Source organism: Ahaetulla prasina, chromosome 9 (assembly GCF_028640845.1).
Source record: "Ahaetulla prasina isolate Xishuangbanna chromosome 9, ASM2864084v1, whole genome shotgun sequence".
NCBI lineage: Eukaryota > Metazoa > Chordata > Lepidosauria > Squamata > Colubridae > Ahaetulla > Ahaetulla prasina.
In genome coordinates, this window is record NC_080547.1 from 848117 (window position 1) to 970012 (window position 121896).

Consider the following 121896-nt stretch of genomic DNA (forward strand, 5'->3'; position numbering starts at 1 on the left):
CAAAGAATGCCGATGGAAAACCCTACATTTCTGAGCATTCTGTCCTTGTGGGATAGGGAAAAGGGGGAGGGAGGGAAGGAAGGAAGGAAGGAAGGAAGGAAGGAAGGAAGGAAGGGAGAGCAGGCTAAGGAATGAGGCTGGTAGGCTGGATTTCCTGTGGCCACCTGGCTGTGTCCTAAGAAGATCAGTCTTGGCTCAGTGGCTAAGACACTGAGGTTATCGATCAGAAAGGTCGGCAGTTCGGTGTTCGAATCCCTAGTACAGTACAGGGGGTTGGACTAGATGACCTCCAATATCCCTTCCAACTCTGCTACTGACCGACTGGGCAAAGAAAACAAGAGAGAGGGGCTTCTTGCTCCTGGGAGAAAAGGGTGAAATCTGTTGATGCTGAAGGAATTGCATCTCAAAGGAAGGATTAAATGAGAAATCTTGGTTGCTGGGATACCATGTTTCTTTCAAAGCAGTTTGTTTATCGTTGGGCTTTGCAAGTGACTCATCCATGGCCTCCACTTCACGAGAGGACTTCTTGGCTGGGAAGCCTTGGCAGAGCCTTCCCCTGCAGCCCTGGGCTGGGAAGAGCCCTGGATTGCAGCTGCAATTCCAGCCATGGCTTTGTGTAGCTGTCTTGGGTGGCCACGTTCTGTACCTCTCCATATTCTCTCTCCACTTCACATTTGAGGGATGAAATATTATGAGAGTACGAAACCAGATAAAGCGAACCATTTAACTTCTGAGAGCTGAAACAAATAACCTAATTCCCATCACTTTGGCATCCGGCAAGTTGTAAGCAGCTGAAATCAACACTTCTCTAATGGCGTCTTCTGCATTCCTTGCACAATTTTACACAAAGGGAATTAAGTTTATTGGAATGAATGAGTAAAGGCCTCTTGGAATTAATTTTATAGGCTCAGTAAATCAAGTTGCTTGCTTAGAATTTTTTAAAAATGGGCAAAGTGCTTGGAACAACTCATTTAAACATGACATATTTTATTAGAATAGCGTATTCTTTATTGGCCAAGTGTGATTGGACACACAAGGAATTTGTAGCACAGTTCCTCCCCCTATATACTCCTTAAAATTTCTCCTACAAATAACAGAAAAGGCAGGAAAGTCTCATCGCTTTGGATAATCAGTCAGCTGAATAGAAGGGATGAATGTGGGGCTAGAAGGAAAGAGAAAGGCCAAGTTCCCGAGAAGTCAATGTTCTCCTTTATTCTTAACTGGTCAAGCCACGCCTATTTTTGGTGGCATCCCTGGATTGCCTGTGCATGTGTCAAAATCAGCAGGACCATAGAGGGATTCCTCCCCTCCCCCCCAAAAAGAGTGAGCCTTGCATTCTGATGATCTGTTAGCCCTCTTGTTGAATTTGATACATACGACTTCCTCTCCCTCGCCACCCTTGCCAGGTGCTTCCAACACTAATGCATCCAGTTTTGGGCTTCACATTTTAGAAAATCCATTGGCAAACTAGAGCCTATTGGGGTGGGGGGAATACCAGAATGAAAAGAGGCCTGGAAGGAACAATTTTTGAGAACTAGTTGGAGGCACTGGCATGGTTTAGATTGGTTTAGATTGCAAGGGACTCGTGGCAGCTGACTCCAAGGAAGGGCCGCCATCAGAAGATGTGGAAGTAGCGTTCGGAAAAGAGGGCAAGAGGAAACAAGGGGAAATCAAAAGCTATGACAATGTTTGAATGAACTAAAGATTGAGACAATTAGAAATAAAAAGGAATATGAAGTTGATTTATTTGATCAAGGTTAAAATAAACGTTACTTCTAGCCACCCTTTTGGGACTTTGTGCTGGCACCAGGACTGAAAAGATGATGTTTTATGGATTATTGCTATAGATAAGAGATGAGAAAAAAGCTGATTGGCAGGTGGATTGGCCTCCCAGAATACCCCCCAATCAGTTGTTCCCAGAGATGAATTTTAGCAACAGATTTTTTGTTTTTTTTAATTTACATTTATATCCCGCCCTTCTCCGAAGACTCAGGGCGGCTTACATTGTGTAAGGGTCCTTGGTTGTGAGCTCTGTGCCTTGCTTTTTTTTTTTTTTTTTTGCTTTTTTTTCTGCCTCTGAAACTGCATTTCAGGAAAAAAAAATTCTGCCTCTGAAAGCCTCCAAAACAAAACTTCAGAAAAAAAGCCTCTGAAGCTCTATTTGGGGGCTTCTTTTCTGAAGCTTCTTTCAGCCTCTGAAACCTCCTTTGAGAAGCTGGGTGGGGCTACATCTGGAGTATAAGACACACACAGATTCTCTCCCTCTTTGTGGGGGAAAAGGTGCGTCTTATACTCCCAAAAATACGGTAGCTTACCAGCCTGTGTTGGGCATAGCCTCCCCCCTCCCCCGTCCCTGGAAATGGCTTCCACTTGCTCTTAAGCTCTAAGGCCAAGATGGCGAACCTATGGCAGGTGTCCCGGAGGTGGCACCCTCTCTGATGGCACGTCGCCCCAGTTCAGCTCCGCAAGCGCATGCGCCTCCCACTGGCCAGCTGGTCTTTGGGTCTCTGCTGCCCGTGCATAGGGGGCAGGGCACGTGCGGGAGGCCATGCATGCACGGGGCCCACAAACGCATTGCATCTTGGGGGTTCGGGCACATGCAAGCATGTGCATTTGTGCACGTGTGTGCTTTGGACACTCGGCCCAGAAAAGGTTCACCATCACTGCTCTAAGGGCTCTAAGTCCAGTAGGAACATCATATTACGGATCGGCTACTTCACGGGGAGGCCAATCCCACCCACAGCAACAAACCAGGAAAGTAGCAAAGTTGTTCAATTAACCCTTTCCGGCCCTAAACTCCAGCTGGGAGTAATTCTGACCGGCACAAAAGGCACAAAAGAGACGCATAGGCTGGCAGGCACCGACTGGCCTGAGGTACGCTTGGCCTCCCCTCTTTTTCAGCTTTGAAAGGCGGTTTGAGCATTGGAATAAAACCACTCCAGCAGAAACAGACTCTCTTCTCTTCTGTCTCTCTCTGCCTAGAGAAGAGATCCGGCTGTGTCCAGCAGTCCACATTTCTGCCTCAATTAGACTTTTTCCTGAGTAATTCCTCGGGACTAACCCTTTACAGCTGCTTCCAAGCCCACCTCAAGTTTTGCATTTTTTTCCCCCTCTTGGCTACCCGATAGTTTTGCTTTCAGTTGAAATTAATTGATTATAATCCATTTGGGCATATTTGGATTGCTTTTGATTTAAGTTTAACAAAACGGAAAAAATCTGCTGAATTTAATATCAGTAAACAAATCTGTTGTTTAGGTCTGGTGGTATATAATTAATCCAGGCTGCCATTTTTGAGCAGTGAATATATCTATTATGGTACACAATGAGATGTGTGGTAATGATTACATGCAACCCAAATATGACCTGGATAAGTTTGCAACTGTCTCCCGGCACCAGCTGGATGCCAGAGCCGAGATGCCAAGCTCTGCCAGTTGGCAGAGGGAAAGGATCTTGGATAGAAGTTGGAGACTTGAGGTTTTCGAACTGTTGGAAGGAGACTTTTGAGTGAAGGGAGATCCAGTCAGTCCATCCTAAAGGAAATCAACCCCGACTGTCCTTTGGAAGGACAGAGACTGAAGCTGCAGTTCAAATTCTTTGCCACCAAATGAGAAGATAGGACTCCTTGGAAAAGACCTGACCGAAACCAGCTTCCTGATGTGCATGTCCATGAAGCGATTGCCAGTGGAATTACAGTTCCTGAAGGTGCGTAGTTGAGAGCACCTGGTGTTCCATTGTAGCTTATTGAAACCCTTCTGAGGCTCTAAGTTAAGGCCAGTTGAAGGGAAGCCTCCACCTCCTCTGCTGGGGGAATGGGAGAAGCACTAGGAATCAAGGAGATACTGGACTCAGGGTACTTTAAGGGGAATACCTTAAATGGAGTCAAGGGTTTTTCTTTCCTTGGGACCTAGCTGGGGCAGGTCTGACAGTTGCCTTCCATTTCTTTTCTTTCTATAGATTGGTTCTCTGGATGTTTACTTTGTTATGAATTATTGGATAATATTTTGCAACTATTGTGTTTTTCTTTAAATCTATTTCATGCCTTTCTAAAGGCATATAATATCTATTAGAAGTAGCAGTGGCTATAATTACAATTCCTCATTGATTTTAGCCGGGTTTCTCTTGAATAACGTGAGCTATATGTGACTGCATAAAAGAATAATAAGAGTTTTATAGCACAGTCCTAAAAATAAAACACTAAGATAATAAACTACTGCAAACAATTTTAAAATTTGGCAAGCTGGGCTACTTAACCCTGAAAAGAGCAGCATGTGAGGCCCAATAAATAAGTAAGTAAATGGGGCTATCAGCCAGTTTGCTGAACAGGTTGCCTATAACGATTCTGTGCAAGTAGCGCAGGGCTCAGCCCATTTAAGGCGGTCTCCGGTCAAGATTTTGTAGCTCTGCCAGCGCTGCCTCAAGGGACCCCTGAAATGCCCTCCTTAGCACAACTTCAGAGCACTTGGCCGGTAGCCCGTGAGGCACTGGAGGAGGCGCATCAGGCACATAAGAAAGAAGTCGACAAAACCACACGAGGCCAAAAGATTTTAAAGTGGGTGATGGAGATTACCTCTCCACAGAATATCTACAGTCCACCCAACAGCCAAAGAAGCCAGTTCCTAAATATGTGGGCCCTTTCCTCATTGCTAAAGTAATTAAGCCAGTCGCTCTATAACTGGGGTTGCCTAAGAATCTTAGACGTATCTACCTTGTGTTTCATTGCAGCTTATTGAAACCCGAAACTGTGTCCCCTCTTCGCCCTGCACCTGACAGCCCACCGGTGCCCATTTTAGTGGAAGGAGAGCAGCATTTTGAAATTAAAGAAATCCGAGATTCGAGGAAACGTGGAGGTCCCCCCCAATAGAATAGAATAGAATAGAATAGAATAGAATAGAATAGAATAGAATAGAATAGAATAGAATAGAATAGAATAGAATAGAATTTTTTATTGGGCAAGTGTGATCGGACACACAAGGCATTTGTCCTTGGTGCATACACTCTCAGTATACATAAAAGATACCTTCATCAAGAATCTTAAGGTATAACACTTAATGATAGTCATAGGGTAAAAATAAGCAATCAGGAAACTATCAATATCAATATAAATTGTAAGGATACCAGCAACAAAGTTACAGTCATGCAGTCGTAAGTGGAAGGAGATGGGTGATGGGAACGATGAGAAGATTAATAGTAGTGCAGACTTAGTAAATAGTTTGACAGTGTTGAGGGAATTATTTGTTTAGCAGAGTGGTGGCCTTCGGGAAAAAAACTGTTCTTGTGTCTAGTTGTCTTGGTGTGCAGTGCTCTATAGCGTCGTTTTGAGGGTAGGAGTTGAAACAGTTTATGTCCAGGATGTGAGGGAGTCTGTAGATATTTTCCCAGCCCTCTTTTTGACTCGTGTAGTATACAGGTCCTCAATGGAAGGCAGGTTGGTAGCAATTATTACGTTAAAAGCAGTGAATGATATAGGGCAGTGGTGGTGAACCTTTTATTCACCGAGTGCTGAAAAAAATGCTTTTAAAAGTAAAAAAAACAACCTCTGATGATTGCGTGGCTCAACTGGGATCATCAGAGCCTTTTAAAAGCATTTTTATAACCTCTTCGGCCAAAGAGGTTGTAGAAAAAATGCTTTTAAAAGTAAAAAAAAGAAGAAGTTGGCCACGCCCACCCAGCCACACATTACCCCCCACCACCAAGCCATGCCCATAGAACCGGTAGTAACAAATTTTACATTTCACCGCTGCATGCTGGGCCCCCCTCCCATCCCGCCCAGGTGCCCAGCTTGGCGACTGGGGAGGAAAGCCCCAAACCCAGATTTGCAAAGGCAGATCAGTCACCATGAGAAGGCCCCTTGGGACTTGTCCTCACAGATGGCCACGGGGCAGGGGAAGCAGCTGCAGGGAGTCCAGATGAGGACCCTTGAGCTCTCGGGAATGTCCGAAAGTTGCAGGTTTGACCTTGAACCTGCACCCCGAATGGTCCTCTTTCCTCCTCCTGGAAGACGTTGGGCTCTCTCACTTGCCGCAGCAGCCAGCCGGGGCTGAGGCTGCTCCCTAAATGGAGATAAGAGAGAGAGGCTTATAGTGTCTTCACAGAATTGACATTCATAGCTTGCTGTTTCCTCCTCCATGGTCCCCCCAAAAAAACCTCTTTGGAAGGCAGAGAATCAGAGAGTGGCCGTGGTGGGAGGGTTCTCAGAAAGGCATAGAAGAAATCTGCATCACGAACGGAGATTACTTGGGGGTGGGGATATATATATTTCAGGCCTAGCCCGGGCTACTATTATCTAGCTGGCTGATAGATTCCTATAAAAAAAGACTAATTCTCAGAGTATTATTTCGAGCTTGGCTACCAAGGCACTTAAATGTTTCTCTTTTCCCCTCATTACCAACATTCGTGGGATCTGCTGCCTTTTTAAAAACCCACAATTACCAACAGAGAAAAATGTCCTGTTAGAAGTTCCCCATTCTCCCTTTCTCCTCCTTCCCTGCCACATTTCCCTGAATGATGGTAATTGCAGGGAGCTGGGAAGATGAGGAGAATCGGCCTGGAGATCCACAGCTCAGCTCACCAGCTCCAGGGAGCTTCCGGTGAAGGAATCTGCTGAGAGATCACAGAGATCTAAGAGGGGCAGGCTGGGGGTGCGGTTGGAGTGGCCCTTCTCCTTGGGAAGCTCTAGAAGGACGTCATCACAAGGACCACCATGCAGCCTTCTGCCAGGCCCTGGAGAAAGTGGCCAGGGAGGGGCTTCTGGCAGAGAGAGGGCTGAGGACCAGAGCCAATTCTGCCTCAGGCAACAGAAGATGCCCAGCGGTGAGAGCTTGGCTAAGTCTGGGCCCAGGCAGGGAAGCTGCTCCTTCCCAGCGAGGACCAACTCTCCCTGCCCCAAGATCCAGACATTGCTGGAGGCAAAGGGTGGCTAAGCGAAGCAGTGAATTCGACATGACCTGAGTTTAACTCATAGAATCATCTATTACAATATCCTTCCTGTCAAAGATTACTTCAGCTTCAATTGCAACAATACACCAGCACACAATAGATTTAAGCTTAATGTTAACCGCTCCAATCTTGATTGCAGAAAATGTGACTTCAGTAACAGAGTTGTTAGTGCTTGGAATGCACTACCTGACTCTGTGGTCTCTTCCCAAAATCCCCAAAGCTTTAACCAAACACTATCTACCATTGACCTCACCCCATTCCTAAGAGGTCTGTAAGGGGTGTGCATAAGAGCACAAACGTGCCTACCATTCCTGTCATATTGTTTCCTTTCGTTATATCCAATTAATATCGTTATTACGTACTCATACTTATATATATGCTTGTATATTATATAGTTATTTCATGCTTATGCTTATATATACTGTGTGACAAAATAAATAAAATAAAAAAATAAATAAATGTCTGCAGTGGGATCAAGTGGTCCCAGCCCCAGCATACTTGCAGCACCCCTGACAGGTGGCCGCCCAACCTCCGATGAACGAGAACCAAGCATCTCCTTGGAAAGCTTGTAATCCTAGGAAATTCTTCCTGATCGCCTGCTCAAATGTGGTTCTTGTAGTTTCAGCCCATTGCTTCTGCCCCCTTGAATGACCCTACCCCATCTTCTGTGGCAGCCCCACAGTCGCTGCAATGCTCTCTTCCCCAGGTTAAATATCTCCAACCATTCCTCATCGCCTTTCCTTCCAGGCCCCTTGTCATTTATCTGACCCCCTTTTCTAAAATTCAGTCCCTGGAACCGGAAGGAATATTTTGAGATGCTTGCCCCACAGCTTGACACTATATATCCCTTGAGACAACCTCGGTCGCATTTTCCTTTCCTGCAGCTGCATCACCCAGGCTCTTCTCGCATACGCTGTTCCCAAGTTAGACCCCCACCCAAGCTTGTGATTTTGCTTCTTCCCACACAAATGTGAAGAGGACAAATGCCGGACATCGCATGTCCCTCATAAAATCCATTCCCCCCATGATTGCTCATCGTTCAAGCCCGTAAAGGCTTCCAGAATCTCACCACTCTTCCCTGAGCCTTTGCTATTCTTGCATCCCTTGCAAATTTGATTATTGCATTTCCAATCATGCCATTCAACTCTTTTACAAAGATGCTAAAAGCTGAGAAGGGAGACTTAAGTTAGGCCATTTCATTGTTTCTTCCAGAGTTTCTTCCCTTCCCGCCCCTTATTTCGGAAAGCCGTCACCCTCGGATGCTATTCCAGAATGACCTTCTTCAAGCACAGCAAAGAGTCATTAGCATCCCACTCCTCAGCAAGACTCCCCTGCAGACTGTTATTAATGTCAGCTTTGATGCAAACAATTCCTCTTGAAGCGAATTCTGGGAGCCAGGCAGAGAAAAGGTACACAATTGCCTGCCCCCACTTGCAGTGCATTCCCCACCTTTCCGGAGCAATCTATCCCTGGGCACGGGATGCCCGATGATGGGAGGTGGGGGGTATTGCTCTTCGCCAAGGTGGGAGGGGGCACAGCAGGTTCTGCTGCATTTCAGGGAGCTATGTTGTGCTTTTTTGCCCCTGAAGAATCAACCAGGCTCAAAAGAGAGGCAAAGCTCTTATGAATCGTGGTGGAACAGTGGTTAGAGTGCGGTACTGCAGGCTACTTCTGCTGCCTGCTGGCTGCCTGCAATTTGGCAGTTCAAATCTCACCAGGCTCCAGGTTGACTCAGCTTTTCATCCTTCCGAGGTGGGTAAAATGAGGACTCAGACTGTTGGGGGTAAGAGGCTGAGTCTGTAAACCACTTAGAGAGGGCTGCAAAGCACTGTGAAGCGGTATATAAATCTAAGTGGTATTGCTATTTTCCTTCCTTCCTTCCTTCCTTCCTTCCTTCCTTCCTTCCTTCCTTCCTTCCTTCATTGGATCTAACACTATGTATGCTTAAATAATATCATTGGCATTAAAATGGAACACTGAAATATTGAATGACTACTTTAAAACAAACATGGATATTAATACTAGGGTTACATAAATTTGATTAATGTAACAAATGTTATTAATATTATTATCGCTACTTGTATCCAAATGAATTATACCCAAAGGTCACACTCTTCGTGTATGAATATTGATGCATATTTAAAAATAAAAATGCAATAAAACTTTAAAAGAAAAAAAAAGAGCCACCAAGATCTCAGAATGGCTGTGCCATCAGCAGAAAGCCATGAGCCACCAAGCCGAGCCTGGGGAGTGCTGGCCTCCCGCTCCCTTTGCCCCTTTCCCGAGTGGATAACTGTCCTATCACAAGGGCCCTTTCTGCAGGAGACCCCTGGAGAAGTGAGACTCCTAAGAAGAGTTGCTAAGGGGCCAATCGAAGTGCAATTTGGGCAGAAAAGGGGATTCTGATGGCCGAAGCTGAAGGTAACTTGATCCTTTCTTCTCCTATGTGTGGGGATCATGACACAAGAATGAATCTAGAAACAATAACAAGAGATTACGAACAGCTAGGGAAGAAAGTTAAAGAATTTGGAGCACAAGTGGTATTTTCATCTATATTTCGAACAAGAGACCAACATCCAATGAGGGGGCAAAGGATTTTAGAAACGAACCACTGGCTTAAAACCTGGTGTTGTCAAGAGAACAACAAAGTAATTTTTGTTAATATAGAATAATGTCTCCAGCCAGTAAATAAATAAATCTGTCAATAAATAGCTGGCTGGAAGTTTGAGGCTCAGGCAAATCCCTGACTAGCACTGATGATGTTATCTGGTTTGGGTAATGAAACATCTGCAAGAAAACCAGCAAGCTCAGAGACCACCAAGGAGCCCTCAGGCATTTCATCAAGCCAGTTTTCGTATCTGGTAAATGAGTGTTTTTCCAAGAATGCATTATCATATTTTGGACAAGACTCCAAGCACAATTAATCCAAAATTCTCCATAACTAGGCAAATTTCAAATGTTGGGGTTATAGTTTAGCAACACATCAACATCTTTCAAAGCCACATTTCCTTCATTTACCTAGTTCACCTAAGTAAGACCACCTAACCAGGGGTGAAATCCAATTTTTTTTGCTACCAGTTCTGTGGGCGTGGCTTGGTGGGTGTGGCAGGGGAAGAATACTGCAAAATCCTCATTCCCTCCCCACTCCTGGAGAAAGGATATTGCAAAATCTCCATTCCCACCCCACTCTGGGGCCAGCCAGAGGTGGTATTTGCCGGTTCTCTGAACTACTCAGAATTTCTGCTACTGGTTCTCCAGAACCTGTCAGAACCTGCTGGATTTCACCCCTGCGCCTAACCAATAGGAATGAGGCATATCACACCTTCACCAGGAAGGCATTTCCAGCGTAAAAAGGTCAACACTCAGCTTGACAAAGAAGTGGAAGGGGGTGTGTACTTGTCGGAAAGGGATGCCAGCAAATAGTAAGGGCTGTGCCCGTCATCTTTCAGATGCTGAGCCCCTTATGGATGTGCCATTTGGGGAAAGGGCAAAGTCCCTCAATCCCCATTTGGTTCTCCCCCTGAAAAGAGAATTATCTTCAAAGCAAAAATAAAATAAATACAATGGTGTGTTTAGAACTGGAGAAGGAGTCAAAATCTAACCAGATGGAGGTTCCTCCATGTTCAGTTAAGGGAGCTGAGCTTCTTCATAATTCACACAGAAACCATGAGTATCAAATAACAAACAGAGGAAGTCTTCAGTTTAGGAACCTGTGAGATAAATGGGATTCTAAATGGGAAAACAACCCAGCTGTTGATGGAAGCAGGCTGGAGCCTGGGAATTCTACTCCCCCTCCCCACCTTAGCCCCAAAGCCAGCCCCCTTCCCCCTGGGGAGAAGAGAGGAGCCTCCGCCAATGGCTTTTCTCCTAGCGGCATCTTTATTCTGCATTTCCACTTGGAACCGACTGGAAAAAAGGATCTGAGTGGGTGAGAACAAAGGTTCTTGGTCATTTCTCTCTGAGCTGTAATTAACAATTTCTTTGAACATTTTACTCGCTACAATCCTTATTTATTTCAATGGCTTGGCTGAAGATGAAACACCAGGCCATGGCGGACTGATCCCCGAAAGGGCACAGAGCCTCCCAGGCTGGGTGAAGCAGCCAACTCCAGAGGCCAAGCCTGGTTCAACCAAGGCTTGATTGTGACAGGGGCTCTTGGCCACCAAAGTGGGATCAGACTCAGCACCTGGTAGGAACCCTGGGGAAGGCCGAGCCTTGGCCCGTTTGGCTGTTGCTTGAAGCCGAGAGGAGGAGCTCCACATGCCAGAGATCAAAGTCTCTTCTACCGGCCAGTAATGTTTGGATGTCTCAGAAGATTCCAGCGGTCACTTGAGGGGATGGCACCTTATGCTAGAAATCACCCTTCCATCTCTTAAGGTGTCCCTGGGTCATAGTGGCTTGGTTCTCCTGACATATTAGACTAGGATAAAATGAGCTTTGGTGCAGATTAAGGACCTGGTGTTGTGACTCAGGCGCAAGTAAGTAGTAGTAGATGCACTCAGTTCAAAACCAAACAGACTTTATTAGAATAGCTGAGAATTAACTCATTCTCAGTGCCCTCCAAACTAATCAAAACAAATTCGTCATAACACAATTTCTTCAGTCTTATCACCAATCTTGGTCTAATTAGGCAAACTGCCAAAGGCTCTTCTTGGCAAAAGTTCAAAAGCAGAAGACTCCGACAAGAAATAAATGTAGCAAGACAAGGAGCAAGTCTTATCAACGTTGTTTCCGACAAAGAACCCAAATGCTGTTGCTGGTCTTTTAAGCCTTATGGGAGGGGCCAATTATCTTTTGGCCTTACTCCCGAGTCGTCCTCTTTGCTTGAGTTGCTCTTGCCTTCTGGCAGCTCTTCTCATGCATGCATTAGGAACAGGCTCCTCCTGTTCCTCTGCCTCACTACTGTCAGCCTCTGGAGGCTTCGGAGTCTACACCTCACTCCCCGATGGCCCTGGCTCCACCTCAGCCTCTGACGCAGAGCCCTCATCTGGGCCTTCCCCAGCCTCCAGAACTGGCCCATGTTCTTCCTCAGCCTCATCACTGTCCGACTCTGTTGCCAGCTCTGCAGGCTGCTGGCGGACCACAACACTTGGGTTTCCTTATGGACCACAAAGTCAACACTGGTCAGCTGAGGGACACAGCTCCTAGAAAGATAAAGACTAAGGAGGGTGCCTTTTCAGAGACAGGGTGTCGAGGGTCTTTCTTCCCTAAGGGATCAGCAGGTCTGACAATATCATTCCAGACAACTGGCTGTCCAGTCTCTTATTTAAAAAGCCTCTAGTGTTGAAGCCCTCACAACTTCTGGAGGCAAGCCATCCTACTGGTTAACTGTTCTCACAGTCATGAAATTGCTTCCTGGTTCTGGGTTGCTTCTCTCCTTGATTAGTTCCCATCCATTGTTTCTTGTCTTGCTTTCTGATGCTTTGGGAAATAGCCAACATTAAAATGAATAGAATATAGAATAAATTAGAAAACACCAGCCCTTTTCCAGTCCTCTGGCACTTCCCCCGTGCTCCAGGAGCTCTGAAAGATTTTGTTTAGGAAGGTCCGTGCTAGGAAGAATAGCCTCAGGCATTTCTGGCAAGCAGGGTGGGGAGGAAATGAGTAGCCCTGCTTTTTTAAAATAATAATAATAATAATAATAATAGTCAAACAAGGATTGTTTTGTTTCCCATTATTCCTGCCGAATGCAAGGGTCTGAATGTGTCTCCTTTTCTTATTTCTTGGCTGAAGAGTTACAAATAATTAAGTCTGCAAATGACAAAACGTTATTGGGGATGGAAAACCTTTGAGGGCATGATCAAGTTTCAGAAGGACCTTCAGTTCTTATTGAGGTCCAGCAAGATGGATGCTCAACAGCCAAAAAAACAAATGTCTTCATTTGGGTAGGAAAAATAATGTTCTTGGATTACAAGGAAGCTGTTTGGCTGGATGTTAGGAAGACTTTCCAATAGTAAAGGCTATTTGCCAGTAGAAAAGCAGACCAAACCAAGAAGCACCGGAACATTCCAACTGGAGACATTGCAACTTTTCCCACCACAGAGGTCTCATCCTTTGGTCAGCAGGAGGCAATATGAGCATGAAATGCCTCCACCTATCACTGCTGCTTCTCCTGCCCCACAGCTTCTTTTCCAGCTTCTCTGGACCCCAACATCCTTCCAAGTAATGGGAGACAAAACCTAACTATTCGATACCCCTCCAGGCTGTCTTTGGGTGCTGCCCGAAGGAGGGAGGAAGCCCCCACACCTAAACCTGAAAGGGAAGCAGGCAGGGGATGATAGCTTGTACCCTTCGCCTCGGCTGGTGAGCCTCTCTAAGTTGTGGTCGCTGTGGGAAGAGTGCATTATGGGGCCCTTGATAAGATCAACTGTTGTGGTCCGCCAGCAGCCTGCAGAGTTGGCAGCCAAGTCAGACAACGATGAGGCTGAGGAAGAACATGGGCCAGACCTGGAAGCCGGATGAGGGCTCTGCGTCAGAGGCAGAGGTGGGGCCAGGGCCATCTGGGAGTGATGTGCGGACTCCGGAGTCTTCAGAGGCTGACAGTAGTGAGGCAGAGGAACAGGAGGAGCCTGTTCCTAATGCACACATGAGAAGAGCTGCCAGAAGGCAAGAGCAGCTCAAGCAAAGAGGACGACTCGGCAGTAGGGCCAAGAGATGATTGGCCCCGCTCATAAGGCTTATAAGACCAGCAACGGTGTTTGGGCTCTTTGCGGAAAAAAAAGTTGATAGCCTTGCTCCTTGTCTTGCTGCATTTATTTCTTGTCGGCGTCTTCTGCTTTTGAACTTTTGCCAAGAAAAACCTTTGGCAGTTTGCCTAATTAGACCAAGGTTGGTGATAAGACTGAAGAACTGTGTTAGGAAGAATTTGCTTTGATTTAGTTTGGACAATGCTGAGAATTAGTTAATTCTCAGCTGTTCTAATAAAGTCTGATTGTTTTTGAACTGATTGTGTCTACTCATCTGTGCAGGACTGGCTTAGATTTTAAATTTTACAGGGGTTTTAAATTGATTTTAATATTTATATTTCTATTTTTAATAATAGGGCATTGGAATAAGTTTTTTAAAGATTATTTTAATTTTGTATATTGATGTTTTATATGCCTGTGAACCGCCCTGAGTCCTTTGGGAGATAGGGCGGTATATAAATTTAAATAATAAAATAAATAAATAAATAAAATACTACTACCTACTTGGGCCTGGGTCACAACATCAACCAGATTTAAAGCATCCCTTCAAAGGGAAAGAGCAATCAGACAGTGGGACTATGGGGAGAACAAAACATGGGTCCCGGCCATGATATATGTAATGGTGAGTTGTATTTCACAGCAATAGATCTGACTCCTCGTTTAAAGGCTGCATTGGGTGAGGTGGGTTTTTTTTTGGTCTTCTAAGGAATCTAATTCCCCAGAGAGTGAAAGTCATGCAGGCAATTCAGATGCTGTGGAGAGGTTTCTTTTAAATGAGCTAGGAGCTCTTTAGGGAGCATAGATGCTCAGGAGCCCATTCTTATGCTTGCCACGGTTTGTGCAACTAAGCTTTATGAACTCTGAGATCTGCCCTCAGGGGGCAAAGTGCCTTCCCAAATCACTGGGGGGGGGACACAGTTAACACCCCCACCCACATTTCAGGGAATAAATGACATCCGGGGCCAATTTCCACCCAAGAATAAATGAGTCCATAGTTTCTTCAAAGCACTTGTGGGGAGCCGACCTTGCATTTCCGTCCCCCATTCCCAAGCTTGTGCAACTCTCTCTCCTTTGCTCACTGCCTTCTCTTTGACCTAGAATGTCAAACGCCAGATTTCCAATGAAATGATCCTTTCAGTCATCACCCCCCACTTCCAAGCATTTACCCTGACCTTGTGGTCAATACCCCCACCGGCCGTGGGTGAAACAGACTTCAGTCCTGTAGAGTATTTTCCCAGACTTTAACACAGTCCAACCACTTATCTCTGCAGGGCTCCACCAGCCAATAACCTTTCCAGGGGGCATGTGGGCAGGTTCCTTAGCTGAGTAAGGCCAGACCTGGAATTCTGCGTCCAGTTTTGGTCCCCACATTACAAAAAAGGTGTTGAGACTTTGGAAAAAGTACAAAGAAGAGCAACTAAGATGATTAAAGGCTCGGAGATTAAAACCTATGAAGAACGGTTGCAGGATTTGGGTTTGGCCAGCCTAGAGAAAAGAAGGACTAGGGGTGACATGATAGCATTATTCCAGTATTTGAGGGGCTGCCACAAAGAGGAGGACGTCAACTTATTTTCCAAAGCACCAGAGGGCAAGAACAGAAACAATGGACAGAAACTAATCCAGGAGAGAAGCAACCATGAATTAGGGAGAAACTTCCTAGCAGTGAGGACAATTAACCAGTGGAACAGCTTGCCACCAGAAGTTGTAGGTGCTTCATCATTGGAGATTTTTAAGAAGAGAATGGACAGTCACTTGTCTGAAATGGTATAGGACAGTGATAACTACCTTTTTGCTGTCGCGTGCCAAAAGCGGAGGGAGCGCAGGAGTGTCGCCCACGCACACGCGCATGCCCACACCCATAATTCAGTGCACCCTGCGCCTCGCGCTTTGCGCGTGACCCCCCCATGCTCCACCCACTTTTATCACACAACAGCACAGTGGGCCTGGTAGGCCCATTTTTTGCCACCCCCAGGCTCTTGAGTCTTTCTTGGAGGCCCTCCAAAAGCCAGAAATGGCCTGTTTCCAGACTTCCCGTGGGACCAGAAGGCAACGCTCATGTGCCCACTGATATGGCTCCGCATGCCACCTGTGGCACGCGTGCCATAAGTTCGCCATCATGGGTATAGGGTCTCCTGCTTGAGTAGGGGTTGGAGCAGAAGGCCTCCAAGGTTCCTTGCAGTTTCTCTTCTGATTGATTGACTCTAGCAGAGGAGGAAAGTGCTGGCTTTGCCTTCGGAGTCTCTTGTGAGCCCCATCATCACTATCCCAACATTCATGATGCCCTTGTATTTTCACAGAGCTGAGCATTCATTTGAAAGATAGTAGCCCTGAGAGACAGGACACTGTTGTCCAATTTCAGGCAGCTGGAATTTATTAGAGGAGAACAATCTGTTCTGAATTCATTGCTGCTTCAGGAAAACCCTTCAGGGATCAGAGCCAAAGACTTACGGCAGGAATGCTAGGAGGAGGCCAAAGCCAAGGCCCTGGTCAGCTTTTGCTCAGGAGTAGGAAGAAGGCGAACGCTTGCTCAGCAGAGAAGGACTCCTTCTCAGAGTCAATAAATTTGAATATTATAAATTAGCATGAAGCCCCTGAGTTGAATTTAACTGTGGTAGTAAATATATAGCAAATACTGGCAAACAACTAAATACATAAGAACAGTTTCCAGATATGATGGACATATTTTACTTCGAAGATCAACAGAAAGGCCAGAACCTGAATCAAAACCATCAAACAAGGGAGGTGACCTGTTACATTCAAGAGTTCTGGAGCCTGGCTTGCAGATTTCCTGACTGGCTTCCAGACATGCTGACTGGAAGTTTCCAAGGTGGGCTAAACAATAAAGTATTTTATACCTGCTTGTCCCTCACTGCACACTACGAACCCTGCAAGGGTGGTACGTTCTAGCTGACAAGGTGGAGATTGACTTGGCCAGGTACCATGGATACCCCAGCTGGGAGCAACAACTTCCCTTCTCCCCAGAAAAAAAAACACTCCAAAACCCGGGAAGTGGGATCACAGCCCATGGCGCCAGCCTACCAATTGCTTCCGTTGTAGAGCACCAATTGCAGAGCCTCCCAACCAGCGTTCAATATAGCACAGCAAGGGGGCAAAAGTCCTACCAGACCCCTGAGAAACAGCCCTGAGGCCAGGTCCAAGTTCACCCCACGCCACCACCTGGCCATGGTGAGGAAACTCTGACTAAACTACCAAACCCTGGGGCAGACAGTGACAGAGAGACGGATGACGGTCCCCTGAGAAGTTGCCCCAGGATACCAGTGACAATCCCAGTAGAGTTATAGGTGCCCTCATCAGGGCGCAGGGATAGCATCATTGCCCGGTTGGACTTGGGCTGCACCAGGTGTCTGGTCAGCCCCACTGTAATGGAGAGACTGGAGTTACGTCTCAGGAAATTAAAGATCCCAGTGGCTCTTTGTCGACTGGATGGTTCCGTTGCAGGGGAGGCAGTGAATTTGTCACTGAAGCAGTAGGAATGAAAATGGGCTCCCACGAAGAGATAGTTTCATTGTGTCCCCAGGGATGGAGAGACCCATGGAGCCAGGCTTAGACTGGCTGCTAAAACAGAATCCTTCTGTAAATTGGGGGAAGCGGATACTAAAAATCAGGTGCAAAGAGGTCAGGGAAGGGTTAACAGAGAAGTCGGCAGGTAAATTAAGCTAATTAAAGAAAAAATGTATTGTCATCAAGGATAATCATTCCTCTCCCCCAGGACCAATGGGGCTGCCTCCCTCCTCATCCTTGCAATTGGCTTCCTGTTTGCCACACGGCACAAAGGAGAGGAGCGGGTTGCAGGAAGGCAAAATGGAATCAGCGCTCTTAGCAGAGACCTGAAGCACCAGGGATTTGTCTTAATCTCGTCCATTAATCAATTTCTGTGTCGAAATTGAATGAAGGGTCTTTCATCAGTTTCACATCCTGGATTAGCAAACAGAAGCTGCTCTCTGGGGCTGCAAATGAAGTGGGGGGGGGCTCTGCTCCTCCCTCTTCCTATTGGCGTGAGCAGAACGTAAATGAGTGGGTGGGCGCTTTGGTGCTTTCAGAAATCTGGAGTTTGGCCCTAGATACAGTAACTCTGGCCTTTAATTTTTGGAAGCCAATGACATCGAAACAACTACGGGAGTGCCTGTGATGGAGTGGCAGCTCTTGGGTTCCAGGAAGACTCTGCCAGACATGGGTGGGCATCATTCTTGGTGTGGCCCCCGCAGTTCCTGGGTTCATCAGCCAAACCCCTGAAAAAGCTGCCCTCAGAGAGGCTTCTTGGTATCAGGGGCTGCAAGGTGGATTTGCTTGCCTATGTTGGGTATCCTTGTGTTTTAATTTAATCTGATTTTATTTATTCAGTTCAGGAGCCGTCACACCAGAGGTGGGTTTCATCAGGTTCTGAACAGTTCTGGAGAACTGGTAGCAGAAATTTTGAGTAGTTCCGAGAACCGGCAAATAGCACCTCTGACTGGCCCGGCCCCCGTCTATTCTCTGCCTCCCAAGTCCCAGCTGATCGGGAGGAAATGGGGATTTTGCAGTAACCTTCCCCTGCCACGCCCACCAAGCTACACCCACAGAACCGGTAGTAAAAAAAATTTGAAACCCACCACTGCATCATACTAACTCCAGGTGTATATAAAAAAGGAAAGCAAAAACAGAAAGTAAACTATAATGAAATGATAAAAGAGAAATGATGGTGAATCCAGCTAATAACACATTGCAAAACGAATCCAAAGGGGCTGCAAACAGGAGAACAGGCAGCTCCTGAAGGCTCCTGGGAGTAGAGTTTCCTCTGTCTTGAAATGCCACCCGGTTAATGTCACCTTGCAGGAGAAAGCTTGACGGCTTAATTTCCCTCCTCTATTAGTTGGTTCTAAAAATTATGCTTTAAGCAGAAAACCACGGTTCCCTTCCCCAACAACAATAACAGAGTTGGAAGGGACCTTGGAGGTCTTCTAGTCCAACCCCCTGCCCAGGCAGGAAACCCTATACCACTTCGGACAAATGGTTCTCCAACATCTTCTTAAAAATTTCCAATGTTGGAGCATTTACAAATTCTGCAGGCAAGTTGTTCCACTCATTAATTGTTCTGACTGTCAGGAAATTTCTCCTTAGTTCTAAGTTGCTTCTCTCCTTGGTTAGTTTCCACCGATTGCTTCTTGTTCTACCCTCAGGTGCTTTGGAGAATAGCTTGACTCCCTCTTCTTTGTGGCAACCCCTGAGATATTGGAAGACTGCTATCATGTCTCCCCTAGTCCTTCTTTTCATTAAACTAGACATACCCAATTCCAGCAACCATTCTTTATATGTTTTAGCCTCCAGTCCCCTAATCACTTTTGTTGCTTTTCTCTGCACTCTTGCTAGAGTCTCAGCATCTTTTTGTGGTGACCAAAACTGGATGCAGTATTCCAAGTGTGGCCTTACCAAGGCATTATAAAGTGGCATTAACACTTCACGTGATCTTGATTCTATCCTTCTGTTTATGCAGCCTAGGACTATGTTGGCTTTTTTGGCAGCTGCTGCACATGGTTGGCTCATATCTAAATCTAAATCGCTGAGCCCAGAGTGGCCCCTATTTGCATTTACTCTTGAACCAAAATGACAAATACGTTAATGCAGCGATGGCCGAGGGGAAGAACATAGCTCAGTAGAATCACTTCCTGAGTGGCTCATTTCAACAGACTTTGCATTTAGGACAATACATTCATCCAGCAGAAAAGGAAAGTTCAAGCAGCATGTCCTCAAGGGTCTTTTGAAAGCCATGCAGAAGACAACTAAGAAGACAACAAATTCTTTCATTTGCTTTCCTGTGGGGGGAGGGGCTCAAAGAAAAAGTTCGAAAGGACAAAACTACAAGAACAGAAAAGAGCTTTACAATCCAAAACACAAGTCATGTTTTAGAGAGAGGGGAGCAAAGCTGGCTGAGGAACTCTCGGAGTTGAGGTCCACAAGTCTTAAAGGGACCAAGGTTGGAGAGCCCTGGACTAGACATACCCAATTCCCGTAACCGTTCTTTGTATGTTTTAACCTCCATCCCCCTAATCCTCTTGGTTGCTCTTCTCTGCACTCTTTCCAGAGTCTCAGCATCTTTTTTATATTGTAGTGACCAGAACTGGATGCAGAATTTCAAATGTGGTTTCATCAGTATGGTATAAAGTGGCCCTATCATTTCTGGATACTGGAACACCATCGCTTCTAGTTCACCCTGTTTGTTTCCCAAGTTTCGAGCATTTGTACATAAGCCTTTAAGACTTTTATGCCTGTCCATTGCACAAAAAGACTGTCCACAAGTCCTGGGGGAGATGGGATAATCTTTTTTTACACCAACCACAAGCTGACATTTCATTTTTTTTACTCTTAGCTGAGATATTATTTTTTTTCCTTTTAAGCTGAGATTTTGTTTTACTTTCCAAATTTTATTCATCTGTCATTTTCAGTACACACATGGATTACAAAACTATATCAAGAGGGCAACACCAAGATGAGCTGCAGAAGGGACCAGAAAGAGAACTTGAAGTCCTGGAACAAAGGTAAAATTTCCTGACAGCAAAGACATTTGACCAGGGGAAGAGCTGGACTTCAGAGGATGTGGGAGCCCATCGTTTGAGGTTTCTGAAAGGAGATTAGACAGACATTTGTCCAGAATGGTGTAAGTCCCTTCAGCTCTGTTATTCAGGGGTTCTGAGATCACATCTGCCAGCTCCTTCAGAACCTTGGGGTGTAATCCATCAGGTCCTGGTGATTTGAACTCATCTGAAAACTTGAAACTTTGAAAACTTACATTTTCTTGCCTATTCAAATAGAATAGAATAGAATAGAATAGAATAGAATAGAATAGAATTCTTTATTGGCCAATGTGATTGGACACACAAGGAATTTGTCTTTGGTGCATATATGCTCAGTGTACATAAAAGAAAAGATACCTTCATCAAGGTACAACACTTACAACACTTAATGACAGTCATAGGGTACAAATAAGCAATCAGGAAACAATTGATATCAATATAAATCGTAAGGATACAAGCAACAAAGTTACAGTCATACAATCATAAGTGGAAGGAGATGGATGATGGGAACGATGAGAAGATTAATAGTAGTGCAGATTCAGTAAATAGTCTGACAGTGTTGAGGGAATTATTTGTTTAGCAGAGTGATGGCGTTCGGGGGAAAACTGTTCTTGTGTCTAGTTGTTCTGGTGTGCAGTGCTCTATAGCGTCGTTTTGAGGGTAGGAGTTGAAACAATTTATGTCCAGGATGTGAGGGCTCTGTAAATATTTTCACGGCCCTCTTCTTGATTCGTGCAGTATACAGGTCCTCAACGGAAGGCAGGTTGGTAGCAATTATTTTTTCTGCAGTTCTAATTATCCTCTGAAGTCTGTGTCTGTCTTGTTGGGTTGCAGAACCGAACCAGACAGTTATAGAGGGGCAGATGACACCTCTATAACTTGCCCTTGATCGGCATTTCTGCTCTGTCTCCCATGGAGCTGCATTCTATGACTTCCTCCATTGATTAGCCAATCAGAAGAACGAGTAAACCCATTTCCAGCTGCAAGGGAACTCCAGGGAGCTGCCAGGCTCAGGCAGAGAAGCCAACAGTGGTTCCATTGACTCAACAGGGAAGCCATATAGTTTGGCTGCTCTGAATCACTTCCAGCTGTGGGAAGATGATTTCCAGCCACAAGGCAACCCTTACCTCATTGTATCTGCACTCAATGATCCATAAAGTATTGCAAATTGGCACCAGAGTTGTCTTTTCTTTTTATCTTTTCCACTTGATTTTTTATTTTGCATGCCTGGGAATAAGCGCTATCTTTCTTTATTGATCCATAAGCTGTTTGAGGAGCCTCTCTGGCTGAAGAGCATGTCTGAAATGTTTTCAATAAATAAAAGAAGAGTCCGTTGCATCTGAGCAAAGAGCCTGTGGTTGTTTAGAAAACATATTTAAAATATACCAAACCACATTTGTTCCGACATTTTACTTGGGTTGCTAATTGTTCACTTTGTCATTGCAACCAGCCTCCACAGAGTTCATTTTTATTTCCAGATCTTGGTGAGCCCATTTACCCTGTTTCCCCCAAAATAGACCTCCCCTGATAATAACCCCAATTGCGCTTTTGAGTGCATGGCAATAAGGCCAAGTGCTTATTTCAGGGTTCAAAAAAAATATATAAGACAGGGTCTTATTTTTGGGGAAACACGGTAAAGAGATTATCTTCCATGGTTATGCAACTCACCTGTAAGAAATTCCTTGAGGAAAGGAGTCAGGCTGGGCTTTGTCTGCAATGTTTCCTCCTCCTCTTCATTTTGGGAAAACGTTAAACAGGTTTACACCTAAAATTTCTGTTCCTAAAATTAAAACAAAGCAAAGTATAGCATTAGAATAGAATAGAATAGAATTTTTATTGGCCAAGTGTGATTGGACACACAAGGAATTTGTCTTGGTGCATATGCTCTCAGTGTACATAAAAGAAAAGATACGTTCATCAAGGTACAACATTTACAACACAATTGATGATCAATATAGCAATATAAATCATAAGGATTGCCAGCAACAAGTTATAGTCATACAGTCATAAGTGGAAAGAGATTGGTGATGGGAACTATGAAACGATTAATAGTAGTGCAGATTCAGTAAATAGTCTGACAGTGTTGAGGGAATTATTTGTTTAGCAGAGTGATGGATATTTAGGAATATTTAGAGGATCAGATAAGAGAATGTTATCTCTTATAGACGCTTGGACTCTTTGGTGCTCTCCACAGTTCAACCCTGAGCTACAGAGGTTCTCATGAGTGTTTAATACAACATGGGAGAAAATTACATAAAAGGGAGCCCTTGGGTTGTACCGAACACTGAGGTCAGACTTTAATAAAGATTCCTTATGTTGGAGCGCCCTCCTATGGTTTATACAAAAATGACATGTGTTAAAGAACGATGAAGGAAAGTGTTGAGCTTTATATGCATGAAAAGGATAAACCACCCAGCAATCAAAAAGAGACACCTGAAAGACATCTATAAAAATTAATCGGTAAAATAAACTGTCTTCCCAGATGTAGCAGAAAAAACAAAACCTGAATTTGAAGCACTGGGCGTCTGCCACCATCAACTCTATCATCCCCATTCCTTTCAGGGGACTTGAGTGAGTGGGCTTCTCCTGCCATTCTTCCTTCTCCCCTCCCCCCCCACTTCGATCTAGCCTGATTTTACTGCAACCAACTTCCTTGAGTGAAAGAACCTTTTGCTTTGATCTGATGGAGTCGAGGGTCTCTCTTTTCTAAGGGGCTCCAATTCATCTTCCCTTCTAATGGCCTCCAAAGGTTTTGCAGCCACGTAGCTTTCAGCCAATTTGGCTGCCCTTCGACCTGACTGCGAGTTTTGTTCTTGCACCCAAAACCTCACTTTGGTACGACTGCAGACACGGTTTCTTTCTCTTTTTTCCATAATTTTTTATTCTATTTTATAAACAAACAAACATTTAATACATCAGTCATTCGTTCTGTGTGACATCTCAGTATTTTCTTCATGGTTCCAGCTTTTTGTTGTTTCTTCTTTCTTCATTTCAATTTAATCTGTTACAATTTTTTCACAAGTACAATATTCTAATTATACCACTTTCTGAGATCTCGTCTGCCAGTTCCTTCAGGACCTTGGGGTGTAATCCATCCGGTCCTGGTGATTTGAACTCGTCTAGGGTAGACAGGTGTTCACTTATCATTTTCTTCCCTATTTTAACGTGTTCCTAATCTGTTTTTTGTGGTGCTGTTTTGATTTATTTATTTATTCATTTATTTATTTTTCAAGTACGTATTAGATAATATATATAAGTATAAGCATGAATTGAATACATAAAATGAATACAAATAAAGGGAACATTAGGCATGCTGGTGCTCTTATGCACGCCCCTTACAGATCTGGGGTGAGGTCAATAGTAGATAGTCTTAGGTTAAAATTTTGGGTGTTTTGGGATGAAATCACAGAGTCAGGTAGTGCATTCCAGGTATTGACCATTTGATGGTCAAGCATTTGATAGGTTGGACTGTTTTTTCCTTTCGTGTAAAGACAGATGCAAAAAACGGAGTTAAGTAGTTCTGCTTTCTCCCTGTTGCTTGTCACCTTCTTGCCACTTTCTCCCAGCAATGGACCAATTGTTTCCTTGACTTTTTTCTTGTTTTTAACATATGGGGAGAAGCTTTTTGTTGTTGTTGTTATTTTTTACTTTTGTTGCAAGCCTTTGTTTATTGTGAGCCTTAGCTTTCCTCACTTCATCTTTACAGACTTGGGCTATTTGCTGATATTTTGCCTTAGTTATTTGCCCCATTTTCCACTTTTTATACTTGTCCTTTTTGTCTTTCAATTTGTCAGAGAGTTCTTTATGCAGCCATGCTGGTTTCTTTTGAGACCTGTTATTTTTCTTCTTCACTGGTATTCTGCTAGACTGGGCTTTTATAATCTCACTTTTCAAAATTTCCTAAGCCCCTTCAGTTGTTTTCCCCTTGAGGATTCTCATCCATGGAATCCTTCCCAAGCTCTTTCTAAGTTTATTGAAATTAGCTCTTTTAAAGTCCAAGATTCTAGTTTGACTTTGTTCTACTACTTGTGCTTGCATAATGTTGAATTCCAATATTCCATCATCACTTGCCCCCAAGGTTCCTGTAGCTTCAACACCTTCTATCATTTCATCTCTGTTAGTGAGAATTAAGTCTTTTTTGGCCTTTGGGCTCTGATCAAGTGTGTATGTGTGTTTATGTTACCATTCAAAAGACAGATGAGAGACTCCCTAGGATCTCTTTCTTTATCTAATGGCCCCAACACCTGCCGGTAACACAACTGCTGTGAATTCCAGCCTCATCAGGAAAACACAAAGTTGTGTCTTCCAGTCAACCCATCCCATCCTTGGGGCAAAAGGCTGCTACTTCTAGAAACAGCCACTTTGGTCTAGTAGTGGCTGAGAGCACCTCAGTTTCTAGTCCTGCCTCAATCACAAGAGCAGCTGGTGACGTTGGGACAGGCCTCCAGCTCAGCACTAGGATGAAACCACTTCCAGAAATGGAGCCCTAGAAAAAGGCAAAGCTTCCTTGAAGACAAAAAAGAAAGAAAGAAAGACAGACAGACAGACAGAAAGAAAGAAAGAAAGAAAGAAAGAAAGAAAGAAAGAGAAGAAAGAAAAAAAGAAAAAAGAAGGCAGGCAGGCAGGCAGGCAGGCAGGCAGGAAGGATGGAAGGAAGGAAGGAAGGAAGGAAGGAAGGAAGGAAGGAAGGAAAGAAAGAAAGAAAGAAAGAAAGAAAGAAAGAAAGAAAGAAAGAAAGAAAGAAAGAAAATACTCCTAGGCTGCAGTAATCCTAAAAACTATTAGATGGGAGCAGAATTGGAGTTTTTATGTATTTCTGCCTAGGGATCATATCTTGATTTTTTTCAGTTTACTGTATGTTTAAACTTAACCACAGCCTAAAGGTGCCTTACAGCATTTCCCCCCCTCCCCCCACACACATCTTATAACTTTCCTTTTGTCTCCTACTTGGACCAGTTGCCTTTAGATATTCTGGCATTAAAGTCCTGGTTTTCCCATCAACAAGAAATCATGGCAGTTTTATGGAGACACTTCATTGACCCATTCAAAGACTCATAGGATTGGAAGGGGACTTCTATCCCAACCCCCTGCTCAAGGCAGGAGACCTTATACCATCATTGTCAAGTTGTTGTCCAATCTTTTCTTAAAGACCACAGCCAACAACCCTGGGAGTGAGGACGTTCCACTGATTAATTGTTTTCAATGTCAGAAAATTTCCCCTTAGTTCTAGGTTGGATCTCTCTTTGATAAGCTTCCACTCATTACTTCTTGTCCTTTCTCAGGTGCTTTGGAGAATAAGTCAGTCTTAAGAGTCCTCTAATGACAGTTCCTCAAGTATTGGAAGGTGGCTGTCGTGTCACCTCTAAACTTTCTCTTCGTTAGACTGGATACACCCATTTCCTGCAACCCTTCATCGTATTTTTTAGCCTCCAGTCCCCCAATCATATTTGTTGCTCTTCTCTGCACTCTTTCTCCAAGCGTGGTCTCACTAGTGCAGTATAAAGTGTTACTGTGACTTCTTGTGATCTTGATTCTATCCCTTGGTTGATGCCATTAGGGACTGCAATATCTTTTTTGGCAGCTGCAGCTCATATCTAAGTGATTGTCCATTAGGATTCCTAGATCCCTCTCACAATTACTGCTATTGAGCCAGGTAGCACCTGTTCTATACCTGTGCATTTGTTTTTTCTTGCCTAAGTGTAAAACGTCTATGGAAACTCTGTGTCTATGGAGATTCTCAGTCATCCAGGTCATGGTTGTCCCAAAGGTGGTTTTCAAGAGGCAACTGGACTTTCTGGTTTTTTTCTTTGAAGGCTAAAGGCTAAAAGAATGCAAATGACCAGCTGTCTGCAAGGAGTATAAATCCTTCCAGTCCCCACCATCCAGTCAGACCTGGAGGAGCTTCTTGGATGAGAAGCGAAACGTCTTCAAAGAAAAACTAGAAAGTCCAGTTGCCTCTTGAAAAAGCACCTTAGGGACATCGATGGAGATTCTCAATCATCCAGGTCACGGATGATGATGCTTGTTCAAGAGGCAACTGGACTATGTTTTTTTCCTTGAGGAAGAAGACAAGTTGCTTCTCGTCCAAGAAGCTTCATCAGTTCTGCCTGGATGGTGGTGGTGGGAGGATGGAAGGGTTAGTTCAGACAGGAGGTGTAAGTATAAAACCTAACTTTTCTCTCCATTGAATTTCATTTTCTTAGATAGGGCCACTGTTCCAGTCTGTGGAGATCCATCTGTATCCTAGGGCTATCTTCTGGGTGTTGGCTATTCCTGCCAGCTTAGTGCTGTCTGCAAATTTAATGACTTCCTTGTCTATTTCCTCATCTCTGTCTTTCGGTCAGTTTTGAAGCCAAATTTTATTTTATTTTATTTTATTTTATTTATTTATTTATTTTGTCGAGTACATATTGATAATAATAATAATAATAATAATAATAATAATAATAATAATAATAATAATAATAATAATAATAATAATAATAATAATAATAATATTTTAATTTGTATACCGCCCTTCTCCCGAAGGACTCAGGGCGGTGAACAGGCAAATAAAATATAAATACACACAATAATTAAAAACAACCCTTAAAAAACTAATTTAAATGCCCAAAATGATTAAAAAACATACTCCCCCGTAAAATAACACAATTTTAAAACCCATCCAGTAAAAATAAAAATCAGGCTAGTCCAGCCATATGAAATAAGTAAGTTTTAAGTTCGCGGCGAAAGGTCCTAAGGTCAGGTAATTGTCGAAGTCCGAGGGGAAGTTCGTTCCACAGGTAGGAGCCCCCACAGAGAAGGCCCTCCCCCTGGGGGCCGCCAGTCGACACTGTTTGGCTGACGGCACCCTGAGGAGTCCCTCTCTGTGGGAGCGTACCGGACGATGGGAGATAGAAGCCGGCAGTAGGCGGTCCCGTAGATAGCCCGGTCCTAAGCCATGGAGCGCTTTAAAGGTGGTAACCAATACCTTGAAGCGCACCCGGAAAGCAACAGGTAGCCAGTGCAGTCTGCGCAGGATAGGTGTTATGTGGGAGCTCGAGACGCTCCTCAATAACCAGCGCAGCCGCGTTCTGAACTAGCTGAAGTCTCCGGTGCTCTTCAAGGGAGCCCCATGTGAGAGCATTGCAGTAGTCCAGGCGAGAGGTAACGAGCATGAGTGACTGTGCATAAGGCATCCCGGTCCAGGAAGGGACGCAACTGGCGGATCAGGCGAACCTGATAAAATGCTCTCCTGGAGACGGTCGCCAAATGGTCTTCAAAGGACAACCGACCATCCAGGAGCACGCCCAAGTTGCGTACCTTCTCCATCGGGGCCAATGATTCACCCCCGACAGACAGCCGCATCTGCAGCTGACTGTACCGAGGTGCCGGCATCCACAGCCACTCCGTCTTGGAGGGATTAAGTTTGAGCCTGTTCCTCCCCATCCAGACCCGTACGGCTTCCAGACACCGGGACAGCACTTCGACAGCTTCACTGGGGTGGCCCGGGGTGGAAAAGTACAGCTGGGTGTCATCAGCGTACAGTTGGTATCTCACCCCAAAGCCACTGATGATCTCACCCAGCGGCTTCATATAGATGTTGAACAGGAGGGGTGAGAGAATCGACCCCTGCGGCACCCCACACATGAGGCACCTTGGAGTCGATCTCTGCCCCCCTGTCAACACCGTCTGCATCCGATCAGAGAGGTAGGAGGAGAACCACCGATAAACGGTGCCTCCCACTCCCAACCCCTCCAACCGGCGCAGCAGGATACCATGGTCGATGGTATCAAAAGCCGCTGAGAGGTCTAATAGGACCAGGGCAGAGGAGTAACCCCTATCCCTGGCCCTCCAGAGATCATCCACCAGTGCGACCAGTGCGACTATATATTAGATAATATATATAAGAATAAGCATGAATATTAGATAATATATTTCCTTTCATTATATCTAATAATATAGATATTAATTAATATAGTTATTACATACTTATGCTCATATATATGCTTATATATTATAAGTTGTTACATGGCAATGCTTATATATACTGTTGTGACAATATATTATATATATATAAGAATAAGCATGAATTGAATACAATTAAAGGGAACATTAGGACAGGGATGGTAGGCACGCTGGTGCTCTTATGCATGTCTCTTACAGACCTCTTAGGAATGGGGTGAGGTCAACAGTAGATAGTCTTAGGTTAAAGTTTTGAGGGTTTTGGGATGAGATCACAGAGTCAGGTAGTGCATTCCAGGCATTAACAACTCTGTTGCTGAAGCCTCTGGTGGCTCAGCAGACTAAGTCTGTCTATTATTAACACAGTTGCTTGCAATTACTGCAAGTTCAAGTCCCACCAGGCCCAAGGTTGACTCAGCCTTCCATCCTTTATAAGATAGGTAAAATGAGGACCCAGATTGTTGGGGGCAATAAAAGTTGACTTTGTATATCATATACAAATGGATGAAGACTATTGCTTAACATAATGTAAGCCGCCCTGAGTCTTCGGAGAAGGGCGGGATATAAATTCAAATATTTTTTTTTTTTTTTAAAAGTCATATTTTCTGCAATCGAGTTTGGAGCAGTTCACTTTAAGTTTGTATCTCTTGTGTGCTTGTGTATTGTTGTGGTTGAAGCTGAAGTAGTCATTGACAGGTAGGACATTGTAGCAAATGATTTTATGAGCTACGCTTAGGTCATACCGAAGGCAGCGTAGTTCTAAATTTTCTAAACCCAGAATTTCAAGTCTGGTGGCATAAGGTATTTTGTTGCGAGCGGAGGAGTGGAGGACTCTTCTTGTGAAATATTTCTGGACACGCTCAATTGTAGTAATGTCTGATATGCAGTGCAGGTTCCAGACAGATGAGCTGTATTTGAGAATTAGTCTACCAAATGTTTTGTATGCACTAATTAGTAGTGTAATATTACTGGAGAAGAAGCTATGCAAGATTAGGTTTATAACCTTTAATGTCTTTTTGGCAATGTTGTTACAGTGGGCTTTGGCACTTACATCTTTTGATATGAGTACTCCAAGATCCTTGACAGAGTGAGGGTCATCTATAAGGTCATGTCCACTTAGCTTGTATTTTGTGTTCTGATTCTTTTTGCCAATGTGTAAGACAAAGCATTTGTTGGTTGAGATTTGGAGTTTTGACCACTTGTCTGTTTGACAGGAATGCAGTTATCCAATTATGGAGGGGTCCGGAGATGCCATAGGATTTTAGTTTTAGAAGTAGTTTGTCATGAACCACTGAATCAAAGACTTTACAGAAGTCTGTGTAAATTGCATCTATTGCTTTGCCCTGATCAAGATTTGTAGTCCATATGTTTTTGCAGTGTAGAAGTTGTAGATTACAGGATAATTACTCTATATAATAACTCTGAAGAGAAGGAAACTTCTTATGTGTGAGAGAGAAATTAGGTTAATCTTTCTACCTGCCTTTGGTTTTGAGAGAGGATGAAATGTCTGGCCCATTCAACCAGAATATTTCTAAACTCTGGGTATTATGCTGGGAAATTTGATGATGAAAGGGTGTTAAGAAGCAATAGCCATTATTCATAGGGCGGTAATTCACAACAAAAAGTGTGCATTCTCTCACATGCACACTTCCTCTTCCTCTTTCCACTCACGTCATGTGGAGGGGGGGAGGGGCGTTCCCTCAGACTGACAAGCAAGGTGTACTTAAAAGAGCATTGAAAAAGGATGGATTTGACACCTGAGGCCTTTTCTGGATTTGGAGTGGAACAGGACTTGGAGCTGATGTTGCGGAGCGGATGGTGAGAGTAAAACCACCCAGGAAGGAAGCCAAGCAAAGACAATGACTCAGAGCAGAAATCTTCTTCCTATCAAAACCACGAGTGACGCCACCACAAGTCTCAACCTGGGAATGCCCAGAGGCGATTCCAGTCCTGCTGACAGCTTCACGCCCCAAGCGCAGCTCCTGAGATTGAGGCCTTTGACCCAGAAAATCCGAGGACAGGAGGGCAGCTGGTGAATCAGCGGTGAAAGTCTCCCAGGCTGGAGCACCAGCCTCGAGGAGCTCCGACGAGTATTTGTATTTGTATTTGTACAAGATAGCAGATATAAATATAAACATGGATATGAACAAAAGAAATGAATACAAATAAATGGGGACAATAGGACAGGGACGGTAGGCACGCTGGTGCGCTTATGCACACTCCTTTTACGGACCTCTTAGGAATGGGGTGAGGTCCACGGTAGACAGTTAAAGTTATGGGGGTTTGAGGATGTAACAACAGACTCAGGTAGTGCATTCCAGGCATTGACCACTCTGTTGCTCAAGTCATATTTTCTGCAGTCGAGTTTGGAGCGGTTTATCTTGAGTTTGTATCTATCTAACAAACAGGAAGCAGCAGGTGAAGCTAAGCAAGATCACATCAAATACCTGTACAATTAGCACAGGGGCGCCCCAAGGCTGTGTGCTCTCCCCACTTCTCTTCTCTCTGTATACCAATGACTGCATCTCCAATGATCCATTTGTTAAGCTACTGAAGTTCGCAGATGACACAACAGTGATTGGTCTCATTCGAGACAATGACGAATCCGCATATAGACGAGAGGTCAAACGACTAGCCTTGTGGTGCAACCAAAACAATCTGGAACTGAACACACTCAAAACCGTAGAAATGGTGGTAGACTTTAGGAAAAACCCTTCCATACTTCCACCTCTCACAATACTTGACAACACAGTATCAACAGTAGAAACCTTCAAATTTCTGGGTTCTATCATATCGCAAGATCTCAAATGGACAGCTAACATCAAAAACATCATTAAAAAGGACAACAAAGAATGTTCTTTCTGCCAACTCAGTAAGCTCAAACTGCCCAAGGAGCTGCTGATCCAATTCTACAGAGGAATTATTGAGTCTGTCATTTGCACCTCTATAACTGTCTGGTTCGGTTCTGCAACCCAACAAGAAAAACACAGACTTCAGAGGATAATTAGAACTGCAGAAAAAATAATTGCTACCAACTTGCCTTCCATTGAGGACCTGTATACTGCACGAATCAAGAAGAGGGCCGTGAAAATATTTGCAGATCCCTCGCATCCTGGACATAAACTGTTTCAACTCCTACCCTCAAAACGACGCTATAGAGCACTGCACACCAGAACAACTAGACACAAGAACAGTTTTTTCCCGAAGGCCATCACTCTGCTAAACAAATAATTCCCTCAACACTGTCAGACTATTTACTGAATCTGCACTACTATTAATCGTTTCATAGTTCCCATCACCAATCTCTTTCCACTTATGACTGTATGACTATAACTTGTTGCTGGCAATCCTTATGATTTATATTGATATATTGATCATCAATTGTGTTGTAAATGTTGTACCTTGATGAACGTATCTTTTCTTTTATGTACACTGAGAGCATATGCACCAAGACAAATTCCTTGTGTGTCCAATCACACTTGGCCAATAAAATTCTATTCTATTCTATTCTATTCTATTGTTTGCCCGTGTATTATTGAGGTTGAAGCTGAAGAACTCGTTGACAGGTAAGATGTTGTAGCAGATAATTTTGTGTACTGTGCTTAGATCATACCACAGGCGGCGCAGTTCCAGATTGTCCAAGCCCAAAATTTCAAGTCTGGTGGCATAAGGGATTCTATTGTGAGTAGAGGAGTGGAGGACTCTTCTTGTGAAGTACCCCTGGTCGTGCAATTTCACCACAATCAATCATATTAATGTCCAATATACAGTGTGGATTCCAGGCAGATGAGCTGTATTTGAGAATTGGTCTGGCAAAGGTTTTGTGTCGGGAGCTGCCCCATCTCCTCCCTCTGGTTGCTAGTTGCATAAATGTACCTTTACATTTAGATTTCAGTTTTTTTTCCCCAATTGAAAATAGCCCTAAACATGAAGCCAAAAAGAAAGATGGTGCCTATATTAGCCTTTACAAATACTTGCATTTGTTTGTTTGTTTGCTTGCTTGTTTATCTTTCACATTACTGAATGTCCCATTTCCCTCAAAACGGGATTCTGGGCCACATTGTGCTGTTGACTCCCACACAGGAATTTTACTTTGTAGAGAAAGCCTCAATCTGTGGAGCCCTGGTCGTGCAATTTCACAACAATCTAATTACTCTTTTTACAGGATAAATGGGTCAGCTACAAAAAGTTATAATCTGGACCAATGATTGGACTTCGTGTTCCATCATTCAGTCTTGCCCAATGAATCCAACTACAGTCCTACCCGTATTTCTAATAGAAGTCCACAAAGGATGCTACTATCTGACAAGTAATCTAGGAGTGGGTTGTAATCAGTTGGGAGCATGTTTCATTCCAGTGAGGAATTTCAGGAATGGGGCCAGGACAGAACAAACAAACAAATACTTCCTCCTAATTCATGCAAAGCTAAATTCTGCTGTATGAGGCTCACCCAAGGCAGCTTCTGCCTACGATTGCAAATCTAGCAGATTTAAGGCCATCTCGGCTAGCTTGACCCCGACATGATGAGGATACTACGGAATAATACAACGGCCTCCACTGATGCCAGCAGCACTTTGGCACTTGGCAGTCAACGCAGCTGTTTCAGCAATGATGTGAGTGATGTCACACGGCCCAAGGACAGGAAACGCTTCAATGGCTGCAATCTCCAGGCCTGCAACCGAGTGTGTCTCCAACAGGCCATCTCCAGCAATGGAAGAGTGAAGGCAGAAGTCCCTGAGCTGGATGCCCTGGTCTGCTGCTTGCAAGGCCCCAGAGGCATCTCTTGACTACGCTGAACTGACTGGGCAAGGAGTCCCTCCCTTGGCAATTAACTCATCTTTCGCGAGCAGTTTCACACCGAATATCCAAACATGCATCATCGCTTTCAATAATTCCCCAGATGTCAAATTTTTTATGCAAAGTTGTATTGTATTTAAGGATTTCTCCATTTTCACAATCGACCGCATCCTGTTCTTAGAAGCTCCTGGGAGGGGAAGTTTGCATGAGAGAAACTTCCGCCCCCCCCCCTCCCACAACCTGCCACAACCTATATAAGGGCTATCCGGGGAGAGCCGAGGCCAGTCTGAAGAGGATCAGAGGATCGGGAAAGAATCTGCAAATCTTTTTCTGCAGGTACGAAGTTTACCCTGAATTGTCTGTCTCTGTGTTTGCCTTTTCATGTTTGCTCTAGATAGCAAAGCAAAAGCCTCATCTGGACAATCAAGTGAAAGTCGCACTTTAATAAACACATCTGTAATCTCTGACTCCAGGAGTTCTTCTGCTCTAATCGTGACAAGCTGACTGTCAAAGATAAGGGAAAAGATCTGACTCACTTTTCTTTCTTGTGCCTCACAGCAGCAGCAGCAAGATGCAGTTCTGTGCAGCGGAGCAGCCGTACCTGACAAAGGTAAGACGCTCAAGCATCTTCTTCTGGAACACAGCTCTGCTGGTCAGACAAGGACTTTTGGCGCTTCCTTCATCCGCATTCGGCTAAAATTGCAAATCTGGTCATTTCCAAGCCATCTTGAGCTCCAATGTGTATCTGGAGCTCAGCTGAAGCTCTTTAACCTGATGGACCTGCCATTCCTCTTTTTCAGCCTCTCCTTGTTCCTGGGGAAGAATGGGGAAGAGGAAAATGCCCAGGCCAGGATTAGGCTCGGCATCTAAGGAACTTGATTGGTTACGTTTCAGATTCCAAGTATTGTCAAAATCCCCCATCACTGGAATCGTGATAACTTGACCAAAAAAAAAAAAAAAAAGCAAATGATTCTAAGTCCCACAATATTCCTGGTGGCCACTTCAGCCATCATGTCTTATTGCTAAAAGCCACAATCCGCCACAATCAGGGATCTAACTTTCTGAAAGTGTGAATTGCCAGGCTTCAGCTGAAGGACTTGCAGTAATTATCTTCTTTTTTTAACCTGCTGTCATATTTACTGTCTGTGAAGAGGCACCTTAATGTGTCCGTGTGTGTGTGTTAGATATAGATCACTGAGTTTATAAAAATGATAGCTGTATTTTATCTTCCTTTTTTTTAAATTTGAATTTATATCCCGCCCTTCTCCAAAGACTCAGGGCGGCTTACACTATGTCAAGCAATAGTCTTCATCCATTTGTATATTATATACAAAGTCAACTTTTATTGCCCCCAACAATCTGGGTCCTCATTTTACCTACCTTATAAAGGATGAAAGGCTGAGTCAACCTTGGGCCTGGTGGGACTTGAACCTGCAGTAATTGCAAGCAGCTGCTGTTAATAACAGACTGTCTTAGCAGTCTGAGCCACCAGAGGCCCATATTCCTGGGATTCAGGTTTGAAGGAAGTTGGATGGGAAAGACCTTTGCTCCTCTGCTCCTTCATGGTGGGCACCTTTTAAAAGAGCAAACTTTTATAAAAACCTTCAGCTCATTTCTGTTTTGCCACAGAACACCTTCTGCGCCAGTGAGATGGATGTCCAGGTAGCAGTGACCAAAAATGAACCCATGAAGAGCTTCAGGAAGGCTGTGCTGATTGTCATTGCGACCGAGAGCATGAAGAAATCTTCTCCCAGGCTCTTCTCGGATGAGGACCTAATGGACATTTTAAGCACGATCTTAGGTAGAGTTTGCAGCATCAAATGCCTACTTTATGTTTTGTGGCTGTAAGAAATCCCGCCCAGCAGAATGTTGTTTCTCAGGCTCAACAAGCAGTAGGACAAATTTTGAGAACCAAATTTGAAGCACAGAAGTTCACGCTGCCTTTGTCCTGTGTGCTTTTACCAAACAGCAGCAAGCTGTAGAATATACAGTCTGGAACATAGTCATCAAGGATTGCTCCAATGACTTCAATGATCGTTACCCTGGAGCACATAGATTCAACTTGCAAAACGAGTGAATGTTAGGAAAAAGTATCTGACAGCCGAATGTTTAGGGTTTTCTGCAGGGGTCTCCAACCTTGGCAACTTTAAGGCTTGTGGACTTCAACTCCCAGAATTCCTCAGGTTCTTCTGAGGAATTCTGGGAGCTGAAGTCCACAAGCCTTAAAGTTACCAAGGTTGGAGACCCCTGCTCTAGAGGGCTAGACAAATTATCTATTTTGTGGAGAAATAATTCTATTTAAACTATGAGAGTGAACGAGGAGCTTTTCCCAAACTTGTCCTCTCCATCACCTAACAGTTCTTGGCTAGCAGGCTCAGCTGCTGTTGGAGGAGGGGAGTCAGAATCCCCAAAGTCCCTTTGGCTGAACTGGTGGGTGATTTGGTAATGGCAACATCAACAGTTGCCTTAAGTGGGGACTGAATAAGTCAAATGAGAATGTTGTTTTCCCCCTGTTCAGAACCAGTCACTTTTGAAATCTACGGGCACACAGAAGCCACTAATTCCATCTATCACTTCTGGAGGGATATCGTCTACAACATCCAAGACTCTGACCACAAGTCCCTCGTCTTCAAGGAGCCCGCACAGTTGGTGGCCATGCATCTTCAGGGTCCCAACATTGAGCAAGCAGGTGAAGCCCAGTTGCTACCTCTCCCTTGCCAGGCTGAATTAGGGAGCAACCCAGCCTGTGCGTTTCGTCTTCTCTGTGTTAAGCCAAACAGGAAGTGATCCTTTTCACCACTGTTTTTGTTTTTTCAGTGAAATTAAAAATGTCTGTGTATCGTCCAAAAATCGAGGCTGGAACTTCAAAGATCCCTGTGGCCTTGAGCATCCAGAAGGGGAAGCTTTATGTCTCTTGCGTATGGAAAGAGGGACAGGCAGTGCTGCAGTTGGAGGTCAGTTGCTCTGTTGGGTTTTTTTGAAGTGCAACCACGGGACAGAATAACAGAGTTGGAGGTCTTCTGGTGACTTAAAATGGGTCTTAAATCCAAGCAGGCTTAGCCTGACGAGGGGGATGGTGCCCATTTCTAGCTCTTCTTCTTCCCTCTTTCTCTGAATAATCAGTGTGTGTTGGGGGGCCCCTCCCCCTCTCCTAAGGGACAGGCAGCCCAGGACTCTGGCAAGTAGAGCAATGGCGATGAACACCAAGAAGGCTAATGACCAAACCTGGAAAGCCCCAGTTATACCCAGCTTGGAGTGATGGCTCTTGGGGGGTGGGGGGGCTGTGAGGCTATGGGGTTCCATGAGGTTCAACAGAAGGTGAATCTGCGGTTAGAACAGTGCAGGGAAGGCCATAAAACCAGAGAGTTTGGTTGAAAAATCAAGTCAGCCCAAACGTCGTCCAACTGTTTCTTTCTGCAAGGCAACACAACACTTTAGTGGGTGAATGTTTGGGGATCCAGCACTGAAAGACAACCAAGAAACAGTCAATATTTTGCTTGAGCAGGGATTGGACTAGAAGACCGCCAATGTCCCTTCCAACACTGTTATTCTGTACTTCAGAAGTCTTTGGGGGGCTAAAGCAGGACTCTCCAACCATGGTACCTTTAAGCCTGGCGGACTTCAACTCCCAAAATTCCCCAGCCAAGAGTTGAAGTCCGCCAGGCTTAAAGGTGCCAAAGTTGGAGACCCCTGGGCTAAAGCAAGCCCACTACCCTCGATATAAGCCCAAATGTAGACCATCCACTCCTCCTAGGCTGCGTTCTGAGAGTTAACCCAGGTTTCTCTCCTGCAGGAAGCCACCATCCAAGGGAACCTGGACAAATCTCAGCTGGGCCGTTTCCTATTCTTCAAAATCGAGAGCGGAAAGCACACGAGGTTCGAATCAGCCGAGTGCCCCGGATGGTTCATCTGCACGTCCACCCAGTCTGAGGAGGCCGTTGCTGTGACGAAGCAGCCCGGAGGCCCTCAGGTCATTGTGGATTACAGCCTCACCAGCCCGTGAGCAGAGGCTGCCCTGCCCTGCTGCAGACTTTGCAAGTGTCCCAGACATCTTGGACAAGTGTCCAACATAGGGTTGTCCCCATTGTCGGGGACTTTTGCTTCGGCGGGAAAGTCTTAGTACCGAGATACAAACTGAGGGGAGGGGGGGTAATATTTAATGTACATAGTTATTAATAATTTAATAAATATTTGCCAGTTTTTTTACCAGTTTATATGATGATAAATTAAGTTTTATATTGAAGCCTTTGTTAATAATTTAATAAATAATTTATGACAGATTGAAAATTTGTAATCAATTTGTATGGCGAATCTCTCATTCTTTCTGCTCTGAATTAAGAGTGGGGGGAGACGCCAGCCAGCAGCTGGGGGCCGAAAGAGGCTCCTTGGGGAGGGGCACCTTGCTCCACCAAGGTCTTGCTTGGCTTGACACCCCCCAAGAGTGAGGCCACGGCTGCCTCTGGGCCAGGTGGGGCCAGGTGGAGAAAAGCCGTTGTCCAAATGGGGGAAGAGGCACAACCCTGCATTCCAGCCAGCAGGTGTCCTCCTCCTCCTCCAGCCAAGCGTCGAATTGGAAAATGAATCATGCATTTATCTTTGCTCTGGCCCAGGGAAGATGGAAAACCACATATTGACTCATATTTATGATGGTCGCAGTGTCCCAGGGTCACATGATCCCCTTTTGTGACCTTCTGACAAGGAAAGTCAGTGAGGAACCCAAACTTGCTTAACAACTGCCTGTTTCACTTAACAACGGTGGCATGAAAGGTCCTAAATTGGGGCAAAATGCACTTAACAAATGTCTCACTTAGGGACAGAAAATGTTGGGCTCCGTTGTGGCCATACGTTGAGGCATATGACAAAGCACTAAGATATTTATTGAAAAGCAGCTAAAATAAAAATGGCAGAGAAAATAGAGAGACCGCATGGCTTGAAAAACAGTGTTTAATGCTACTTGCAAGTTTCAGAACTCAATGCAAAGAAGGAAGGAAGGAAAGGAGGGAGGGAGGAGACTTCTGGCTCGAGAATAATCCGGTTTGGGTCTTCAGAAGCACTTCCGGTGCACAATTGAAGGGCCGGCTTCGTCATATTCTGGTTTGCTTATCCACATTTGCTGGAAGGTGGAGAGAGAGGCCAGAATGGAGCCTCCAATCCAAACAGAATATTTGCGCTCAGGAGGAGCAATGATCTGGGGAAAGATTTCCAAAAGGGGTTATGAACAAGCAAGAGGGATACAGATCTCACGTTTTGGAGGTAGAGAAACACAGATCCATGAGAACAGCTGTCCTACAAAAGGTATAAATTGCATGTGAAAGAGGGTGAAAGAAAGAAAAAAGGAAGAGAGGGAGGGAGGGAGGGAGGGAGGAAGGAAGGAAGGAAGGAAGGAAGGAAGGAAGGAAGGAAGGAAGGAAGGAAGGAAGGAAAGAAAGAAGGAAGGAAGGACAGCTTTTGGACTACATTCTGCTCTTCCATCTTAACCCTAGCTTGGGTTCTAGATATTAGCAGGAGAGATAAAACTTCCCTGAGACTAGAAAACAGGGAGATCCATTTACTATTCAATTGACAATGGAATCAGAAAGAGGCAGGATTAAGCAAAAACAAACAATTCTAACTTGAGCAGCTGTAAAACTCACCTCCCCACCGCCAACAGAAGGCTTGGTATATGTATATTATGCAACATTTGTCCAATGTTCATATTTTGGGATGCTGCATTTGATTTTTCCTAAATGCAGAATCCTAAAATCCACATCAATGGGTCCTAAATCCAACAGTTAGATCAATCATCTGTTCATAGGAACAAGATGTTTTTTATTTAACTTCAAACATTTATAGAGCTGCCCATCTTGTGACCAACTCTGGGAGGCTCCCAATTAAATTCTCCCATATTTTTATGGATTATCTCCTGCCACAGCTGCTGGTAGTTATCCCAAGTACACAGAACTGATTTTTGTTCTCTAAGGTTGCTGAGATGCTAAACCAGTGGTCTCAAGTGGTGGGATTCAATTTTTTTTACTACTGGTTCTGTGGGCATGGCTTGGTGGGCATGGCAGGGGAAGGATACTGCAAAATCCCCATTCCCTTCTGATCAGCTGGGATTCCGGCGGCAGAGAATAGACGGGGCGGGGCCAGTCAGAGGTGGTATTTACCGGTTCTCTGAACTACTCAAAATTTCCGCTACCAGTTCTCCAGAACTGGTCAGAACCTGCTGAAACCCACCTCTGGTGGTCTCCAATCTTCCCAGCTTTGTGAACTGGTGGCAGCGGGCAGGGGGAGAGGAAATGGTTCTGTGTGAGTGGCAGGTGCGTGCATTCCTGCACAGGCTCCATTTGCTCAAGCGGCGGACCCTCTCATACGCGCATGAAGCTCCATCTGTGTGAGCAGTGGACATGCCCGCCACTCGCACACAGCTTCCCAGGCCTGTGTGAGTGCCCACCGCTCGTGCAAATGGAGCTGCGTGTGCTTGCCCACCTCTCGCACAGCTCAGTTCTGAATGGACCACGGCCTAGTAGCCAGCCACAACCCAGGAGTCGGGGACCCCAAAAGTAAACAGACTTGCCTTTATCTTCATTGTGCTGGGAGCCAAGGCGGTGATTTCCTTTTGCATTCTGTCTGCAATGCCAGGATACATGGTGGTCCCTCCGGAAAGAACATTGTTGGCATAGAGATCCTTGCGGATGTCAATGTCACATTTCATGATGGAATTGTATGTCGTCTCATGGATACCAGCCGATTCCATGCCTGTGGAGAGAGTGCAAGATCACAGATCCAGTGAGGATCCAGAGTTGACCTAGAATTCCCTCTGTAGCTTCAAGGATGAATTTTGCATCCAAGTGCACCTCGGTTTATCACCGTCACTGCCCTAAATAGTAAATATTGGGCACAATTTCTTTACGCAGAATATCTTTGGAAAAGATGGGTGCCCTCTCCCATTTCCAGCGCTAGGGTTCAGGTGTTAATGGGCAAGGGCCTATGCAACGCATATAAAAAGAGGTTAGGCTTTGATTGCACCATTGTGGCTGCCATGTTGACTTTTTTGACCACCGTGCACAACAGAAAAACAAAAGCTATTTGTTATTGCTGGCTGGCGTGTAATTGCCAGCTTCACTGAAACCGTGACTTCCCTACAGTTTCACTGCAAAGGAGTTCGTGGCTTCCCATTCATTCTTTATCCAGATAATTTGCCCATGATGGCAAGACAACCCCCCCCCCAGGAGAGGCTCACCAATGAACGAGGGCTGGAAGAGGGTTTCGGGGCAACGGAAGCGCTCGTTGCCGATGGTGATGACCTGTCCATCAGGCAGCTCGTAGCTTTTCTCCAGGGATGAGGAGGAAGCTGCTGTGGCCATCTCATTCTCAAAATCCAGGGCGACATAGCACAACTTCTCCTTGATGTCGCGCACAATTTCTCTTTCAGCTGTGGAAGACACAGGATGGTTGCACGTGCAGCAGCTCCCAGCAGGGCACTGAACATGCAGGTGTAAGGCATGTACGGACAGACACAGGCTCCTCTGAGTTGCGGGTATGTCCTGCACTAATCCACACCTCCAAAGCGGGGCAGGACAAGAAGCAAAGGATGGAAGCTAATCAAGGAGAGAAGCAACCTGGAATTAAGGAGAAATTTCCTAACAGTGAGGACAATTAACCAGTGGAACAGCTTGCCACCAGAAATCGTGGAATGCTCCATCACTGGAGGTTTTTAAGAAGAGTCTGGACAGTTCCCCAAAAGAAGAGAAGTTCTGTTCCTTGGCAGAGAAAGAAATACTAGTACAGTCTGTTCCCCCCATCCCTGCAGAGCCCGAGAGGCCCAATTCCACCTTACCGGTGGTGACAAAAGAGTAGCCTCTCTCGGTGAGGATTTTCATGAGGTAGTCCGTAAGGTCCCGGCCAGCCAGATCCAGGCGCATAATTGCATGAGGCAGAGCATAACCTTCGTAAATGGGCACGTTGTGAGTGACACCGTCACCAGAGTCCAGGACGATACCTTGAAATTATAAAAAGGAGGGAAATGGGTTTTTTTTTCTTTTCCTCCCACCTCCTAGCAAAAGCAGGGTGTGTAAAACCGCAGGAGAGATGCCCATTTGTGAGTGTGGCTTAAGGCTGCTGTCACAGCCTCCCTTCCCTAGCCTGAAGTCCTTTGGAGCAGGGGTCTCCAAGCCTGGCAGACTGCAACTCCCAGAATTCCCCAACTGGCTGAGGAATTCTGGAAGTCCGCCAGGTTTAAAATTGCCAAGCTTGGAGACCCCTGCCTTGGAGCATTCACAGGGGCCCAGGATAGCTGGAGACCTACCCTTAGGGGCCACCGAGACTCTGCCCAGTACACTAAGTATTGATCTCCATCACAAGCTTATAAAGTTATATAAAGCCAATCTGCTATGGCTTCACCTAAAGCAGGGGTGGCTCTTTCACCCCTCTGCTGCGGCTCCCTGTCACTCAAAATATGCGTCACAACCGCCAGTGTGCAAAACGTTTAATTCAACTACATAGGCTAGTTTTGTGGCCATTCAAAAAATAGTCAGGCACGGGAAGGGTTTTGTGGCTCCCGGGTCCAAATGGCTCTTTGAGTGTTTAAGGTTGCCGACCCCTGACCTAAAGAACCCAACCAAGGGATTAAATGAGCCTGGCCAGAAGTGACATTTGTCATGTTCCAAGAACCCTCAGGAGAAAGCCGGAGCAAATTGGTAAGGAGGAAGCAGCTGGGGAAAAATGCCCATGGATCACTTCTAAGCAAGCCTTTAAAGCCAATGCCTCCTTTTCCAGGTTCTGGCAGCCCCAGGAAGAAAAGCAGCTGCTTTAAACAGCTTTGTTGCCCCTCTCAGTAGTGCTGTTAGGACTTATTTCTGGATCTGAGGTGTAGTTGCTGCTCTAAGCGTAGAGTGGTTTAGATGAGATGGGCGGTGTGGAAAGGTGATGCATTAAATGTTATGTATGTATGTATGTTACAAAATCACCCAAATGGCAACTTGTGAAGCTAAAGACTGAAGCACTCACCGGTGGTTCTGCCAGATGCGTAAAGAGACAAAACAGCCTGGATGGCAACGTACATGGCTGGGACATTAAAAGTCTCAAACATAATCTGGGGGAGAAAAAACAAAAATCAGGAACAGGACCAAGACCAAGACTGGAGCATCAGATCGCCAAGAACAGGGTTTGCTCAATAATACTTTGGGAACAGTTGTGGGGAACCCAAGGGGCTCCTTCCATGAATCTAAAAACGGGGGCCTCTGTGGGATTCTCTTGAAGAGGAAGAGGATCTGTCGAAGGAGATCTGGTTTTGCTTAGGAAGCTTCTGACCTGCCTGCTTTCCGGGTCTCCCAAATCCTTCTTCGCACAGGCCACACTGACCAAAGCTCCAGGTGGGGTGTGTGTATTTGTGTGTGTGTGTGTGTGTGTGTGTGTGTGTGTGCACATCTCAAGTTCTGCTCACGACACTTGCAGCAGAATTCCTGCCCGCTTGGCCTCATGAGGATGCAGGCGCGGTTGCTTCATTCCCCATCTCTGCCCTTCCCGGCAGCGGCCTTGGGACAGAGGAGGATTTACCTGGGTCATCTTCTCCCGGTTTGCCTTGGGGTTCAGGGGTGCCTCTGTGAGCAACGTGGGGTGCTCTTCCGGGGCCACTCGCAATTCATTGTAGAAGGAGTGGTGCCAGATCTAGAGAAAAAAGGCAGCGTTGCTGAACTTCATTTGCAGCAGGAGGGGGTCTAGACCAGGGGTCTCCAACCTTGGCCACTTTAAGACTTGTGGACTTCAACTCTGAGGGATTCTGGGAGTTGAAGTCCACAAGTCTTAAAGTGGCCAAGGTTGGAGACCCCTGGTCTAGAACACTTGAACGCAGCTACCTTATTACCACTTCATCCCAGACCCCCCCACAGGCATGCCTATTCAGCTGGTGCTCCTTTCCCATCACCGATGGGGGCAGAGGGGGCTTCCCCTTCCCAAGGGATTGGGATCACCCGACCAGTTCACTGTGTGGCTGGATCAGGAAGACTGGGGCTGCCCGACTGGCCTGAAGCACAAACAGAAAATAAAACCCTAAAAGATGTAAGTGGGAATTGGTAATGATGACCTTTTATAAGGAATTTTTGTACCAGATATAAAAGATTCATACTTTGACATACACCCCAGAAGGGTTTTTTTCCTGGAGGAATTCAATCAAATGCACTTCTGTCTCCAATTGAAATTTTATTTACTTGGAAACTGGGGGGCCGCGGTTTGAACCAGCTAATTAAATTCCACCAGACAAGCCAACCGAGGCCTAAGGAAGGGGGCCTGAGTTCCCTCCAGCAGCTTCCAGTCAGGACTTCTGCTTAAAGACCTGAAGGTCAAGTGCAAAGCCCACCTTCTCCATGTCGTCCCAGTTGGTGATGATGCCATGTTCAATGGGGTACTTCAGGGTCAGGATTCCTCTCTTGCTTTGGGCCTCGTCCCCCACGTAGCTGTCTTTCTGGCCCATCCCCACCATCACGCCCTAGGAAGCAAAGGCCAGGGAACAGGTAAGGGCAAGCAGGTAACACAAGCAGAACCTACTACAAGTGTTGATAAATGTTTAATGTTCTGCAGCCGGTCCAGACTCAACTCCTTGGCTTAGAAGAGTGGCCATGAGCTGCCCAACATTCAAAGGGCAGCTCAACCTTCTCACAAACAAGGGTTAGAGAGCCATCGGAGCTGAGCTGGGCAGGATTGGGACCCTTTCTTCTTTCCTATGGGCCAGTAACACCTGCCCAGGGAGAGAGAGAGCCACCTGGCCCCATGGGCGGCTACTCTCCTGGCTTCTCCCTGAGTTCCAGCCAACCCAGGAAGCCACTTGACCAGCCCCTCATAGTACCAATTCCCCTCCTGCATGGGGGGCAGGCCACCCTTGGCTGGACAGGAGGAGGATCCTTTTGTCAACCACTTGTCTGCCTGCTTTCTTCAGGATCAGACTTACATCCCGGATGAGGCTGGAGCCAAACAGGCTCTCTCTCCCTTTCTAGGGAGCTGATCTCATTCCTATAGAAAACGCTAAAAATTCTGCAGTTGAAAAAATAAAACTCAGATTGAATTTTCTTCAGACATTGGACATGTTGTATTTTGAGGGTGATGGCAAGTTTCACACCTCCAAATCAGTGGTGGGTCTCAAATTATTTTACTACAGGTTCTGTGGGTGTGGCTTGGTGGGCGTGGCTTGGTGGGCGTGACAGGGGAAAGGTACTGCAAAATCCCCATTCCCTCCCCACACCAGAGGAAGGATACTGCAAAATCCCCATTCCCTCCCGATCAGCTGGGACTCGGGAGGCAGAGAATAGATGGGGGTTGGGGGGCCAGTCAGAATTTTCACTAACGGTTCTCCGAACTACTCAAAATTTACGCTACCGGTTCTCCAGAACTGGTCAGAATCTGCTGAAACCCACCTCTGCTCCAGATGCACCAGGTGTATGGCTTTTGCATTATCAGCATTCAAGGTCCATTGTCTTGTTTGTTCTTACATGAAGCATTTTCCTTTCAGATTTTAATTACTAGCTTCTCATCTCCTCTTTCTCTGAAGACAGATGGTATCAGACCCAGATCCTGCAGGAGAGGAGCTGCCCTTCTTGAGGCTCTGGGTCCCTTAGCCGGGGTTTTGCACCCCTTCGGAGTACAGAATCACTGCCCACTCCCACCCCCACCCCCCGCGCTCAAAAAAAACACCTTGAGATACCAACCTGGTGACGTGGGCGTCCCACAATGGAGGGGAAGACTGCACGAGGTGCATCATCCCCAGCAAAGCCAGCCTTGCAGAGCCCAGAACCATTGTCGCAGACCAAGGCCGTGGTCTCCTCGTCACACATGGCTTTGACAAAAGGCGGTACAGGGGACCTGGCAGGAGAGAAGAGTTTGGCTGTGCTGGGAAGCTGATGGTTAGGAGTTCTTCGCTTGGAAGAATTGGGGTGGGTAGGGAAGCAGCGACAGCAGGACTCAGGGCAGGTACCCTAGCAAGCCCCGGTGTCAGCATTCCAGAAAAACCTCTGCTCCAATTAAAAACTCTGAGGCCAGCATTTTCTCAAAGTTCCATTTATTAGAGTAGGCTAACTGGCACATCTTGGGAAAAGCCAAATCTGACAGTTCCGGGTTTTCCCTCAGTAAATCAAAACCTCCAAAACCATCCCCTCACTCCTCAGTCGCCATCCGTTCCATCTCGAGACATCACTCCGACCACTCCTTCTCCAGATGCAGGAACGGCCTGACCTTGACCGACAGGAAGAATGCTATTATGTCTAAATACAAACCCTCAAATAAACCATATTAGGCCAGAAGCTTCCAAAGCTGACACCTAGAACCAAGTCAGAATGGGAAGAAAGCACTTCTGGGGAAACTATTTCTGAAGGAATCTGGCAACAGGCATTTCTCTCTGCACCGGCCTCTAAAAATGCCAGTGGGAGCAGATCAGGAACTCTTGCAAAAGTTTTGTTGCCACATCACCAAATCCAATTTCTTGGATTCTTTAAGGAAAACCTTGCTTGACAAACTAACTGGAAGGAAACCATTTTGTACGCCAATCAAACAATCAATCAATCATTTTTATTTAGGCCCCAAGGGCCCAAAAGATATATGTGTGCTGCACTTATTGACGCCTATAAACCTCATCATCCTGACATCTTAGCAGCTCTCCCTCGCTGGATTTCAGCTTTCAAGAGGCAAACTGATTGATAGCTGCAGCTCATCCTTACTGGTGCCCCCAAGGAAGCTGTATCCCAAGGGAGAAGAATTAGGGATGAATGGGGACAAGAGAATTTTGTAGCAAATGAACTCAGGATGGCTGCACGAAGACAAGACAATGGGGATAGCCTGGGCTAAGCATCCCTCCAGCTGCTGTTCCTTGCCCAGCTGAGACAAAATGCCTCTGAGGCAAGAAGAGCATTTCACTGCACGGAAAAGTTCCAGGGAAACTTCAGTAGGATAAGATGGAAAACAAGAAGTTTTTGCTACCACTAGAAAATAATCTTTGAAATAACCTAGCTAGCCCAACTTATAGGGTTCTTGTTGAAAGAATTCGATCAGAAGGCACTAGCTGCTACTGAGCTTTTGTACAAAAGGTGGGGAAAAATCTAATAAATAATAAATAAAACTGCTTATTATATCAAGGAGCCGCTGATACAGTTCTACACAGAGGAATTACTGAGTCTGTCATTTCTACTTCTATAACCCATTTAGTAGAGCTGTATTGCTGTTAACCTTCTCATCCTTCTTATTACCTACTCCTATTGGTATCTTGTGATTCAACACTTTGTTGTTTTTATCTTATGATTTATCACTTTGTTGTTTGTATGTACATTGAGTACGCTATATGTTTGTAGTTTGTATGTACACCCAAGAAAGCTTCTGTACGATGGACAAATTCCTTGGGTATCCAACCACACTTGGCCAATAAAGAATTCTATTCCTATTCTATTCCATCCCATCCCATGATCCCATGATCCCTATCCTATTCTTTTAAAGCACGGAGACCAGGGCTACAAATGAACAATAGCTACAATCCACTCAGAAAAACCAGCATCTTTGCTGGACTCAGATGGCCCAGACAGATGGACTCTCTCTTCCATCCCTTCACATCCAGGGAATGTTTGAGCAGCAATTCCCAGACGACACTGGGATATTTCCACATGTCTTGTGCGACTCCGAGAAGTTTAATGACCAAAGGACACTTCATCTTTATCTCTAAAGACTATTGAGTAATATCAAATTAATATTTTGTACCATGAACTGGGTTTTTTTCCCCCAATTGCCAACTAGCTAAGAATCACTCCTGTATTTGAATTAAGTTTTCTTTCAGCTTTAGATCTTTAGCTTTTAAGGATAACCATCAGGCATTCTGACATCCAAAGAGGCAACAGAGCCAAACAATCTCAGACTTTTTATAGACCAGAAGACTCTGGTCTTTGCTCAATCCCAGTTCACTTCAGGACTTAATGCACGTTTGGATAAGGCAGGATTTCATGAAGGTCTCCCAGACCAGGAGTCTCCAACCTTGGTCCCTTTAAGACTTGTGGACTTCAACTCAGCAAAGCTGGCTGAGGAACTCTGGGAATTGAAGTCCACAAGTCTTAAAGGGACCAAGGTTGGAGACCCCTGTCATAGACCACCCATCTCTAAGCAACTAGAGAAAGAAGAAGGAGGGATGATGTTCCCAGACGAAATGAGTCTCAACATTTCTTCTCTAAAAGTAAAATTCTTAAAGTACTTGAATGAAAACCTGGAAGGAGCAGAAACATCCATGATGTTTTGAGGAACCAACCTTTCTGGCTTTGCGGTTGGTGGGGGGAGAGGAAATGGTTCTGTGTGAGTGGCAGGCTTTGCATGTGTGCATGGGGGCCCGCCTCTCGCGTACATGGAGCTGCACATACGTGCTCACCTGGGCCTGCTTGCGTGGCCCAGTTCCAAACAGGCCATGGCTCAGTATCAGGCTGCGACCTGGGGGTTGGGGACCCCTGATTTGGGGGATGCCCTGTCTAATTTCCTCTCCCAGCTGATGCGGTTTTATGATGAATTTAAAACAATCCATCTTTTTTTAGCACGACTGCAGGGCAATCTGTGACCTGATTATTCCCTAGAGTCAGTGGTGGGTTTCAAAAATGTTTACTACAGGTTCCATGGGTGTGGCTTGGTGGGCATGGCATGGCTTGGTGGGCGTGGCAGGGGAAGGATACTGCAAAATCCCCATTCCCTCCCAATCAGCTGGGACTCAGGAGGCAGAGAATAGATGGGGGCGGGGACAGTCAGAATTTTCACTACCGGTTCTCCAAACTACTCAAAATTTCCACCACCGGTTCTCCAGAACTGGTCAGAACCTGCTGAAGCCCACCTCTACCTAGAGTCCCTTGTCAGTCGATGGCCACAACCTCCATCCCAACAGGTCAGCGCATGAATCACGAAACGGTTATGCAGGGCAGCTCCAGGCTTGGCGAGAGTAAAGAGAAGCAGGAGGTACACCAAGGCTTTTCCCAAAAATGGAAATAATCTTTCTAGTTCTGCCTTTTTAAAAACAGCCCCTCCTTTTCCTTCAGATCCAGGCACAACATTTTGCTTTTGCAACTTAAAAAAAGAACAAAAGCTCAGATCCTAGGAACCGATCCTTATTTCAGTGGCAGTAAAAAAACACAAAAAACGACTGTATTACTGTAATGGAATCAAAACTCTTGGGGAGGTAGTAGGAAGGAAAGAACTTGTGACCTGCCTGTCTTGAATTATATGATATATCCAGAAACAGCAATCCAAATGCTGCCCAATTTCCCCCAAAGTTTCTTTTTTCCAAACTGCCAGCTCCAGCTTTTCCTGAGCCCCCAGGGGGTCTCCCCCTTCCCTCCTTCTGCAACCCAGGACAGGAGCTGTTCAGGGTGCTTCCTCGCCCCTCCTGCAGCGGCTGAGACCTGCCACAAGATTTAAAACCATCTCTGTCAATCACTCAGAGGCGTGTGGGGGACTTTGCAAAGATTCCCCGGGACTCTGAGAGGATCTAAAACACCAGAGACCTGCCTGCCGTTTCTCAATCCAGATGGGATCCAACTTCCACAATTCTAAGATGCAGCCCTTGGAGGGATCCCTCTGGAAAAAGCCCCCCTCCCCCCCAGCCCTGCCTCCCTGAGCAAAATCTGTTCACCTTACTCACCAGTGCAGAAGGAAACTCCTCTCCTCAGGGACTTTGCTGTGGGGATGCCTTCTGTATAAATACCAGTGAGATTATAAAACCCCAGAGGCGGATCTTCCCCCAATCCAAGACCCTAAAAAGGCCAATGAGTAGCATGTTAGCCATATAAGGTGCTTTATTGCAGTATATTGACCTTGGCTGGTGGCAGAACGGAGCCCCGTGAATTGGAAGAAAAATGTGTGCAGCAAAAAAAAAGTTGGAAAGCAACGCCTCAGTTGTGAATTCACTCCTTCTTTGCACACTTTTAATAAACAAGTGAGGGGAAAGTCCTTATAAGCTGCAGTTGGGGAAGGAGGGAATGAGGGAGGGAAGGAAGGAAGGAAGGAAGGAAGGAAGGGAGAGGGAAGGAGGGAAAGAAGGAAGAAGGGAAGGAAGAAAGGAGGAACGGAGGGAGGAAATGAAAAAAGGGGAGGGAGAGAAGGAAGGAAGAAAGGAAGAAAGGAAGGAGAGAGGGAGGAAGAAAATGAAGAAGGGAGGAAGGAAGAAAGGGGAGGGGAAGGAAGGGATGAAGGAAAGAAGGAAGGAGGGAAGGAAATGTAAGGGAAGGAGGGAGGGAGGGAGGGAGTAGCAGCACCAGGCAATGAGGTGAGAAAGCCTCTCAGAAAGCCAAGGTTCTTGAAGACAAATCCTTCAAGGCAAAGGATGGCCCAGCTGCAGAGGAGATTCTGCTAGGCTGTCCTTCTGCGGGTCCCTTCTGGAGAGCCGGGATGAGCATGAAAGCCAGAAGGCCCACCCAGAGACTCCCATCCATTTGGGAAAACTGAGGGTGGGTTGGGACCTGGAGGTCAGATCTCTGCCTTTCCGGCCATTGAGAAGCTTCACTGCTTCATTTCTACAAGTCTTTTACCTTGGTTTTATTTGCTAAGTTTGAGCCAGCACCAGGTCTGCAGTAAACACAAATCTACCACGGTTTGTGGTAGACTTAACCTAACCAAATGGCAACTAACCTGGGCACAATGAGAGTTTGGGGTCTATCATGGCTGTTCTCAGAAAACATCTATTTTGCAGGATGTAAAGAGGCCCCTTGAACCCAGCTCCACCCAAGTCATTTGCCATTGCTGGTACCTACAAAGCCCCCTTGGGCAGAATTCCTCTTGGCCACTCAAAACATTGTTTTTAGTATCCGTCTTTTTCAGATGGCCTCTATGTAACCCTGCCACACCACATGGCTTTCAATCGTTCTTTCTTCGCAGCTGGTGTCCTTATTTGACACCCAATATGTGGTGGGTGGTCTTTGCCAGAAGTGGGTTTCAGCAGGTTCTGACCAGTTCTGGAGAACTGGTAGTAAAAATTCTGCCTGGCCCTACCCCCATCTATTCTCTGCCTCCCAAGTCCCAGCTGATCGGGAGGAAATGGGGATTTTGCAGTAACCTTCCCCTGGAGTGGGATGGGAATGGGGATTTTACAGTATCCTGTAAGGTGGTGGAGGTGCGGACTCCGGAGCCTCCAGAGGCTGACAGTAGTGAGGCAGAGGAACAGAAGGAGCCTGTTCCTAATGAGTAGGGCCAAGAGATGATTGGCCCCTCCCATAAGGCTTAAACGACCAGCAACGGCGTTTGGGCTTTGCTGGAAAACAATGTTGATAGCTTTGTCTTGTTGCACTGGTTTTGTATTGGTGTCTTCTGAACTTTTGCCAAGAAAGGCCTTTGGCAGTTTGCCTAATGGGACCAAGGTTGGTGATAGGACTGAGGAATTTGTGTCAGGAGGAATTTGCTTTAATTTAGTTGGACTAAATTAAATTGGACTGAATGAGTTCTCAGCTGTTCTAATAAAGTTTGTTTTTACACTGAATCAGTTTCCGACTACCTACTTGGGCCTGGGACACAACACTGGCCACTCAACATAGGAAAGGGGAGAAGACGGTACAAATTAGTCTGGAAGGATTTACCCCAACAAGAGAGTGAAGCCCAACTGTGAAGTGCCACCATTAAAGCGGCCCTGCTATTAGGGAAGAGAGAAGCCATTTCTGGTACAACCGAAGCTGATGTTCACATTCAAGGACTGATGGGAAATACAAAAAACAATGGATGAGGAGGGCCCGAGACAGGTTTATGCCTGACATGGGCATGGTCCTTTCTCCCTAAAGAACGGGGGGGGGGGAAGAGGGGGGGGGAATAGCAAACGGCACACCACCATTCCTGGCCTGCCTGCCTGCCTTGGCAACACGTCTCAGTTCACCCCAGATGCTCTTCAGCGGAGGACTGCTGCTCTCTGCTGCAGACTTGGGCCACCTCTCTCTGCTCCTCGGTCCATCTGTTAGGAAACTTTTAAATATTTCTGGTTAACTAACTTTCAATTCACTCTGAATATTAGCAGACAAGTAAGCATGAAATGTCCCCCCCCCCGGTTGAAATGCCTCCTCTGCTTCCGGGTGCAAATCTAGTTCTCAGCTGCACGTTTACACAGGGAGCCTCTCTGGCAGGATCCATTTCGGAGCCCTGCCCCCGCTCCCCTTCTTTAATCCACCTGAATGGGCCATGCATCCTCAGCCCCCTCTCTGCCTGCAGGGACAGCGACCTGGCTGGCCCTCAGAGTCCCCGGGAGGGAGGCTCCTTCGGCTGCTACTGCCCCGGGTGGCATGGCCCGTTTCCTGCCCGCCAGCTGTGATGAAAAGAATCTGCAACACAAGAAGACTGAAGAGCCTTCAAAGATCCAACCAGATGCGGAGAAACTCCCTGTTGCCTTTTTAAGGGAAATGAATGTGCCTCAGAGCCCGGCAGAGGCTCCTTGGAGGGGGTGTCAGGGAAGAGGGAGGCTAGCAAGGCGCAGAGGATGCCAGGATCAGGGAGCAGCTCCTTCCCACAGCTTTCCATCTGGCCCCACACTCAAGGAGAGGGGCCGGGCGTTATGTTCGACAGGCAGCAAAATTCCCCTCCAACCCCAAAAAGACAGACTCGCAGGGGGGGGAAAAGCGCCCCCTTAAAAATAGGCAATTTCATTCAGATCCAGTTTCACTTCTCTTTGCAAAAGATGCGCTTTGACACCCTCCCTCCACCCCCTCCTCTCTCTCAGCCGATGCGCTCATTCAGTCTACACAAGAGGAGAGATGAAATATGGGAGTTCCAACACGCACCGGCCAGAAAGCCCAATTGGGGAAGAGCCCCGTGGGAAGCTCAGCCGTCTTTGGACCCGGGAATGGAGACAGAAAGTTTCCATATAAGAGGATGGAGGTGGATGGAATGAGTGGAAGAGGGGGTGGGCAGTGGGGGCAGGGAAAGAAATCCCCAGGGTGTGTGTGTGTGTGTGTATGTGTGTCCCCTGCTTTTCATTTAAATCTGGGGAGACCTTAAAAGCGGCCAAGGGGCAGAGAGTTCACTTGAAGCCGCTTCTGAAGGGGGAGGGGGGGCTTCTAACAAAGAACACGCATGTATCAGAAACTGGAATCCCTCTGTTCAGAACCAACGGGCCCAACATTTCCAGCGTATCACAAGAAAACCACCAGGACCGGCTGTAGCCCCAGTTTCAGGCTCAAGCATGTAGAAACCTGGACTAGGCAGACCCTCCGGTCAACAGCAAAGTTCTCTCCAGGACACCAACACCGGTTCTTACCCCTGCAAACAATGATACCAGGAATTTGTCAGCAGAAGCAAATCTGCAAAATAACTGCAAAAGTCAAGTCCATCAAGCCACAATTGGCCCGTTTTGCAACCAATGCATTTGTGCAGAAATGCTAGGCGTTTTCCTGTCTCTCTCCGCAGAACTATGCGTAATTATGAATGAAGGAAGGAATTAGGAAGGATCTCATTTGGCGTCGGCTGCTATTAAGAAAGAGTTATGGAGGTCACGTGCATATTTTGGGAGCTCTGTTCACTTTGCAGTAGGAGACGATCCCAGCAGCAGCACAAGGGGATTTTCTTGGGCTTGAATCCACGCTTTGCATCTTCCACGGTGGTTCTGCAGCTAAGCATCTCTACATCCACAGGAGGAATTGGGCTCAATCGCTCAGCCCTAACTTTAAATTGTGTTGGTTGATACAATGCTGATAAACACTATATCACATCATCATTCTTGATAGTTACCGTAGATATAATTCCTAGAGCAGCACATTTAGAGTAACTTGAGGACATGGCCAGGTGGCTAAATTGGGAGATTTGCTCTTAATTGATCTCATCCATTCCCTTTCTATATATATATAGCACAGAAAAGGCACCAAAAAGTTGACTGAAAACAATGAAGATGATTTCTTAGAGAGCATTTTGATATCACATCCTTTTCTGCACATGGGCTTTATGGGATCGTTTGGTCCTTCACAGGCTTTAAAAGCACAGCTGTAGAAACATACATTTTGGTAAAATGCAGATTCCCAAAAAGGGAGACCTTGGTAACAAACAAACAAACAAAAAACTAGCTAGCTATTTCAAGAAACTTCTTTGATTCTCTCTTCTTAAACACATTAATTCTTCCCTTGGAACAAGGTGCCATTATCCAGGGCAGGGGTCCCTGATGCCCAGGTGTGTGTCTGCCGCTCGCATGGAAACATTTCCTCTCCCCCCCCCGCCCCCCAGCTTGTCCACAAAACCGGAAAGGTTGGTGACTGATCTAGTGAAGAGCAATCTAAGACCAATAGACAATAGCCTGATTTTCTTTGTGGGCACTTCCTTCGATACAAAACTTGCTTTATTACTGCTGACTAAAGTCAAAATTTTGGCACAGCACAGTTGAGCGTGAGAATTCCAAATCACTGATAGGAGTGATGTCTTCCAAGAACGTGCAAAAGTTGAGATCTTAATACAGAGAAGGATGGATGTCCTCCGAGTCAAGGCAAACGCTTCCAAGAATGGCTCCTGTTTGTTTGTGCCCGTGTATGCGTTCTGGAGCCTGGTTTGTTGAAAAAGCTCAGTCAGCAGCCGAGACTAGCCGTATTAAGGGTTAATTTTAGTTTATAATTTTGCTTTACTGATTCTCAGCGATGCCCCAAATTATTATTCACATGTGATCAAAGAGAAGGCAAAATTCCTTTGCTCTGTTACAGGTAAGATTCTGGGTATCACTGCACAGAAAGTGAGAGAAGCAACCATAAATTAGCTTTAAGGAGGACAGGAGTAGCTGATAAGAGGTACAAAGGCAGCCTTATCGAAGGTCCAGCACTGTCACTTCTTCTTCCATGACGGTCACATGGGTGCAAGTCTGAAAGAGAGGAAAGAAAATCACGAGAGTCTGGAACCAGAGAGAAACGGAAGGGCCTTCTCTGGAACGGAGGAGACACGGCCCTCTCGCCTTCTCCTAAAAAGGTGGCAGTTCGCCCTCTCCATAGGAGCCTGCCTTAGGCATAACTTTCTGGACACTTTTTGTCCAATTCTCAACACTTCCTTCCTAGAGAAAGTCGTTGAGAAGATGGTTGTGCAGCAGCTCCAGAGAATCCTGGAAGCAGCAGATTATCTGGATCCCTTTTGGTGTCTATTCAGGATGGGGGATAAGAAAAACAGGGGCCGTTTTCTCCTGGCGGGAATGGAAAGGGGCTCTTAACCTCTTGGCAACTTTTGATACCACCAACCACGGCATCTTTCTGATTGGCTCCAGAGGCTGGAAGGAGGGGAGGGCATTGAAAATCAAACATGAAAGAAAGAAAACAAATGTCAAAATAGAGGGAAGAGATGCCTGGGGGTTGATCAGCTGTTTAAATTTATTGGCCCAGTTTAGCTTCAGATTAAATAATCAGAGATGTTTATTCGATGATACATCAGAGCTAATTTCTTATTGCCACGGGAAAAACACTTCCTAAAAGCACTTTGATTCGGAGTCAAATCTACGACTGTTTGACACATTTTCAGGAAGCTTTGGAGGTAGAAAATCTAGGGAGGAGGCGGGAAGAGATGGAGAAAGGTTGTTTTCTGACAGGAACCGGCAGGGAGTATTTTGCCATTAATATCCCACTGCTTTATTTATTTTGAAATGTGTCAGGTTGTCCAAGTCCACGTCAACACTGAAGGACGTAGAGTAAAAAGAATCAAATCGTACAACTGAGAAGAAGAAAAAAAATGCCAGAAGAAGGGCAGCCATTAAGGCAGGACTCGCCCCGCAGTCCAAGCCAGGTCTGGGGAAAGACCTTCTCTGGGTTTCCAGAGGGAGGTCTGGGAAGTTCCTTGCTTCTCTCCGGTACTTACAGTAAAGAGAGGAGGGTCTTTGCAGTGGGGGTGGAATCCTTTTTGTCTGCAGGAAGAGATCTCCTCCATCCCGTGGTCTGTCAGTTTAAAGAATCCAGTCCTAGACAACAAGAATGGTGGACAACAAAAGCTACAAGTGGCCCTGAGGCCAAGAATATCATTCAGTTTGGAAGAAGAAACCTATGCAAAACTGAACAATTCCTTTCTACCTACAAGACCACAACCCTGCTTGCTTACACTATGGACCACTCTTCGTGCTTTGCCCTTCTGGGCTCCCAACCGCCTCAATTTTTGGCTTAAGTTTCCCCCAACAGTTAGACTGGAACAGAAGTGGAATTTCCACAGGATTTGAACAAACGAGCCTCATTAATGAGCTGCGTAAATTGAGCTGGGCTGCCTCTGAATCACAATCTTCCCCAACTTCATTAGTTATTCAGGGAGGCCCAGAGTGCGTCTGAAATGTGGTGCTGGCCCCTTAAAGCAATAGGAATAGAATAGAACAGAACAGAATAGAATATGGAATGGAACGGAACGGAACGGAACAGAACAGAATAATATGGAATGGGATGGGATAGGATAGGATAGGATGGGATGGGATGGAATAGAATAGGAAAACAGAATAGACTAGAATAGAGAATAGAGAAGAAAAGAGAAGAGAAGAGAATAAGAATAGAAGAGGCTTTATTGGTCAAGTGTGATTAGATACACAAGGAATCCATTTCTGGTGCAGTAGCTCTCAGCATACATGCAAAGCAACAGATTCATCATCATCATCATCAATCATCCAAATAAGGGGGTGAGGGGGAGTAAAGAAGATAATAAGGTTAAGTGATAATACTGCATACTATATGGGGAAACACACGCAGACATTAGCACTGTGAGAACTGGCTGTTCGGCAGATTGATGGCATGAGGGGAAAAACCATCCCTGTGTCTGGTTGTTTTGCCATGCAGTGTATCTTGTCTTTTATGTACACTGAGAGCAAATGCACCAAGACAAATTCCTTGTGGCCAATCACACTTGACCAGTAAAAAAATTCTCTTCTCTTCTCTTCTCTTCTCTTCTATTCTGTAGTGCCATCCCAAGGGGAGGAGTTGAAACAGTTGATGCCCAAGATGTGAGGGGTTTTTGGTGCCAAATGGAACCCTGTGATCTGACTCAATCTCACAACCAGATCGGGATATACAGTAACTTACTCTTGATACTTCGGTGAACAAACAATAGCTATAGACTCTGGCAACATCATTTGATAGGAGCAATGGGTGTGCAGATCCACACTGGAAAGGAAAGCCGTTTGAGTAGGATGAGTCTAAAGGAAGAAAAAAAACAGGCAAATGTTAAAATGAAGCTAGAATCAGGGCATTCTTCCATTCTGTTTTTTAAAAGGCCGAACAAAAAAAATTCTTCTGTACTTTCTGGAGATAATCATTTTTATGCAATGTTCCTTAATATATTGCCGGGTTTTGTTCTAAAAAATACACCTTTGTGTACAATTTTGAGACACCTGGGCATTCTTGTTTACAGGTACCTTTCGTATATAATGAGGAAAAAAAATCCAAATTGTGGAAAATACGAACTTCTAGAAAGATGAAGAAGGAAATGCGAACTTTTGCAAGCTTTTTATCAAAATTCCCATACGAGGACTACTGAGTGGGGAGAAGGTGCAAGATTCACAGGAGCCCCCCCTCCTCTTATGGGAACTTTGATAAAAAGCTTGCAAAAGTTTGCCCTTCCTTCTTCATCTTTCTGGAAGTTCATGCAAACGGTCTCCCCTGGAAGACCCAGAGGCAATCCGGCTGAGGAGAGAAGCCCCGGGGTGGGGGTGGGGGTGCAGCACAGAAACCTGGAGGAAGTGTCCAGGAAGAGGCTCTGCACCCCCAGAGTCTTCCTCCGTCCTGCAGCCATTTTCTCTGAGGGGGAATAAGGAGGCCCCTCCCTCCGTAGGCAGGTTTTGGACCCTGGGAGGGCCTGGCAAAGGAGGCTTACGTGGATCCATCCCAAGGTGATCAGGCTGTTCTGATCCTGGATTAGGAAGAGCTCTTCCTCACTTTCCGTGTTGCAATAGTCAGGGCCTCCATGCTGCTTGGGAACGATGACGTGGGTTATTGTGAATTCATTCCTCATCTGGTGGGGGAGAGAAACAAGGCCAAATGTCATGGGGGGGGGGCCCGCGGAATCAGCAAGTAGCTTTTTCAGATAAATGGTTGGCAGGCAGGCATGGGCACGTGGCCCCTCTAAAACAGTGGCCCCCAACCTTTCCGGCTTTGCAGAGCAGCGGGGGAGGGGGAGAGGAAATGGCTCCCTGGGAGCGGCAGGTGCATAAACTTATTTGTGTGGCTCCACTTATGGGAGGGGGGGCACTTGCGTGCGCATGATGCTCCATTTATGTGAGCATTTCTGGACAAATGGCTGCCCAGCCTCTTCTTAAAAACCTCCAGTAATGGAGCACCCACAGCTTCTGGAGGCAAGCCGTTCCACTGGTAAATTGTTCCAGCTGTCAGGAAATTTCTCATTAATTCTCAGTTGGATCTCTATTATCTTTGTTGCTCTTCTCTGCATTCTTTCTAGAGTCTCGGCCTCTTTTTGGTATCTTGGTGACCAGAACTGGCATCTGCTTTCCCTGAACTTATAGGGCAAATTCCTTACCATTTGCAATTTACTCTGGGCCTAAAAAAAATAGGAACTCCTGAATAATAACATGTAATCATGAGTCATACTTAAATCACATCCTGGACATAAACTGTTTCAACTCCCACCCTCAAAATGACGCTATATAGCGCACTGCACACCAGAACAACTAGACACAAGGACAGTTTCTTCCCGAACGCCATCACTCTGCTAAACAAATAATTCCCTCAACACTGTCAAACTATTTACTAAATCTGCACCACTATTAATCTTCTCATCATTCCCATCACCCATCTCCTCCCACTTATGACTGTAACTTTGTTGTTTGTATCCTTACGATTTATATTGATATTGTTTCCTGATTGCTTATTTGTTCCCTATGACTATCATTAAGTGTTGTATCTTAGGATTCTTGATTATCTTTTCTTTTATGTACACTGAGAGCATCTGCACCAAAGACAAATTTCTTGTGTGTCGAATCACACTTGGCCAATAAAAAAATTCTATTCTATTCTATTACAAAAATCCGTTATGAAAGGCAACAGTTTCTAAAACTAACAGGATCAAAATATGGCCTTATATAGTCCGACTGCTCGGGCCGGCTTCTGTCTCATATACTTGCAAACTTCCTTCAAAGACGAATGGTGAGACCTGTATTCCTATTTAGGGTATTTCCAAATGATCAAATTACCAGTTTGGGAGGCTTTATGGATTTAGGATTCATGCCATCATCTTACCAGCTTCCCACAAAGGATCCCACATGTTTCCACACCTCTGGCTGTATTTGCATCTGCCAACTGCAGAAATTTATGGCACAGATCCCTGGGGACAATGATGTGGCGAAGACCATCTATTACTGTGCCTGGAAGGAAAGAGCAAAGTCGCAGGTTGTCATGGGCTGAATCCCAGCCAGCCAGCCCCAAAGTGCTGATTTGCCAGGTAAGAGACAATTTTATTCATCACAAGCTTTGCCTACAATCCAAAAGGCCTGGTCTAGCAGTCTCACTTTCCTGGCAAATAGATGGGGAAGAAATGGAGGTAGTGACAGATTTTATTTTCCTGGGCTCCAAGATCACCGCAGATGGGGACTGTAGCCAAGAAATTAAGATGCTTGCTCCTGGGGAGGGAAGCCATGGCAAATCTAGACACATACTAAAAAGCAGAGACATCGCCCTGCCAACAAAAGTGCATATAGTCAAGGCTATGGTGTTCCCAGTTACAATGTATGGCTGTGAAAGTTGGACCATAAGGAAGGCTGAGCGCCAAAGAATGGAGGCCTTTGAAATCTGGTGCTGGAGAAAACTCCTGCGAGTCCCTTGGACTGCAAGGCTATCAAACTGGTCAGTCCTTGAGGAGATCAACCCTGACTGCTCTTTAGAAGGCCAGATCCTGAAGATGAAACTCAAATACTTTGGCCACCTAATGAGAAGGAAGGACTCACTGGAAAAGAATCTAATGCTGGGAAAGATTGAGGGCAAAAGAAGAAAGGGATGACAGAGAATGAGATAGCTGGATGGAGTCATTGAAGCAGTTGGCGAGAGCTTAAATGTACTCCGGAGGATGGTAGAGGACAGGAAGGCTTGGAGGAATGTTGTCCATGGGGTTGCGATGGGTTGGGCACAACTTCGCAACTAACAACAAAGCAGTCTCACTTGGTATTTGTAAAACAGAGCACAGCAAACTCCTGCCAAAAATGGCGAGAACCATCAGCTAACCTATAGCAGTGTTGGAAATCTTTTTCCAAAGTGGTTTTGTGCTATTCCAGCTTTGGCATTGTGGTTTTTTTAAACTGTCGATGGAGATTCTCAGTCCTTCAGGTCCTGGTTGTCCCAAAGGTGCTTTTTCAGGAGGCAACTGGACTTTCTTGTTTTTCTTTGCAGATGTTTCTCTTTGAAAGTTTTTTTTTTAAGTTTTTGTTTAAACTTTCAATAAAAGCAAATATTGCCAATCTGTTACAAAAACAGATCACTGCAGCAGCACCATCTACAACTTAGAAAATATGGGGGGGGGGAGAGAATCTGAAAACCTTTCAGTGACATGAATGAGGGCGTGGGCCAGTATCATTGCCAGGACCCTCCATTTGGTTAGAGGGGAACAGCTGAAGGCCGTCATCTGGCCTTGAGAAAAAACTCTCTCCAAGTGGGCCAGGGGACCTAACCCTTACCCACCTTCATTTCTCAGAAGATGGAGCAGGGTGGGAGACCGGATGGGCCTTCATCTGGAGACTCAAAGAGGCCCCTCTGACCCCAGTGCTCATTTCTAGGCCTCCTTGCTTAGAAGGCAGATGGCAAGAATCTACTCTGGGATAGGGGCACAATACTAGTTAGCTCTGAGGCTGGGAGGCAAAGAGAAGCACTTAGAAGAACTTTTCAAGCAGATTTGACTTTTGGAGGATTTAAGTTTTGGAAAACAACAGATTTCAGATGGCAAAAGAAATGCCAAGCAATCTAGATATTCTGCCAAGAACCTTCCAGTTCATTAGAATTAGTATATTAAATAGATAAATTTTTGGCATCTTAAGCATTCCCTCATCTGCAACGAAGGGATTAGATTGTGCAGGGAGAGGGATTATTTTGGGCAATTCTGACAAGGCTAGCATTGCATTCCCATAGAAGGTGTACCAAATTCATTCCAAAACATACTGTTTTCTGAGTTCCCCAAAGTGCCAGGTTTTAGCGACCTGTCCACTATGGGTGGCCTTGGCAGTCCACTTCCTCCAGCGGGGCTCAAAGGTTGGCCACCAGACATCAAAGTTTGGGGGTCGGTGGGGGGCTTGAGCACGCCAGGTATTAAGGGACCCTCCGAGGGGCCTAGAGTTGCTGTCCCAAATTGCTGCACCACTCTCAGGCGCTCCTTTTCGAGCTCCTGGCGCCTGATCATGTCTTCAAAGGCGTGGAACTGCTCCTGTTCGGCCTGCTGCTGCTTCATGCGGGCCACTCTCTGCCTCTCCTCCTCCAGCTGTTGTTGTAAGGCCAAGGTGCGAGCAAACGCCTCCTCTTGCTTCTTCTGGAACGGTGAAGAGAAGAGTCAGCAGATCAGGTAGGAAATGACAGCAGGAGCAACACTCTTGGGCCATCTCCTTCCCTAGCAGCAAAATCTGCGCTGAAAGCTAATATACAAAAGGAACCTGGGCTGGAAGAGGAGCTAACAGTGATTTAATAAGTAGAAAGGCATGGAGGAGAGGGAGGAGAGATGGAACTGGTGCTGGGACTGAAGGGCAGCCAACTTGCCTGCTTCTGGCTCAGCCAGATCAGAGGCCAAGTATTCCAGCAGCCGAAGCCACCGAGAGCTCCAAAACATCCTGTTACTCACCTTCTGTATATTGTATTCTGCATATTCCTTGTTGTATTTTGCTAAAAGCTCCTTTTTCAACTCCTCTGCTTTAGGGAATGCAACCTCTTTTAGTTTCTGAGTTAAGGAAAAAAATAGCACAAAATTAGACATTTGGAACTAGAACTAAAGCTAAACAGTGCAGCTTCTCAGTAAAAAGCATCCCTAGAGGTTTCTAAGCCATTTCCAGTCAAAATTCATGGGATCCACCAAACTGGTCCTGAAACATGGGGAAAGAGTATAAAGTCTTCTTATCACAGGATGGGTCCATTCAGGGCCGAAAAGATCCTCGTTCCAAAACAGAAAGAAAGGGGACTTTCCATTCCACCTCTCTGAGGAGCCTCCTTTACTAAGGCACAGCTGGGAAAGTCTCAGAAAGGAAGAGGACTATGAAATGATCGTTTTAAATCCTGGGAGATTATAGAACCCAGAAACTTGAAGATCTCTACGGCTGATACTAATCTATCGTAGGAAGAAGTGATAGGAGGATTCCTCCTAAAATCCACTTTCATCTCTACAGTTTTAAGCAAGTTCAGCTCCACATTGTTCAACCTTCTGTCTATATTCTGACTCAGACCAATGACGGTGGTGTATAATCTGCAAACTTCAATATTTTAACAGAGGGAAATGCTGCTTCTTCACACATTTGCTGAGAGCCGATTCTCAGCTTTTCAAAGTAGCTTCTCTTTGCTGCCTTGATCTCCTTTGATACATTCCTGTATCAAAGCACAACATTTTTATCACTTACTTTCACTGTGTCTCTCTTCTCTGGAATGATTGCAGTTTTATATTCACGATGTTTGGGGAGTTTCTCTAAGAAAAGCCTGGAACACATTAAAAAGTTATTTAACAAAATTGAAAGAAATATAACAAAAATGTCATTATAACAAAGTTGCAATTCTATAGCTATTTGTTTAATGCATTTATACACACACACACATATTACATTTATATACGTTGAGGACCACTGACACTCTTGCTATAAAGGCTAAGACACTCTCAGCCACTATTTAGACAATACAAGAACCTCTAGCTCTTTATTCCACTCATTTCTTAATATCAGGCTACACTGAGTTCTGTAAGACAATTTTCCATTAGGACATTCACATATAAGGATCGACAGAACAAGCAAAATAATCTGCATTAGTATTTTTCTCAAGCTTGTATAAATAAAATTTGATGAATAAAGATGATTTTCACTTGTATCTTCCAATAACATCATAAAAATAATAATAATAATAATAATATTTTAATTTTTATACCGCCCTTCTCCCGAAGGACTCAGGGCGGTGAACAGCCAAAATAAGATACAAAAGAGACAATACATACAATACTAAAAAACAACCCTTAAAAAACTTATTCAAATGGCCAAATTTAAAATGTAATAACGCCCTATAGAAAATAGAAAAAGCAACAAGATTAAAAGAAGATAATGGCTAATCGAGAAAAAAATACTGTTGGGAAAATTGTGGAAAGTTTTGGTATTTTACCATTTATTTAAAATATTCTTCCTTGGTGAGTGCTGCCAAGGAGTTGGTGGTCTTGCTCAAGTGTGACTATTACCGTTTTATTAATTTCTTAAATTAGGGATGGGACAATTATTTATCAAAGTTAAAACTCAACTTTGGAGAAATTGTAATCTGGGTCCCTACATGTTTTAAATAGATAATGCAAAAGCCGAGGCAAAAACGCACAAACCCACTCAGGCTATAGAAAAACAAGAGGTTTAGTCACATCTGTTACAAATTCCAGGATGTCTAGCTAATTTGCAACATATTCTATTGATTTGTCAGAATAGAATAGAATAGAATTTTATTGGCCGAGTGTGATTGGACACACAAGGAATTTGTCTTTGGTGCATATGCTCTCAGTGTACATAAAAGAAAAGATACCTTCATCAAGAATCATAAGGTACAACATTTAATGATAGTCATAGGGAACAAATAAGCAATCAGGAAACAATCAATATCAATATAAATCGTAAGGATACAAGCAACAAAGTTACAGTCATACAGCCATAAATGGAAGGAGATGGGTGATGGGAACGATGAAAAGATTAATATTAGTACTGATTTAGTCAATAGTTTGACAATGTTGAGGGAATTATTTGTTTAGCAGAGTGATGGCATTCAGGGGAAAAAAAGAGGCTTATGATTGAGCAAGGCTTATTTCTTACGTAATGTATTTGTTGTACAATATAAAGGCACGCTCAATGTTGCCTTCTTCAGAATAAATAGTTGCCATCCGGATGATTTCAACACCTGAACGATAATATCTTCGTGGTGGAACATCTTCATTCACCTCCACACTACTCCCCATATGAATAAGCCCTCTGACCCGCTCTTCTGGGGCCAGGCTGATATCCGCATAGTCAGGCATATAGGTTTAATCTGCAAGGAGAATTGATACGATCTGAATGTTATCATTTATATCGAAGTTATTTATTCCATATATTCCAGCTTTCTGAGATATAGAAGTATAACCTTGAATAACAAATGAATGAGGAAAACTTATATTTGAATCCAAAGAAGCTTGAAGTTCTAGCTTTAGTTTGTTTCAACACACATGATATTAAAGAATATTTTTCCCTATCAGCGTTATCTCCGAAAGCAGACCATGGCAAGCTATATAGTCCCATTTAATGCAAATTTCAGTAGGAAAACTTTAGTTGAAACAAGCTCTTTCAGCGCACAGATGCAAAGCACATCCTTCATCACTTAATCAGATTCGTTCACTTAGTGAGTTGGTCAGTGTATAAATTTGATCAATAAATAATCAACAAACTACAGAGGCGGGCAACCCTATTGTTCATGAGATCTGCTCCTACTGATATTCCACTATTCCAGGATGACTACATTGTTAATTGTTTAGTTGCTAAATTTACCACTTTCACAAAGAATTTTGTTTCAAGGACTGGTGAACAGAACATAGGGGCTTATACTTTGTATTTTTATACTTCATGCCTTAGGTCTCAAGGAAGGCTAAAGAGAGTCATCCCGTTTAGGAAATTGTGGGGGAAAGGCCTTCTTTACCTTGCCCATTTCATGCCGGCTCTAATTAAAGAACACAGAATAACAGAGTTAGAAGGAAACTTACAGGTCTTCTAGCCCAGGGGTCTCCAACCTTGGCAACTTTAAGCCTGGTAGACTTCAACTCCCAGAACCCCAGAACCCCCAGAATTCTGGGAGTTGAAGTCCACCAGGCTTAAAGTTGCCAAGGTTGGAGACCCCTGTTCTAGCCAAACCCCCAGATGAAGCAGGAGACCCTACCATTCTGGACAAAGGGCCGTTCAGTCTCTTCTTGAAAACCTATAGTGATGGAGCACCCACAATTTTGTAAGTAAAGATACCACATTCGACATGGGTTTGCAAAAGGCACGCATGTGAAGTCTGGCGTTTGGTGTGAATCCAGCCCAAAATGTGCAGTCCCCAAACGGGGTTAATTGAATAAACCATGATTTACATTGCAAGCTGACCGTTTTCTGGTCAGTTTTGGAAGAACTCGGGCAAGAAGGAGCTGCATCCCATTTGGCCTCCCCGTAAGGGGAAATCCCCTCTGAAACTTATCAAGAATGGTTGCAGGAGGACTAGGGGTGGCACGAGAACAGCAGCCTTCCGGTATTTCAGGGGCTGCCACCAAGAAGAGGGGGGTCAATTTCCTTTCCAAAGCACCAGGAGGCAAGAACAGAAACCATGGATGGAAACTGATCGAGGAGAGAAGCAACCTGGAATTCAGGAGAAACTTCCTAATAGTGAGAATAGAATAGAAAACAGATTAGAAAAATAAAATATCTTTATTGTCACTTTGAACGTACGCTAATCAGCATCCATTAAAACGAAGTATCGTTGCCTACAACTCTCAAAGGGAACAATTAACCGGTGGAACAGCTTGCCTCCAGAAGTGGTGGGAGCTCCATCGCTGGACTTGTTTTTTTTAAAGAAGAGGCTGGACAGTCACTTGTCTGAAGGGTCTCCTGCCTGGGCAGGGGGCTGGACTAGATGACCTCTAAGGCTCCATTGCTATTCTGTTCTCTTCCTCCCCAGGAAGCCCGCCCCCCTGCCCTAACAGGCCGCTCGGGGCAGCCCTCCTCCCGCCTGCTGTCCTGGGGCCGCGGGAGGAAAGGCGAAAGGCGACCCGCTTCCAGCCCACTGACCTGCACAGGGGCTCCGGGGCGGCAACGGGCCGCAACCGAACCGCTCGAGAGTAGCTTCCGGCTTCTCTAGGCCAGCTCTCGGACACTGAGAGGGGAGGCGGGCGGAAGTTGAGCTGAGAAACTTCCGCTTCCGGTTAAGAAGGTGGAGCCGGAAGTTTGTTCCTGCGGTTGTTGGAGGCTGCTGGTGGGCGGGGTTGGCGGAGCTTCTGGAAAAGCCCCAACCGAAGCGGCCTGGCGTCCTTCCTTCCTTCCTTCTTTCCGAGGAGGCTTCGTGGGAAAGCCAATACAATCCCCACCATCCAGTCAGAGCCGAAGAAGCTTCTTGGATGAAAAGCGAAACGTCTTCCAAAGAAAAAAAAACCAGAAAGGCTCCTTTGGGACAACCTGGATGGCTGAGAATCTCTACAGCAGAGGCCTTCCATCTTGGCCGCTTTAAGACTTGTGGACTTCAACTCCCAGACTCCCAGAGCTCTGCTGGCTGGAGAATTCTGGGAGTTGAAGTCCACAAGTCTTAAAGCGGCCAAGATGGAAGACCTCTGCTCTACAGACTATGACCGAAGTTACTTTTTCAGCACCATCATCAACTTTGGTTGGCTAAACACCCTTAGTTAGAGAAGAGCTCATCACGTATTTTGGCCACCAAGGAGCATTATTACAGTAGGGAATGGAAATCAGAAAATAGGAAAACCGATCCAAATGACTCCTCTCTTATTTAAAGCAGGGGTCTCCAACCTTGGTCCCTTGAAGACTTGTGGACTTCAACTTCCAGAGTTCCTCAGCCAGCAAACCTCTGGGAGTCTGGGAGTTGAAGTCCACAAGTCTTCAAGGGACCAAGGTTGGAGACCCTTGATTTAAATTACTGATTTCAAAACGTTTGCCTGCTTCATTTGTATGCCTGCATAGTAGCTGACATAGTAATGGTGGAGCCACCAATAAGGGCATTTGATTTGTCCCCAGCAATAGAGGATTCCAAGCTGTAAAAATATGTAGCTGGAATCTTCAGAATCTTTTACTGTGGACATTTACATAGCCAAACCATCTGTATTTTCCACGTGCAAATTTTAAAATTTCATTTTAGATAACATTTTTTTAAAAAAATACCTGCTAATTCAGCTACTAGGTGATATTTTTCATCCTAGTGAGGGCCACCAAACATGGGCTTTGTAATATTGTACTTGCTAACTAACTTGGGCTTTTTTGTATTTGTATTTTATTTTTCTCTCTTAAACTATTAATTTATAAACCATTAATAGTTTTCTTAGAATCTTGCAGCTGGAATATAGAAAAATTTCCCCCTCAATAATTAGACCCTGTTACTGCTGATCGTTGCATTTAACATTTTCTAACTGCAAGATAAAGTGTTTTTGCTCTCCAGGTGAGGATTGGGCAGGAGTGTATTTGGGAAACAGGATGCCTGTAGCTCAGGGGCATCAAACTGGAAGCCTGCGGGCCAGATGCGTCACGCACAGGCCATGCCCACCCTGCCTCCGCAAAGGCAAAAACCATCAGGTGACGCGATCGAGTTTGACACCTGTGCTGTAGGTTTGTCTATTACAATGTATTCTTCTATAACTAAGGGCTGCAAATTTTATTTTAATGGCATTATCTATATTTCAGCTAGTGCTTTTTCCAGCCCACAAGTTCTAAATCTTAACTACATTCCTCTTCTCCCAGCAGGAAACGCATCTCATAATTCCATCTACCGTACTTCAAGTACATATAGCAGCTCATGATTAATGTAAGAATAATATTTCTGGTCTCTGCCCCTGTAGAGCTTACCAATGCGATCAGGGATTAGCAGCCTGATGTTCCCAGGTTTTGGACTCAGTACCAGACACATAACTGATGCCAAACGACTGTAAGAATTTTCTCCAAATCACAACTGTAGCTTTGAATATCTTTTGCAAGCTTGAACCTCATACATCTGTAAAGGTAGAATCAACTTCAAAAGAACAAAACCAGTTTCCTTGTGAAAACATTTTTACTACACTGTACATTATTGTGGAACAATAAAATTTATTTAATATCTAAAGAGCAATATATGATTTGTAGTAGTATCTTTTTAAAAAGTCTGCTTTCCTCAAGTGAGACTTGAGACTTAGAAGAAAACATTTTGGTTGAATTAATTGAATACCTTTTCCGTAACAGAATCCTTCTGTTGGAAATGTATTTATCAGATTTCCGTTCCTTCCTTCTTCCAAATAGGCAACTAAATGATGAGGTGGCAACTGTAGAATTGGATGCAACTAGAAAGCATTCTATCTAAACAGCAATGGTGTAATTTACTGTAAGGATCAATTCCACAGATTATCTTTTCTTGCCAAATACTGTTTCATGATTAAGGAATCCAATAGTGTTGCTTGTCTATTTGATTTCTATGTTGTTGCCGCCAGCCGTGAGGATTTAGTTCTTGGAAAGAGGGTCTTTGATATCCTTGGAGCTGTTCCTGGGAGAATAGCCTATTGCTGGGCCTGGCATTATGACCTGACCGTTGATGCATGATGTCCGCTGCAGGGGGATATTGTGGACTGTAAGCTTGGTTTCCTTCGCTGTAACAGGTGATGAGATTCTGGTTCCAGATTTGAGAATGTTTCCTTAAATAAAAAGTGTCAGATTTCAGGGCAGAACAACTGATCCTGAAGAACTTGTGCTGCTAATCTTTGGCCCACAACTTAGGCTTTTGAACTTAAAGGAGGAACCCACCGCTGTTTAAACTTTAAAGCAGTTTAAAATGTTGCTAATAATGATTGGTAAACGCCAAGGCTCTATTAAGGCTTGAGAGAGTTTTGGTTACAGGGTAATCTCCACTCCACCCACAAATCATTGCAGATTCATCTCAAAGGCAGTTCTTTTCATACTAGTATATTTTTATTCAGGGAAGCAGCAACAATTAAAAGTACAGCAACTCTTGTTGTAATTTGCATATTAATATAACAGAGCCAGTTTGGTCCAGTGATTAAGGTGCTGGATTAGGAGCCAGGTTCTAGTCCTGACTTAAGCATGAGGGGCTGGCTGATGACTGGGCAGCCACTATCTGCCCACCGTAGGAAGAAAGTACTGACAAGCCACTTCAAACAAGGTCCTGTTCCTATAGCAGTGATGGCTAACCTTTTCCGGACCGAGTGCCCAAAGTGTGCGCGAATGCACATGCCCGAACCCACAAAATGCAATGCGCGTGTGGCCCCCCGGATGCATGGGCAGCCCCTGCATGCACCCCCCTGTACACGCCTTCCTCCTGCGCATGTGCGGCAGAGACCCAACAACCAGCTGGCCTGTGGGAAGTGCTTGCACATGTGTGGCTGAGCTAAACTGGGCCGACAGCTTGCGTTCCCACAGAGAGGGGCACATGTGCCATAGGTTAGCCATCACGGTCCTATAGTCACCAGGAGCCAGCTCTTCTTAATGGACAATAACAACGTAGCATATACAAAAGTACAGTTGTTTTGTTGCACTTTATCACTTCCTGGAACTTGGCTAACCACACGAACTAGGGAGCCTGTTGTGGGGCATTCTGACAGCCTGCTAGATAATAGCAGTTAGCACTTATATACCACTTCACACTGCTTTACAGCCCTCTAAGCAGTTTACAGAGTCAGCATGTTGCCCTGAACCATTTTACCCACCTCAGAAGGATGGAAGGCTGAGTCAACCTTGAGCCAGTCAGGATCGAACTCCTGACAATGAACAGAGTCAGCCTGGGATACTGCAATCTAACCACTGTGCTACCACAGTTCATGGATAAGTATAAAAGCCAGTATTTACTTTAAAATTAGTCCTTGAAAGTTTGGAACACAATTTATTCCAGGAATCATATTTTCTCTCACACCTGAGCATTCTCAAAAAAGGATATTAGAAACCCAAATCCTTACCCTACAAATAGTTATGCAAAATCAAGATAACAATGCAGCTTTAAATTACACAATTCATCAGGACAATTTATGACTGCCTATTGCAGTACAACATGACCATCCCTGGAACAGATGTCCTCTTCATCTAACACCAACCAGGGAGAGACACTTTATCTGCAGAGGTTTCCGTGAATCCTCTTCAATTTACCATTTTTGGCTTCGTCCACCTCTCCTGCATGGAAAATTCCTGAAACAGAAAGAAGGCAAAAACTGTTGATGCACAAATAACAGGAGCGTCTGTGGAAGGAATGGCTTGCATGCATCCTTTTTTGTGTTTTCTTCCCTGGAAATTTAGGGCCATCTGGAGCATGCCTGGTTTCCACTGATAAGAGAAAAACTCTGATAGCACCAGAATGTGGGTGTTGACTTTATAGCATAAAGACTAAGTGATAAGTGCCAAGATGGAATTTAGGAAAATACGTTTGGTAAACAGCTGCCCAGAGCCACCTCATAGGGGAGATGGACCGCATAAAAATTGTAATAATTAAACAAACCTATATAACAAGAGCCTCCATAGGAACACAGGGAAGATAGCATCTCTTTATTGGTGATCTATAGCAGTGTTTCTCAATCTTGGCAACTTGAAGATCTGTGGATTTCAACACCCAGAATTCCTGAGTTGAAATCCACAAATCTTAAGAAGTCCACAAGGTTTAAAAACACGGATCTATACCATTTCCCAAAAGAATCCCCTCAGGCTGCTTTGAAACGAAATCTTGCAACCTTTCAGCAAAAATGAGCCGTAAACCATAGAATTTAAGAGCTTAAAAGATGGGTTTACATGCATTAAACCAGGGGTCTCCAACCTTGGCAACTTGAAGACTTGTGGACTTCAACTCCCAGAACTTGCCAAGGTTGGAGACCCCTGCATTAAGCCATGACGTGGCCTCTTTGGTTCAGTGACCCCCCCAGCTATTTGTAAACCATGGATTATGTTTGTATCAGGATCCAATCTGGGTCAGTCACCGGGACTAGAGGTTTAGTCTTCCAAACGTGTGCTGGAGCCTATTTTCATGGAAAAAGAGCAGCTGTGCCTGTCTAGGATATTGTGACAAACTGAACTGGTTGCAATGGTTGTTCCAAGCAATGCCCATCTATGCACAGTATGAAGACGAAGACAGCTATGACTTGTTCAATAAACCATGTTTATAACAATGCACCAGGAGACTTGAGTACTAGTCTCACCTTAGGTACAAAGCCTGCTAGGTGACCTTGAGCCAATCCCCCCACCCCACCTTAGGAAGAAGGCAACAGCAAACCATTTCCAATAATCTTGCCAAGAGAACTGCAATTCTTCCCAGTCCCTCTGGAGAACAAATCAAGGTTTCTTAAGGAAGAGACAGCAGGAAGGGCTCCACACTATTCTGGGGACCGGGGAGGGAAGGAGATGATTCTGGAAGTTACTTGAGCACATGTCAACATCTACATTTACCCGAATGTTTCCTACTTCTATATCTCAGAAGGTTCTATTTTCACTTAATCATATTGAATCCATGGAAAGAAAAGAAGAAAAACCTTGGTGCATGTTTCCAGTTTTGTGGTCCATAGTCAGCAACTTCGTAATCTGGACTTGGGGTATAACCAACAGGCCCTTTCATCCAATCCCGTTGTGAAACATTCGTATGATGAAGATTCCTTTAGAAAAAAGATAAGGAAATCAGTTATTTAAAATATTGCTTTCAAGGGTCCAGAGTATTTCAGATCTTAAAGAGTTTAAAATTACAATTCCCCCAACCAGTGGTGAAATCCTATGCAGTTTGCCACCGGTTCGCTGCCCGCGCATGCGCGGTGCGCGCCAAATGCATGCTGCACGCAGAAAAAGGAGGCCGAAGAAGGTAAGTAGAACTGCGAGGGGGGAACAGCTGTGCTGCACAATTTAGATTCACTAGAAAGCAGGATTTTCTGCTAAATTGTGTGGTATAGCTGATCATCAGAAATACCGGTTTGAATGAAATGGTAGCTTTTTTAAACTACCGCTTCACCTGAACCTGTAGCTTTTATTACTACCGGTTCACCCGAACTAGTGCAAACCAGTAGCGTTTCACCCCTGCCCCCAACCCACCTCTATGCTTCTATAGCACGCTTCATTAGGCTTCTGAGTCCAACTCTATAAAATGGCAGGTAGGGGCATCTGTTAGGGAGGGCGGTCAAAAAGACACAATGGTGGGTACTACTACATGATCGAAGCCCAGCCTTTGTTGAGCAATGTGTTGCATGTATGTCAAAGCCTCTGTGGCTCAGACTGGTAAGACAGTCTGTTATTAACAGCAGCTACCTGCAATTACTGCAGGTTCAAGCCCCACCAGGTCCAAGGTTGACTCAGCCTTCCATCCTTTATAAGGTAGGTAAAATGAGGACCCAGATTGTTGGGGGCAATAAGTTGACTTTGTATATAATATACAAATGGATGAAGACTATTGCTTAACACATTGTAAGCCGCCCTGAGTCTTCGGAGAAGGGCGGGGTATAAATTCAAATAATAATAATAATCATCATCATCATCATCATCATCATCATCATCATCATCATCATCATCATCATCATCATCTGTCAATAACTTCTAGGTGGTGGGATGCTAGCCATAGTCTTTTGGCTTGCAGGGAGTCTCTGCTATAGCAGAGTTCTAGTTTGCCCAGAACAGGAAAAAAACACGGTGTAAAACTGTGTTGCATTGTGTAAAACACGGTGTAAAAATTTGATTGCATTGCAGAAGTTTTGCAAATTGTGCTCAAGCTGACCAACCTATTTTTGTAGACTTTAGTTCAGCATTCAATACCATCATTCCAGACATTCTTCTAACTAAGCTAAACCAGCTACAGGTACTGGAACAGACTTGTAAGTGGATCACAAGCTTCCTAACAAGCAGGAAGCAGCAGGTGAAGCTAAGCAAGATCACATCAAATACCTGTACAATTAGCACAGGGGGCCCCCAAGGCTGTGTGCTCTCCCCAGTTCTGTTCTCTCTGTATACCAATGACTGCATCTCCAATGATCCATCTGTTAAGCTACTGAAGTTCACAGATGACACAACAGTGATTGGTCTCATTCGAGACTATGACGAATCCGCATATAGACGAGAGGTCGAACGACTAGCCTTGTGGTGCAACCAAAACAGTCTGGAACTGAACACGCTCAAAACCGTAGAAATGGTTGTAGACTTTAGGAGAAACCCTTCCATACTTCCACCTCTCACAATACTTGACAACACAGTATCAACAGTAGAAACCTTCAAATTTCTGGGTTCTATCATATCGCAAGATCTCAAATGGACAGCTAACATCAAAAACATCATTAAAAAAGGACAACAAAGAATGTTCTTTCTGGGCCAACTCAGTAAGCTCAAACTGCCCAAGGAGCTGCTGATCCAATTCTACAGAGGAATTATTGAGTCTGTCATTTGCACCTCTATAACTGTCTGGTTCGGTTCTGCAACCCAACAAGAAAAACACAGACTTCAGAGGATAATTAGAACTGCAGAAAAAATAATTGCTACCAACCTGCCTTCCATTGAGGACCTGTATACTGCACGAATCAAGAAGAGAGCCGTGAAAATATTTGCAGATCCCTCGCATCCTGGACATAAACTGTTTCAACTCCTACCCTCAAAGCGCTATAGAGCACTGCACACCAGAACAACTAGACACAAGAACAGTTTTTTCCCGAAGGCCATCACTCTGCTAAACAAATAATTCCCTCAACACTGTCAGACTATTTACTGAATCTGCACTACTATTAATCGTTTCATAGTTCCCATCACCAATCTCTTTCCACTTATGACTATGACTATAACTTCTGCTGGCAATCCTTATGATTTATATTGATATATTGATCATCGTGTTGTAAATGTTGTACCTTGATGAACGTATCTTTTCTTTTATGTACACTGAGAGCATATGCACCAAGACAAATTCCTTGTGTGTCCAATCACACTTGGCCAATAAAATTCTATTCTATTCTATTCTATTAGCAGGATAGAGAGCTGCGTTGGGATATTTATCTCTAACCAGGAATTAGTCTATTCCTTCTTTTTACGACGAGCATTATTTATTTATTTTATTTATTTATTTATTGAATTTATATTGCCGCCTATTCGCCCATGGCGACTCAAGGCGGCTTACAGAATATAAAACCTCATTTAAAACAATACAACTAATTAAAAAAATCAAATAAATTAATGTAATAAAATCAGCCCCCAACCCTCACCCCCGGCGACAGCAGATCACACGAGCCATTTAATGGGCTCCATCCCGCTCTGGGTTCTCCAGGCCCACTGCCAGAACCAGGTCTTCAGCGCCTTACGGAAGAATATTAGAGTGGGAGCCATTCTAATCTCTGAGGGAATGATGCTCCAGAGGGATGGAGCCACCCCAGAGAAGGCCCTTCTTCTGGGTCCCACCAAGTGTATCTCCTTCGGGGATGGGACCTGCAACATTCCCTGCCTCCCTGTTCTGATGTTACCATAGATGGGTAAATGGGTAGAGACGGTCCCTCAGATCACCTGGTCTCAAGCCGTGGAGGGCTTTAAAGGTGACAACCAGCACCTTGAATTGCACCCGGGAGCAAATTGGCAGTCAAGGCAGCTACCACAGGAGACGTGATACATGTGCACACTGGGGTCTGCACAAAACCGTGCAGGTCGTTGCATTTTGCACCAACTGGAGCTTCCGATGCTCTTCAAGGGCAGCCCCATGTAGAGCGTGTTGCAATAGTCAAGATGGGAAGTGAGTAGGGCCCGAGTGACTGAGTTTTTTTATGTGAAAGCCTTGGTTGAGGAAAGTCAGGATGAACAGTGGAAGCTGATATCTAAGGTGATTTGGGGATGACCACGACAGCTGTGGCTCTGAACGTTAAAGAGTCGTCACTGGTTGTAATGGAATGTGTGGATGGTGACCTTGTGGGGAGGAAGGAAAGAGATATGGCCTAGGGAACAATTGGACAAGAGAAGGAAGTATCCCAGGTGGCTTAATGGTGGAGAAAGAAACTTAGGAAGGATCCGCCCTAATGGTTCAGGTGATTAAAAGTGATGGTGTGAATGTGATTTGCAAGACTTTGTTCGTGTAGCCTTACAATAAGGTAGAATTCGTTCGTCTAAATCCTATTTCCTGTCTGGTTTACCTGGAATAGCTGACAGTGGTAAAGGGCACGAATTAAGGAATGAATTAAATGGAGGGAAAAAAATAGATGTGTCTGGGAAACTAAAAGAAACAGGAACGAAGTAAAAGAATGAAATGAAGGTGGTCTAATCAATTTGGAGAAAATGGGCAGGGAAGTCATGTTCCCCTGGTTTAATGTCCTTGTGGATAAATATGTAGGAAATGTGATTACAGCATGGCAATTGGGGATGCCATGTACTTCGTACATATACAATGGTGTGTTGTTGGCCAAATAATTTGCGGTGAGTGAGGGATATGTTCGTATGTTGCTTATAGGATAATATGCAAGAACCAGCAACTATGGAACATCATTTTGCAGGCAGGAATTCAACAATACAAAATGCAAAAAAAAAAAAAAAGGTTGAAGTGCTGCATTCCAGCAAGTCGCTCTGGAAAGAGACTTACCTTGTTTCAGATGTTTTCTGGAGAGCAGAGATATAGTTCTTTCTCTCTATAGAATGTCCCCTGCATCTGTTGAATACTATGAAAGGGAAAAGCAGCTTTGATGTTCAGCGTGCGTATTTCTACACATGCTATTTTCACTAAAGCACAAAGCAGCAGCACATCTGATTTTTAAAACTTAATTCCAGAGAATCTTGGAGATTCTCTATAAAATAAACTGCTCTATCCCCACAAGTAATTTTCTGACAGGGAGCCAGAGGGAAGGCACTAGTTTCTCAGGGAAATACCTATATTTGCAATCAAGATAGTTTTCCATGGAAACTAGATCACCGTTTTCAGTCAGAAAATAGCTTTGTGCAAAACATCTCATTCCGTCAATGGGACATTCTAGGTGACCTCAGGACACTCCATGCATCACTTTCACCACGGCAGCCCCTCCTGGACAGTGTGCAGTGGAGTTTACTGTCGACTCAGAATTAGCAATGCAATGCACACCACGTGCAAAATGAAAAAGAAATCTTTAGAAAAAGCAGCACGGGCCCCTTAACACTCCAATTCAAATTTCATATATTTTTACAAGTATTTCAGAGAAAGTTATGGAATTCTTTAATTTAAAAAAAGTTTAACCTGAAGCAGTCAGAGAGATGCTTTCTTTCTAGATAATCTGATGAAATAGAACCAATACTGTATATTTTGTCTAATCAGAACTTTAAAATGTTTCTTTTTCCTTCATGATAGCTTGTAAAATGTTTCTTTCTTCTCCATAATAGCTTGTAAAATAGGCCTGCAATTAATGGCTATTTTTTGGTTATCATATCCCATCATCCTATTTCAATAAGGCAGGGCACTAGAAATTAGCTTAACTCACAGGGCTCATTTGTTAGTGTTTAATGCTTTTTTTGGCTGTGCAAACTGTTACCTTTGTTAGCTATCTGCCATCCTATCTATCCTACTGGTTAGCGTAGGCAATGAAGAGTTGAACTAGAGTGCTCCCAATTAAGGGCACAATACTTACATTCTATTGCCATGTTTGGATCCATTCCTTCAACATCAATAAGGTATCTTAACAACAATACATAAAAAAGAAGAGAACTAACATAAGAAAAAATTATCACACAGTGAAGCTCATTCAGTAGACTTCAGTACAACAGACCATAAACAGAACAAATTCACTCTCAGATTTACATCATCTGCACGATGTAAATTTAAGGGGAAATTTGGTCTGCTGAAAACTGAGATCCAATAAAATGAGGCTTTATGCAGTTTATATCAGTTATTATTTGTGCAATGATGTCATTATACAAATGAGAGAAATGAGCACAAACAGCATCACTTGTAGGATGTCACCCCTCATTACTCCATGGAAATGGGATCTCATAATGTTTAAAAATTGGTTCTTTTAAAAATACATTAATTGCATTACAATTGAATATTTACTGTGCATTAAAAACCAACAGAAACAGAAGAATTAGACATATCACTTTTCTAAATAAAAAAACTTGTCTTCTTCTCCCATCCTTTCTTTCTTTATTCTTTTATAGTATTAAGACTAACAGAAACTAATGTTTCTAGAGGAATTATAATTAACTGAGCTACAATCCAGTTATAAATAACAATCTATCAACTGAAGATAAACATTTATTTATTTATTTATTTATTTTTTATTAATTTGATCTCTATACCGCCCTTCTCCCAAAGGACTCAGGGCGGTTTACAGCCAGATAAAACACAATTATAAATATAACATAAAAATTTAAAAAACCTATTAAAAAACTAATTCAATTTGGCTGGGTTAAAACTTAAAAAACAGATTAAGATTAAGAAATATCAGATTGCCTTTGAATAATTAGAAAGTTATTTTATGTAATGGGGAGGGGGTTGGGAGAAGAAAAGCTTTGGATGTGGTTATTTGGATTGGAAGGGAAAATTTTATTCTATGTTTGGTTTATGTATAACTTTACCTTGTGATTGACCCGGGAATCCGGTGGGTGGGGAGGAGGGGGTGTTTGTTGTTTTTTTGGGAGGGAGGGGGGAAAAAGGGGGAAAAATGTTTTTGTTTTTTTAAAACTCTTTCAATAAAAAAAAAAAAAAACTTAAAAAACAGTAATAAAACTATAATAAACATAAACTGACATTTCTGCAGCAGACATGAATTTTTAAATCAGATCCGCGGAATCATCTTTGTTGCTTAGAAAAATTTACCTGCAAACAAGGTAACCTGTTCGATTCAAACCATGTGTACAGTGGACGCCAATAAGTTTGTCTGGGGAGATAGGAAATGCAAACGGCGTCTTTATAAAAGCTCCACCACAGATATGTTTAATTTTTAGCTGCTTTTATACATGAACAAATCTATATCTAGTTTTTTTCACGTATTGCAAGAGGCAGTAGTATTGAAGGGCAGACTGCCTTGAGATGGTCCACAAACAGGTTTAAGAATAGAATTTTTGGGGTTTAATGTAAAATTCTGTTACTAAAACAAAATGTTAGCACATCGAATCAGACTCACCATTATGCTGGTTCTCTCTGAGGAATTTTTTCACAGCGCTTTTGAATTTAGAAACTATATCGTTATTAGGTACTTTATGTCCAACTGTTAAAATTTTACAATATTGCAGGGTTTCCGGTAGCTCCTAAATGAAAATGCAAAACATTTGAAATAATTGAAATGAATCCCCAAACAGCCACTTAAAAAAAAAAAAAATCAGCTCAATAAAGCAGGCAAAAAATGACAATGTGTTATAATTATTATATTCAGGAAACCAACTTAAAAACCCCTTTTCTCCAAGTTGCCTCTGTAATCCCAAAGCAACAACTGTATTAAGAATTAAAGTCATACAACTGATCCCTTTTAAAGGAAACTTACCATGGGCTCATAATAGCGTGTTGTGTATGTTAAATCAATGATCAAACCAAGTTCCTCTTTCTGTTCTTTGACTTGAGTGATGAGGTCCAAGGGAGAAAACCGCTCATCTGGGGCAAGCCTCCATTCGAAACTCTGAGAGGGAAATTTTTCAACGCTGCTGCTAAATTGTCAAGATACTCTGATACGTATCAGAAGCCAAGCACAGCTGTGTTTGCATAACCTTGTGTAATTTCAGTACAGGCAGTTAACCATCATTTGGAAGGGAATTCCATCATTAAGTGATAATTGTTATAAAGCAAATTCAATCTAATTGTTCAATTTACCACTAAAGCAATGGAATCTGGATCACAGCGCAATGCCAATGGGAAATAAATAAAAAAAAATTCTGCCCAAATGACTGTACAACTGAAGCTGAAATGTGTAACGGAATGTGCAAATTATGTTGCGGGAAAAGAGGGCGGCAAGATATGCTACCTATGAAATAATCAGACAACATATACTTTGTTAAAGCTACATGAAATCTACAAATTGCTGATATACTGACAGCAAATCACTTGCCCCCAAGTGACTGAAAAGTTAAAGCAATTGAGCGACTACATTCTTCACTTTACTCACCTTCTTAAGAGGAACTTTAAAGGCAATAAAGCGGGTCCCAGACATTCTTTTTCCAAGAGGCAGATAATCAGTCCATCTAGAAAGGAAACTTCACAATGTGTTGCTTTTGCCTCCACGTGATTAGGAGAGAGTTGCAGTGAGGAAGGATAAGGTAGAAGCTGACAACTCTTTTGAGATACTGAATACATTTCAAATGTAGGCACTTTCAGAAAACAGCTGTCAAAACACTCATTTCGAACGAGAAATCAAAGTAATAATGTTCTTCCCTGAAATTATTTCTTACCACCCCAAATGATTTTTGTCTTTTTTTTTCTGAGCAGGTAGACGTATTTCCAAAGGAAACATTCTGCTGCACCTGATTCATGAAAACCACTTCCAGTTGATGGATCTGTCTTGCCAAGTCAGCCCATCCAGCTCAGGAGGCCCCTCTGTTCACTGCTGCTGAATGGCTCAGTGGACTTCAGCTGCAGCCTTGCCCTTTCCCTTGAAGGAAAGGAGGAGCTCATGAATCCCGCAGAACAAGGAAGGGAGCACGTAACGGGGAATGCACTGGGCTGTTTATGCAGTGCACCAGCACATTGCTTTCCATTTGTATTCTCCACTGGGTATCAATTTACTCTCTGGTAATCCCTTCCTCTGCAATCTCTCCACTCTGCAAGGGGAAGGGGGACAGAAGCAACAGATCACAATGAGGACAATGAGTACTGGCTGTAATGGCAATCGCAAGGCTGCAGGATACCGTGAAGGTTGTAAATGCAGGCATTGGTCATAGTACTTGTCAGCCCCATTGTAAAGGGGCTACAGCAGGTTCTTGTGGGTAGGACAGCTGAGTCAGACCACTGAGAGTTGATGACTGGGCAGTTCAGTCATCCCGAGAGCAAGCCATGGGATGGAATGAGCTCCCATCAATCTGCCAATCTAGCAGTCAGAAAGCAGGCAAATGCAAGCAGAAGAAATGTACCGCTCTGGTGAGAAAATGACAGGGCCATGAAAATGAGCCCTTCTCAGGCGTCTCCTGGGCTATGGGGATGTCAGCAGCTCATCCTTTCAACCTGGAAGCACCTTAGTAGGAGCTTCCGACATGAACGCAGCAGCAGCAGCATCAAAGATTTGAATAGTTGCTGTACAAGGCGGTCCGTAAGTAAGGTCTACCTATAGCTCATAGCAGGGGTCTCCAACCTTGGCAACTTTAAGCCTGGTGGACTTCAACTCCCAGAATTCCCCAGCCAGCTGTCCACCAGGCTTAAAGTTGCCAAGGTTGGAGACCCCTGGCTCATAGTTCAAGATGAGCTGGTTCATTATATTCTAATTTCCCTCCTGCTGAGAAGCCCGTGAAGAACAGCCACAGCTCTGGCGAGCAGCCTGTGAGTTCCCCCTTCTTCTTACTTTCATTACGACAATATATTTGGGGGGGAAAACCAAGTCACATCGAGGAACCTCCTCTGGGGAAAACTATGGGCAGAGGCGAAACATCACACATACCGCATATTTTCTATTGCTCCCTTTCTTATGGCAAGGGGGCAATCAAACAAAAACACCCACCCAGGGGATGTACAGATGCCACATCTGGGGAGACCCTGGATAGGTTAATAAGGCCTCGGATGCCTTCAGGAAATCCGGGACTTCATCCTGGTTTATTTCCAAGGCCCCAAAGCCTAACCCGGAGGGCGCCTGGGTGGGGGACGACCCTTGGAGGCCAGTTGAAGGAAAGGAAGTCTACATTCAAAGGGACAATAAAGTTCAGGTCAGTTTTACCTGATTGCCATTGCACGTGGTACAACGGAATTGAATGCGTACCTTATCATTATAAAAATAAAAACACAAATTCTTTACATTCTACAGAATTGAAATTACCGTAGAAAGTTTAAAAAGTTAGTTTACAGTCGAATTTAAGGCGAGTTCCAGCTTGAAGCCTCCGCCTGAAACTACAGAGGCAAGAGGAGGAGGAGGAGGAGGAGGCACCGTCGCTAAGCGGAGCCGTCGATAAATCGGGCGCGGGGAGGAAATCGCGCCTCGACAGAATCGTCCGGTTGGGGCGGCACAGCCGATGCCCGGGGAAGCTTCCCTCCTCCCGCCTGCCCCCCGAATACCGGCCGCTCCGCTCACCTGTCGGGCAGGCCCGTCCGCCGCTTCGGCATGGCCCCCCTGGGGCCGCAGCCGTCCTCGCCCCGCCCGTCGCCACCTGGACGCTGTTGCCCGGGAGACCCGGCCTCCGCCGCTTCCGGCTTCCGGCCGTGGGCGGACCCAGAGCTTCCGGTTCGGCCCTGCCAGGCGGGGCGCAAGGGTGGAACCCGAGGGACTCCCGCGACGCCGCTCCCGCCCCGCGCAGCGCCACCTGCAGACGGGCCGAGGTAGCGCGCATGCGCCCAGCCGCCCTCGGCCTGCTCCTCCGCCCAGGAGAGCCGTTCCGGGCCCCGAAAGGGGAGGCCCAGCCCGCCGGCCCGCGCGCCCAGCCTGCCTCCGGAGCCCGCCGCCATCGCCCTCCTCGCCGCCGCCCGCGCCCGCGCCCTCCTCCTCGCGCGTGCGCAGAAGCGCGAGGCCTGGCCGGGTCAGTCACGCCGCGGCGGCGTCGCCGCCCTGCCGCTCGGCTGGGGAAGCAGGTGAGAGGCGCTTCCGCCGGGGAGGGGGCGGCGGCGTAGTCCTCGACGGGAGCTGTAGTCCGGGAGGGGCCTGCGGTCTGCACATGCTCAGGAGCGCCGACGGCCCCCACCCTCCCTCCTCCTCTCACGTCGGGTGGGCCGCGCTGGGGAGGCTTTCCTGCTCGGCGGGCCCGAATGGAGCCGCCTCTCCCGCGGGCCGGTCCCGAAGGGGTCTGGGCGGCGGGGCCCCGGGGCTCCTCATCGCCTGCGCTTTCCCCGGGGGGCCCCTGGAGCCGGAGGGGGGAGGGCGAGGGGGGCCCCTGCAGGGCTCAGTCTCCACGCCGAAGGTCAATGGGGGGGGCGGTTGCAGCCCTGGAGGTCTCGGGCGGCTTCCGATGGCCGTTCCGGGCTCCCCTTTGGCACCTGGAGGCGGCCTGGCCTGGCAGGGGAGAGGATCCCGGCTGCGGGCCCATCAAAGGTGCGCCTGGCTTCAGGTGGCCGGAATCCTTCTGGACCAGCAGCTCCTGCAAGCCTCCCCCCCCCCGCGGAGGCTGTGGCCGAAAAAGGCTTCGTCCGGCTGGAGCAGGAGGATCTTGTCCTCACCTGCACAGGTGATGCCCGCGGAGACCTGGCAAAGGCTGCCTTTGACTGACTCGACCCGGGTTCACCTGCAGTGCAAACTCTACCTTGGTGACCCGGCTCCTCCTCGGTGCCATTTAAAGTGCCGGTTGTTCTATGCAGGACGCGATCTGTTGGAGCAGATTCTCCCGCTGTGATTGGTCTACCTGGGAGATTTGATCTACCTGGGAGAGGCTCGGCTGCATTGCAGCGGCAGTTCTCGCCAGTCCTAGAAGGCGTTTGGGTTGCGATTCCCTCCGGTGGGATGATAGTTCGGGCTTTGTTACTTATTGCCTGCTCTTTTTTAACATCTGTATCTTGTGATCTATTTCATTCGACATTTTAATCTCGAAATTGCAAAGAGTACTTCAGAATTGTAGCGGCCTGCGATTAATCAATAGATAAATCGGGGCTAACGGAGAACGCAGCCCTAGTTTGCATTTTTTTCACGTGCTGCTTGTTCATTCGTTCTCCTTCCCTCCCAGACAGGACGATGTGCAGCTTCGAGAGCAGGTTGCGTCATTGCTGAACACCAAGACTGAACATGTCTTATCGAGGGAATGAGCGTGATTTTCAAACCTCAGCACGGAGGATGGGGACCTCTCTGCTTTTTCAGCTGTCGGTCCACGAGAGGGAACTAGACTTGGTCTTCCTGGACCACAGCTATGCCAAGCCATGGAGCGCCCACCCTGATGCCAGTAACGCTCGTCCCACACGCCTGCTGTTTGTCACTCCCAAGCGACATCAGGATAATAGCACTGCGTGAGTTGCCTCTTTCTTTCTCGGCCTTCCGTGTTGGGCTGAACATCAATGGGGCCAACACCGTACATATTGGGCCCATGTTATTTTGAGTACTGTATGTATTGCCTGTGTGCTGATTTTCTTTAAGCTCATAAGCCATTAAAGAGGAACAGATGGTTACAAAATGCTCCTTATCTTGAAACTGCAGTATCTCTTTCCAGGGAAGCCGATCTTCCTATCGATGTAGAAACAGTGACACCAACACCCGTGCCCCTCTATGACAACCAGAAGGCCCGAACTGTGATGAATGAGTGTGAACGCCATGTGATTTTTGCCCGTACAGACACTGATACACCACCTCCACCTGAGGACTGGGAGGAGCATATGAACAGGTATAAAAATGAGTGGCAGGAGTCACAGAAAAAAGCCCTTAGAAGTTCTGCTGATGTTGCCTCTGTCTTGTTTCTGATGCTGGGTATAATATGGAGATATATAATATTAGAGTTGTAAATTTATTTTGAATTTCAAAAGATGGTTTCTAGTCATCTCAGATTATACTCTGAACTATGCATCGTTCTAATAGAATAGAATAGAATGTTTATTGGCCAAGTGTGATTGGACACGCAAGGAATTTGTCTTGGTGCATATGCTCTCAGTGTACACAAAAGAAAAGATACCTTCATCAGGAATCATAAGATACAACACTTAATGATAGTCATAGGATACGAATAAGCAATCAGGAAACAATGTCAATAAATCGTAAGGATACAAGCAACAAATCATGTTAATTGATGATTTGTTAATTGATGATTATACTCTGCTCATCATCTAAAATCATACTATACTGATAAGGTGTAGTTTTATGGGGTCCTTGGTGCTCTCTGAGCTTTCTTGTTTCTATTACCCTAACTAGGTTACATGATCAGCGCTAGTAAGGAGTGCATCAATATAGCCTGCCTGTTGGTGGGGGTGGCTTTAGGGATTCTTTGGGCTTTTTTACCAATGGCTCTTCAGCTGCTTGATTGGGGTATTGTTTACTTGATTGTTGGTCTGAAGTTAACCTTGGAGTTAATCTCTGCTGATCTGGGTGCTGATTCCTGGTGGGTAGGGGCTGGGGTCTTTTTGTTCCCTTTTGGGCAGGTTGATACTCTCTTTTGCACAGTCTATAGGTGTTGCTGATGTCTATGTGTCTATTGATGGCTTCTAGAAATTCCCTGGCATTTTTTGGACTTGGCCTGGTCTAGGATGGTCACATTTTCCCAATGGAAACTATGGTTAAATCGGTCTCTTATGTTGTGAAATTTTCATCATGTCTTCTGACTGCCAGCTGGGGTTCATGGATACGTTCTGCCAGTCTTCTGCCTGTTAGTCCTACCTAGTGGTTGTTGTGGTCCTTACAGTGTATGTTGTAGATGACTCCTGTTTTTTCTTCCGGGGTTGCTGGGTCTTTTGAAGGGCTTCAATTGGCTTGCGTGCTACGCCGATTCCACATGGTTGTAAGAGTCCGTAGTTGTAGGTTAGAGAGAAGCATTATAGGAACACTGAGCATGCATCTTCCAGGTTGAAGGTTTCTTGATCGAGTAAAAGACTGTGAGGTTTCCTCTGATGGGAAAAGTGGGAGGAAGAGTCTAGAATTGTAATCCTGGAGTAAACATTTACTACAAGGAGACAGATCTCATGACTCTTGGGCTGGCCTCTAATACTTTCTCACGGTTGTGAGACTTCTGTGATAACCCAAAACCTGAATACATGTACCGCCAATTTGGGGATGTACTATAATAGCACTTAGCAATACTTATATACTGCTTTCCAGTGCTTTCCAGCCTTCTCTAAGCAGTTTACAGAGTCAGCCTGTTGCCCCCAACAATCTGGATCTTTATACTGCTTCTCTAATCTGGGAATTGCTGGTTCCTGCGTTACCAGCTGCAGCACTTACTGTGACTTCCATGGTAGAAGAAATATGAGGTGTTAATGTACTAAATGAATGAATACAACTTAATGCAGCTGTGCTACTCTGGAGAAAAATACTTTTAAGTACGCTTCTAATATTTAAATGGAAAACTCTTCATTGCCACGACATGTTCATGGCTGTGGGCTTCCTCCAGGGTGGGGGCATCCGTGCACAAACCTCCCACGTGCTGCGAAGAGGCTGCTGCGGCCTTAGGAACTGACATTTTGAGCTGCCCTTCCACTTGGTACGCCCAGCCCTATCACCCAGTTGGGAAAGGGCAATGGGAGCGTTGTGGTCACTTCCTCGAGGTTCCAGCAATTGCCTCAAGGCAGTAGAGGTCAGGTTTAAATAAACCTTCATTCTCCACATTCAGATGCGCAGCAAACGTTTGACGGTGGTAAAACTTGCTGTTTCCTGGTCTTTGCCTGCAAAAACAAGAGCAGAAGTAGATTTTCCGTTAATCTGACACAAGCACGAGTTAGAAACTTCTAATGCAGTCCTGATTTTTTTTTCAGGAGCCGGATTTTTTATAATGGAATCTTTCCTTTACAGAACTGGCTGGACAATGGCCCAAAACAAGCTGTTTAATAAGATCCTCAAAGCCTTGCAGTCTGACCGACTGGCCCGATTAGCTAACGAAGGGGTAAGAATCTCCTGGCTCTTGCTCCTTTTCCACCCCCTTTCCCTGCGTTCTGCACTCGCAGCTGCTCCATCAGCTGGAGCCGGAATACGAAGTGTAATCCCTACTTTGTTTAATCCCTACCTTTTGTCCCATTGAATCTGGGTGCTTCCATTTTACCACCAAGCTTGAAAAGAAGGGCTGCGATACCACAACTTAGTGAGGATGTTTTTTCTTGGTTGCTTTCCACAAGGCTTGCAATGAGCCAGTGCTTCGAAGAATAGCGGTGGACAAATGTGCTCGGCGGGTCCGACAGGCTTTGGCCAGCATCAGTTGGGACGCCAAGCTGATCCAGTGGCTTCACTCCACTCTGGTAGAAACACTCAGTCTGCCAATGCTGGCTGCGTACCTGGATGCCCTGCAGACCCTCAAGGGAAAGGTGATGGGAGGGAAGCGCTTAGGAGCAAGGGCTTGTTTTCCATGCCTTTTATTTCAGGGTCTTCTCCCCTATAGAGAAGATCCTCTTGGTTTTGACACGAGAACCCAAAGTGCCAGTTCTGACATTGTACAGGTAGCCCTTGACTTAACGAGCCTAATCGAGCCCAGCATTTCCGTGGTTGAGACATTTGTTAACTGAGCTTTGCCCCATTTTACGACATTTCTTGCCACCGCTGTTAAGTGAATCACTGCAGTTGATAACCTGGTTGTTCAGTGAATCTGGCTTTTCCCCATTGCAAAAGGGGATCGTGTGACCCAGGAACACGGCAATGAACCACTTGCCAAGCTTCTGAATTTGGATCACATGATCCTGGGGCCGCTGCAGAGGTCATAAGTGTGAAAAACGGTCACAAGTAACTTTTTTCAATGCCGTTGTAATTTTGAACGGGCACTTAATGAACTGTTGTAAGTCGAGGACTACTTGTATTGCAGTTTTTTTGCATTGTAAGTGGCGGTGGAATGGATTGATGAGGAGACACCAGTGGGGAGGTGTGAAGTGTAAACGAAATGCCCCAAAAGAAGGACTGATGTCCTCATGAGAGCAGGTGAAAAAGGAGTTGAAATGTGTGTTCCAGAGAACGATCTGGTTCATTCCAAGACAGGCGTTTTTGTTTTTGTTTTCATTTGGTGGAGCATAAGAATGATGTTCCAAAGAAGGAGAGGAGGGTGATGTGTGCCAGCAAAGTCAAAAGTGGATGGTCCAGGGGAGGTTCTGGGCTTCCACAGCCTGTATTGTTGCTGGGTTTCAGATTCCCTCCCTGATTGACCGGATGCTGTTATCTTCAACTGCAAAGACGGGGGCGGCTGGTGCCGAGGCCTTGTCCCTCTTGCTGAAGAGGCCCTGGGATCCAGCAATCGGCGTTCTTTCCCATAACAAACCAGTAAGTGCACTTCTTAAGTCATGCGGTTATTCATAAACAACTAGTGACAACATGAACCATCCTGTCTAGACGAGTGCTCTCGTGGCGGCAAGTATACGAACCAAACCAGAATCAATTCTTTGTTATTCTTAAAAACAGAGACAGGTTAAAACAAGACCCTTCCAACAAACCAATGTTCTGAAACCTTCTCTGGCAGTTTTACTTTGGCTTGCCCTGTTTCCTTTGGGTCAGACTGCTGGTCGGCAGAAGCCCAGGACTCTCTGTCACGGTTGTTCTAGAAGGCTCTCTCCTGCGTGTGTCCTTCATTGGCCGACAGAGGAGAGTTGCACAAGAGAAGCTTCCTCTAGGTGGGAAACTCTGCAAAGGTTAAGATGAATTGGGATTGAAGGAGGCCGCTATTGAGATGGTTGCCTGCGCCCGTGTTGTGACCCAGGCCAAAGTAGGTAGTAGGAAACTCAAGTCAGTTTAAAAACAAACAGACTTTATCAGAACAGCTGAGAATTAACTCATTCTCAGCGTAGTCAAAACTAAATCAAAGCAAATTCTTCCTAACACAATGCTTCAGTCTTATCACCAACCTTGGTCTAATTAGGCAAACTGCCAGAGGCCTTTCTTGGCAAAAGTTCAAAAGACACCAATATAACACAAATGCAACAAGACAAAGCTATCAACGTTGTTTTCCGGCAAAGAGCCCAAACGCCGTTGCTGGTCTTGTAAGCCTCATGGGAGGGGCCAATCATCTCTTGGCCCTACTCCCGAGTCGTCCTCTTTGCCTGAGCTGCTCTTGCCTTCTGGCAGCTCTTCTCATTCGTGCATTAGGAACAAGCTCCTCCTGTTCCTCTGCCTCAATACTGTTAGCCTCTGGAGGCTCTGGAGTCTGCACATCACTCCCTGATGGCCCTGGCCCCACCTCAGCCTCCGATGCAGAGTCCTCATCCGGGCCTTCCCCAGCCTCTAGGACTGGCCCATGTTTTTCCTCGGTCTCATCGCTGTCTGACTGTGTTTCCAGCTCCGCAGGCTGCTGGCGGACCACAACACCCACTCAGCCCAGTACGCAGCGGTTTCTCTTGATTCCACTGCCAATACAGCAAAAGCTTCCCTGCAGGACAGCTACGTAAACCTGCTGGAAATTCAGTTTAATGCTTGAAAAAAGTTTTTCCCCAGCAGACCCCTGTAATTAGGCTTAAAAACAGAATCCCTGGAACAGCTCAAAGAACAGATTTCTGACCTGTTAGCCACAGGGTCCTTTGAATCTGTGGTGTTTTTCTTCTTCTCCAGAGCAAGTTACCCGGTTCTCCCCTCATCCTACTGGCATCATCTGGACCCTCCAATTCCATGTTCCCCACTTCTCGGCGGCATCGATTCTGGCAGTCACAACTCTCATGTCTGGGAAAGGTTTGTACCATTTTGGCGTCCTGAAGTTGAGACTTTGGTTAGGGATAGACCTCCATTGGCAAGGGTTGGGAGGGAGGGAGGGAAAGAAGGCAAGTCCCTATGTTTGCAGGTGAGGCTGTGGGGGCCACGTGCCTTCCCACCTCCTCCTCCACCCTTCCCAATCCATCCGTGTGAAAGTGAAGCAAGAATCAGTCGGCTTACCCTTTGCCTCCAGCAATGAAACAACCCTGCCTAGTTTGGTTTCTGGCTGCCCGTGCAGCTCTTCTCCTCCTTCCCTCTGGGGATGCTCTCGTTTTCCTTCTGCTCAGATACGTTCCACCTTCCAGCCTGATCTAGTTTGCAGGAGACAGAGAGCATCAGAAACCCAGAGGTCAGAAATTGGCTTAGCAGGTGGCAGCTGTGGCCAGGATGACCTTGGCACAAATTCACCATGGATGTCAGTTCATTCATGCTTTTTGGTCTATTGCAGTGCCCCGTACATGAGTCTGCCCTTGAAGACCACTTGGGTATACTACATACTGATTTTATTCAATGTATTTGTCCACCCATCACAAACAAGCGGCTGTAGGTGGCTAACAATATATATATATATTTAAAAGGCAGTAGGAAACACCAGAAAGTACAAAACAAACAATTGGCAGGTGAGATTAAAACAACCAGTACTACAGCCATTGCACATAGAATTTTTTTATTTATTTTTTTAGAATTTTTTATTGGCCAAGTGTGATTGGACACACAAGGAATTTGTCTTGGTGCATATGCTCTCAGTGTACATAAAAGAAAAGATACCTTCATCAAGGTACAACATTTACAACACAAATGACGGTCAATATATCAATATAAATCATCAGGATTGCCAGCAACAAGTTACAGTCATACAGTCATAAGTGGAAAGAGATTGGTGATGGGAACTATGAAACGATTAATAGTAGTGCAGATTCAGTAAATAGTCTGACAGTGTTGAGGGAATTATTTGTTTAGCAGAGTGATGGCCTTCGGGAAAAAACTGTTCTTGTGTCTAGTTGTTCTGGTGTGCAGTGCTCTATAGCGTCGTTTTGAGGGTAGGAGTTGAAACAATTTATGTCCAGGATGCGAGGGGTCTGTAAATATTTTCACAGCCCTCTTTTTGACTCGTGGCAGGTTGTTAGCCATTGTTTTTTCTGCAGTTTTAATTGCTTCTAACATGCTCCCAGCCAGAGCTTGAATTCTCAAGCCCAAGGACGCTTGGTAAAGAGATGGGCAGCACACACATTTAATAAAGAAGGATAGTAACACAGTCGCCTCTTTAGGACCTTGTGGCAGTAGAACATTGTGGCTCGACTCTGATGGTTGTTTCTTCTTCCGGGCTACCAGGTGATCCCAGTCGCTACCCACCTAATGAACAACGGCAGCGGAGTTGGGGTGTTGCAGTGCCTAGAACATATGATTGCCACCATGCGAGGCAAAGTGATGGAGGTGAGGTGGGCCCCCCGTGTTCTGCCCTGTGAATCCAGAGCCCTTCTTTATTTGTTAGTTCAAAATAAGCTGCTGGCTGTGATCTTAAGACGGCCAATGGTTTGGCTTGGCTTCTCTCTCCCTCCCACCAGATCCACAACCATTTCTCTCACAAGCCAGTCATCCTGATTGGATGGAACACGGGAGCTCTGCTAGCCTGCCACGTAAGTACCTTCCCTGCCACCTGTCCTGGTTGCTCAGTCGCGACTTAAACATTAGGAGTTGGAACAGAGCACGGGAATATTAGCCATCATGTTATCAAGGAAACTTTCGGACTGATGGATCCCAAGACAGAAATGGCCTTGCCTGCTACCCCAAAGACTTCATGAGGCAAGTGGTTATTCTGGCTGATGCTTTTTAAGGCACATCAGACCAAGAACGAAGCTGATCCAGATAGTGCTCAGTTTATGAGAACAGTTCCACAATTGCTGTCGTTAACTAAATTCCACAGTCATTAGGTGAGGCAACTTGCCCCCTTCCCACCATCAAAGTCAGTGGGGAAGCCGCAGAAAGTTGCCAATCCCAGGTCGGCAGGCAGGTAGGTGGCTGTGGCTGCAGCTGGGTGAGGGAGGGAAGGAGGGAGCAGGGGGCTGAAGCACAAGTGCAGGGAGGAGCTGGAGGAGAGGGGGGTGGGTGGGGGAAACTCACTCCAGGGACAGGCAGCCTTCCCTGCCAGCTTCCTCACTTTGAAAGGTTGATGGAGAAATGGCCGCATGGTCAAGGACGACTTGCCGTTGCTTTTTCCCTTGTTGCCTTACAGCTATTGTGGTATAAAATGCCAATGGGATGGGAGCTTTTAGCCATTTGGTTACCTACAAAAGTGGTTTCTCACCAGCTGCCTGGTGGCGGCCATTGCCTCTCCCCCCCCCAAGTGGCACAGTATATACATGGCAGACCAACCCAGCCTGTAGGTGAGCTTGGGACACATCTTGCTGCCCCTCACTGTCCCTAAGGAGTCCTAAGGCCACCTAGGAGCATCTCAGATTTGCTCTCTTGTTTTCCTCCGTATCGGGTGGCTTTGCTGGCCTCGCCCAGCTCAGAGCTTGTGCATCTGCAGCCCTTCCACCGAGTCACCTGCGGCCCCTTTTGTTTCCCCACCAGGTTTCCGTGATGGAAGATGTCTCAGCGGTTGTGTGTCTTGGATTCCCTCTCTTAACAATAGAGGGACCCAGAGGGGTAAGAATGAAACGGGGCCCGGGAAGTTTCTGGTTTGAATCGCACTCTTTGTCTTGCTGTTTTGTGTTCTGCAGGTTGTCTTCTTTCTTTTTATAAGACCAATGCTAAGAAGATTATGTAGAATAGAATAGAATGAATGAGCTGGAAGGCACCTTGGAGGTCCTCTAGTCCAACCCCCTGCTCAAGCAGGAGACCCTATATACCATTTCAGACAAGGGACAAGTGTCCAGTCTCTTCTTAACAGCCTCCAGTGATGAAGCAGCCACAACTTCTGGAGGCAGCTTCTGTTCCACCGGTTAATTGTCCTCACTGTTAGGAAGTTTCTCCTTAATTCCAGGTTGCTTCTCTCCCTGATTAGTTTCCATCTATTGTTTCTTGTCCTGCCTTCAGGTGCTTTGGAAAATAAATTGACCCCTTCCTTTTTCTGGCAGCCCCTCAGATATTGGAAGGCTGCTCTCATGTCAACCCTAATTCTTCTTCGTTGCTGCTGTTGTTCGGTTGCTAAGTCATGTCTGACTCTTTGCAACCCCATGGACCTCCCCCCTCCCCCCTTCTCCATTGTCTCCCTGAGTCTGCCCAGACTCATGCCCACAACATCACTGGTGCTACCTGACCATCTCATCCTCTGCCACCCCCTTCTCCTTTTGCCTTCTGTGGGAGAATGGTGGCATATCCCTTTTTTAAAAGGTTTTTTATTAATAATTAAAAACATTGGACATAGATATGATATCACTGGTTCCAAGCCTCTTCCAACACTTTAAACTAATACATAATAAACTAATGATAATATATTTCTTAAACCTTATACGTTATTTACACATAATGTAATAACAATTTATACCTTATTTCTATACAGTTATACATATCTATACATATCTATACCTATCTATACAATTCACATACCCATTTATCTATAATAACGTATATATTTCTAGTCTAACACTACACATTTGTCTTGGCTATCCTCCTTTTATCTAACCATTCATAGAATTTTACCCGGATTTTATAGTACAGTGTTTCGCTTTTATCCTTGAGTTCCAAGGTGAGTCTATCCATTTCTACACAGTTGAAAATTTTTAGTCGTATTTCTTCTTCAGTTGGGGTCTGTTTTTCTTTCCACTTCTGAGCAAAAGCTATCCGTGGAAGGATGGCGTATCTCACCTTCGCCATGAAATGCTCTCTCCGCTGTAACGACTTCTGTAACGTTTCTTTTGGGGCGCAGGATGTCGATGACCCTCTCCTGGATATGAAGGCGCCCGTTCTCTTTGTGATTGGCCAGAATGCTCTCCAGTGCAACACGGAAGCCATCGAAGATTTCCGAGAGAAGCTTCGAGCGGAAAACAGCCTGGTGGTGGTGGGAGGGGCTGATGACAGCCTCAGGTGGGTGAGCGTCTTTGTCTCTAGTACTGTCAGAGAAGGCGGATGATGGATTCCACCGGTGGCTCAGGGAGTGACAGGCACAGAAAGGGCCCCACTCACAAAGACTCTCAATGTCTCTAGCCTTACTTGAATGCCATAAATTGGGGGGAAATAAATTAGGAATAGAGCTTGCAAGAATAGGGAGGTGGTTGATTGAATAATAACAGATCCCATCTGCCCCCCCCCCCGCCCCTCCCACTCTGCCTCCATCCTCCCTCAGTGTCTTTGGTTTTAATGTCTGATTTTAACATTTATGTTTTAACTGTATATGTGACTATAAGCCGTCCAGAGTTACCCTATGGCAAGATTGGCAGCCAATAAATTTTATAAGTAATAAATTAGTAAATAAATAGGTGTGGGTGGGTGGGTGGATGAAGGGGCATGCAGTCTGGACCCAGCTTAAACTGTTGAAAGCTGAAAATAGTAAGGTTCTGCAATGCCAATTTCTTTGAAAAAAAATAAATAGCTTTTTTGCTGTTTGTGTGGTGCGCATGGATCTGTGGATGGATCCAGGTAAGAATCACCTGCCCAAATTGAGGGAAATGGCTGTTTGTCTCTCTGAATTGTCCCCTGCTATTGTCCCCTGCTTTCTGATGGTGAGAAGTGCCAAGAAGGAAGGAGGGATGATGGGAGCAGAGAGCTTTGAGGAAGGAATGTAGCAGAAGGTAGCCTGGAACGAGAAGAGGGGGGGACGGGGACAAGGAGGAAACTCAAGACTGCCCCCCCCCTTGACTCTCTTTGTTATAAGAAAGAGGGAGGGAGGGAGGGAGGGAGAAGCTCAGCCAGCCTATCAGGAACCTGCTGTCAGAAGTCATAAGGTGGAGTCCTTGTGTTGTCCTCTTCATGACTTGGTCTACCTTGAAGGGCTGACAGGTGAAGATAAGGAAAAGGACGTAAAATTCCCTCTGGATGCTGACAAGCTGCTTTTTTTTAATAGGATAAGCAAAGCCAAAAAGAAGTCAGAAGGCTTGACTCAAAGCATGGTGGACAGGTGCATCCAGGTGAGAGCAGCTGCCTCTTCTCTGCTCCTGCCAGCTCACTCTGGCTTGCAGGTCTTCCCCCCTCGAGCTGATGCGGCGTTTCTTCTTCTGGGACCCAGGACTCTCTGTTCTCTTAGGGACACCTTTGACTAGCAATAGGATCTCCCTGATTGGCTGGCTTTGTAGAATCGCCTCTCTACAGGTAGTCCTCAACGTATAACAGTTCGTTTAATGACTGTTCAAAGTTACAACGGCACTGAAAAAAACGACTTACGGCCATTTCCCCCACTTGTCTTGTAGCATCTCCAGGGTCACGTGGTCAGAATTCAGAGGCCTGGCAACTGACTCATACTTACCATGGTTGCAACATCCCTTTTTCCGACTTTCTGACAAGTCAGTGGGGAAGCCAGGTTCACTTAACAACCCAGGGTTACTTACTTACCAACTGCACTGATTCACTTAAAGACTGTGGCAAGAAAGTTTGTAAAACGGGGGCAAAACTCACTTAACAAATGTTTCACTTAAGAACGTAAATTCTGGGTTCGATGGTGGTCGAGGACTGCCTGTCCTTTAGGATCCGTGCAAAGGTGAAGCTGCTTCTTTCCTCTGCAGGATGAGATCGCTGACTTTCTGACGGGAGTGCTCACTCGAGCAGACAGCCACCCGGGCCCTGATCCTCGGGATCTGGACAAGAAGAGAACCGCCCGGGAGGCAGCTAGGCGGGATCTGTCTTTCGACCTGCCGGACAGGAACAGCCGGCCGGCCTCTCCAGCAGCCAAAATTCCAGCTTCCCCTTCTGGGTCAGAGGTGAGGGAAGTCACAGAGGGGAAAGAACCGTTGTGCCCCTCCCCCCCTCCCCCCAAGGCCCAGAGCAAATGCTGGATAGAAGGTAGTTGCTAGGGGAGACTCCTTTTTTTTTTTGGTGATCTTCTCTTGCAAGGTTCGCCAAGCCTTCTGGAGGTCTTTGTGTTCCTGGAGCAGAGGCATCCAGTCGGCTGCAGCTGGAATTCAGTAAATTTGGGGTTTGATCTAGCAGGATTGCTTTCCTGTAGCTTTTACTTGGAGAGGATCACATTGCAGGCTGCATGGAAATGAAAAATCCAGTCGAGCCTTATATGTGGGCAGTAATGAATCTTGTAGCTGGGAAGATGCTCACCTTGAGCACCGCTGTCCTGCAGTGTTATGCCTCTGTGGGATGTGACAGGAGGAGCAGGGCTAGGAGGCGGAGAAAGGCCGGGTTGGTGAGCGTTAATCCTTCTCCGTGTGCTGCCGATTTCATAGAGCGGAGGCTGTTTTTTCCTAGGAGTTCTCCAGTGTCTCCAGCAGCCCTGCCTCCAGCCCCAAGGCTAAAATGGCCGTGTCTTCTCTTCAAAAGTCCAGCCAGGTTGGTGCCAGCCAGTTGCTGAAAAGGTCTGTGCAGCGAATGGAAGGAGCTGTGATGTACAAGCAAGCCCAAGGTAAGGCCAAGCCCTTGTTGTGGTGCTGCAGATGGGCCATCTCCAGTGGCCTCCATCGAGCTCCTGCTTTGGTCTGCAGGCATCCTTCAAGATGGGGCTTCCTTCTCCGGGGGGATCCCAGTGACAGCTTGGGAGCAGAGGCCAGGTGACAAACGGTAGGCAGAGCCAAACGGCCCCTTTGGATGTTGGCCTAAGCAAGCACAGCCCGGAGAGAGCAGCTGCTCCCCACTGTTGAGGGGCAGAGCTGGGCCTGCCCTGCTGCTCTGCTTTCTCTCTGAACATTGTAAAATGTTGTTAGTATGGTGAGAGGCATGAAGATGATGATGATGAAGAAGACGACTTCCAAAATAAGCAGAACCGGTTAAATTGCATGGGGAACAAGATGGGGAACCTTTGGTTAAGCACAATCAGAATTAAAGGGATGAGGGGGATGCTGAAACTTCTCCCAAGACATGGAATCGCTCTTTAGTGGGAAACCCTTGAGTTACATAGAGGGAGCCCTTAAGTTACTACCAGTCACTAAGTGAAGAGCTTCCCAGAGCTACTTGCAACCCAGTTTGTGGCCAGGGCATCGCATCTTGGGTGGTTGGCAACCAGCCTGCATTTATGGCTGTTTGCAGTTCTTCACAGTCACATGACTAAGATTTTTGGTGGGTCTTTTTTTTTTTTGCCAGAAATTGGCATATTTTGCTAGTTTTCAACAAAAAATGCCATTGGGTAGGATGGGTTTGTTTAACTACGCCATGTTCACTTAACAGTGGTGGCATTTGTTTAACCAGCCACCTTATTTGTTTAGTGACCACTTCCAAAATGGTTATGAAATTGGGTGCAGTCACATGGTGACCTGCTTAACGACTGCCACAATTTACAGCTGTAATTTCAGGCTCAGTTACGGTCACGAGTCAAGGATTACCTATAATTCATTGCCTCTTTTTCTCATTCATCCCCTTGTGGGTCAGAATGTTTTTCCGACTTCTCTATTTTCTTAGTTTTAGATGGATAGCTAAGCATTTGTTTTGCTTTTAAGTGTCAGTCGTTGACAAATACAACATGTACTCTTGTTCTGGCCTCTAGATTTTGTTCATATGAGTTGCAGAACTATTAACAGAACGCTCCAAACCAGGTCTACTGAAGAACAAAGAGCTTAGTTCAGTGCAACTCACATCTGAGAAAGTTGTGAAAGATGTTGTGAAACGGCACGGAATGACGTTGGTTGTGGCTAGGTTGATTTCCAGAAACATCCAGTCACCCTGTGTCCGTCCAAGTTCATTATTTGTTCTTCCTGGGAGAGAGATTCGATTTCTGATTACAGGATAACTTTAGAGATTTGGAATGTGTCTTCCCTTTATTATTAACCCTGCGTATAGTAAGAGTTGCTTGTGCTGTGCTTTGAAGGCAAGACATTGAAGAAGGTTAGGAGAAAGAATTCTAGACATTTTGTTAGAAATAAGTTAGGATTGGGCTCTTAAGAATGACCTCACGTGCTCATTACAAATTGTGGACCTTTAGTCTCTACCCTTCCTTAGAACAGAGCCCTTGCAAGAAATTTGTGCTTCATATAACCGGTTTCCTCAGTAAAAACAGCAGGGATTCTGAAGGCAAAGAGGAGGAGTCCTGGTTCTTCCTTGGGCAAGCCGCTGTTCAATACTTCTCCTGTATCCTTCTCTCTTCAGAGCTGTCCCCGGATGTAGGGGGAAAAGAAGAGCTTCGGAAGCAACTAAAGAGACATCAGGCCTCCAGCCCCACCCATGGCAGCAAATCTTCCAAGCGAGCCAAAATTAAGGTGACCATCGTCTCTCATGGAGAAGCTGCTGGCTCCGGAAACGGCACCTCCTTGGATGGACCGCCAGAAAGTGAGTCCCGAGAACCGGAACCACTAATACATATCTGGAGGTGGGCAGCGCAGAAGATAAAGTGGTATCCCAGGTTTTCCTTTGTTCTGGTCAACTGTGAGCAAAGCAGGTTTGATCTGGTGGCTCGGTTCCTTTCTGGGATAGGAATCTCCTGAAATCCTGTATTTTCCAGCCTGCAGAGACTGGGTGGAGAGCTCGTTCTAAAGAATATTTTAGCATTACTTAGCCGCAGTTTTGGTTTTGTGGATGTTGTCGCTATGGTTTATAAAGCATAAATGTAAGTGTACAACGCATTACGGAGACAAAGGGACACGTAGCACTGGGTTGGAAAACTGAAGATTCTTGTGAATTTTGATCGATGAGAGGCAGGTCATGACTCAGAAAAGATCTTTCCTGATTCTGGAAGCTACTCCTGAACCCATTATCCTCTCCTGTGATTTGTTTGGTGAAATGTTTGTGTTTTGTCAGTTGCATTTCATCATGTGGTGAAGGTGATTGATGGATAGCAGAATGAAACTTCGTGAAAGCTGCCTGGGTTTTTAAAAACTCTGATGGTTGCTCTAGTTGACTTTCAACTCTGCCCTTGCCATGGCTTCCCAAAGGTAACACACCAGCACTGCCACCCCCCTCCTCCCGGCCAAACAGCTGGGATTCACTTGAGACGGGCAAGCGCTTCCATGGACTCTCTCAGGATTTCTCATTGGAAAAGCCTTTGTTTTAGTCAGTTTTTGCCTAACTTGTTTTTGAACGTGGTTACCATAGGGGTGTCTGTCCCCCCCGGGCTGTGGTGGCAGCAGAAGCAATTGCAGACCGAAGGGTCCTTCTGAGTGAGGAGCTTAAGGCTTTGGAGTCATTTCCACCCTTCTACAGCAGCCCTTCATGTGGAGCAGGACTGAATAAACCAACCTCAGCACACTAGGACCTGGAGACTTCCAAAGCTGTACAATATTACACTTCTTTTAAAAATCTGCCTGAATACTTAAAATATTCAACAGTAAAAAAAAAAAATACCGTACAAATTAACTAATTTGTATTTGGTCATTGAAGCATAAATTTATCAGCTTTGAAAGTCTCGGCTTTTTTTTTTTTAAATGTAATTATCCAAACTTTATTTCTCTTTACAGAAAATAATGAAATGCAGAAGTAAACTTGAACCAAACAAGAATTCCCTCTTACCATACGTGGACAGGAGAAATGAGCAAGACAATTTGTTTGATTTGTATCCAAACGCTGCAATAAATACATAATTTTAACTCATTTCTGTTCCAGTGTATTTTATAAATATTTTAGGAGAATGCTGGCAAAAGTCAAACCGATTAAGAGAAGTCCTGCTGTGAATGACTGACTGATGAGAAGAGGTGTTTGGCTAGAGAAGGAATCAGGAGAAAGAGATAGTTGGTAGAGCTGCTGCTGCTGTATCTCATTTATGAAGGCAGGGGTGGAGCTTCATTGGTTTTCTTGCATGCTGTAAAGACTGAAGTTTGGTGTGGAAGTTCTTTGACGCCTGCTGAGTGAGCAGCAAAGTATTGTGGTGTTTTGCGTCTTTTCCACAGTCGGGACAGCTTATGACCTGCGAGATGAATGTAGTTCTCCCCCCCCCCCAATCCTTTGTACATTTTGTTAGAATGAGGCTGATTTTGTATGTTAGGATTACCTGATTCTTCTTAAATCTATATTTTCATTTTACAGTCGCTGCAGGAAAGCCTGTTGCTGTGACTTTGGGGCAGACGATGGCCGGGGCAAAGGAGGTGACAGGATTGCTCGCCACTTCGATGTGAGTATCTGCAGACACAGCCCAAGTTGCTGGTTTAGATGGCTTTAAAAGGAGAAAAGCCTCTATTCTGGATGGCTTGTTATGCTTCCTTCAGATCAGAAGCAATAAACCCACAAAACAGTCATTGGGAAGACTTTCTTCCCTGGCGTCAGGCTACCAGGGAGCATCTGCCTGGGCTCCAGCAGGAACTTGTGGTGAAGATGGATGAGGATTCCTTGCGGGATGGAATCTGGGCAACTGAATGGAGCTAGCAGAGCATTTAACGGCCAGATGCCCTTCCCATTGTGACCAAAGAGAAAAATATCTGCCTTTACCTAGGATTGAACTCACAGCCTCCTGATTGTGAGGCGAGAGCTTTACCTCCAGGCACTTATAAGGTCCATTGCACCATTCCATGAGGATGGAGGACGATGTCTGCCTCTTATTAATGGGGTATTGGCCTGATCTAGCAGAACTCTGTTTTTTAGAGAGTTACGTGTCATGTGTCAATTGTGTCTACACTGGCACGTATCAGAAGAAATGCTGCAATCCAACCACACACACAGAAGGCAGGTGTGTAACCGAGAGGATGCCTAAAGAGCAGGTGCAACAGCAGCTGTATGCAGGGAAGCTGAGACTCGGGGAAAACAATATTTTGTGTGCAAGCAGTTCCACAGCTGCCTCTACCAACAGCTCATTTGTGCACAGACGTCTATGTGCATAATCCATCCAGCTTGACTGTCTCTGACCAACTTTCTAGCTCCATAACTGCCTTTCCTTTTTCAATTTCTAGGCCAAGTCCTGCAACAGACAGCCCCTCCTCTATCAGTCCCACACCCTCAGTTACAATTCCAAGTAATACAGCTCCTAGTACTTTCCATGCTCTGCAGAACAGGCTTGTGACCAGTGGCACCCCTTGCTTGCAGGCCCAATCTGCCGGTGCGCTCCCAGGTAAATGCAGGCTGTGATTCAGACGCAGCCTTCGGGTGGGTGGGTGTGGGTGGGTGTGGGGTGTGTGTGTGTGTGTGTGTGTGTGTGTGTGTGTGTGTGTGATAGGAAGGCCTCCTTGTCTTTGGCCAGATTTGGAGACTGCTTGGCCACGGTGGCCTTCCTGGCATAGGCACAGTGGAGCAGATGCCTATCCTTGTTTTAAGTCTCTTTAATCCGTCTGTTTAACTATATCATGTATATAACTCCCTGACTCATGTGTAACAACTCTGGATGGCATACACAATAAAACAATCAAAATAGATTTATAAAACAAAACAAAACCATAATCCAAATAAAGATAAAAAACAAGATGGAGAAGAAAACGTTCAGGAAGGGCATTCCAGTTAACCATCATGTAACCATCTAGCATACCCTTTATCATGGGATCCCCAGGCTGGTGGAGAAAACCATGTTTTGAGGTCCTTCTGGAAGGCCAACAAGGTTGGAGCCAGCCTCACCTCCGGGGGGGTGGGGGAAGGGGGGGAGAAGGATGTTCCAGAGGGGAGGGGGGCACAACAGAAAAGGCCTTCCTCCTAGGTCCTGCCCAGTGAAACTCCCTGGCTAACAGCACCCATAATGCAGTGGTGAAATTTACTACCGGTTCGCTGGCTGTGCATGCATGCCAAATGCGCACTGTGCATGTGCAGTGCACACCACCCACCAAATGTGAGGTGCACGTGTGTGCACAGTGCACACCAAAAGGAGGCACGGGGGAAGTAGAACAGCACGGGGGGGGGTGATCAGCTGTGGCGCGCTATCCAGAGCCTTTTTTTTTTCTTTTAAAAGTATTTTTTCTACAACTTATTCGGCCAAAAAAGTGCTTTTAAAAGTAAAAAAAAAAAAAAAGATCACGTGCCACTTTTTAAAACCATCTCTAGAACCAGTAGTAAAAAAACGCTAAAGTAAAAAAAAAAAGTTCTGACGATTGCACATCGGTCACCTGTCGGGATTTTTTTTTTACATTTTTAACTACTGGTTCCAGAGAATTGGTAGTAAAAAATGCTAAAAAAGTTTTTAAAAAAAGTTCTGACAATTGCGCGTCACTCACCTGTCTGTCAGATTTTTTTTTTTTTTACATTTTTTACTACCGGTTCAGCGAACCAGTAGCCTTTTTTACTACCGGTTCTGGCGAATTGGATCAAACTGGGAGCATTTCACCCCTGCCATAATGTGCCTCTTGGGCTGCATCTGGTGGGACAGGGACATGTAAGTGGGAAGAGGCCTCCATGCCGTCCTTCCAAGTCAGTGGAATATGGAGACAAAATCCTCAGTTAAAACACCTGATGACAAAAGAAAGCAGTGGACCTTCCAGAAGAACTGCCACATCCAAGAGGTTCTGATTCCTTTCCAGAGGGACTCAAGAGCAAGTGTGAAGCTGCCTCCGATATACAATCCCAACGACTCAGCCGACATGCTGTCCTCGATGGCCAGGAGCGCTTGAGTTCCCTGATGTGGCATTTCTGTCTTCCGTTTCTCTTTAGGGGCAGCTTCGGCCAGCAGCCTTCTACAAGGCTTGAGCTTCAGTCTGCAGGACATCAACACGAAGCCCGCTCCTCTTCCAGCCGGTGTTGCCACTGCTGGGTCCTTGGCACAGGTAGGCGGTAGAGGCAGCACAGGCCTGAGGGCAGCGGCTCATGCCAACCTGCAGGAGTCCATTGTTAAATTTTCTGGAATTTTGCAAGCTGGTTGAGAGCAGAGCTAAGCTGCAACATCTCACACACAGCTAGCAGTGGGGCAGCAGCAATGGCAGATCTGGGTCTTAAACATTTACGCGCACACCCCTACCCCTTTTGGTAGGTGGAAAATGTGCATTTTAATGGAACGTGGCAGTGTGAAATAATGGGCAGAGTCTGACCAAGTGGAAACCTGAGTATGAAGCTCAAGAGAAGGTGAGCTTAAGGGAACTTATAATGAGTCTCCACTTATACAAAGGATGGAGGTGAATGATCACTTCTTTGCCTTCTGGAGAAAGTTTTTATTCTTCCTTTTTACAGGGTGTCCATATGTAAAAAAGGAAGAATAAAAACTTTCTCCTTTCCACCGTGCAGAACTCAACCTTGAAGACTCCAGCACCCCTCCAGGGCCTGAGTGCCATCACGACCAGTGGAAGCACAATCGTTCGAACAATCCCAGTTGCCACCTCTTTATCATCTCTCGGAGCCTCGGCTAGCGGGAAGCCCACCACCATTCATCAGCTGCTTACAAATGGGGGGCTGGCCAAACTCGCAAGTAGCCTCCCTGGTTTGGCTCACATCTCTGGTCAGGGGACAGGTAAGAGTCCAGCTGCACGGGAAGTTCTTGGTGTGACCGACACTTGATTACGTGTCTCCATGACACAGTTTGAGAAGAGAGCATCCGAAGTGTTGGGAGTTGAACCAGTACCAGTGCCAGCAAAGTTTGCCTGGTTAACCTTCAGCCTTTTATTATTTCATATGGACTCGCCCCACAGGTTTAAAAAAAACTCACGCCTCATGGAGATGTGCCATTAAGGCAAACTAAGGTACAGTTGCAATGTTCATGGTCGAGGCCCAGCCTGGGAAAATATTCCCCACAGATTGTCTTCCTGTCCAATCAGTGGGGCTGTTGGGAAAGGCTCCCTGCTGGAATGTGGATCTCGGGGCCTCCGGTAACTCTTGCCTCCCCTTTGCCAGGCTTAAAGGCCCCAACTACCATCACAGTGACCCTCCGGGGACAGGCCAGTCGAGCCACCACACTCGGCCAGACCACGGTGGCAGCAGCTGCCCAGAGCCAGTTGGAGGAGCAGACGCAGCTGCTGCTGCCCCCACCACAGCTGCCCCCGGTAATGTGCGAGGGAGGGCGATCGGAGCCCAGGGAAGGAGGGGTTTTGCCTTGTGTGTCCTTGGGAGAGGTTCAGGCAGTAGTGGGGGGATTGGCATCCTCCTGGAGATCCAGTTCTTGGTGGCCGTGGGGAGACCCAGTGAAAATCTGCTCTTTCCTCTCCTAACTACAACTCGCCAAGATGTTTTGTCTTGCCTTGTGCTGACTGCAGCATTCTTGGAGCACAGCACAATTTTACTGGCCTCCCTTTTGGCTCACCGTGCCTGTCCTATTTTTCAGGTTGCAGATAACGCAGTTGGGAATGTGGCCTGCCCAGCTTCCAGCCCCATTCCTCCCGGTAAACGGTTGCCACAACTGGACCCTGGCAAAACCCAGAGTGCCGAGAGACTCCCTTCTGACCCCCCATCTCACCCATCCTCAACGGTCTCGCTCGCTGTAGGTGAGAAAGGTTTGCTTTCCCTTCATGCTGCTAGAGCCACCGGGGACTTTAGGCGTCTCCCTGTTAAATAGCACCCAAGAATAAAGGGGAGGCTCTTCTGGTTTTAAATATCTGGATCAGACTTTCTGACAGCTGCTCCTTCCCTGATGATACCTGTCATGGCTAATGCGTAATGTCCCAACTGTCCCCCTCCGACTTCTGTTAACCCCAGCAAAGCATCGCCTGCATGAAGCCTGGCATTAAAAATCGTTTGATCGGCAATTCTGTAGTGTATTTATGCATTTTTAAGAAAAGGCCAAAAATCCTGGAAAGTTTACTTCTTGTTCACTTTCCTGACTTTCCTTGAATCATTGCCATATTTACAGGTTCACCGAAATTATGAGACTAAAGACACTCAGTTGCTAGAGGGTAGCTTGGAATGCCTGGCTCATTTGAAGGCTGCTAGCAGAGGTCACCCAGTAAGAATTAGAGAACCATTTGATCAGTCCGTGGAGGTTTCTCTGAGGAATCCGGGCCTATGACGCTCAGCAAAATCCAGGAGCTCAATTACAGGAGTTGAATGTTTAACTTCACATGAACCATCTCCTTTGTCCTTCTCCTTGTCTAGTAACTACCACCAGCCCCATGAAGACCCTCTATGTGATGTCAGATGCCAAACTGTCGGCACTCACAAAATCCGTCATGGCAGAAGCTACGTCGTCTGTCCCCCTGAAAGCCACAGCTGTCCAAACAACCTCCGCTGCTGGTGCTGCTGCCGCTGGTTCCTCTACTACTGCTTCCTCCCCTCCTGGAGCTGTGACCTTTGCCACCTCGACTGGAAGCAGCACAGCTGGCGGTTTGGGGCATTCTAAAGTGGGGCCTGTTTTGCAATCAGCTTCCAAGACACTGATACTCACCTCTACGCTGACAGCTTTGAAGGCTGATCGGAGCCTGGGACAGAGAGGGGAGGTGACCCTGGCCAAAGGGCATGAACTTGGGACCATGGAAACTCTGGGCAGGGTACCATCTGTCATGGATGACAGCAGCACCATCATCCACACCCGGGAGAGCCTCACAAACAGACATTTGCTTCCACAGGGTATGTTGCCTTCCGCAGCCGGCACCACGCTTATTACTTTAAGCAGCAACCTAGCCGGCTCCTCCATCATCCCTGCAGCTGGGGCTGCCCTCAGTCAGAAACCAGGACCTCCCACCATTTGACTTTTGTCTTCTTGGCTTTACCATGGGAAGTAAAATTTGAGGCACCGCTTAGCATTCCCGGCTTCCATGACAAGAGGACACATTATTTGGTTTCTTTGACCCTTTTAATAAACTTTTTGTGTATGTAGCACCTTTTAATTGCTCTATAAAGGACTGGCCTTTTTTTCCACAAGTATTAAGTATGGGCTAGAATGATGCTTCTATTTGGAGTTCTTGAGTGGACCTGCAGTGTGTGTAAGGGAGGCATAACCATTTCATTAAGGACGAGGTCAGGCTGCAGTCAGTGCATCAGGCCCTTCCCAAATAAACAAGGTAAAATGGCATAAATCGGGGTGTCAAACTGGATTTCTTCAGGTCAGCATTGTAGTTCGCTGTGGGTGGGGGGGGGGATGCCTCCTGCAGCACCCTGCCAGCCAAAATGGGGCCGTGTACGAGGCCCCCCGTGCCCCATATTGGACATCAGAGTGTGGCAGGAGGCCATCCGGGCCAGAAACAGGACACGCAGGGGCCCCCACCCCCAGCGCCCTGTTTTGGCCGCCCTGAGTCCTTCGGGAGAAGGGCAGTGTACAAATTAAAATATTATTATTATTAGCTGCCAGAGGCACCGTGGGCTGGTCATTTGCTATTTTCAGGCCGGCCCCATGGGCCAAATTTAAGCACCCTGTGGATCGGATCCGGCTTTCAGGCCTTGAGTTTGACACCCCTGGCATAAATGGAAAGGATCTCATGAATTGGAGAGGTGTTAAAAAATTTCATCTTGCTCAGTAGCAGCAAGTGTTAATCGGCAAACAAACTGCTGGTTTGTTTTTGCTGGGCCTCTGGTGGCTCAACAGACTAAGCAGTCTGTTATTAACACAGCTGCTTGCAATTACTGCAAGTTCAAGTCCCACCAGGCCCAAGGTTGACTCGGCCTTCCATCCTTTATAAGGTAGGTAAAATGAGGACCCAGATTGTTGGGGGCAATAAGTTGACTTTGTATATAATATACAAATGGATGAAGACTATTGCTTAACATAGTGTAAGCCGCCCTGAGTCTTCGGAGAAGGGCGGGATATAAATTCAAATTAAAAAACAAACAAACCGACAGTCTTACTATTTCTAGGGTGAGCAGAAATATTCCTGATAGGCCTCTTTTTCTTTTTTTCTTTTTTTTGAGAAGCCAATAAGACAGATTTCATTGCTGATGGACGCTTTATTTTGCTTTCAAAAACAATATTTTTCAAGTTAGGAATAAAGACTCTAAGCATGCTCATGGCTTTCAATTAACAATAAACTCCATTAGTTAGTATGCAATTCTATAGCAGACTTTACTCAAAAATTGGGAAAATAAAGAAAAGGAAAGAAACGAATTGAAAGGTTTAAATCTGAACCCCCCAAGCCTAAAGATTAGTGGGAACCAGCCTGGCACACCAGAGTTTCTCTGGCATTTTGAAAACTCATGAAATAGTGAGCAGGCTTTACGTTTCGTGCCAGTCGGGCTCAGAAATATATAATTTATTATCTGGTAAAATGCATTTCCACATAAAAACATCTCTCCTGAAACTATACATCAGCTAACAAATCTTACAATTTCAAGGAACCAACATTAAACACAATTTAAGCATATAAGCACCCACAATGGTAACCTGCTACTTAAATGGCCTTTTTTTCTTGGAATGTAATAAAAGGATTCCTCATAGTTACACAAACTTTTAGCAAACATTGGAGGTATGTGCCATAATACTTCTCATAATATTCAAATACATGATTACCTTGTTTAGATCAAATTAATATTTTGTCAATGTATTAATGAGCTGCTTTGCTTTGGCTACAAAAGTAAGTGTCCCATTGTTGGTAAACACAAGAAAATGCTTTCTTATTCATTTAAAGAGGAACAAAAAACATCATCCATTTACCGATTGCCCTTGGTTACAATGTCTGCACCAAATGAACTGGGGAACTCAGAAAGCAAACAAGCCTAGAGACACTTCAGAAAAAGAAGGCAGACATGGTAGCAGTGATGAGATTCTCCTCTAGATATTCATGTTCAAAAATGACATTCTGACTACTTATCATGAGTTCACTGTGATAACAATGGTTCTATACAGAAATGCAAGATATGCAAAATTCTTGGTTGACATGCCAGTTGGTGCATTTGTCTGCTAGTTGTGTTATCGAAGTGTAAGTGGCCCCTGCATGTGCCAATATCTTCCCACCCGATCTCTGGGAATAATCCGTAATTCTGAACCATGTTTCAGGAAAACGTTCCCTGGAAAAAGAAAAGGTTATTACCTAAAAGGATACACAAGAGATTTTTACTTGTGCTTTAATGAATGGTTTTAATAATAATAATAATAATAATAATAATAATAATAATAATAATAATAATAATAATAATAATAATAATAATAATAATAATAATTTAATTTGTATACCGCCCTTCTCCCGAAGGACTCAGGGTGGTTTATGTAATAAATACATAAACATGGTTCAGCAGGAAAATATAATTTTAAAAAATCTGCATGTTTTGCTCCTCCACTACTACCTAGGGAGTAGTGGCAGCAGGGCAAACCTTTCTAAGGAATTATAGCACACTCTACACTCCTACTCAAGACTCTGGATTCACAAAGGCCTTTTTCTTTGTTCGTGAAATATTTTTCACAGCTGGCAATCGTTATACGAATATATTTGCAGATCTAGGTGAAAACAATTTTATTCTCCCGTTGGGTAAGAGACAAGGTTTGTTTCAGGCTTCAGAATCTAACCGAAACCTGCTCTTAAAAAGGTGGACACTCTTAACTGATGTAGACATATTCAAGGTAAAGTATTTTATCATTTGTCGTAAGTTAGAAAAAAAGCTCGCAGGGATCACACAGAGAGCATCTGAGCCATGCATTAACCAAATGGGTTACGGCTTGCCTGGATCTAGCAGAACCACAATCAAATTATGAGCTTCTTGTAAAAGACTCTTGAGCAGCAACAATGTAAAAGCACAGTCATGGAAATACTTAAAACTTTATAAGCATTTATCCTTGTTCACACTTGCAAATGGTCAGTTGTGTTCCCGTGCGTGTCTCTGGAGATGCCATCTAATTTCTGAGGAGTATATTTGCACAAAGGTCAGCAAGCTCTATTAGTTTTCCAGATTCTACTGCAGAAGTCGTCATTCACCACTAGAATAGGGACATGCCAATTCACTTCTAAACATAATTATTTTGTATTCAGAAATGTTTGGGAAAAGTTGTCAGGATGATTTCTCATGCTGCTTTCTTTATTGATGTTATATGCTGGAAAAATCTTATTTCTTGCTAGCCATATCTTTATTATCTACAGCAGTACATCTGTACTCGACAGAATTCATTACAGAATACTTAATTGTACAGGCACTTACCAGCTGTCTGGTCAGGGTTTATTCCTATTCCATCTGGGGAAGGAATTAAAAGAGGACAGTGAGTTTCTTCTGCAGTTATATCCCTTCTCGATCCCATGAAAAGGAAGGGAATCTTTGCTGAAACAAAAATCAGGTTCTTGCCCAGTTCATGAGATTAAAAAATGCAATAAGAAAAGTATAATTGTGCCCTCTGTGCAAAAGTTAGCATGGTTTTACCACATGGGATCAGAAACTAGTGGACAAGCCTTGTTACTGGGTGTTAGCAGAATGGGCATTAACAAGTCACCAGTGCTATTTTTAGAACTAGGCCTGTGCAGCATTTTGAAGGCCAAAAGATGCCACTAAGTATGAGGACTCGGCCTGCAACTCTTTAAAACAGTCCGCCATTCCCTGGATCAATTGGCAGCTCTACAAATTCAAGAAAAGAATAAGCAGTTATGGACAGGAGCTGCATTCCTGCCTTGAATCCCAACACTGCAGAGTGGAACAATGTCTCTGGAGATTCTCAGTCATCCAGGTCATCGTTGCCTCAAAGGCGCTTTTATCAAAAGGCAGTTGGACTGGGTTTTTTTCCTTGAGGAAAACGTTTTCTTCCTCCTCAAGAAAAAACAGCCTAGCTGCCTTTTGAAAAGGCTCCTTTGCATAATGGAACCACTTCCAAGTTTCCAAGTACTGTGTGATGCAGGTGTAAACTCACCGTTTGTTATAATGGCACTTGTAGCTGCAGGGACTTTGAACTAAATCAAATAGAAATACAATTAAGTTAAAAGAACAGAAATATACCATGCCATTCCTCTTACTAAAAAAAAATTATTCCCGCTACTCCTACTTTACAAGAAGAAAAGTGACACATCGCTTTCTCTATTTTGTTCTTTTTATTCCATTTCCAAACTGCTGAATAAAAAGTTGTCTTTTTGTTTCTTTTATACACAACATGTTACTAAAAAAAAAAAAAATCTACTTGGACATTTTAAAAACCACTCACTTCTTCTGCAGCGAACTTCAAGACAGCAGTGAAAGGCGTGTTTTCAGGCACACTTAACCTACAAAAACAAGACAGTACTTCTTCTAAAGCATGGGTCTCCAACCTTGGCCACTTTAAGCCTGGAGGACTTCAACTCCCAGAATCCCCAGCCAGCAAAGTCAAGCCAGCAAAGCATAGCAAAGCTGGCTGGGGAATTCTGGGAGTTGAAGTCCTCCAGGCTTAAAGTGGCCAAGGTTGGAGACCCATGCTCCAAAGTGATCGCTAAACCCAATCCCAACACCCACCTCTAACCACCTGCTTGGGAGGGCTTGCAATTACTACTGCAGGAAGATCAGCTCCGTGGGGGACGGGGGGGGGCGCTGCAAGAACGCAAATTCCCGGGCAAAGAGCGATTCTTGCGGGCTTCCCTGTTGCAACATCTGTTCTATGGCTGCGGGAGCTGCCGGGCGCCTCCCATCCCGGAACCGGCTTCCTTTCGGCTCCCCGTCCCTCCAGGACCCCCGCGGGGCAGCAGCCGGTGCTCCAGAGCGGGGGCCCCCTCCCCCACCCCCCACCCTTTGCGGACCGGACATGGGGGGAGAAGGAAGGGGGGGAAATGATGCCGCGCGCCCTCGCAGGGTTGCTAATGGGGCTCTGCGCGCGCATGCGCGGTCGGGCGGCCGCCGTGACGTGTCGAGCCGCGGCATGGGAGACTCACACTTTGTAAGGCAGGCGCGGGTCCGAAGTGAGCGTGATCTTGAAGGTGACCTTCGCCCTGCGAAGGAGAGAAGGAGACACGGCGGTTAGCAGCCGGGAGACCGGGAAGGGTGGGGGGGGGGGAGTTTCCCACAGGGCCGCGCAATCCCACTCACATCGTTTGCCTCCTTGCAGCCGGCGGACCCCACTTCCGGAGCTGCCGCGTGCGTCACTTCCGCCTCCACACCCGCCCCCCCTCCCGCCGTCCATGCAGAGAGCTAGGAACGTACAGAGGGGCCCGCCGCGATGAGCAAGCGCAAGGCGCCGCAGGAGAACCCCAACCAGGCCATCACCGACCTCCTCAGCGGTGGGTACCGCCGGTCTAGGCGGAGGGAGCCCCGAGAGGAGTTTCAGGTTCCGCCACGGGGTGTTGAAGGGACGGCGGTGCTCTTGCTGAGGCAGGGAGGAACTCCAAGCTGGGCTCGGAAGGCCCTTGGTTCTCTCTCCCTGCCTGGCCTTTGTGTCCTTCTGAGCCGAAGCGTCTGCGAGGCCGCGCCAAAGCCTCGGCGGCACAAGAGCCTCGGGGAGGGGGCTGTGGGAATATCTGCGCATCCTTCCTGGATATCATAAACCCGGGCTCTCCAATCGTGGCCATTTTACGCCCGGCGGACTTCAACTCCCAGAATTCCTCAGCCGGCTTTGCTATGCTTTGCTGGCTTGGCTTTGCTGGCTGGGGAATTCTGGGAGTTGAAGTCCGCCAGGCTTAGAATGGCCAAGGCTGGAGATCCCTGTCATAAACGGTCTCAACTTCTTCCTAAAAACCCTTCGCTCCTGTTGACTTTGATTCCCTGTGTAGGGTATTTCCTAGCTCAGCTGAGGGAAAGGTTGCTGCCATAATCCCAGACACATTTTTCAGCCCCCATTGCACACTCTTATTAAAACGTGATTTTTTATTTGAGGTGAAGGCGAAACGGTATTCCGAATTTCAATGCTTTTCTTAAATCTACGCTGGGTACCAAAATAAATAAATAAATCAACCCTGTTACAATGCCAGGTTTTTGTAAAAAAAAAAAAAGAAACACACCTAGATAAATCATTTCCGAATTTTTCCACCTTTAATGCAATGTATAATAGCAATAGCACTTATATACCGCTTCACAGTGCTTTGCAGCCCTCTAAGTGGTTTACAAACTCAGCCTCTTGCCCCCAACAATCTGGGTCCTCATTTTACCCACCTCGGGAGGATGGAAGGCCGAGTCAGTCTGGAGCCTGGTGAGATTTGAACTGCCAAATTGCAGGCAGTCAGCAGAAGTAGCCTGCAGTACCACACTCTAACCACTGCGCCATTGCAGTTCATTTCAAGCTGTGTGATTCAATTTATTGTTCAATAAACAAATCTTTTAATGGGGAAAATCGGCTAGACAATGTCAGCTGGCGACCCCCAGGGGGAGGGCCTTCTCTGTGGGGGCTCCAACTCTCTGGAACGAATTACCACCTGGTATTCGCCAACTCCCCGATCTCCGGACTTTCTGACGCGATCTGAAAACATGGTTGTTTCATCGCGCAGGACTGGCCTGATAGTTTTAATTGGGAATTTTAAACGGGTTTTAAGAAGTAGCCTAAATTTAAATATTTCATTTTAAATTATTTTAATGTTTGTATATTGTTTTTTTATATGGCTGTAAACCGCCCTGAGTCCTTCGGGAGAAGGGCGGTCTAAAAATCTAAATAATAATAATAATAATAATAATAATAATAATAATAATAATAATATTAATAATAATAATAATAATAATAATAATAATAATAAAATATATAAAAAAATAAAAATAAAAATAATAAAAATAATGGGGGAAAACAGTAAAAAAAAAACCACCATACAATTACATGGTTGCATAAGTGCACAAAAATTTAAACTAATACTTTGTTGAAGTACCATTTGATTTTTAGACATTATTCAAACTTTTGGGATAGGAGCCTATCAGCCTGGCAAGTCTTGCTTTGGGTATCTTTGTCATTCTTCCTTGCAAAAGTGTTCCAAATCTATCTGATCGCAAAGGCATTTCCTATGAAAAGCCCTCTTCAGATTCATAAATACAAAATACAAATTACATATTTGTCACCAAGGGGGTGGGGGAATATTGCTTTTTTTATTGTTTTTATATTGGGATTTTATCCTTGTAAGCTGCCCAAAGTCATTGAGTTGTGTGGCCATATATTTTTTAAAAAATAATTAAATATTTAAATTGCGCCGTTAATTTATGCTATTCTTTATAACTTCTTTCAGAATTGGCCAACTATGAGAAGAATGTGAACAGAGCTATTCATAAATACAATGCTTACAGGTAAGATTTACATTTTGGGAAGAATCATCTAATCTGTTTCACATGGAATCTCTCATCAGTGTTTTAGAAACTACAGTGGAAATTTTCCTGGTATTTCTTTCTTGCAAAAGGCTGTTCTTGGAATTCTGTCATGCAATTTGGAAAACTCTTTTGCCATAGACCAGCGGTCCCCAACCTTTCTGGCTTGGCAGGCCAGTGGAGGGGAGGGGGAGGAGAGAGGATGATTCTGTGCAAGAGGCAGTGAGCCGGGAGTTGGGGACCCCTGCCATAGACTGACAGCGCTGCCCAAATAGGAAGAGACTTTTGTTTTTCTTGTCCCATGCAGGAAAGCAGCATCTGCAATATCCAAGTACCCTAGCAAGATTAAAAGTGGGTCTGAAGCAAAGAAATTGGTAAGTTCTGGAACTAATAAGGATAAGGAATTTTCCAAAATCCTTTGGGAGTTTTTAAGTTAATATGGTTGGTATTTCAGTCAAATTTCATTGAGAAATTGCTCAATTTTATAAATATAATTAAATCCATTTAGCAAGAAGGTGTTCACTGAACAGGTTCATGAGAAATCTCATACTTCTGTTTTACAGAAAATGGGTCCTCTTCTGCTGAAAAGGACAGTTGAGAAATTTTGGAGAAATTACTGAACTGAAAACATTCGTGTGTGTTTGTATGCTAAGAGCTTGTTGTCTGATGTCACTGGTTACTAAATGTAAGATTTGTTCTTTTTAATGTCAACTTCGTCATATTTTAGGATGGCGTAGGAACTAAAATTGCTGAAAAGATTGATGAATTTTTATCTACCGGAAAATTACGTAAGATAGAAAAGGTAAATATTTGAATTTTTAGAGTCTCATTTTATATATTTTTTCATTTCACATCATCCTATCTTTGCAATTGATATGCTAACGTTCAGCTCTCATGTATCCTTATGATAATGTTTCAGCCCAGTCTTCGTGTGTGTATAATTCAAAGTAGTGATTTTATCATATTTTCCTTCCTCTAGATTCGACAAGATGACACAAGCTCTTCAATCAATTTACTGACCAGAGTTAGTGGCATTGGGTAAATTGATGGGCATATTTAATCTTAAACTGCCAGAAGGGGTGTTTGGAAAAGGCAAATAATTGAAATCTAAAAATTAGGATTTAAGTTTCCTGAACAAAATAATACTAATAAAAGTAATTTTATACTGTATATATTAGCAAAGCCCGCTTACATCTTCTCTGTGCGTGACCTCTGTAGATCTCATACGCCAACCTTCCCCAACCTTTCCGGGTGGGGAAAGGGAGATGGAAGCGCTGGGAGGGGTGGGTGGGAAGAGGGGATGGTTTTGTGTGAGAGGCAGGCAAGCATTTGTATGAAGCTGTGAGACGAGGGTGGCTGGGTGTGCCGGTGTGCTGTCATGCCACCCATGCAGCCTAGTTTTTTTTTTTTTATTATTTACATTTATATCCCGCCCTTCTCCAAAGACTCAGGGCGGCTTACAGTGTATAAGGCAATAGTCTCATTCTATTTGTATATTTACAAAGTCAACTTATTGCCCCCCCAACAATCTGGGTCCTCATTTTACCTACCTTATAAAGGATGGAAGGCTGAGTCAACCTTGGGCCAGGCTTGAACCTGCAGTAATTGCAGGCTGCTGTGTTCTAATAACAGGCTTCTTACCAGCCTGAGCTACCACGGCCCCTAGTTGCGAATAGGCCACGGCCCAGTAATGTGCCACAGCCCACAGGTTGGGGACCCCTGCCACACTCTAAATAAAATAAATACTGTAAATCTTCTCTGTCATTGTTTGGCATTTCCTCGGCTCAGAATAGCTTTAGTTTTTTTTTTGCCTCCCAAAGATTTTGAGCTGCCACGATCTTACCTTTCTGAATTAATTTCTACCTTTTTGGTTAAGTTATTTGTCCGTTTTCTTACTCGGATGTAATGTTAATTTGAGCTCTACTGAGATTTTGCAGTGGAAATTCTGTCCAGCAGTTAATGAGTTACCTTTTTCTTTGCAGTCCTGCTGCTGCCAGAAAACTAGTAGATGAAGGTATTAAAACATTGGAAGGTGAGCTTTACAAGGTTATTACTTGCATATCTGCATTTACATCTGAAAGCGTATGGCCACTTCGAGAGATTCTTGAGCACCTGCTAAAACAGATTAGCTGACACCCTTCTACATACCTGCAAACAGAATCTGACTCCCCAGTTAAAGAGAACCTAGTTGCTCAGTTAGGCTTCATTCTCCTGCAGGATGATGTTATGTCAGTTTAACTGATGTATATTTTTTTTAAAAAGTTGTATGATATCTTACGTGTTATAGCATTTTTGTTTTGCTAAAAGAATCTGTTGTGAGTTGATGGAATATTAAATTTAACAGAGAAATCAAATCGTTCCTGCAGTAATTAAATTTCTGACTCCTCCCTCCCTCCCTCCCTCTGACTGCATCCCAAAGTTTTCAGGACGATGGGTAGCTCTGTTTTAGGAAAGACTTGGCAGGTGGCTTTCTCCAAGCTTGGTATTCAAGAAAAACTTAATTGATTCCATACTGTGCTTTTTCTAGACTTAAAGAAAAATGAAAATAAATTGAATCATCATCAACGCATTGGATTGAAGTAAGATCTGCTTACTTTGTTCATCTGAGGGAAGGGAAGACAGTGTTTTCATGCCTAGGAAAGGCACCTCATTTTTGACATTATGATTGTTTTTACCCACAAGAGGCTAACAGTCAACCCCAGGGTGAGAGGGGAAGCAGATTATTTTCCATTTTGGTTTTTTTTTTAGAGGAACAAATAGATCCGTTGAAACTTTCCCAGTGTGTTCTTGAAAACAAACATTTCTATTCTCAAAGCAAATGCCACCACTGTTGGATTACTTAAAAATTCTATCGCACATGTGAACAACCTTTCTTGCGTAATCTGTTAGCAGTCCTCTTTATTTCTGTTCTTAATAGCAAAGAGGGCATGACAGGGCGTAGCAGTGGAATTTTTATTTGCAGCATTTAGTTGCTATTTAGGATGAACGGCTGTAAAATTCATCTGTCAAATATTCAATATAATGAATGTTTTAAACTCTGTCTAATATGCATGGAAATTGTCTTTAATGTTGATGTGCTTGAGTTCCAGGTGGCATCTGATGCCAATCTAAGCATTTCATTTCAGCAGAATTTATTTGAAAATAAATCTGTGGTGGATCCCAGCCGCATTTCATCCCCGATCCTCCTTTATTTTGCATGCACAGATACTTCAAAGACTTTGAAAAAAGAATTCCTAGGAAGGAGATGCTTGAAATGCAGGTAAGCAATGATAGCTCCTTCCACTGAAGAAAAAAGGCATAAAAATTCACGAGAGATCAAATGACTTGATCTCTTTCTTTACAACAGGACGTTATACTGAGTGAAGTGAAGAAAGTAGACCCTGCCTACATCGCTACGGTTTGTGGCAGTTTTCGCCGAGGTTGGTGTTCCCTGTTTTTCCTTGCGTGCCATATGACTTTTGGAATCAATTGCCAGAACGTGGGCAAGAAGGTTTCCTTGTCTTCCGTTTTTGTCACACGTTTGCCACATCTTGCGTTCTTTCCAAATAAGCAGACTTTTCATTAATGTGTCTGCAGCAGAGATCTGGGGAACATGGTGAGCAAGTTGCTAAAAATTTGGCCCATCAGGTAAAACAGGAATAAGTCCAGAGTTTATTTTGATGATCAGGAAAGATGGTTATCTATGAATATAATAAGGATTTGAGATCTTTTTTCTCAGTCTGAAGGAGCCTGGGAACACCTTTTCCAACGAACACCTTTTACTAAAAGGCATAAGCTTTTGTCACTTGCAGATGTGGCCATAGCTCCAGCTAGAGTAGGGAGGGGATGGAGAAAAGAGAGGGGCGAGCTTGGACTCCCTCCAAGAGAGGAAGCAACAGAGGCCAGAGGCCCTCCCCCTTTAACTGCCTGTCCCCAAGGGAATGCAGGTAGTCTGGTGAGATTCTTCTAGATAGGCAAGCAACAACAAAGAAACGACTTTGTTCAGCTGACAGTGTCGTTCTGGTTCCTTGCCCCGACACAGCTCTCTTCATCAGATGTATCTAGAATGGCTGGAATGAATGTAGGGTTTTTGGGATGAGGTGGGGGAAGATAGGTTGGCTGTGCATATGCAGGTTACAGGAGAGAAAAATTACCAATATCAATACCATTATCAATTAACAATTCTAATATGTCAAAAATCTGATGTGTTTTTTGAGACATGAAATTCCCTGAAACCATTTGATAGCAACAGCATTTAAGTTTATGTACCACTCCACAGTGTTTTACAGCCCTCTTTTAAGTGGTTTACAGAGCCAGCCCCTTGCCCCCAACAATCTGTGTCCTCATTTTACTGATCTTAAAAGGATGGAAAGCTGAGTCAACCTTGAGCCCATCAGGATCGAACTCCCAGCAGTGGGCAGGGTCAGCCTGCAGTACTGCTCATTCTAATGGCTGCGCCACCATGGTTCTTAATATGATATATGTGTGTTCAGCAACCTCTTGTTCAAAGGTGGAATTAAAGTCCTTTCCCCCCCCAAAACAATCACATTGTGGTCCCTCATAGAGGGTCTTGGAAGGTTGAAATGCTCCAATACAAAATTAGATCTTGACTTACGACTGTTTGCTTAATGACAGTTTGAAATTACAACATCCTCGGAAAAAGTGACTAACTCATCCTCTTGATGCTCTTTTCTGCACTCTTTCCAGAGTCTCTATCCCGTTTTTATATTGTGTACTGTGTTTATATTGTAGACTGTTTTAGAGGCAGTAGGAAATTTGTACCTTCAGTGTTGTAAGATTGATGTTGGCTCTCCCAGGTAAACCAGACAAAAAACATGACCAGATGAGCTAATTCTACTTAATGTAAGGCTTCATTAACAGAATTGTGCAAGTCTGAAAGTACAAACCTACTACTGTCACTTTTAATAGCACTTAACAGATTTTTCTTAAATTGGATCTTAAATCCAAGGCTGAACTGACTTTTGCTGCCTGGCATTGCTTTGAAAGGTGCAGAATCCAGTGGAGATATGGATATCCTGCTGACCCACCCAGACTTCACTTCAGAATCTGCCAAAAAGGTTGGTTTCCTTTTAAGATAATCCTGTTGACACCAGCAGCCTTTGGAATCCAAGTTATTGGATTCTGTTCCCAGAAAATCCAAGAACCAACCCTGAAAGAGGGGAATTATTAATCTAAATATTGCCATTTCATTCTCAACCTGATTTTTTTATGGTTTATCACAAAGGTTATGGATGTAGTGTTTGTCTGAACAAGAAGCAATACATATTTTCTTACACACTTTTAATATTTTTCATTATTGCTTGCATCCCAGTAAAAATGATAGTTAATGCTTGCACAGAAGTTTTCAGAACAGTACATTGCCCACCTTCCCTTTAGTTCTCAGAGCAGAGAGAGAGAAAGAGAGGTTAGATTACTTCAGACCCCTCGTGGCTTCACCCACCCAGCCCCTTTGGAGGTTGTGGCATTCACGGTGTGGTGTTTTCAGGAGCATCTGGAGACACAGGCATTGCAGGGCTGGTTTTGCACTGCTTAGGATCCCTGAGGTAACCTGATATTCTTCTGTGGGGTTCAAACTCACTGCCAGTGTAAAACCCTGCATGCAGAGGTGTCACATGATGTAACATTGGAGAGCTTGGGGGTCAGTGGACTACATATAGTTATACAGCTGTTATTTAATAGCTTCCTGCAACCACCGAGCACCATTGCCTGCCTGGCTCCTAGAGTTAATGCACTGTCTACAGGCATCTAAGCACACAGGCCCATGGATTCAATCCCTGGTACAGGGCCTGAAAGCCATAGAAGAACATCTGGCTGTCCAGTCTGAGGGATCCCAAATAGAACAAAACTGGCCACTGGGCTCCCTTCCTTCTGGTGGTCAGTGCTTCCATGGGGAACTCTTGTTTAATATTGTTGTGGGTCAAAATTGCATTGTCCTTGTGGCTGGACTTTGGAGTGACCAGGCCGCTCTGCTTCTAAAGATGTGAACAGTTTATTTATTTATTTATTTATTTATTTATTTATTTATTTATTTATTTATTCGTACTTTTATACCGCCCTATCTCCCTAGGGACTCAGGGCGGTGTACAGCCATATAAAAAACACATAAATATACAAAGTAAAACATTCATCTAAAAAACTTATTATATAGGCCAAATATTTAAAATAGACATATAAATAATAAAACCCAATTTAAAACCAAATCTAAAATTTAGACATTTAAAATTTAAAACTCTAGTCCAGTCCTGCGCAGATAAATAGATGTGTCTTAAGCTCGCGGTGGAAGGTCCGAAGGTCAGGAAGTTGACGAAGTCCTGGGGGAAGCTCGTTCTAGAGGGTGGGAGCCCCCACAGAAAAGGCCCTTCCCCTGAGCGTCGCCAGTCGGCACTGCCTGGCCGACGGCACCCCGAGGAGTCCCTCCCTGTGAGAGCGCACGGGCCAGTGGGAGGCATTCGGTGGCAGCAGACGGTCCCGTAAGTAACCCGGCCCTATGCCATGGAGCGCTTTGAAGATCATTACCAAAACCTTGAAGCGCACCCAGAAAACCACAGGCAGCCAGTGCAGTCTGCGCAGGAGAGGTGTCACATGGGAGCCACGAGGGGCTCCCTCTATCACCCGCGCAGCTGCATTCTGAACTACCTGGAGTCTCCGGGTGCTCCTCAAGGGGAGCCCCATGTAGAGAGCATTGCAGTAGTCCAGACGAGATGTCACGAGAGCATGAGTGACCGTGCATAAGGCATCCCAGTCTAGAAAGGGGCGCAACTGGCGAACCAGGTGAACCTGGTGAAAGGCTCTCCTGGAGATGGCCGTCAAGTGGTCTTCAAAAGACAACCGCCCATCCAGGAGGACGCCCAAGTTGCGTACCCTCTCCATTGGGGCCAATGACTCGCCCCCAACACTCAGCCGAGGCTGCAGCTGACTGTACCGGGATGCCGGCATCCACAGCCACTCCGTCTTGGAGGGATTGAGCTTGAGCCTGTTTCTCCCCATCCAGACCCGTACGGCCTCCAGACACCGGGACAACACCTCGATAGCTTCGTTGGGGTGGTCCGGTGTGGAAAAGTACAGCTGAGTGTCGTCAGCGTACAGCTGGTACCTCACACCGAAACCACTGATGATCTCACCCAGCGGCTTCATATAGATGTTGAACAAGAGGGGCGAGAGAATCGACCCCTGAGGCACCCCACAAGTGAGGCGTCTCGGGGCCGACCTCTGCCCCCCGTCAACACCGTCTGCGACCGATTGGAGAGATAGGAGGAGAACCACCGATAAACGGTGCCTCCCACTCCCAATCCCTCCAACCGGTGCAGCAGGATACCATGGTTGATGGTATCAAAAGCCGCTGAGAGGTCTAATAGGACCAAGGCAGAGGAATAACCCCTATCCCTGGCCCTCCAGAGATCATCCACCAACGCGACCAAAGCCATCTCGGTGCTGTAACCGGGCCGGAAACCGGACTGGAACGGGTCTAGATAGACGGTTTGCAGTCTCGTTGCCATGAAAAAGCATCTCCCAGGGAACAAAGCAAAAGGACCAAGATAATGAAGGGTCTGGGGATAAAAGCCGGGACAGATTTCTATATATATATATAAATAGAAGGCCTGGCTTCACACAGCGAGCTCTGTTGTCATCAGACCTTGAAATAAGAGCCCTCCGGGTTAATGGTTAATGGCCTGCCATCCATCCCTAATTGGTGGCCTGCTTTGGTCTTGTTCAAGCCACTTGGCTGCCGTGGCTTCCTGTGTGGTCTGCAGCTAGACTAATGGGTTGTTTGTAGGGGAGGAGAGGAGGGGAGCTCCGGGTTTGATTTTCATCCTGGGAGGAGGGGCGCTGTTTAAAAACAAAGACACTGAGAGAAAAAACTGCCTTTCATTATCCTAGCTACAGTGGCTGTGACCCCATTTGGGTCCTCACCGGCTCTTTGTTGTTTGAGGAATGTGAATGAAAAAGAAAAGGAGAGGAAAAGACCTACCAGGTTCTTCTGGGATGCCGACACAGGCGGTTAGAAGAATAAGACTGACAATTAAAAACATTGCAGAAACCACCAACAGATTATTACAATCATGTGGCACCACGATAGCATAGCACATAAACCGGGACATCCAAAGTAAACCAAAAGACCCAGCAGTCCCAGAAGAAAAAACAGAAATCTTCCTCATCACACTGTAGAAGAACTGTAACAGCCACTATGTAGGATCAACAGGGAGAAGACTAGCAGACCAAGTAGCAGCCAGAAGACATGATGAAAAGACCTTCATTTCACAACATATGGACAAACTTAACCATAGTTTCAGCTGGGAAACTATGAGCAAGAAAGCACCAAGAACACAGCAGGCCACTAATATATAAAAAGAGAGTATGCCCACCCATTCCCTCCTGGCACTGATAACGTTACTTAGTTGAGTCATGAAAGGCCTGCAAGAAAACAACCAAGCTCAGAGAGCCCTGAGGACCCCATAGTTCAAGACCCCATAGGACCCTGGGGTACAAATAGCGTCTTCCATTGGTATAACTTCTGCAGTTCCTTTTCTCTGGATTGTCCCAAGGACAGCAATCCCAGTGTTTCCAAATTTCCTGTGCAGGGGCTGAAACCATTCTTAAACTTTTCTCCGGTCCAGATGAAGCACCCCATTAACACTCTCAAGCAGTTTGATTCTCTTCCTGATTGTGATGAGGTTGTTTCTTTTCAAGCCAAAGCTTTTGCATCAAGTTGTGGAGCAGCTGGAAAGCATCCGCTTTGTGACAGACACGCTCTCAAAGGGGGAAACAAAATTCATGGTGAGTCTTCCTTTCTTCCAAAAGAAATCTTTTGTGTGTCTTTAAAAGTCCTGTCTTTCAGGGGAAGAGCATGGCCTCCATGATGGCTGGTCTTCTGACCAGAGGTGGTTTCATGAACACCTTCCCTCAGACTTCCTGGTGGCCAACCGGATTGAGATGCTTTGCCATAGTTGGCTAGGTTGCCTGGGAATTTGGGAATTTATGCCAACCCCACATAAGTAAAATGTGTCAGATTGCAGAATACTGAACTGTGCAAATGAGTCAGAAAAGCCCAGAACTGTCTCATTTTAAAAAAGCTCGTGAGCTTGGGACTTTTATTATTGTATTATACATATATTTCTATTCTATGCTATTCCATTTTCTATGTATAGTATTAGAATCAAAAAAAAAACTCTATAAAGTTTAGCCTCAGAAAGACTTTCAATTATGTTTTCAGCTTTAGAAGTGTTTTAGCTTTGTTGTTCAATAGAAAGATGCTAAGGTGGAGACATTTTTGCTGTGTATGTTGGGAATGGGAACTACATCAATCCTTGTCTGGTAGTTCCCTGGTGCTGCAGGATCTTTGAAAGATGGAGTTCAGTGATTCTGAGATCTCGTCTGCCAGTTCCTTCAAAACCATGGGCTGTAATCCAGGAGTGAAATGTTCCCGGTTATGACCGGATCTTGCGATCAGGTAGCAATCGTGGCTGGTGGTTTGGCGATCTGGTAGTGATGGCCCACCCGGGTGTCATTACTTCCTAGTTTTAAGCAGGAAGTAATGTGTTTTTTACCTTCTGCGCATGCACAGCAGGTCTGCGTGTGCATCACATGCATCACACACAGTGTGTGCACTTCCGAACTGGTAAGGAAGGTAAGTAGATTTCACCCCTGGTGTAATCCGTCTGGTCCTGGTGATTTGAACTCGTCTATCATGGATAGGTGTTCTCTTAGAGATAGTCGTTAACTGAATTAATATCCAATTGATTGACTTATGGAAGAATGCTCTAAAAGATTTATAAAATTTGTTGACAAGTTTCTTGCTTTTCTATACTTCTTATTTGCCATATTAGAAAAAAGGAGATCTGCAATTAATTGTTTCTTGTTTTTTTCTGGATCTAGGGTGTATGTCAGCTCCCAAGTCAAGATGATGACGGCATCTGTCCTTACAGGAGAATTGATATCCGGTAAATGTCATTCAGGACAAGAACTCCTCCCTAAGTCTACCTTCACCCCCTCAGCCGCTTGTGCATCAGCGTGCACCCTCCCCAAGCCTTGAGTGTGCCTCCTTCACACTCTCGTGCACTCTCACCAAGCTTACCACACCTCCCTCGTATCTTCACACACACCCCTTGCGCCTTCACGCGCACCTTCCCTTCCCCTCCCTCCTCCCACAGACTCCCCAAGCCCCACTGGGCTTCCCTTGCATCCTTGCATTGTGAGCATTGTAACCAGTAAATGTTGTAAGACCAGGACTACCTACCGATGTCAGTCCCTCTCTTGATTGTATTATAGGTTGATTCCCAAGGATCAGTATTACTGTGGAGTCCTTTACTTCACCGGAAGCGACCTCTTCAATAAGAACATGCGAACCCATGCCCTGGAGATGGGCTTCACCCTTAACGAGTACACGATCCGGCCTCTCGGCGTCACTGGTAAGTAACCTTCATTGTCTGACTCACAGAGGGCTTTTTGGTCTGAGTGGAAGGCCACCAATCCCAGATTCTGCTCAAGCAAAGCCATGTTGCCTTGTCTAGTCCTCCTAAGAGAAGTTCAGGATGAGGAAAAAGCTTCCTTGTGCCAAGAAGAAGGAATCCTTTGGTTGATGGGTGTTTGCTAACACTGCTAATAGCACTCCAGTCCTTTCGTTCTCTTTCCCTGGTTCCTGTCCTTCTCCCTGTAACGGTTGGTAGAAGGTCTGAAGGATCTTTCCTCTAGAACAGGGGTGTCAAACACAAGGCCTCTGGGTCGGATCCGGCCCGCGATGTGGTTGGATCTGGCCCCTGGGGCTGTCCTGGAAAATGTAGAGGGCTGTCCCGTGTCACTTCAGCCCGGTCTACCCAGGGAGAAGAGGAAACATGCCAGCAGCATGGGGAGTGGCGTCACGCAGGCCACGCCCACCCAGATGGCCACGCCCACCCAGTCAGCCATACCTCTCCCCCTCCCCCTCCAATGTGGCCCTCAATGAAGTTGAGCTGGACACCCCTGTTCTAGAAGGAAGCGGAAGCTGGCACTGTCAGAGCTGTGCAAGCGGAAGCTGATTCCACAAAGCAACCCTGCCTCTGCGCCTCGGACCTCCTCTTCCTCCTGTTTGCTTAGCAGACCTCCTGGATGGAGAATTGGGGATCTCTTTGCTAGGGTGGCAACCAAGTGGCTCTCTCTGGCTCTGAATCGGCAGGAGTTGCGGGGGAGCCCCTCCCTGTGGACAGTGAGAAGGACGTCTTTGACTACATCCAGTGGCCGTATCGGGAGCCCAAAGAGCGGAGTGAATAGCCTGGAAGGAGCTTTCCCAAGCGGAGCTGGAAGATGCCCTGGATTAGACTGGACTGCTCCGTCCTGTGGTGGAAAGGGGGGGAGGGGGGGCACGGCAACGTAGGGTTTTTTTAGCCTGTTTCAGGTGTGCAAGTCAAACATTCACCGTAACCAATAAATGGGAAACACTACTTTGACTTAATTTAAAAAAGAACTTCAACCTTCTTATCTTTCTTTTTTTTTTTTATTGAAAGAGTTTTAAAAAAAAACAAAGACATTTTCCCCCCTTTTTTCCCCCTTCCCTCCAAAAAAACCCCCTTCCCCCCCCCCCGGCTTCCCGGGTCAATCACAAGGTATTGTTATACATAAACCAAACATAGAATAAAATTTTCCCTTCCAATCCAATTAACCACATCCAAAGCTTTTCATCTCCCAACCCCCTCCCCATTACATAAAATAACTTTCTAATTATTCAAAGGCAATCTGATATTTCTTAATCTGATATCTATTTTGTAGATAATCAATCCATTTTTTCCATTCAATTAAATATCTTTCCTGCGTATTGTCTTTTAAAAAAGCTGAGATTTTAGCCATCTCAGCCAAATTAATGACTTTCAGTATCCATTCTTCTATTGTAGGTACCTCTTCTTTCTTCCAGTATTGTCCAATCAACAGTCTTGCTGCTGTTA

General features: G+C 45.3%; 7 protein-coding genes across 17 annotated transcripts; 3 read left to right on the plus strand and 4 right to left on the minus strand.

The window, feature by feature from the left end:
* The first annotated feature begins 33233 nt into the window (after nt 1–33233).
* On the plus strand, nt 33234–37170 carry IL1B (interleukin 1 beta). The gene is made up of 6 exons (XM_058194039.1): nt 33234–33268; nt 33491–33542; nt 34562–34733; nt 35451–35621; nt 35750–35886; nt 36726–37170. The coding sequence occupies exons 2-6, from the start codon at nt 33504–33506 to the stop codon at nt 36933–36935; spliced, it is 729 nt and encodes a 242-aa protein (XP_058050022.1). The 5' UTR covers nt 33234–33268; nt 33491–33503; the 3' UTR covers nt 36936–37170.
* A 688-nt stretch (nt 37171–37858) lies between these two features.
* Nucleotides 37859–48680, minus strand: LOC131203628 (actin, gamma-enteric smooth muscle). The gene is made up of 9 exons (XM_058194034.1): nt 48552–48680; nt 44611–44764; nt 43269–43397; nt 42470–42580; nt 41921–42005; nt 40752–40913; nt 40155–40346; nt 39489–39670; nt 37859–38120 (listed from the first exon to the last, which is right to left on the minus strand). The coding sequence occupies exons 2-9, from the start codon at nt 44734–44736 to the stop codon at nt 37977–37979; spliced, it is 1131 nt and encodes a 376-aa protein (XP_058050017.1). The 5' UTR covers nt 44737–44764; nt 48552–48680; the 3' UTR covers nt 37859–37976.
* A 4509-nt stretch (nt 48681–53189) lies between these two features.
* On the minus strand, nt 53190–66716 carry STAMBP (STAM binding protein). 4 transcript variants are annotated; one of them, XM_058194032.1, is made up of 12 exons: nt 66585–66716; nt 64806–65147; nt 64128–64397; nt 62829–63042; nt 61401–61476; nt 60635–60730; nt 59965–60328; nt 58060–58184; nt 56681–56818; nt 55891–56003; nt 54695–54794; nt 53190–53717 (listed from the first exon to the last, which is right to left on the minus strand). In XM_058194032.1, exons 4-12 carry the CDS (start codon nt 63029–63031, stop codon nt 53661–53663), a joined length of 1272 nt encoding a protein of 423 aa, XP_058050015.1. In that variant the 5' UTR covers nt 63032–63042; nt 64128–64397; nt 64806–65147; nt 66585–66716; the 3' UTR covers nt 53190–53660. The 4 variants fall into 4 exon arrangements, with proteins under 4 accessions (XP_058050015.1, XP_058050014.1, XP_058050013.1 ...); XM_058194031.1 differs by having other exon boundaries at nt 64115–64397; XM_058194030.1 differs by lacking the exon at nt 64128–64397.
* A 51-nt stretch (nt 66717–66767) lies between these two features.
* Nucleotides 66768–80226, minus strand: DUSP11 (dual specificity phosphatase 11). Its single transcript, XM_058194029.1, has 10 exons — nt 79856–80226; nt 77750–77825; nt 77135–77266; nt 76778–76901; nt 76471–76531; nt 75284–75330; nt 74272–74347; nt 70229–70348; nt 68862–68900; nt 66768–67399 (listed from the first exon to the last, which is right to left on the minus strand). The coding sequence occupies exons 1-10, from the start codon at nt 80224–80226 to the stop codon at nt 67144–67146; spliced, it is 1302 nt and encodes a 433-aa protein (XP_058050012.1). The 3' UTR covers nt 66768–67143.
* On the plus strand, nt 80208–102847 carry KANSL3 (KAT8 regulatory NSL complex subunit 3). Of its 5 annotated transcripts, none has more exons than XM_058194018.1 (22): nt 80208–80349; nt 81432–81708; nt 81909–82079; nt 84191–84281; nt 84511–84696; nt 85505–85636; nt 86915–87031; nt 88385–88486; nt 88618–88689; nt 89627–89701; nt 90924–91081; nt 92058–92121; nt 92713–92907; nt 93404–93557; nt 95231–95410; nt 97100–97184; nt 97957–98114; nt 99635–99747; nt 100202–100424; nt 100805–100953; nt 101232–101391; nt 101999–102845. In XM_058194018.1, the coding sequence occupies exons 2-22, from the start codon at nt 81491–81493 to the stop codon at nt 102589–102591; spliced, it is 3396 nt and encodes a 1131-aa protein (XP_058050001.1). In that variant the 5' UTR covers nt 80208–80349; nt 81432–81490; the 3' UTR covers nt 102592–102845. The 5 variants fall into 5 exon arrangements, with proteins under 5 accessions (XP_058050001.1, XP_058050002.1, XP_058050000.1 ...); XM_058194019.1 differs by having other exon boundaries at nt 80218–80349; nt 81436–81708; XM_058194017.1 differs by lacking the exon at nt 80208–80349 and adding an exon at nt 80802–80939.
* A 916-nt stretch (nt 102848–103763) lies between these two features.
* UFM1 (ubiquitin fold modifier 1) lies at nt 103764–108266 on the minus strand. Of its 2 annotated transcripts, XM_058194041.1 has the most exons (6): nt 107798–107849; nt 107644–107700; nt 106947–107004; nt 106659–106698; nt 105962–105994; nt 103764–104839 (listed from the first exon to the last, which is right to left on the minus strand). In XM_058194041.1, coding segments are annotated over exons 1-6 (288 nt in total). In that variant the 5' UTR covers nt 107800–107849; the 3' UTR covers nt 103764–104741. The 2 variants fall into 2 exon arrangements, with proteins under 2 accessions (XP_058050024.1, XP_058050023.1); XM_058194040.1 differs by lacking the exons at nt 106947–107004; nt 107798–107849 and adding an exon at nt 107979–108266.
* On the plus strand, nt 107839–121380 carry POLB (DNA polymerase beta). 3 transcript variants are annotated; one of them, XM_058194037.1, is made up of 14 exons: nt 107839–107988; nt 109909–109966; nt 110292–110358; nt 110712–110786; nt 110964–111022; nt 111967–112016; nt 112512–112563; nt 113189–113243; nt 113331–113403; nt 114971–115041; nt 118673–118759; nt 119858–119922; nt 120251–120390; nt 121058–121198. In XM_058194037.1, exons 1-14 carry the CDS (start codon nt 107928–107930, stop codon nt 121123–121125), a joined length of 981 nt encoding a protein of 326 aa, XP_058050020.1. In that variant the 5' UTR covers nt 107839–107927; the 3' UTR covers nt 121126–121198. The 3 variants fall into 3 exon arrangements, with proteins under 3 accessions (XP_058050020.1, XP_058050019.1, XP_058050018.1); XM_058194036.1 differs by having other exon boundaries at nt 121055–121193; XM_058194035.1 differs by having other exon boundaries at nt 107841–107988; nt 121134–121380.
* The last annotated feature ends 516 nt before the right edge of the window (nt 121381–121896 follow it).

Coding starts and splice junctions, on each gene's coding strand:
- IL1B (XM_058194039.1), top strand. CDS start 33,504: ATGCAGTTCTGTGCAGCGGAGCAGCCGTACCTGACAAAG. Junction 34,734..35,450: donor CATTTTAAGCACGATCTTAG/GTAGAGTTTGCA, acceptor CCCCCTGTTCAG/AACCAGTCACTTTTGAAATC. Junction 35,622..35,749: donor TCCCAACATTGAGCAAGCAG/GTGAAGCCCAGT, acceptor TTGTTTTTTCAG/TGAAATTAAAAATGTCTGTG.
- LOC131203628 (XM_058194034.1), bottom strand. CDS start 44,736: ATGTGTGACGAGGAGACCACGGCCTTGGTCTGCGACAATGGTTCTGGG. Junction 43,398..44,610: donor TGGGACGCCCACGTCACCAG/GTTGGTATCTCA, acceptor TTTGCTTCCTAG/GGCGTGATGGTGGGGATGGG. Junction 39,671..40,154: donor CTTCCAGCCCTCGTTCATTG/GTGAGCCTCTCC, acceptor CTCTCTCCACAG/GCATGGAATCGGCTGGTATC.
- POLB (XM_058194035.1), top strand. CDS start 107,928: ATGAGCAAGCGCAAGGCGCCGCAGGAGAACCCCAACCAGGCCATCACC. Junction 113,404..114,970: donor TTGTGGCAGTTTTCGCCGAG/GTTGGTGTTCCC, acceptor TTGCTTTGAAAG/GTGCAGAATCCAGTGGAGAT. Junction 118,760..119,857: donor AGGGGGAAACAAAATTCATG/GTGAGTCTTCCT, acceptor TTCTGGATCTAG/GGTGTATGTCAGCTCCCAAG.
- STAMBP (XM_058194030.1), bottom strand. CDS start 63,031: ATGCCTGACTATGCGGATATCAGCCTGGCCCCAGAAGAGCGGGTCAGA. Junction 58,185..59,964: donor TTTGGGGAACTCAGAAAACA/GTATGTTTTGGA, acceptor CTTTCCTTCCAG/GCACAGTAATAGATGGTCTT. Junction 54,795..55,890: donor TGTTCACCGAAGTATCAAGA/GTAAGTTACTGT, acceptor CTTGTTGTCTAG/GACTGGATTCTTTAAACTGA.
- KANSL3 (XM_058194018.1), top strand. CDS start 81,491: ATGTCTTATCGAGGGAATGAGCGTGATTTTCAAACCTCAGCACGGAGG. Junction 85,637..86,914: donor TTCTTTCCCATAACAAACCA/GTAAGTGCACTT, acceptor CTTCTTCTCCAG/AGCAAGTTACCCGGTTCTCC. Junction 92,908..93,403: donor CTTCCCCTTCTGGGTCAGAG/GTGAGGGAAGTC, acceptor GTTTTTTCCTAG/GAGTTCTCCAGTGTCTCCAG.
- DUSP11 (XM_058194029.1), bottom strand. CDS start 80,226: ATGGCGGCGGGCTCCGGAGGCAGGCTGGGCGCGCGGGCCGGCGGGCTG. Junction 77,826..79,855: donor CGGACGGGCCTGCCCGACAG/GTGAGCGGAGCG, acceptor TTTCCTTTCTAG/ATGGACTGATTATCTGCCTC. Junction 76,902..77,134: donor CACGCTATTATGAGCCCATG/GTAAGTTTCCTT, acceptor ATTTTCATTTAG/GAGCTACCGGAAACCCTGCA.
- UFM1 (XM_058194040.1), bottom strand. CDS start 108,233: ATGCGCAGATATTCCCACAGCCCCCTCCCCGAGGCTCTTGTGCCGCCG. Junction 107,701..107,978: donor CGGTACCCACCGCTGAGGAG/GTCGGTGATGGC, acceptor TCTCCTTCGCAG/GGCGAAGGTCACCTTCAAGA. Junction 105,995..106,658: donor AAGTGCCATTATAACAAACG/GTGAGTTTACAC, acceptor TTCCTTCCCCAG/ATGGAATAGGAATAAACCCT.